Source organism: Trachypithecus francoisi, unplaced genomic scaffold, assembly GCF_009764315.1.
Source record: "Trachypithecus francoisi isolate TF-2019V2 unplaced genomic scaffold, Tfra_2.0 Lachesis_group16, whole genome shotgun sequence".
NCBI lineage: Eukaryota > Metazoa > Chordata > Mammalia > Primates > Cercopithecidae > Trachypithecus > Trachypithecus francoisi.
This window is the reverse complement of record NW_022681461.1, coordinates 37,268,287-37,401,371: the sequence shown is the minus strand read 5'-3', so window position 1 is coordinate 37,401,371 and position 133,085 is coordinate 37,268,287. Positions and strand designations below refer to the sequence as shown.

The 133,085-nt window shown below is 39.0% G+C and overlaps 1 long non-coding RNA gene across 2 annotated transcripts; it reads right to left on the bottom strand.

Annotated features, from left to right (window-relative positions):
• Positions 1–28,834: 28,834 nt before the first annotated feature.
• On the bottom strand, positions 28,835–120,137 carry LOC117099338. 2 transcript variants are annotated; one of them, XR_004443772.1, is made up of 4 exons: positions 120,061–120,137; positions 61,560–61,656; positions 29,060–29,341; positions 28,835–28,951 (listed from the first exon to the last, which is right to left on the bottom strand). It is a non-coding gene; the product is annotated as an uncharacterized LOC117099338 (long non-coding RNA). The 2 variants fall into 2 exon arrangements; XR_004443771.1 differs by lacking the exons at positions 28,835–28,951; positions 29,060–29,341 and adding exons at positions 50,817–51,273; positions 52,462–52,521.
• Between the last annotated feature and the right edge of the window lie 12,948 nt (positions 120,138–133,085).

The window sequence follows — 133,085 nt, the reverse complement described above, 5'->3', positions numbered from 1 at the left end:
CCTTGGCGGCTGCATTGTTAGCTAGAGATAAAAGTTGGCTTGTATTTGGCCTAAGGAACGTGATTTACCCTTGTTAGTACCTGTGTTTGCTTTGTCATTCTGGCCGTAGGTTGGCATGTCCAACAGCATTATGGACTGGGCCTAGACCTACACCGAGGTGACCAATGTCTCCAACTCTTGGATCTGTACCACCCTTCCAGCAGCAGCTACAGACAGCACATGCATCCAGTTTCTGTGAAGAACTGGACATGGCTAGAGACTTGGGGTCCCATGAACAACAGGTGAGAGGCAATACGGCAAGTTTTGGACAGGGAGTGCCACAAAACCCATGGCAAGCCTGCCCCCTGGCTGAGACGTAGCGTCCATGATGGATGGGGCTGGCTAATGGGAGAACATGTGGTTCCCGCATTACAGGTACCATGATGTTTAGACCAGCAATGGGGTAAAATCACTGTGGGATCGTTGCCTGCTGAGGTTTGTGCAAACATAACGTGTCGCTACACCAAAGGTGTGGTGGAACAAGTGGCCATATCAAGGCCAGGCCCCCATGGACTTTATGACCCCTGGGAGCTTATGGTCTGTGGGGTCACAGGATGGCCATATCTGCCAGTCAAATGGACTGGACATTGTACCTGGGGTGACCCCATGTCCCTGTCATCATGCTTCCCACATTGCCTAGTCACCTGCGTAACTGGGAGGTGCTATGTTCCCACTTTTTGTGAGTGTGGTGGGCCCCCAGTGGTTCTATGCCTTAATAATAACTATCACTGAAGCAGGTATTATTACTGTAGAAATGCAAGTTATAGTCCTTGAAGACCACACAGCTCAGGCCCTGAATTACACCAAGTTGCTCTCCTTTTGCTAACTAATAAGGTTAATCAGATCAGGAAGGTGTGCAGCAAAACTGGATGGCCTTAGACATAGTCACAGTTGCCCAAGGTGGCACCTGTGCCCTTGTAGGGACACAGTGTTGTACATTTATCCCTGATAACCACCATAACATAGCAGCCTTACAAGGGGTGTCACAGGAGATTAAGGTGATTGAACATCTTACTGAGGACCCCTGCAGAGACAGTGGGCACCTCTGGGGCTCTGGCCTACATTGGACTTTCATAATCATGGGTAGCACATCAGGAATATTAGTGGTAGGTTGTTGCTCTCTGTATTGTTGCTGTGGCCTGTGGGTCCAAGGTGCTGCCCTGTGTGCACAGATCTGCACTAGAAGAACTCCCTCAGCCTAGGGGTGGACTGTAAGGCCTATGTGCCAAGCCCGTTTATCAAACCTATGTGCCCAAAACTTATATATAAAGCCTGTGTGTGCATATCAAGTCTCTGTACCCAAAGTTTATGTGTATAACCTGTGTATCCAAGGCCTATGTCTCCCTCGGCCTAGGGGGTGGAGTGTAAGGAACATGGCTTGCTTTGGTCAAGGATAGCCTGAGGTAAACATCCAGAATGACTCAGCGAGTTTAGAGTGCAGGTGTATAACTCCACTTGTTATCACAGCCATGTAGACATAACACAGAGAAGCTCACCACCATAGCCATAACATAGGGAAGGCTCATCACTTGGCTTTAAGCCACTATTGCCTGTAAAAGGTATAATTTCCCTGTTGACATTGTAAAGGCATGCTTGCACCCAAAGAAAGAGCCGGAGCTGCCCATCTTTGCAGATGGACAGGAAAAAGCTAGGACACAGACCTCGCTCATGCCCAGTGAGAGAGAAAGAGTTAAACTGCTGACCCTGAATAGAGAGCCGGCCGCACAGCTGTGTGTGGGAGCCACCAGACTAAGCAGCTGAGACAAGGTGGACAGTGTGAGAGAGCTAGTGTGAGTAAACTGCTGCTGAGAGAAATGCTGAATAAAACTACATTTCGCCTGTTTACAGGCCCCCGAGTATTCTTTCAGCTATCTGCCCATTTGCCCACTCCCCTTGAACCTCAGCGTGGGCTGGAACCTGACCCCAAGTAGGATATTTGGCACAATCATGAACCTGGCACCTGTCCTAGCCTGCATAACTGCCCAGATATTCAAAAGAAATATGGGAAGTCAAAGGAAAGGTTGGGATTGGTGGTGGTGTGATGGTGTGCATGTGTGTGTGGTCCCTTTCTATTTTCAAACAGCCTAAATAGGAAAATACTTCCTTCAGTTTCACTCTTCATAATACCAGTTTAGTGATGTGAATTAAACACTATATATTGTGTAGGCTGTGTCTAAAATAACAACCCTTAGCAAAGGGAAAGATGCTATCAGTGAATAGGCAAAGCAAACCAGTAAACATACACATTATTTCTTGTGCCTGGAGGTATTAAATAATATGTAGTTTTCAAATGGCATGCACTTATATGTGAAGCTGAGTGGGCACAATAAAGCCCACAGGTGGCTTCATCATTATAATGGTCAACGACAGAAATGGCCACTAACCCAGACCTACCGAAAGCCCTAGATTCTGATCCTGTCACCATCAAAAAAGTTTTCAATGACCAGAAGAAATCTGGTCTTATTTCCTTCAAGGAAACTGCCATTTTCAGGTACCTCACACACATTGTATTGATTCAGTTCAACAAGCACTTATTAGCCCTTGTTTTATGCCAGTGTTAAAATAAGTAATTGGGAGTCCATTAGGCTGAGACAGCTCCAGCACTTTGGGTTCCTATGTAAGCAAACAGAAACTCAAATAAGTGTGACTGATCATATGCCAGCAAAATGAAACTGAAGCTTAACCAATCAGCAACTGCCAACTAACTTCTAACTAGAGACTTTCCACTTTAACCAATCAGGTGATTTCTTTGTCTTTCTTCCCTGAACACCTAGTAAACATTTGCCTCTTGTTCCCCCTAGGTAGAGCCTACACTAGTAATGGTTTGGCACTGCCTAATTCATCAATTGCTGTCTACTCAAATAAACTCTTTAAAATCTTAATGTGTCAAAGTTTACCTTTTAACACCAGGCACTCTGCCAAGTATGTTAAGAATATTCTAGGGCCCCTGCTCCCAGAAGCTGATAGCCTAGTTTGGGAGACAGACACTCTAAAAGGTGATTGTGATATAAATAAGTATTCTACACAGGGTACATGGGAGCAAGGAAAAGGGATATTTTCATTCTTAAACAGGCACAAAAATCAAATCTGACATCTAACCCACAGCAAAACCCAATCACCAGTGAGAATCTTTTGACCTATCCTTAGGTGGGTTGATAGCCCACCTATCAGGAGGATGAATGAAGCAGACCCATGTCAAGAGGATGGGCTACTAACACTCATACTTTGGGCATTCCATCAAACAGAAACTCGAGGAATTTTCCGAGTTCCATGGCTTGGGGTTGCTTTAAGCAGCATGCTGTGCAGCCATGCTTAGAACTGTGTGACAGAGAACTGCAAAATGCCTGTCAAAAGCCTTGACAAGTGAAAGACAGGCAAATTGGGGGAAAAGCTCACTCTCCATCCTCACCAGCCTGTGAACACCTGCTGGTGATGGAGCAAGCTGAGAGACACATTGGCACATGTTGGCAGCACCAGCAGATTTACCCCACCTCATGATTTAGTGAAAACATGATCCTTTCTCTATGGGTTCCACTCTACAGACCCATTTGTTCCTTTGTCTGTACTTATTAGATTGGTGCAAAAGTAATTGTGGTTTTGCCATTACTTTCAATGGCAACAACTGCAATTACTTTTGCACCAACCTAATAGAAGTAACAGGGAGAGGCAAGTAAAGTCCTCAAATAGGCTTTACTGTGGCTGAATAAGGAGATGCTAGAACTTCTGGTGGCATTCTCTTTTAGATGATGAAAATTATGCTAATCCCATTTGTAGAAAATGTTTTAATCAACAAGGCACTTTCACTCATTTATATACTTGACTTTACAGTAACCCAGGAGAAAAGGTCTATCATCTTCCATAGTTCCTATTTTACAGATGAAGAGATGGAGGTAGTTTCATATGGTTCAGGGACTGTGCAGTCACCTAGGAAGCAACAGATTTAATCTTATGAGCTCAGATATGCAACACCTTTGCAGGATACTCGTCATACTGGTTCTCAAAGAATTAAATGAGATGTGTCTATTGCAATCTTCTGGGTAGGAAGCAGAAGTTTGGACCCCTCCTAAAGCAACACAAATTTAGTTTGTCTCCCTCAGAAGGAAACATATTGACTGTTTTTGGAAGCCTGAGGTTCAGAGGGACTAGAGTGATTCAGGCAATAGTGATGCTGTTTGAATCAGGAAGCTGTCCCTAAACAAGTTAACTTTTCTGAGCCTCAGCTTCCTAATTTATAATATGTGCATTGCCCTACCCACCATATTTTGTGGGAACTGAATGGGTATTTAGTGACTGTGATGTGCTAAGCAGTAAATAAATGCTCACCAGTATCTGTTTTAATAGTTTAATGTGTCATCAGTCCTCTTGCTGGCTGATTGAGAACTCAGGATCTGGATGTGTGCAGGGGCTGGTATACCAATGTCTGCATTGGATGTTGTTGGTCACATCAAACATCACAGGCAGATGCCAGGAAGGCAGAATGTAAACAAATTAAAAACCTGCACATTGCTCAAGGCATGTTTTTGTTTGCAGTTTGGCTCAGTTCATCCCATTTTCTAACTTTAAAATGTTCCACTTAGAAATATAACTTTAAAATAAATAGCAAATGAATAACAAAAAAGAGAAAAAATCTGTCTAGAAAAAAAGTTTTCTTCTGAGGGGCTCCAGAGTTGGCACTATGCAAGTACCAGCTGCCAGTTTGTTTTATTATTGCTGGGTTTAAATATATCCATGGCTGAGGGGGAGGAGGGCAATTGACAGCAGCTCTAGCTTCCTGCTGTGCTTGACACTTATTTCACCAAGTTGATTGTGAGACTGACATACTTTCCTTTGGCACAAGTTCTGAATGAAGCCCCTGCGTTGGACACAATCACCACCATTTATGTGTGTCTGCTTCCTCAGCTGTAAAACAGGTGATCTTACCTGTCTTGCTCATCTCACAGCTTTTTAATGAAGATCAAATAGGATAACTGGATATGGAAGTCTTTTAAACAGTTTATAAAACTTTACCAGTTAGTGTTACCCACTTCTCTCATCCAGTTGAACCTTTTCAAAAGTATGCAGTGCAACTCTTAGAAAATAGAGTTACAGGCTGGGCGTGGTGGCTCATGCCTGTAATCCCAGCACTTTGGGAAGCTGAGGTGGGTGGATCACCTGAGGTCAGGAGTTCAAGACCAGCCTGGCCAACATGGTGAAACCCCATCTCTACTAAAAATACAAAAATTAGCCAGGTATGGAGGCTGGTGCCTGTAATCCCAGCTACTCAGGAGGTTGAGGCAGGAGAATGGCTTGAGCCTAGGAGACAGAGGTTGCAGTGAGCTGAGATCGTGCCACTGCACTCCAGCCTGGGCAACTGAGTGAGATTCCATCTCAAAAAAAAAAAAAAAAAAAGAAAGAAAAGAAAAGAAAAAGAAAATGGAGTTGCACATCGCCTGGTGCTGTTAGACATTCCAAATCCAAGGTCTTCTGTGAAATACTTGAGACTGTTTCTTCTCTGCAACCAGTTTAGCTCTTCAGAAACACTACTGTGATACTGATCCTCAAATAAACATCATGCTGTCTTGGAACTTGTCAGAGACTTTCAGCTTTGAATCCTTTGAATCAGAAGATAAACCATCAAGTCTGCTCCTTCTTCCTCCAGACAGTTTGATTGTTCACAGGACTGTTCTTTGACTCCTCTTCCCTTTCCTCTTACCCTTGAGTTGAAATATGATAGCTCTTTCCATTAGGATTCTATCCAGAGCCCCAGCTGTTTAGGGGCATAGCTGCTCCTTCTCTTAACAAATGGAGTCAAATGGAATATCCCACCTGGGCTCAGCTGGATACAAGGTATTTCAGGTGCAGGTTGGTGACATTTTACTTACTCTGTGAAGCCCTATATGAACTTGACAACAGTTGACATTGATATCATTTCTCTAACTCAACTTTCTCCCAGGGTCAAGGTCTGCTAAGACACTCTATCTGACATTCTCTTTCTTTATATTTGTACTTTAGTTGAAACATCATGCCAAGTTCAGGGCTTTTATTTTTATAGTTCGTAAAATTCTGCTGATTTTCAAATTACTATTAGGTCTGTTTTTATATTCAGGATTTTCTCCTACTGAATTTAGCTTCCACTTATTTCCTTGAATGTTTATATATATATATACACACATATATATGTATATATATAAATGAAAATAATACATGCCAATTTTTGGCAAGTCTATTTTGTTTTAATAAGTCATCTAAATACAGCCTACAGTCAGGGAAAAAAGAAGGAGCAGAAGTTCAGGCTTCATGTCTCAGGTGTGTCAAGGGGGGACTTGGATCGCCTTTGACCAACAATAATGATAATTTTAATAAACCAATGACAATGTTTCTCAAATTTACATTTCTAGACCCAATCTCTTGACATCACTGTTTAGATGCCTAATATGTATCTTGAATTTAACATATCTAAAACTGAACTCTTGCTTTCTTTTATTTCCACTTCAAGAATTTACTTTGTCTTCTTGCCCCGTCTTAAAGAGTGGCATCTCCATCCTCCCAGGTGCTCAATCTTTGATTCTTCTCTTTCTCCCACACTTCACAACTAACCCCTCAGCAAATCCTCTTAGCTCTAACTTCATACTGTTCCTAACATCTGATCCCAGGTCACTACTTATCAGCCTCCTTCAAGCCATCGCCAGCCTTTGCCTGGATTATTATAATCCTTTCCTGACTGGTCTTTCTGCATTTTCTCTTGCATTCCCTACAGTTTCAGCCCACAAAGCAGCCAGAATGATCAGTTCAAATGTAAACTGGATCTCCTCACCCTCTTTCCTAAAAACTTCCAGTGGCCAGTCTTTTTCTATCACATTCAGAATAGATTTCAAGTTTTTTATTCTGGCCTTGGAGGACTTACATAATTGAACCCTGGATACCTCTCTGATCTCATTTTACATGCTTTCCCTCTTGCTCACAGTGTTCCAACCACACTTCCTGCTGTCTCTCAAACAGGAATAGCCTCTTCTCACTCGGTCTCCACACTTACTGTTTCCTCTGCCTGGAACTTCTCCCTTGACTTAGTCATGGCGCTTGTCCCTCACATAAGTCAGGCATCTGCTCAAACTCCCTTAGAGGGTTTGCCATTATATTCAGAAGAGCTCCTACTTCCAATCCTATTACTGTTTCTTTACCATACTGTTTCCCTAGCACCTATCACTACCTGACATTCCACTCACATACATACCCGTCTTCACTCTTCAATTAAATGTAAATGTCACAAGGACAGAAACTTTGTATTTTGCTTACATCTTTATCCCCATTATCTACAACAATGTCATGTATTCATAGGAATTCAATTGAATAAGTATAAATGAATGAAAGCATGCAAGCTCTGGGCCTGTTTCTTTTCCGTAAAATAAAGGTTTCAACAAGATGATCTGTAAGATTACCACTAACTTTAAAAGCCCATAATTCCTTGTTTTATTTTTTGGTTTATGAGCCTACTTTACTGTCCATGGAAAAACAACTGTGGCAGAAAAGTCGCATATGAGGCAATGAGATGTGTCTAATACCAACACTATCACAATTGTTCAGGACACGATCTCAAATTTTATTCTGATTAAATTTCTCATTTCCTAAAATTCCTATTACTAAGAAAATAAATTAGTAGAGTTAATGCCATGGGCACAAGGAACTTGGGTTTGCCAGGTTGAGCAAACTAAGACTCAGGTGAGATCTGGAGGTTCAAGGCTGCCCGTCCCATGTCCAGGGATCTTTATACGTGTAGCCATATAGGCAAGGACCTTCTCAGATTTTTCTGAAGTCCTAATTTGTAGGTGCTACCCAAGCAGTGTATTGTAATCAAATTGAGAAATCTGATTCTGATTACCTGTCCCAGCACATTCCATGGGTATAGACAAGTCATAAATTATCAGAACTTCATCTACTAGAGGATCAATGGAGTTAATGAAATAGCTTCATGCAAAAATTGATCTGTGTGTTTCACGGGGAGAAAGAGTGAAAGAGAGAGAGAGAGGGCCGGGCGCGGTGGCTCAAGCCTGTAATCCCAGCACTTTGGGAGGCAGAGACGGGCGGATCACGAGGTCAGGAGATCGAGACCATCCTGGCTAACACGGTGAAACCCCATCTCTACTAAAAATACAAAAACTAGCCGGGCGCAATGGCGGGCGCCTGTAGTCCCAGCTACTCGGGAGGCTGAGGCAGGAGAATGGCGTGAACCCGGGAGGCGGAGCTTGCAGTGAGCTGAGATCCGGCCACTGCACTCCAGTCCGGGCGACAGAGCGAGACTCCGCCTCAAAAAAAAAAAAAAAAAAAAAAGAGAGAGAGAGAGAGGCCTCTTCATGATGTTCATTTTTTCACAAGACCTTTTTGGCTACCTGTCAGTATGAAGAAGCTTGGAGTCAATTTAGAATAAGCCCAGTGTTAGTCTTTACTAATGGACAAGAGGTGTTTCTAAACATCCTTATTCTTAGTCGGGTATCACATAGAATACCAAGGATGAACAAATTGTTCTTTACTTTGAGGAAAAATTTTGATTCAGTAAATGTCCAGAGGTTAGAGTTTTTGAGTAGCTTCTCATATCTCAGGGTTGCTCTCCATCTCCACCCTCTGAGTCACTAGGAATTCAAAACCCTCTTTGTATAGCCATTGTCTATTTGACCCTTCTACATTTCTTTCCCTGGGGCCCTCATCTTCTCAAGTCTCTAGGACAAGCTAGTGGTTATTTTGGGGTGTGTAGGAGAGGGAAGTACTTAAGATCCTGTAAATGGAGGACTGGAAAGAAAATGGAAGTTTTATGCTGTCAAATCCTTTCTTTGCATAGCTAGAGTGTCTGCTTCTTTCCTCATGTGATCTGAGCAAACAAATTCCTCTTTTTGCTCTCCTGGTTTTAGAGTGTCTCACTCCCAGGAAGGAGGAAAAATGGGAGAGAGAAATCAGTTTATCAAATTACAATTAACAAAAGAAGATGGAGGAGCGTTCAGAGGGGACTTGCTCATAAAATGAGTTTTCGAGAAAACCAAGAGAAGGGTGGTAGGAAACAGTGAGAAAAGACAGTTGCTGGGGATAAAATGTTAGAGCCTGGCATTCTCTTTCTCATACTATAACCTAGAATGCATCTATAAATCTCTGCTCACTGCAAGCTCCACCTCCCGGGCTCACACCATTCTCCTGCCTCAGCCTCCTGAGTAGCTGGAACTACAAGCGCCCGCCACCATGCCCGGCTAATTTTTTGTATTTTTAGTAGAGACAGGGTTTAACTGTGTTAGCCAGGATGGTCTCGATCTCCTGACCTCGTGATCCACCCGCCTCCGCCTCCCAAAGTGCTGGGATTACAGGAGTGAGCCACCAGGCATGGCCTAAATTTAGATTTTATATATTAGCTCAGAGTACTACCTGAGGATGGCTCAGGTGTCTGGCTCTGCTTTGGAAAGTTATAAGTGAGAGATATACACAGCAAATGAAAGAGATCAGCCCTTGAATGCCAGCTCTGTTGCCAAAATTACAGCCAAGTTTAAACCACAGGTTCATGAGATGTATTGCTCTGAACTGAAAAGAAAAATCTACCAGTGCGTGTCTGAACACCTGAGATTAGAAAGCAAGCACAAACCATTGTACTCAGCATCCCAACTATGGTCCTAAAATATAATGTCAGGCAGAGTGGGGAGCCATAAAATGTGAAGTCAAAAGGCTGACTGAGTTGTCAATAGAAGGTTCATTACTAGCTCTGATGTGCTCCTTGGCATTTATCCAGACAATCTGAGGCTATGACATTAACATGTGGTTCTTTATGTGAATCTGAGCCTTGCTGCTTCCCCAGAAAGAAGTGGGAGTGAGGGAAAAAAAACTAACATATTTTAATTTCTTCTTCAGTTTTATTAAAAGCCCAGCAATAGTTTTAGATGTATGTGAAGGACACTTTCAAATACAAAAGCGTAGGATTTTTGTTGTATCATTCATGTATTTGTAATACATTTTTGTCATCATTTTCAGATACTTTTAAAATAAATCTGCATGTGCATCTTCAAAAAGATTTAAATGGCTGTTTAAATGACTGGGAAAAGGTGAATCATTCCCTAATACCACTGAGGGTTATTGAATTTAAAGAAAAAGAAAGATAAAATGATTTCTGATTTCTATAACAGTGCAATCCAGTGGTCTTTTCCAATTGAGAAGAGCAACTTCTAAACATATATCTGTATCTAAGGTTTGGACTGCCTTTTGACAACACACAACATAAATCCTGCCTAGGAAATAATTGCCTGGGGTGGTGCCAAGTTACCAGGTCATTCAAATCGATACTGTGTGCTACTGCACACTTAAAATTATTTACACTGCTCTTATCCTAGCTACAATCTATTCTCTCTCACTAATGCAGTGGAGAGCAATTTACTCCAGAATACCATAGTCCTTCTGATTTCATTTTTGCTACCACATCTGCTGCTGTGAGCCCAAGTCCTAGAAATAAAACCAAATAAAAAAGCACATGGAAGCTTTGGGGAAAGTGGAATTTAAAGTAAACATCAAGGAAATCTTCAAATTTCTGTCTCTGACACTTTGTTCTAATTAACTTTAATGGTTGGTTGCAATTGTTCCTTTTTCCTCCCTCTCTCCCTCCCTCTCTTCCTTCTTTTCTTTATTTTAATTCTATGGTACTTTTAGTTTGAAATGTAACTGTGGTCTGTGGCTCATGTTACTCATACCATTGAAGTCTTGGGTCCTTATGGAAACGTAAGAGAGTTTTGATGAGCTAGAACTGAAAAGATTCACAAACTCTAGAAGACTGCAAACATCAATGTTTTGTTTAAATCTCAATTGTTTTATTATCAACCGTTTATGTTACATATACACTTGTGAAAAGCTATTGAAAGTTCTTAGTTGTATTTTTTATATTTTTATCAAGAAAAGTATGGGGTAGTTAAAAATTGATTAAGAAGACAGACACTATAGATTGTAGGTAACTAGTAAAAATCTTAATACTTCCCCATTATTGTAAGCCAACAAGCTGTAGGTGGCAGAGCAGGAAGACAGAAAGCCCCTATGTCCCTACACTTTTAACCTAATGAAAGCATTCCTTTAAAATCTCCTATGGAAAAAAAAGTACCCTCAGCGTATCAGTGAGTATGTGGAGGTCAACAAGCTTCACAGGAGGTTGAAGGACCTTTGTAAGAAAAATGATCAACTGCAGTGTCATCAGCCTCCTGCTCAATGTCCTCAACTCTACCCTGAATGACTGGTAACCAGTTTCTTTGGACAGGAAGATATGACCAAATGAGAACCACATTTCAATCTCTCACAAGATATGGAGGGTAAAAGGTGGACCTGTTGAAAGCCTCAGATGCAGAGGACAACACAAGGCTAGCAAGAGAAAGTATTCCTCACTGGCAGGGTGGACTGTTGGGACCTGAAGCATGAAAGTGGAACCAAACTGAGCTCTGGGTTCGGAAAGTTGAAAGCAGAAAACTACAGCATCCTGGAGAGCTGCCTCTATCAGTAGTAGAAGAGTAGAAGTCCCCAAACGCACCAGGGACAGTGTCAGAGCAATAGTACTACGAATCTGAGGGAGAAGAGGCCACATAGGAACCACACGAGGACGCATGTGAGGTACCCCCCAAAGACTTCCTGGATGCTTCAGGAGGAATTCGAGGGTGGGGTTGCTGGGTGTCCAGACACAGCTGCTGTTTTGTTAACTTTATTGAATGCCTGGATTGTTTTAACAAGGGGAAACAAGGATGTTTGTTATCAAGCAGTCACTTTGATTTTGGTTTGAGTACTGGTATGTGGAGATGTAGAGAGAAACTCCTTAGTAGGTAGCAGGTCAAAATGACTTGGTTAACAGTATATTGATGAGGTTTTCTTTTTTTCTTTTGTTTTAGGTGGAGTTCATTAATATTGCCTACTCATAACACAATGAATGAATATATACATTACAAAGTTAGATTGGTTACCTGTTAAAATATTTCTGAAATGTTGTTTCTGAAACATTAGCATGCCTGAGACTCACCTAGGATCCTTATTATAGTTTCTGAATTCTAGAGTCTGCAAGTTCTCATTATGAAGGTCTGGGATAAAACTCAGGAATCTGCATTTTTAACAAGCTTCTCAGGTGGCTTTAATATAGGTGACCTATGAACCACATTGTAAGAAACTCTGCTCTAAGAATTCTACATTAAAGTACAGACGTTGTAAATAAAAACTTGTAGCTTCCCCCGCAAGAAGGTTTTGCATTGGAAATCTTGCTCCACTATTAGGAATGATGTTGACACTGAATAGTCCTCTTGGGTCTACAAATAGTCCATGAGTTGCTATTCAGCCACCCAAGAGCAATTATATTACTGTTATTTTTCTTCATGGTTTTTCCTTAAACTGTAGAGAAGGAATTTGTTGTTGCTATTGGGGAAGAGGGGTAATAAGAAATATGAAAGATGAGTCCCACTTGATATTTCCTCCCTCACTGTAAGTGGAAGCATAAGAGGAGGTCAAAAGTCCACCATCCTTGAGACCAAGAAGCAAAATATTGATTTGTGATTTTCTGAAAGCAGAGTTGCTATTCACTATTGCATTTCCAGCACCTACCTGTGATGTTGCTTTATCTATTACCTTACGCGTAACAGGATCTTGCTAAATATCTGTCAAATATTAGTTGACTTTGGGCAGTTTCCAGTCTGAACTTAAAAAATGCTAAGACAGTGACAGATACATCTTAAATTCTTAGCTCCTAACTTCTTTTTTTTTTTTTTTTTTTTTTGAGACGGAGTCTCGCTCTGCAGCCCAGGCTGGAGTGCAGTGGCCGGATCTCAGCTCACTGCAAGCTCCGCCTCCCGGGTTCACGCCATTCTCCTGCCTCAGCCTCCCGAGTAGCTGGGACTACAGGCGCCCGCCACGTCGCCCGGCTAGTTTTTTTTTTGTATTTTTAGTAGAGACGGGGTTTCACCATGTTAGCCAGGATGGTCTCGATCTCCTGACCTCGTGATCCGCCCGTCTCGGCCTCCCAAAGTGCTGGGATTACAGGCTTGAGCTACCGCGCCCGGCCCTAGCTCCTAACTTCTTATGGCAGATTAATTGATTGATTTTGCTCACTATTGTGTATAGTAGACACTAAAAAATGTTTGTTGAATGATTGAATGAATGTATGAATGTATACAGATCCTAAATTTTATAATACTTTTTTACTTGATATTGGGTTCTCAAAATAGTTTTTTTAGCAACAGAACTTTCCATTCACAGGAAAATTCAGGCAGGACCCTTCTGGATAAGAGAGATAAAAGCAAAGTTGAGACACTGGGGATTGAAGACTGTTCTTTGCTTCTCCACCATCCTTCAGCAACAAATAGTTACTGAACCTACTTTAAAGAATTTCTGTCTATAGGACAAAATATTTCTTTGTGCTGAAAACCTAATTCAAGCAACATGTACATGAGTAGTTGATACTTTTTAGTCCATTTTCATTTTCTGCTTGATCCATACCCCTTAATATCTTAGCCTTACTGGAATGAGTGCCATAGTAAAGAAAAATGATCTTCCCATTTTCTAATAGTTATATTTCTAAGTAGCATTATTCCTTTCTATAGATCACATCCTATCTGTGAGAGTCGGCCTAATGACAAAGAGGAACAGAGAAGGGCAGGAGAGTATAGGGGAATAGAATTCATGACAACTGAGCTTTTCTTATTTGCTGGATATCATGGAGGCTCTTCATAAACTATTTTATTAAACTAATTTCATCCTCATTTCTGATATAGATGTATTATTCCCATTTTTATAAGGAGACTTAAGAAAATTAAGTCACTGGGCCAAGACCACATAAATGGTAAGTGGTAGAGCAAGGTACATTTATAATCACATTGGAGTTTCCGAAGGTGTGCTCAGGTGTACCAATTCAGAGTCTCCCAAAGAAACTAAAAGTTGCTTGATCCCATAGGCTTGGCAAACACTGTACTAAACAACATAAAGGGGATATACTGTGTATAGTACTTCTCTGTGTCATAGGTATAATGTTGTTGATTTTTCATTTTCCAAGACAGTAACAGCTAAGGAGAGCAAAAGCTTCTATTAATTTTTTTAAAAGAGTACCTCCTGGAATTAGTGTTTAGTAGATTCACTTTGGGAAACAAACACTACAACAAACCATGTCACTCCCAAAAAAGAAAGGATTTGATCAATCTAGAGCCACTGGAATGACATGATCACAATCTGCCAGAATATGATTCGAGCCAGGTGGCCGGGAACACATCAAACATGCTCGGCCATTCTGAGTGTAAGTAAAGCGTCTTTACTGATTTTCTCTGGTTGCTCGACAGCCTGAGCCCATGGGTGATGTAGGGCTGCAAATCCCATCAAATCCACAGAAACTTTTAGACAGACTGTGTCTGTCTCCTATGCTACAGTGATATGGTTGAACCCTTCTTGGCTTTATACGTTGATTGTAACCTTGGATAACATGCCACTGAAATTTCTAACTTTCTGTCTGATGAAAGGGCCCTACTGAGAAAAATAAAAAGTGAAACACCAATGGAATTTTCCTTCTCTCTGATGCATGTTTATATTTTTTGATAGTTATTTTTTCTAAATACGTAGTTTTGTCCTAACATAATTATTATATTGAAAAAGTAACTTTTTTATAACTCTTTTCTGTTGAAAATTCTAGTAAAAATTTCATACAGCATAAAAGCACATTTAATTAAAAAGAAAACTCTCTATTCCAATTCTTTAGACCTGTCTTCTTTTCCAAAGTCAGTCACTGAGACCAGTTTCTTGGAAATTCTTTCAGATGTATATACAGCTACATATAAATATGAGTCTGCCTATGGATCTTTTTTGCAGGGCGATACCTATGCTGAGAGTTATTATACACAGTGCTGAGTTCCTAATGTTTTAAATATTTTCTAAATGAAGATGTTTTTCATGTAACGCATTCTACCTCAATTAAAACCATTAAATGATGCGTCTTACAACCCAACCATTCTGTAACACTATGACACCATTTTCTTATCTGAGCATTAATCTTCAGGGAAATACAACATTGTGTGATTATACTACTTGTATATTCTGTGCTGTTCAACATAGTAGCCAACAGACATATGTAGCCAGGTTCAATTGTAATGTGCTATAAATGCAAAATACACTGTGGATTTTGAAGACTTAGAATGAGAAAGACTGCAAAATTTTTTTAGGATATATGGAGCTAAATATAATGTAATATTAAAATTAATTTCATCTGTTTCTTTTTAATTATTTAATGTGACTATTAAAAATTTAAAATAACATGTGGGCTTAATTATGTTTCCGTTAAACAGCATAGTAGAAATATGAAGAACTAAGTAAGTGCACACTGGAAGCATTGCTTGTCTATTGGAGTCCTTACAGCTCTGAAACTCCATTTGTATTATTTTCTAGAATAGATATTAAGCTGAGGATGACTCAACATTTATAAGTGGTTAGTTTCAATATGGCTGTTAGAAATACATTCTTCTTGTTTGCATCTGAAGATTACCACCTAGTCCAAGAAGCCATGGAGAGTGGTGGAAAAAGGATCATAATTTGTGTATAAGGCTTGAATTCAAATACTGACCATGGACATACCATTTAACCTCAATTTTCTCACCTATAAACTAAGAATTGTGTTAGCAAGGCACCAGTCCAGTGTGATAAGCATCAAATGAAAAGCAAATAATTTAATGAATTATTAACTACCCTTTAATAGCTTATTGAATAAGGGTATTAAAATAAAACCCCTATGACTATTAGAAGTTTACATTTAGAAGCTTCTTAAGAAACCGCTAGGTCTAACACACGTCTACCCTTCCCTCACACACCTCTGCCTTATTTTACAGATGAGGGAACCTAGCTTATGCTTAACCTGGGGAGGTTAAAACCAACAGTAATTAGTTGGTTAATAGTTAGTTGGCTTAAGATTAGAATCTGGGACTGATTTACTCATTTGTTCAGTGAGCACCTAAGTGAGCTTCAATTCATTCATTCATGTATTCTACACATTCTTACCCTGTGACTATCATGGACAAGGACTACAGAAGATTCTACTGACAAAAACAGCTAACATTCATTGGTCACATACTAGCACTGGACATGTTCTGTAACATTTTGTTTAATTCAATGACCCTTAAGATAGGTGTTCTCAGAATCTATTTACAAAATGAGAAACCTAGGCTCTATAAGGTTAAGTAAACTGTGCAAGGCCACACAGTTAGTAAGTGACAGAGTACGGATTTCAGCTGTTCTCTTTGACTTAGAAGCCCCTGCTCTCAACCCCTGTGCTTCTTTCCCAAAAGGGCTCAAGAGCTGGTAAGGAAGGCAGTCAGGTAGACAATAAAGCAAAGTGTAGTATGTTTCATTCTATAAAGATAAGTAAAGTTTCTCAAGGAGCCCAGAGAAGGTTTGAATTGTCCTCTGCTTCTGCCCCAGTATTTCCCATCCCAGTAAGTGGCATCACCACACATCCAGTCCATTTAAACTCTCTTAGTCACCCTCACATCCTCCAAGTCAATTCCAGCTCCACTGGGTATCCGTCACTGTTCTTTTCACCAGTAATGTCACTGCTGGCATCATGTTCCTACCTCCCTCCAACCCTTGCCCACCCCCACCATCATTCTATGCCTGGAATATTAAAATGTCTACTAATTAGCTGCAGATCTTCTTTTGCCCTCCCTACACAGGTCTTTCTCCACCAAGCAACTAGAGTGATCATTCTAAGTTGTAAATCTGATTATGCCTTTCCCCTGAGTCAAACCTCTAGGTGATTTCATGTGGACTTTAGAATAAAAGCTATGTTCTGTGCATCCCTACCTACCCCCAGATTTTCTCCCTCAACTTCCCTTTTATGCAACTTTCCCTTGTTTGCTTTGCTTTAGCCTCATTGGCTTCCTTTTAGTTTCCAGAGCAAGCCAAGCTTTTTCCCTTCCAGAGACTGTGCACATGCTTTTGACGGTGTGTCCTTGTCTTAGCTTTTTTATAAAGCTGACTCCTTATCTTGTAGGCTCAGCTCAAATGTGAACTCTACAGGAAGAACTTTGCTTGCACCTCTAAGCACATTCACACTGTTTTCTATCCTCACAGCATTTTTGTTAAATTGAAAATACATATTCATTTATTAGTGGTGTGTTTATTAGATTCATGACTCTATAAGCTCTGTGAGAATAGGGATCATGGGACTCTAGCTGCCCTCTGAATATCCAGTACTTAGCTTTGTGTCTGACACATAGATGTTCAGCCAATGTTTGCAGACTAAATGAATAGCTAATTCTTATTGGAAGGATAGTGAAGATGTCCCCAAAATGCCCATAAGTCATCCCCACTTTTCCATGTTTGTTTGAATAGCTACATTTATCTTGCTTTTATGCTCCTGCTAGAAAAATTACAGGTAGCTCCTCATGCAGTTTCCCAGAATTGGAAAAGGAAATGTGCAATGCTGGTAATGCTCACTGTTTGGGTAATTTGCCTTCTATATAGTCTTGCAGCCATGCATTATGGATGGTTCTCTTAAGTAAAAACTGCCGGAGAAATGAATCAGCAAGAGCTGGAAGCATGCTGCCACCAACCAGACACAGCTGTTTTCCTGGATCTATTCAATTCTTACTCCCTGGCCACCTAATTCAACCAATCATTTTCTGGAGAGAATAACACAGTAGTTGGTATATAATAAGACACAATTCTCTCCTAAAAACAAACAGGATCTGAGTGTCTGAGTTGGATTTTTACTTCACTATATTTGTTTATTCCAAATCTAGGGGTTATATACTCTTTTGCCAAATCTCTAGCACAGTGAAGATCTAGAGCTGTTGGTTGTTATTGGTTAACAACATGTAATTTTTATAGTCTATTATCTACTTCCTAGATTCTCTACCAGGATAAGTGAGCCAACATGGGAGAAAATAGAATGAATGCCAACATTTGAGTACCTGTTGGTGATAAGAAATTTGCTAAAAATAGTTACATGTTGCTTATTTCACCTTCAGAAGAATATACTGTCGTGCAAATATGATCATGACCATTTTATCCCCACCTTGCTTTGACAAAGCAGAGAACTTAATTAACTTGCCCAAAGTCACAAAACTAGTCAAAATCAGACCTGGAATTTGAAATCATATTTCTCTTTCTCTGAAACCCAGTTTCTCTGAGAAAAAAAAAAAAGTGAACCACAGATTTATTTTGGATTTTTGATCAACCAACTTCTTCAAATTTTAATCAGGGAGATGCTGGGATTCTGGCCCTAAGTGGTATTTCTGAAACATTTGGGTAGCAGCTGTGAAACATCCATGCCTCTCTTCATCCAGGAATGAAAATAAATCAGGTAAATTTTAATATGGAAGCTAGTTTGAAAAAATCTGACATATTTTACCCTTATTTATTCAAGACTTTCTTTCGTTCTGGATTTTGGAAAAGTGCTGATTTCTCAGGGAGCAGTATTGAACAAATGATTGGCCTAGGAAGAAGAGATTCACAGATGGGACATCCAGCACAGAGCCATAATGGCAGTGGATCAGTGCACACTATCCAGACTTACAAAAAGCTCCACAAACTATTTAAAAAGCTCTCCCATGGATTCGCTGTCTGCTACAAATACTTCTTAGCTCCAGTGATCCCCAAACAGCTGCCCAGCAGCCCAAACTTTCAAGAAATTTCATGGTTCTTATGTCTGATCAGACACCATGTGTCTGATAACATGAAGGAGACGTGGAAGTAACTTTTCCCCAAGAGAAAATGATGCCAGGCATTAACTCCTATAGACAACGGGTATCCAAAACAGAGGCCAGATGCTTAATTCAGACATTAGGTTCCAGTACCCAGCCAGGTGCTGTGTGTGGGATCCTATCGTGATTACTCAGTTTCTCGGGACCCAGATCTCCCCCTCTATGAAATGGGAGAGATGTTCACTTCCTATCATTGTGGTGAAGAACAGATGGGATAGTGAAGGGAAAGTACCTGGTACAAAGGATACAACACATCTATGTCCATTGCCTTCCTCCTTCCTACATGGGCAAAACTCAGCGCCTTGCACTTTTCATACTTCCTGCTTCCTGCTCAAGCTCTTTATTGAGCTTCATGTCCAGTCCTCTAATTATCCCATCCCTTTTCATTACCTATTTGAAGACTCTGGCATTGCAAGGGATTCCAAAGGTGTTTTTAAAAATCAAATACCACACCCAGACTCCAATTAATATTAGGAGCAGAGAGTACGGAGTATAGTCTGTGAATTTTGGCAGCTCATCACCTGCCTGCATTCTTTCTGCCTCTTCAAAAAAAAAAAAAACCAAGAGAGAGACTTTTCAAGGCTGAGAATTTGAGCTCCCTCCAGTCCCTAGTTCTCAGAGTTCTCAGATCACTGTGGGTCTCATCTCCCTCCTTTCTAATTCTCCTCCAGTCCTAGAGTTCTGAGCTCCCTACCACCCTCCCAGGAATATACCACCAGGCTGAAGCTATGTCTGTGTGATATGGGAGACCTTTCCAGTTCAGAACAGCAAGGAGCTTCCCCAGACAGGAGGAACAATTGGCTCAATCCAGTGTCTTCTCCTGGGCTCTCTGGTCCCAGAGATGGGATGCAACTTGCCTCAGTCATCCATTGCTGGATCATCCATTCTGTGTCTGGTACATTGTAGGCCCTGGGGATATGACAGTGAACTAGGCAGGGACCTTATGGAGGGAAACCCTCCAGCACAAGCCACCCACCCTACTTCCCTGCTCTGTTCCGCCATGCACCAGATCTTCACTGCAGCATTGATTTGAGGCCTATCAGCTTAGTTCTTCCCATCTAATCACGGTAAACTATCCTTTGACCCATCCTATTGGCTCCTAACTCATAGAGTAATTCTTGTTCTCTCAATGTTGGTTAGCAATAGCTTCTTGAAGTGTTTTCCAAGCTGGTTTCCTGAGAGATACACTAGCCTGTTCATCTAAATAAAACTTAAACAGTAGTTTGAAAACACCTAAACATACTTCTGTAGAAATGTTTAGGACCTCTGAGAGTAACATATACTTTTAATGTCTAGTATTTTCCTTGTAGTGTTTCTCAAACTTACTTGATTTGGCCACTTTTTCTGTTTGTTATATAGGCATACCTTGCAGGTAGTGCAAGTTCAGTTCCAGACCACTGCCATAAAGCAAATAGCCCAATAAAGTGAGACATATATTTTTTGGTCTTCTTGTGTGTACTAAAGTTATATTTACATAATACTGTAGTCTATTAAGTGTGCATTTTCCAAAAATGCGTATATATTTATTTTAAAAACTCTTATTGCTAGAAAATGTTAATGATCATCTGAACCTTCAGTGAATGGTAATCTCTTTGTTGGTGAAGGATCTTGCTTCCATGTTGACAGCTGCTGGCTGATTAGGTTGGTAATTGCTGAAGGCTGAGGTGGTTGTGGCACTTTCTTAATGCAAGACAGTAACGAAGCTTGCAACATTGATCGACTCCTCCTTTCGTGAAAGATTTTTCTGTAGCACGTGATACTGTTTGATAGCCTTTTACCCACAGTAAAACTTCTTTCAAAATTGGACTCAGTCACTGCTTTATCAACTAAGTTTACAGAATAATCTATATCCTTTGTGATAATTTGAACAATATTCACAGCATCTTCATCAGGAATAAATTTCACCTTGAGAAACCACTTTCTTTCCTCATCCATTCCATCCACAATTCCTTCTCTGTTCAAGTTTTTGTTTGTTTGTTTGCTTTTTTTTTTTAAGACAGAGTCTTGCTCTGTCACCTAGGCTGGAGTGCAGAGGCTTGATCTCAGCTCACTGCAACCTCCACCTCCTGGGTTCAAGCAATTCTCCTGCCTCAGCCTCCCCAGTAGCTGGGATTATAGGCACATACCACCACTTCCGGCTAATTTTTGTATTTTTAGTAGAGATGAGGTTTCACTATCATGGCCAGGCTGGTCTCAAACTCCTGACCTTGTGATCCACCCACCTCTGCCTCCCAAAGTGCTGGGATTACAGGCATGAGTCACCATGCCTGGCCCTCTGTTCAAGTTTTATCCTGAGATTGCAGCAACTCAGTCATATTTTCAGGCCCCACTTCGAATTCTAGTTCTCTTGCTATATCCACCACATCTGCAATGACTTCCTCCACTAAAGCCTTGTACCCTTCAAGTCATTCCTGAGGGTCAGAATCAACTGCTTTCAAACTTCTGTTAATATTGATATTTTGACCTTGCCTCCCATGAATCAAAAACATTCTCTCTGGCATCTAGAATGGTGAATCCTTTCCAGAGGTTTTCAATTTACTTTGCTCAGGTCCACCAGAAGGGTCACTATCTATGACAGCTATAGCCTTATGCAATGCATTTTTATAATTATAAAACTTGAAAGTTGAAACTACTCTTTGATCCATGGGCTACAGAATGGATGTTTTGTTAGTAGACATTAAAAAATAAGCCACATAAATTTCCCTGTCCATCTTCATCAGAGTTCCTGGATGACCAGGTATACTGTTGATGAACAAGAATATTTTGAAAGAAATCCTTCTTCCTGAGCAGTAGGTCTTAACAGTAGGCTTAAAATATTTAGTCAAACATGCTGTAAACAGATGTGCTATCATCCAGACATTGTTATTCCATTTAAAAAGCACAGGCAGTGATTGGATGAGAGTTAGAAAAGAAGGAGATGAGACCCACAGTGATCTAAGAACTCTGAGAACTAGGGTCTGGTAGGAGCTCAGATCCTCAGCTTGGAAAAGTTTCTTACCTTATAGAAGAGGCAAGAAGAATGCAGGAAGGTGATGAGCTGCCAAAATTCAGACTGTACTTTAGCATAATTCTTAAGGGTCCTAGAATTTTCAGAATCATAAATGAACATTAGCTTCAACATGTAAACTGAAAAGTATCTGAGATAGGTCTCAATCGGTTTAGAAGTTTATTTTTCCATGGTTAAGGACATGCCCAGAAAAAAAGGAACACAGAACCACAGGAACTATTTATGGTGCATGACTTTTCTAAAGATGATTTTGAGGGCTTCAATATTTAAAGGGGGAAAGCAGGCTGGAAGGGAAAGAGAGACAGTATAGTTGTGTTACTGAATCCATATCTTGTAAGGATTCAGGTACGAGGCATAGTAAATTATGTAAGTGAACACAGAGTAGCTACCTGTGGCAATATCTGGCCTTTTATCTGTAACTATCTGCTTAGGAACAAAAGGAAAGGCAGTTACTTGTATGGCTTAGCTTTCAGCTTAATTTTTTCTTTTGGCATGGTGAATTGGGGTCTCAAGATTTTACTTTCCTTCCACAATTATAAAGTCACCAGCTACATTAGCCCTTAACAAGAGTCAGCCTGTCCTTTGACATTTTGAAGCCAGGTATTAACTTCTCTTTTCTAGCTATGAAAGTCCTAGATGGCATCTTCTTCTAGAAGGCTGTTTTGTTTGTAATGAAAATGTGTTGTTTATTAGCCACCATCATTAATGATCTTGGCTAGATCTTCTGGAAAACTTACGGCTTCTACATCAGTACTTGCTGCTTCACCTTGCACTTAATGTTATGGAGATGGTTTCATTCTTTAAATCTTAATGAACCCACCTTTGCCGGCTTCAAATTTTATTCTGTAACTAACTTCTCTTAGCTTTCATAGAGTTGATGAGACTTAGGACCTTGTTCTGGATTAGGTTTTGTTGTGGCTGGTTTAATCATCTGTCTAGATCACTTAGATTTTCTCCACATCAGCAGTAAGGCTGTTTTGCTTTCTTATTGTACATGTGTTTACTGGAGTTGCACTTTTAATTTCCTTAAATAACTTTTCCTTTTTATTCAAAATTTGGCTAACTCTGGCATAAAAGCCTATCTCAGCTTTTAACATGCTTTCCTTATTAATCATTTCTAGCTCTTGATTTAAAGTGAGAGAATGTAAGACTCTTACTTTTTCACTCGAACACTTAGAGGCCATTGTAGCTTATTATTATTATTATTATTATTATTATTGAGATGGTCTCACTGTGTCGCCCAGGCTGGAGTGCAGTGGCACAATCTCAGCTCACTGCAACCTCTGCTCCCGGGTTCAAGCGATTTTCATGCCTCAGCCTCCCAAGTAGCTGGGATTATAGGGAAGCGCCACCACACCTGTCTAATTTTTGTATCTTTAGTAGAGACGGGGTTTCATCATGTTGGCCAGGCTGGTCTCGAACTCCTGACCTCGTGATCTGCCCTCCTCGGCCTCCCAAAGTGCTGGGATTACAGGTGTGAGTCACTGTACCCGATGTTTGTAGGTTGTTAATTGGCCTAACTTCCATTATTGTTGTGTTTCAGGGGATAGGAAGGTCTGAAGAAATGGAGAGACACAGGGTAATGGCAGTTCGGTGGAGCAGTTGAAATACACACAACCTTGATTGATTACATTCAGCGTCTTGTATGGGCACAGTTCATGCTTCCTTGAAACAATTACAGTAGTAACCACAAAGATCACTGATCACAGATCAGCAGAACCGTTACAATAATAATGAAAATGTTTGAAATATTGTATGAATGGTGAAAACGTGAGCAAGAGACATGAGGTTAGCAGATTCTGTTGAAAAAAATGGCTCCTATAGATTTGCTAGGCATAGAGTTGCCACAAACCTTCAATGTGTAAAAAATGCAACATCTTTGAAGCAAGTATAGTGGTGCATAATAAAAGGAAGTAAGCCCTTATCTTGCCTATCATCATCTCCAAATTTTTATTTTCTGAAAACCCAGTTTCAGAAAAGATAGTATATAACTAAAGATATATAGTATATAACTAAAGTGCCAGTCTTTGCACTTCTGGGAGATTTGATCTTGAGAAACAGAGACAGACTACTCTCTGGAGGTGCCTGCAGTGGTGGTCTCCATGACCCTTATTTTGCTCTCCGTCTTTCTCTCTCTCACTTTCCTCACTCCTGATTCCTGGAATCACCTCGCTAAATCCTTGCCTCAGGCTCTGATTTTGCATAAATCCTAGCTGAGACAACTTGAAACATAAAATATTCTGATACACAGTATAACCCAAATCTGCCATTATACTAACTATCACCCTAGGATTTTATATATTTACTGTAAATGTGTTCTAATATAGTAAAATGATTTTAATACCAGTTTCCCCATCTACCAATTGGAGGTAATAATAATTTCTACCTCACAGGGGTTTCTGAGGATTTAGGAAGACATTGTATGTTCATGCACTTCGTATAACACCTGCCACATAAAAAGCAATTTAAAATGTTACCAATTACTGACTACTATCATCATTTTTACTAGGAGATTAAGAGTAATGTGACGCATGGGCCTCTATTAACCTTCCTCACTGACTGAAATACTCTTTGGCCTTTCAGGCTGTCCTCAGCATATCCTGCCCCTTCCCACACCCTCACTCCCAATCCCCATACCACATAGAGTCTGTTACAGACAAAATGTATTAAAAACACCAGATGTGTGCTATATCACGTTACTTGGTTTAAACTTTACTTCCCTTCATTCTTTTACCCAACTTTTTGTTTGCATTTATTTTTGCAGAAAAAGAGAAAACAGAAGGGTGAACAATCTTTGTGAGCACTGAACATCAAACAGTTTTGCAGAAAAAAACATTAAATGTTGAGAAAAGATTAAAGAAGAATTAGGTACTGAGTGGGTAAAAGATCAAGAAGAGAGTGTTCATTTCAGCTTAATGGATAGCAGTGAAAGAAGGAACAATAGTAAGACCTAGATAAGAAGATTAAGGACCAGCCAAAATTGGATAAAGGGTAGGAAATTAAATCAGAAATACAGGAAATCAGAGACTATTTGTAGTTAACTCAGAATGTCAAAGAGGCCTGAAATTGAGCCCAAGAAGCTGTTTCTGGGAGAAAGTAAGAAGCAGTCATAATAGTGTAGGATACTACATAGAAAAGGGTTTTCAAAGACTGTCTAGCTCAATCATTCCATTTTACAAGCAAAGAAACTGAGGCCCCAGGTAGAATAGCACACTACTTTCCCAAGGCTACATCACTACTAAGTTGGCAACCTGGATTCTAATCCAGAATGCCTTACTTTTAGCTTAGCGATTGTTTCTACTCTATTATTTCTCATAAAAGACTTTAATGAAGGGGTGTGATTTGATCCAACTGACAAATGAGGCATATGATTAACAAATTAGATCATCTGAGCATTTAAAAGAATAATCATTAATAAATCTGGTTATAAGAAAGATTTACTTGAAATTGTTTGTAATCACAAAAAATGGAAACAATATAATTATCCAATCATGGCAGTATGCTTAAATAATAATGTTGCAACTGAATTTAATTTTAAAGAACTAAAAAATAGTCCTTTAAAAATGATAGTCCTAAAGGATTTTGATGACCTCAAAAACTTTATATGATTCTGAAGGGGAAAAAAAAAAACCTATAGAAACACTATGATTCAATTATATAGAAAATAGAAATGGAAAAATGTTGAGAATTAACATATCATAATATACTAACAGTGGTCATCATTCTCTGTGTTTTGGTAATGGATAAATTTTATCTTCTTATTTATAGTTTTTGTATTGCCACATTTTCTACAATAACACATCCATTACTTTACTAATTAGAATAAAACATTTAACTTTTTTTCTTTGGAAAACTTACTTGGAAATTATAATGGATCTGATATTACAATTTGAGATCATATTCTATTTCTACTTTCAGAATGAGAATTAGATTCTAGTTTTCCTTTATTCTTTCCATATACTACACACATAGTTACTTTGTAAAATGACCCCTTACTCTGTACAGTAAGCTTTGGACATCCTAATTTTGACGTCAAGTGATGTAGAGTTCATCTTAGAGATCTAATTCATGCATTCACCATTCTTTTATTCAATCAGTACTTACTAAGTAAACATTGTTTTCTGATAGGTAATGTCTTTGCCCTCAAGAGATAACTCTACTTCTTGAGTAGAGAAGGCAGGCAATGAACAAATCGATCAATTAATTTTAAAACATATGGTATGATAAAATAGAAATAAAACAAACAGAGGGATGTGATGGAATGCAGTGAACAAAGATGTCTATCCTGCTTGGCCTCTAGCAGATGCTGTGCTGCATCACCCTGACCCCCTTCAGGACTTGAGGTCCCAGCTGCTGGAATGTTGGTTTCCACAGGCTCATAGCTGAATCACTCTGGGAATTGTCCTTGGCTGAAGGGAACTACCTCAATCCCATGACTCCCCATTCCCAGGGGCAGCTTGCATCTGATATCTGATTGATAGGCCATTGGATGCCAAATACAGGACAATTCTAAAAGCCTATCCCACTCCTGAGCTCCCTGTGAGATTGACTGAGGCCCCTGTTGCAGTGCATCAAAGCTCAGCTTCTCTCTCTGCCCAATCCTACTTCCCTTACCCTTCCACAAGTATTACTCCCAAGGGCATCTCCCAGTCAACTTTCTGCAGACACATTAGCATGTCAGAATCTGCTGCCCGAGGAACATGACTGAAAACAGCCTTTTCTCAGAGGAAAAAATATAATCTGAAATCTGAAGGATGAGAAAGAGCCAGCCAAAGGCAAAATTCTTGAAGCAGGAGGGACTTGTGAATTTCAAGGAAAAGAAAGGAAGCCAACATGGCTGTCTTACCCAACTTTACACAGCTGGAGAGCAGTGAAATTAGGATGCAAACCTGGGTTTGGATGACACTGAAGTCTATGTCCTTCTTGACAAATTATGAGCTTCCCCCAGATAATATATACCTTTGTTGTATTAAATACAAGTACAGTCGGTCCTCTCTATCTGTGGTTCTGCATTGTTTGGATTCAAACAAACTCACATCAAAAATATTTGGGAAAAAATAATAAATGATTGTATCTGTACTGAATATGTACAGATTTTTATTACTACCTAAACAATATAGTATAACAACTATATATACAGCATTTACATTGTATTAGGTTAAATTACAGTATTCTAGAGATGATTTAAAGTATCCAGGAGGATGTGAGTATGTTAAGTGCAAATACTACACCATTTAATATCAGGGACTTGAGCATCCATGGATTTTGGCATCCAAAGGGGTCCTAGAACCAATCCCCTATGGATATGAGGGATGACTGCATTCTGTTTTAATTATAAAACATCAGCTCTGCCATATAGTCACCAAATTGTAAGTCCTTTGAATTGGCTCCTCAAATATCTCTATGGTTTTCTTCTAAAAGTATAATTATTTTAAGTATCTTAGTAGTTTAAGTATATCCTATTAAATGTTCTTTCAGATTATCCTTATATGCCAGTAGGAAGTATTTGAAAATCATGAATACATCACTAATTCTACCTGCATACTACTTAAATACATGTATAAGTACATAGCAACTATATTAGGGTTTTGCCTTAGTCATGTTATTAATTTAAAAATTAACCTGAGTTTTATTTTTTCATCCTGGAAAACACATTTCATAAATGTTTTCATGGTGCACCTGAAATCATTAAGCAAATGTGCTATTGGTGCTCATCAAAAGGCCACTTATCTAAATTTAACAAAATAATACAATAAAAGCTGAGATATTTTGAGCTCTAACAGTCTTCTCTCTACCTTCAATGGCCTGGCATAATTTATCTGAATTCATTAATTCATTCATTTACCCATGCAGCAAACATTTTATTTATTCCACAATATTAATTTGTCACTGTTCGTATGTCAGGCACCATGCGGATCATTTGGAATATACTATGCAATTCCCTTTTCTTGGGGAATCAAAATTTAATAAGAGGTGTGGGCAGGAAGATCCATCACATAAGCACAGCCATGAGTGTAGTTATAAGGTGAGTGCTTGGAAGACACAGAACATGATTCTGTGAGCTCTCATAACAAAGGAACCTAATCTGGACCTGGAATGGAAAGAGTGAGGTAGGAGGTAATAGGTGTTGCATGCATTACAGTAAGGCAGAAGCAGAGAAGGCTTTCTTAAGAAAGTGAAATAGGAGCTGAGAGCTTAGATTATGGGGGCCAAAGTAGGAAAACTTCCTTTAGCAGGAGGGAACATAGCATATTTAAGGATCTGAAAGAAGCCAATGTACTTGAGCTCTGAGAAATGAGCAAACAGGAAGATAAAGCTGGAGAAGCAGACAGGGGTAAGAAGTGGGGGATGTATAATCCATGTTGAGAGCTTTAATTTTATTTATTTATGCTTTTGCATAGCAATAGAAAGCCATCCAACTCCTCAAGTTCCAGGATTCATATCAGCTTCTAGGTTTACAAAAGCAAATAAAATAGGCCTTTTCATAGTTCAGTGGAGAATTATGGATGATTAAATAACAATCATAGCACAGAATGGAAAGTACTATGATAGAGACAAGTATTCAATGGGAATGCTATGGAGTGCACCTAACTCATACTGCGAATCAGGGCAGGCTTCCTAGAGGAACCTATACCCAAAATGAGTCTCAAGAATATGTATCTTACATACACGATTGCCCCCCCCCCCCCCATGGCCCTACCCAAACACAGACATCTTGGGCAAAGTGTATGCTGTGGCCTCAGACTCATGGTTTTGCTGCTGTCTACATGACTGGTCCCTGTGGAATCAAACTGGCAAAGATAATAGCATTCTTTTGCAAGGCCTGGTGCCACCAGGAGATCTCTCCTAAAAGGTATGTCTTTACTGAGTTATGCATAAGCCAGGGACTGGTCTCAACATCAGGAACATGACAAATATTAACCCACTAATACACATGGTTGTCATCGCACAGAAGTTTTGCAAAATAATAAGGAAATCTGGCTGAGTTGAGTCCCAGTATGGGAATTGGGGATACCTCTTTACTCAAGTAAGTATTTATTTGGTAAAAGGAAAAAAGCTTTGTCAGTTTGTTTTTTTCAAAGAGCACTAGAGGAGAGATGATGCCAGCGGAGGAGAGGTGCAGTATCTGTTCTTCCTGCGGCACAGAAATTTATTTGATTGATTGCTTATTTGTTTCAGTTAAGATGAAGGGAGGAAGAACTGTGGCCAGAACCTGGAAGAGTTTTTGGAAGATGTGTAAGACCTTGGGCATAAGTAACACTGGTTCAGGCCCTAAGTAAGCAAGTGTGATATTGAGTTGAGGAAAAAAGGACTTTCTTACCACCACGCATACTTCGCATAGGTCTCAGTGCAGCCAAGATGCCCTGAGGACTCAGGAAGTCTTCCAGGGGAGAAGGTCTGGGCCCAGTGAAACAGCAGGAGGGAATGCAGCACACAGCACTGGCAGACAGGCCGCAGTTCTCCCAGATGCCCAGCAAGTAGTTTGGTCAGGTCTAAAGCAAGCATGAGTGAACTTGTCCTTGCACGTGTGTGAGCTGCTTCTTTCTCTTTAGTGCTCTCAGAAATAGCCAGTAGAGTATTCTGGGTGCTGTCAGCTAAGGCCCTGCAATGATCAAGTAGGAGCTACAATTAATCCAAATCTAGGCATTAATATTCATATGTCAGCATTTATATTCAAAAGATAACAGAGTAAAAGATGTTCCATTTATTCCAGATTGGCTTGCACAGAGTTAAGCTCTGAGAGGAGAAAAAATAGAGTAACTAACACATTCTTGGCTAACCTGCTGGAAAACTTTGGACAAGTCATTTTACTTTGTTGGGCTTCAGCATCCTCAAATATTAAATGGGATAAAAGGTAGAAATAAATTAATAATCCTTAATCCAACGGGAAAAAGGCTCAAAGCAAAGTGTGGGTTCAACTTTGGTAAAGCATGTCTAAGAACCATTGGATTGATCAAAGTATGAAGCCCTCTGCTTTCAGTAAACAAGAAAATTTCCTTATGATGTACATTCCATTTATCTGGCTTCGTTTCTGTGGGATTCCCTACACTCCACTGTCTTCCAATCTTGATCCTGATTTCTGTAGCAGCTCTGAGCCTCACCTCTAGCAGCAGTGGGCTTAAAATAAATCTTTAAAGCCTGATTTCACCAGGTCAGACTTCTACTCTAAACTCCTCAATGGCTGCTTTGACATTTGTGATGTTTCCATAACTTTAAAAGTATGGGTTTGCAAGGTGTAATGAGACTATTTCAGACATCAGAGAAGGAACCCAATAAAACTTGGTGACTGATGAGGTCTGGTGACTAGGATAGGGGTAAGTCAAATAAGTGAGTCTATTAATTGCTAAAACGGTGGTGCTGTTTAAAATGAAAGTTGAAACAAAGAGCAACAGAGAGCCGGTTTAGAGTTAAAGAAAATGACTCATCTTCAGACCTACTGAATCTGAGGTGCCAGCAAGACAAAGGCTTGGGGGTTTCCCACAATTGAAGCATAGAAGAAAGTCAAAGGTTTACAGGGAAAGCAAAAGAATAGAATAATATTCATTGAGCTGTTACTATATACCATTCCTGAACTAGACATGCTACAGCAGTGTTCTAAGTTAATTCTCACAATGAAGTAAGAATCCGCATTTCATTTTATAGTTAGGGAAATCAAAATTGGGAGAAATTGAGTCACTGGCCCAATATCACACATCTTAAAAGACCTGGACTTGAACATAGATCACTTTGACATCAAAATATTTACCTTTTTCACTGCATTGGGCCTCCCTTGTTAGAGCAAAAGAACAAAGCTGGAAACTGAATCTTGATTTCTGCATGTGTTATGTTTGGTTTGTGCTTTAAGCATCTAGTTTTACAGTCCCTGCTATGTTAAAAAAATACTATTTATGTTTTATTTTGGCACGAAGCTGAGTATCATCATTCCAGTTTTTGAGACATGAAAGGTTTGAGCTCACTTTGGTAGCTAGGATCCCTATTTTCCATTTGGGAACCAGTGGGATGCTGAAATTAGGGCCTAAACATCCTCTTGAAGCTGACTAGCTTCTGTGGGTTCTTTAAAGCATCTTTATATTTTGCAGCTAGCCTAGTGACCAAGGACAGAAAGCCAAGGAAGGACCCCAGAATCAAGGGCGGGGGAAACTTGTTCCTGTGGTGCTGGCTGCCAGAACGACCACCCCCGCGTGAGAACAGTCCGAACCTGCTCATGTTGGTCTCTCCTTGTCTAAGAGTTTGAAGATAATGAAATTGCTTTGGGGTTTGTGCTTTCCACTGAGACCCCTATGCCTGGAACAGAGCTGCTTAGGCCACTGTAGCTAGCTGGGCAGAGCTCCTGCTGGCCGTTGCTTGCTCTCCCTGGCTTGCGGGCAGCCACATCTCCATTTCGGTCATTGGTTTGAAGTTTTCTGAAAATGGAAATCTTGGATCCAAACAGTGCAGAATCTCCCTCTTTCAGATGCATTTTTCTCACAGATCAGATAGCTGTTTCAATTGAGATGTAAATCGTATCTCCATGGCTTGCTTCTTAGGGAAGGCAGTGGAAACCCACTAATGTAAATAGAACGTAATGGCCAGTTTGTATCAAGTTGTCTTCACAACTTTGGCTGGTGGAACAGTTCTACTGAGGCCCATGAAGATATGCTTTGGAAGAGGTTATATGACGCTTCACAAGGTAAGGCACAGTACAAAAATGGGCCATTTTCTGACGGCTGCCCCTATAAAGGAGTTCTGCGAACTAAACGGTGGAACAAAATATGATACCCTCTTCTTACTCAAGCCAAGTCATTTGTCTCAAATGCCAGAGGTGAACATGAACACCAAGACAGCCACACCCCATCCCCTGGCAGGCTGCAAGTCCTCCCCCTCAAGCTCAGAGTCCCTCCAAGTTCTTTCATTTGCATTTTCTGGGTTTCTGTCTCTTTCAAAACCCTCTCCTGTTTGTCAGATTAACCCTCATACAAAATCGTTCTCATAAACTCGGCTCAGGTATCACCTTCTTTGAAAATCTTTAACCTCTCCAACTCAGGCTCCTTCAATAACATCCTTTTTGGTGTTTTAGCACCTCCTTTATCTTTGTAATACTGATGGTATTATGTTGGTGCAAAAGTAATTGTAGTTTTGCCATTACTTTTAATGGCAAATTACTTTCAAATTAGTTTTAATGACAAAACCGCAATTACTTTTGCACTGACCTAATATTAACTATGTCATTCTATAAGTGTCTTTTTATGTTTCTGTTCTCCCCCTTGGATTAGAAATCAGCTAGTTGCTACCCAAACATATTTTCCCTCTTCCTCTTGGGCACAGTGGGGGACTATACCTCCCAGGCTTTTTCAGTTAGATAAGACCATATGGTGATGAGATGGGACAAGCCGGAGATGGTGGCATCCTCCACATTCTCTCTCTTCCTTTGTCTGCTGACCAGATATGGAGAGAGTGAAGGGCTCCAAGGTTCTAAGGATGGTGAAGCCATAAAACAAGCAAAGTTTTGGTCCTTAAAAGCCTGATTGAAAGAGTGTCCCTTACTGCTGACCCGTATTATACCAGGACTTGAGCAAGAAACTAACTGCTAAAATTTCTAGGATAGTTTTGCGATAGCTAGTCTGCTCTGAGTTATACATTCTTACTTAACTATAGGCTCCTGGAGGGACTGTATCTTATGTGTTCAGTAGCTAGCAGAGTGCCTAACAAATAGCAGATACTCAATATTGAGGAATAAAAGCATCTTGCATTTACTTTGTTGATCAAGTTTCTCACAAGAAAGGTTATCAAGTTAAATCCTTTTCACTTATAATTGCATTGACAGTTTTTTATAAACTAACCAAAAACTTTACTTTTATTCTTGCCACAAAATCTCTTACTATGATTCTGTGCACTGTGAACCTAAGTTTAAGTAGTAAGTTGAGTTGGTATAAGCAATAGAACAAGGTCCTAGAGTGTAATTATCAAGGTCTCCTTCTAGATTGGTATCCATCCATTAATCAATTCTCCTTGGATATTCAACAAGCAATTAAACTAGCAATTATTTAGCCAGCAATTAAACTAGTTAACCCTACTATTATTAGAGTGCGCATTTTTCCGTTTTGTTAGCAAGAAAATCTTTTATGACTTGATCAATTTAGTTTCCTCATTTCTATAGCATTCCCCTAATTCAGAAACTGTTTTCCCTTTTGTGAAAAACTTTTCTGCTGTCCATATCCACTACCCTACTACCTTTCTCATTGTCCATGATTTCTCAAAGATGACAAACAGTGGTCCCACAATCACGTTAGACAATTCCTTTACTCTCTACACAGGTAATTCACCTGCATTTGACAACTTGAACTAAATTCAACAAACTAGGCAATGTCTTATAATTGGTCTCCAATTCTCTAAAAAAAAAAAAAAAAAAAAAAAAAAAAAAAAAAAAACTCTGCTTTTGCTTTACAATTGAAGAGGCCTGGCAGCAATTCACTCCTTGTTAACTCAACATGATTTGCAGCCAGGCAGGGGTCCTGTCTCTCCCTCCCTCCCACAAATCTCTTCCTTTTTTCTTTTCTTCTTTCTTTTAAATTGAGGTGAATTCACATAACATACAATTAACCATTTAATACACTGAATTAAGCATATGATTCAGTGGCATTTAGTACATTCACAATGTTGTGCAGCACCACCACTCTCTAGTCTCAAAATGTTTTCATGGCCAGGCGTGGTGGCTCACACCTGTAATCCCAATACTCTGGGAGACCAAGGCAGGAGGATCTGCTTGTGTCCAGGAGTTTTGAGACCACCGTGAGCAAAATCTCACATAGTGAGATTCTGGCTCTACAAAAGATAAAGAAATAGCTGGGCATGGTGGGGCATGCCTTTATTCCCAGCTACTCTAGAGGCTGAGGTGGGAGGATCACTTGAACCTGGGAGGTCAAGGCTGCAGTGAGCCATGCTCACATCACTGCATTCAGCCTAGGTGGCAGAGCAAGATCCTGCCTCAAAAAAAGGAAAAAAGTTTTCGTTACCCCAGAAGAATCCCCCATACCCATTCAGTAATCCCTTCCTCCTCCTTCCTCCCCCTATCTCCTGGCGACATCTAATCTGCTTTCTGTTTGCATGCATTTGACTATTCTGGATATTTCATATGAAAGGAAATATACAATATGCGATTATCTGTGTCTGGCCTTTTTCATTTAGCATAATGTCTCTAACCCTTTTCCCATTTAGAAAAAAAGAAGTGCAGCTCGCTGTGAGTGCTCATTTAATTTTACATAAACATGCTCTTTGAGGCTGAAGCAAATCTGACTGATTTTCAACACAAAAATAAAATATAAAAACTGTTCTTGGAGTTATTTCTAAACAGAAATAACATCAGAATCGTCTGAATCATCAGAATCGTCTATTTCTGAAAAATTGGATTCATCAAATGAATCTTTGGCTAACTGTTGGAAAATGATGTTAACTTCATGCATAGGAATGCTACATTTTCTAGGATTTGACATTTCAGCCATCAAGTACTACTATATTTTGTAAATGGAAATACCACTACTATAAACAGAATGCTACAAGTAGGATGATCTCTTTAGTTTCCAAAGTTGATATACTAGAGCAATGCAAAAATAATAATAAAAGCAGGATAGTTCATGGCAAAGTTATCTTGGGGTAAATGCTGTGGCTGCCAGTGCCTTCTGCGAGTATTCTCGGGGCAAACAGGAAGATTCATCCAAGTTGTGCCATATGTCAATATATCATTTTTAAAAGGTATTTTATTTTTAAATGGACAAATGACAAATTATATATATTTATGGTTTACAATGGTTTAATATTTCATTATTTGTATGGCTGAATCATATTCCATTTTATGTATATAACACAATTTATTTATCCAGTCATTCTTTTGTGAACACCTGAGTTGTTTTCATCTCTATCCTATTAATGAATATCCCTAATATAGACATTTGTATACAAGTTGGTGTGTGGGCATATGTTTTCATGTCTCTTACATATATACGTGGGGGGAAGTTGCTGGGTCATATGGTAATTGTATGTTTAGCTTTTTGAGGAATTTTCAAACTTTTTCTCAAAGTGGCTGTATGATTTTACATCCTTGCTAGCAATGTAAAACATTTCTATTTCTCCATATCTATACCAACAATTAATTCCTTTTTTGTTTTTTAAAATTATACATATTTTAGTTTTTCATTTTTGTTATTATTTTAAATTATTTACATATTTATTAGCAGTATGATTATTTTTAGCCTTTCTAGCAGGTATAAAGTGGTATCTCATTGTGGTTTAAGGGATTTATTTTCCTTTTTGTTTTTTGAGACAGTCTCACTCTGTCACCCAGGCTGAAACACAGTGGCTTAATCGTGGCTTACTGCAGCCTCGACCTTCAGGACTCAAGTGATCCTCTCACCCCAGCCTCCCGAGAAGCTGGGACTACAGGCACAGGCCACCACACCTGGCTACTTTTTGTAGGGATGGGGTTTCACCATGTTGTCCAGACTGATCTCAAACTTTGTGGTTTTGATTTTCACTTCCTTAATTATCAATTATATTGGACATTTCTTCATATAGTCATTGACTATTTGTATATCTTCCTTAGAGAAATGCCTCTTCAGATCCTTTGCCCATTTTTTAAATTGGATTGTTCATCTACTGTTGTTGAGAGCTTTAGATATTCATTTATATTTGGGCATTAAGCCCTTCTTACATATATGATTTGCTAATATTTTCTCCTGTCCTGTAGGTTTTTTCATGTTTTTGATAATGTCCTTTGATGCACAAAAGTTTTAACTTTTATAAAGCCTAATGTATCTATTTCTCTTCTTTGTTGTATGTTGCTTGTGTTTTTGGTGCCAAATCTAAGAATCTATTGTCATATCCAAGGTCATGACGATTTACTTGTATGTTTTTTTCTAGTAGCTTTATTGTTTTCACTCTTACATTTAAGCCATTTAGCCCATTTGGGTTAGTTTTTGTAATGGAGTGAGAAAGAGTCTAAATTCATTCTTTGGCATGTGCTTATCCAGTTGTCCCAACACCTTTTGTTGAAGAGACTACTCTCTCCCTGTTGAATATTCTTGGCATCATTGTTAAAAATGAATTGACTATAGATATTTAGATTTATTTCTGTATTCTCAATTATATTTCATTGGTCTATATGTCTTTCGTTATGCCAGTACCACACTATTTTGATTACCATAGCTCTATAGTAAGTTTTCATATTGTGAAGTGTGAGTTGTTCAACTTTATTTTTCTTTTAAACTATTCTTTTGGCTATTCAGGGCCCCTTGGAATTTTGCATGCATTTGAAGTTTGGCTTTTCCATATCTGCGAAAAAGCCATTGGAATTTTGTTAGGGGTTGCATTGAACCTGTAGATTTCTTTGGGGAATATGGCCATTTTAACAATACTAAGTCCTCTAGTTCATGCACATGGAATGTCTTTCTATTTAATTAGGTCTTTAATTCTTTCAGCAATGCTTTATAGTTTTTATGAAGACTTTTACCTCCCATTTCTAGGTATTTTATTCTTTTGGATGTTATTGTAAATGGAATTGTTTTCATAATTTCCTTTTTGGACTGTTCATTGCTGGTATACAGAAAACACAACTGATTTTTATGTGTTATTCTTGTATCCTGCAACTTTGCTGAATTCATTACTTCTAGTAGTTATTTTGTGAATTCTTTGAGATTTTCTATTTATAGAATCATGTCATCTAAAAATAGATAGTTTACTTCTTCCTTTCCAGTTTGGATGGTTTTTATTTCTTTTCCTGCCTAATTGCCCTGGCTAGAACTTTCAGTAAAATATTGAGGAGTAGTGGTAAAAATGAACATTCTTGTCTTGTTCCTGATCTTAGAGAAAAATATTTTAGTCTTTTACTATCAAGTATGTTAGCTATGGATTTTTCATAAATGCTATAGAAATTCTCTTTTGTACTTAGTTTGCTAAGATTTTCTTTTTCCACAAAAGAGTGTTGAATTTTGTCAAATGCTTTCTCCACATCTGTTGAGATGCAAGAGGTTTTTTCCCCCTCATTTTGTATTATATTGATTGACTTTATGTAGAACCACCCTTGCATTCCTGGGTTAGATCCCACTTGGTCATGGAGTAAAACATTCTTTTAATGTGCTGCTAGGTTTAATTTGCTAGTGTTTTGTTGGGGATTTTTGCATCTGTATTCATTCCTTAATGAATATTGATCTGTAGTTCTTTTCTTGCGGCAGGTTGTCTGGCTTTGGTGTCTGTTTTCTACCTGATCAGGTTTTTTTTTTTTTTTGCTCTGAAAACACTAGGAAAGGCTCTTTCAGTTGTTTGCAAGTTTTGCAATTCTCATCTCATTCTGGACTTTAGTGTCCCGAAGTACTGTTTCTATACCTGTCTTTATGATATGCACTTCTTCCCTCCTTCTACACATGCATCTTTATATGTTTTAACTCTTTACTCATCTTTGTATACATTAACTTATCAGAGAGCTTCCTGTGCAGTAATACAGATGTCTCCCATTTTTTTCTCTTTAGGAGCAATCATGACTACTGCCAGTGTTTCCTGTCTTAAAGCTCATCAATTCCTCTCTGCATTCTGGGAGGGTGGAAACAAATGTGCTTTGCTCAGCACTGAGCCTAACGCATTGTACAGTCAATGGTAAACACTAAACAAATATTTATCTAATAAGTAAATAGTGACAATATTAATGGAGTTCTTATTATATGCCAGGGACTGTTCTCAGCACTTTTCATGAAGTAGTTCTTTTTTTCCCTCCTGCTAACTTAGGAATCAGGTATTATAATTTTCCCACTTGACAGACATGAAAATTGAGGCACAGAAATGTCAAGTAACTTGCCAAATGTCACAAATCTAAGAAGTGGCAGGGACAGCACTCAAATCTAGGCTGTCTGATTTTAGACTCATCCTCTAAATCACTGTTGTCTACTGGAATAGACAGAATAAATGAAGAGGCTCAGGCCATGTGCTTATTCATTTATTTACTCTGAACATTTTAAGGTTTAGATTTCTAAATATAATTTAAGGCACATAGCTGATTATGCCTGCTGTTCTCTGCCTTCACTGTTACAAAACTACATTCCTGCTTCATTTTCCATCTTTATTAATTATATCCCAAGAATCCAGGCACTCCGATTTGCATCAGCTCCTTCCTCCCACACTGTCCTCTTTAAAACCCCATTCAGGATTAGTTACCAAGTTCTGGGAATCAGTGGTTCCAAGTTGGCATGTTAGACTACCTTGTCAATCAGCTACAAAATAATTTACTATTGCTAATAATAAAATGCCAAACTTATAAATGATTTACTTTTTGGCAAGCGTATCAAATACAGGGGAGTCAAAATCAACTCTATAAGTCATCATTCTCACTCATATGAAGTCTGATTCTTTTTCTTCTAGACGAATGGATAGAAGTGAGGCTAGCAAGCTGGAAAATGTACATATCACTAAATAGGCCCACAGAATTGAATAGTGCAAATAAACTTCATTATATGTGACAGCTGGACAAAAAGAGTAGACAACTGCTGCTGTGGAATACATCTCCCCAATGTCTGTAAGGTTTATAACCTTTTCTTGTCATTTTTTTTTCACTACCATGCCTGGTTTAGATTTAGATTAGTTGGCTTCCTAGGTGATCTCCCTGTTTCTTATCTCTATCTTCTGTTTCCTTGCTGTATACTGATTTTCCTAGACCACTTTGATGTTCCATCACATCCTTGTTCATCCAACAATGTCCTCCAAAGGTATTTGCATCACCCATAAGTTGTCTCCACCTGCTTTTTCTTAAGTGACTCCTTTCTCCTCCTCTGTATGCCAGATAAACAGGATAAACTTGCTTTTCCAAACTTTCCAAGTCATTCCTCTGAAATTACCTTCCCCTGTTTTTTTTTTTTTTAAGTAAGATTGCTCCTCTTCAAGAGCCAGCTTGAAAGCAAACTCCACAGTCCTATGTGTACTGACATGCAAAGACCTCCAACATATACTGTTAAGTGCAGAAAAGTATGTATAATATACTACATTTCTAGTAAAAAGTAAAAAATGGAGAAAAATAAGAATACCTGTATCAGCATTTTCTTTTTTGGCTTAGATTTGCACAAAGGAACTCTGAAAGGACATAAGGGACTTTCTTGTTTGGGTTGGTGGGGCTGGAAATGATGGAGAAAAGAAACGAGAGTAAGGCTTTTCACCAGATACCATAAGTATCAATCTTATTCATGAGAAGAGATTACCTTAGAAATAAAAATTAATAAGCAATCACCAAAACTAAAGCAACCTCTAAAGGGCATTTCTCAATATCCTGCTCTATGTTCCCAAAGCACATCATATGCAACATTTTCACAGCATATTTCATAGTATGCCTTAGGTGTGAGTTATGTGAGTTTCTTTCTTGAATCTTAAAATATGTTTTAAAGAGTTTAAACAGGTATCCTGACTTATTCGGTCTTGTTCTTTCATTATGACTGATAAAAATGCCTTACATGTGGCTGGTGATTAGGATATTTCTGAACTTGAAGAAAACTGCTCCCCAGCCTCAAAGGTCTGACGCTCAAAGGAAACATCCTCACTGGTACTAGAGAAGCAATTGACGATATTTCCCTTCTCAGTATGTTCAGAAGTAAGAGAGATTTTAACAGAAGATAAATGAGTCTTCTGATTCATTGACCCTTTCAGGCTCATTGGCGTCATTCATTTGTACATTCACTCACTCACTTATTCATTCAGTAAGTGTATATTTAGTGCCTAATCTGTGTCAGGCACTGTGCAAAACATTGAGCATCCAGTGATGAGAGAAAAAAGGTACAAGTAAATGTAAGATACATTTGCATTATAAATTTAAATCGTGACCAGTGCCAGGAAGGAAACATGGGTAATGGTAGAGACTGACGTTTTATTTGCAGGCTTCCCAAGTCCCGCCACGAGCATTCCTCCCCTAAGTGTTTACTATTCCAAGATTCCTTCCTTTCTTTTCTTTGGCTTAAGCAGTAGAAATCCTTTTCTCACAGTTCTAGAGGCTGGGAAATCAAGATCAAGGTGCTGGCAGATCTGGTGTCTGGTGAAGGCACTCTTGCTGGTTTTCAGATGGCTGTCTTCTTGTTTCTTCACATGGCAGAGAATAAACAGCATGAGCAAACTCCTGTACCTCATAAGGGCAGTAATCTCACTCATGAAGCTTCCATCCTCATCATCTATTTATCTCCAAGTGCCTCACTTCCTGACACAATCACATTGGATATTAGGATTTTAACATATGAATCCTGGGGGGACACAAACATTCAGTCCATAGCATTTCACCTCTGCCTTACCCACCACCAAACTTACGTCCTTGCATCCAAAATATTCTGATTTCATCCCAGGAACCCCCAAAACCTGAACTTGTTCCAACATCAATTTGAAAGTTTAAAGTTCAAAATCTCCTCTAAGTGAGATATGGATGAGACTTAGGTATGTTTTGTCCTGAGGCATAATTCTTCTCTGGCTGTGAACTTGTGAAACCAAAGTTCTATTCTTCCAAACTACAACAGTGAGACATATATAATAGACATTCCCATTTCAAGAGGGAAAAACAAAAGAAGAGGCAACAAGTTCTAAGCAAATTCAAAACCTAGAAAGACAAGCTGCATGAGCACTTAGAGGTTGAAAATAATCCTCTCTGGCTTCCTGTTCTGCCTTCTGAACTCACTGGGGCAGCAGTCCCATCCCCAGAACCCACTGGGGTGGTGGTCCAGCTTCCTCAACAGCAGAAGTCAAGTGCCCCAGGTTGTGGGTGAACTCACCCCCACAAAAGATTACTTTCTGTTCCTCTCACCAGCCCATTTTAATTCTTTCAAATATATTTTTATTGATAATTCTTTTTGCTGCTAATTTAAATGAACTTCTTAATGGTGAAATCTTATCTCATGGGAAAGCATTGTAAATAAGGAAATCTAGACATCTAGAGGAATCCATGTGAAAAAGATTCAGCTTGAGCAAGTCCTCAGAGTAGCTTCCATTTCTCCTGATTCTCTATAGGATCCCAGGGGGGTCTGACATGATTGTATAGGAGGAACACCAGTTGCAATCTTTTATATGAGTTACTTATTATGTATGTCTCAATTTATGTATTTATTTTTAATTAAGCCCCAAATGGGTGAAGATTTGCTTGCTGAATTAAAAAACAGTTATGACACACACACACACAAACACACACAAACCTAGGAATACATCTAATCAGAAAGGTGAAAGATCTCTACAAGGAGAACTACAAAATACTGCTGAAAGAAGTCATAGATGAGACAAACAAATTGAAAAGCATACCATTCTTAAGGATTGAAAGAATCAATATTAAAATGTTCACACTGCCCAAAGCAATCAATGGATTCAATGCTATTCCTACCAAACTACCAACATCATTTTCTCCCACAGAGTTTATAAAAACTTCTAAAATTCATATGGAACCAAAAAATAGCCCGAATAGCTAAAACAATGCTAAGTTAAAAGAACAAAGCCAGAGACATCCCATTACCTAACTTCCAACTATACTATAAGGCAATAGTAACCAAAACAGCATGGTACTGCTACACATAGACCAATGGAACAGACTAGAAAATCTAGAAAAAAAGTCATACACCTACAATCATCTGATCTTTGACAAAATCAACAATAGAAAGCAATGGGGAAAGGACTTCTTATTTAATAGATGATGCTGGGATAACTGACTAGCTATATGTAGGAGAATGAAACTGGACCTCTACCTTTAACCATACACAAAAATTAACTCAAGATGGATTAAAGATCTAAATGTAATACCTCAAACTATAGAAATCCTAGAAGAAAATCTAGGAAATTCCCTTCAGGCCTTGACAAATAATTTATGTCTAAGACCTCAAAAGCAATTGCAACAAAAATAATTATTTAGTTTTGTTGTTTTTGTTTTTGTGAGACAGTGTCTGGCTCTGTTGCCCAGGCTGGAGCAGAGTGGTGTGATCGCACCTCACTGCAACCTCCACCTCCCAGGCTCAAGCCAACCTCCCAACTTAGCATCCCAAGTAGCTGGGACTATAGGTGCCCACCACCACACCTGGCTAAGTTTTATATTTTTGTAGAGACAAGGTTTTGCCATGTTGCCCAGACTGGTCTGCAACTCCTGAGCTCAAGTGATCCACCTGCCTCAGCTTCCTAAAGTGGTAGGATTACAGGTGTGAGCCACTGCACCTTGCCAAAAAAACAAAAACTGACAAGTAGGAGTTGATTAAACTAAAGAGCTTCTGTACCTCAAAAGAAACTATCAACAAAGTAAACAGGCACCATATGCAATGGGAGAAAATATTCACAAACTATGCATCTGACAAATGTCTAATATCCAGAATCTATAAGGAACTGAATTCAGCAAGTGAAAACCAAATAACCCCATTAAAAAGTGGCCAAAGAACATGATGAGACACCTCTCAAAAGAAGACATATAAAAGGCCAATGAACATGAAAATATGGTCAAAAATCACCAATCATCAGGGAAATTCAAATCAAAACCACAATGTAATACCATCTCATTCCAGCCAGAATAACAATTAATGGTCAAAAAATAGATGCTGGCAATGCTGTAGAGAAAAGGAACACTTATATACTGTTGGTGAGAATGTATATTAGTTTAACCACTTTGGAAAGGAGTTTAAAGGTTTCTCAAAGAACTTAAAACAGGATCACCATTTGACTCAGCAATCTCATTACTGGGTATATACCCAAAGGAAAATAAGTCATTCTACCAAAAAGACACATGCACTCATATATTTATTGCAGTACTACTCACAAGGCAAAGACATAAAATCAACACAGGTGTTCATCAGTGGAGGACTGTGTTCATCAATGGAGGACTGGATACATGTGGTACATCTACACTGTGGAACACCATGCAGCCATAAAAAGAATGAAATCATGTCCTTTGCAGCAACATGGATGCAGCTGGAGGCCATTATCCTAAGCAAATTGACCCAGGAACAGAAAAACAAATACTGTGTGTTCTCACTTATAAGCAGAGACTAAACATTGGGTACACATGGACATAAATATGGAAACAATAAACCTTGGGCACTTGTAAATGAGGGAGAAAGGGAGGAAGGCAAGGGGTGAAAAACTACCTATCGGGTACTATGCTCACGACATGAGCAACAGGAACTTTCATACTCCAAACCTTAGCGTCACACAATATAACCATGTAAAAACCCTACAATGTACCCCCTGAATCTAAAATAAAAGTTGAATGTATTTAAAAGACACATACAGAGAGAGAGAGAGATCAAGCTATGGTATTATAAGTGCTTGTCTGGTAGGAATGGCAGATATCTCTATAAATCTGAGATTTTCAAATCTAGCTGCATAGAATCATCCAGGGAGATTTTAAAAGTATTATGCTTGAAACCCACCTCTTATTTATTCTTAATTAATTGGTCTGGAGTGAAAGAAAGGGGTGGATAATTTTGCAAGGCTGCCCAGCTGATTCTAAGGTGCAGTTGAGGTTCAGAACCACTGTTATACAGCAGTTTGTAAGTGGAAGCTTGTGTCCTTGAGGGATTTATGATCTACCACAAGATAGAGTAAAATAAGAAAATATGAGAAGTTTATATTGACTAAAAACAGTTGAATGAATGGCACAAAGATTCTTAGTAGCAACATTTAACATTTGTTGCATTTGTTATAGGCAAAGACCACCTAAAACATTGGCTTCACTTCTCCCTTTTATAAGTGAGATAACTGAGGTATATTCAAGTTAAACCTCAGACAACTAAGGTTTGTTCAAGTTAAATGAAATGATTTGGTTCTGAGACTACTAAGTAAAAGGGAAAGAATTTGATATCATATTTTAGTTTACCTCTCAAATGCAAGCTTTTAAAAATTTGCAATGATGAGGCAAACATTATGTTAGGCCTTTCACTTACATTATTTTGTTTAATTTTTAGAATAATCCAAGCATCTTGGTATTATTAAGCAAACTAAAGTTTAGAAAATAACTAAACTTCCCAGGGTGTATAGCCAGCCCTTTAGCAAGTAATTGGTTCATATAGCGTTGATATAAGAAAAGGCATAGAGGGCTTATTTCCTCTCTCTCTTTCCAACATGTGAGGATACAAGAAAATGGCCATATACAAGCCAGGAAGAAGGCCCTCAGCAGAACCCAATCATACTGGCATCCCCATCTTGCACTTCCAGCCTCCAGAACTGTGAGAAATAAATGTTTGTTGTCTAAACCACCCATTCTAATTCATTACAGTAGCCCAAGCTGACTAAGACAGTAACAAAACCAGAATCTAATCCTATGTCTGCCTGATTCCAAAATTATGTTCTTTTGTCCATACAGAACATAAAACTGTTAAAAAAAAAAAAAAAGGTATTCTTTTCATATTTTAAGTGCCCAATAAAAATTTATCTAATGATGATGGCCTTGAAACTAGACTGCTAGAAGTGAATGCAGATGACACTAAGGATGGGGTAGGGTAGGCAAGAAATTGGTGTTCATGAAATGGCAAGATTTGGTCAGTGAAATGTAAGTGTTCTGGACTTGAGATACCTCATTCATTCAGGACAATAATAGAGAAGAACAAGTCACAATAATGAATTGAGAATATGGACAAGGGGAAAATAATCAGAACTCTAAAATCCCATCCTTGGGACCCAGAGAAGACTGGTCCCACTCATAAGCACTCTAAATCTAATCAGATTTAAAGAGTTAAAGATGGAATTTTAGTGGATGCCACCAATTTGTCCTACAGATATGGACATTCCCCAGGTAGTTATCTTGCTTCTTAAACTGGCCTCCCCACAATTAAGTAGCATGTGCCAGGGAGTGCATGACTACATTTACAAATGTGTCTGACAAAATAGCATGACTTTAAAAGGCAGTATGCAGATTTTATGTAACTGCTTTCTTTGCAAGGGAATCATTTTGGTAAAGGCTATCAGGAAACATAGAGATAGAGGTGCAATTTTCCTTTCTGTGGGCTATCCTTCTGTGAAAAGTTTACAAAACACTGTTGTCAAAGAGAAGTGGAAGTCTTGTACAAGTAATCAAAATCTCAGATTTGGAAAGGCTGGAAATGTTATCAAATCATGGTCAGCCATGACAAAGTCAGAATAAAGATTGGGCAAAGTCAAGTAGAGATTTTTCCTTTTGACTTGACTTGAAGAGATTACAGAAAAGCCAAAGTTAAGTACAGAAAAAAAAAAAAAAAAAAAAAAAAGCCAAATTCAGTGGAATATACAGTCTCCCTCAGTATTCATGTGGTATTGCTTCCAGGACTCTCATGGATACCAAAGCCTGTAGGTTCTCGTATCTCGTGTAAAATGGAGTCTTTTAAAATATAATCCATGTACATCCTGTTGTACATTTTAAATCATCTGTAGATTACTGATAATACCGAATACAATGCCTATGCATCATTTCATTTGTGTAGACTCAGTGTAGTACTCAAAACAACAGAAATTCAAATTTTACATTTTGAGATTCTGTGGAATTTTTTTTCTGAATGTTTTGGATCCTCGGTTGAATCCATGAATGCGGAAACCTTGGATATGGAAGGCTGACTACTTGTAATTAAGACTTACGGGTTTTAACTTTGGTCCTTGTGTGTAACTTTGAACATCACTTTGTTTTCGTTTCCCCATTCATAAAACAGAGATGGCATATATCAGGCAAACTATTTCAAGGATTCCATGATAATTAAGGAATAAACTATAAGGCACTTAGTGAATACAAAGTGCTGGAAGATGCAAAGCAATAAAATACCCTGGAAATTGTGTTTGCTTTTAACAAACTTGAAACCTGTGGAAACTACTATTTGATTTATCTCTTTGTGAAAGGGAGTCAATGTGATTACAGGAAACCAAAGTGCACAAATTTTTGGTGTATAATAGCGGAAACTTGTCATGTACAGATTTTTCTCACTGGACCTGTGTTTCTTTGAATTATTCTCTTGTCAGTGTTGTACACAAAGAAAGGGTGCTACTTTGTGACTCCACATTATGCTTCTATCAAACACATTCCTCAAGACTGAAGATGACAGCTCCTGTCCTCTCGGGAGACACAACACACTTCTCCATGTCCCTGTGCCCTTGTTCTGTGTTTTTTGAATTTGGGTGACAGGTCCAATGTCAAAAATGCAATGGGGACACACAGAATAAGCTAGCACAGAGGTGCTCAAACATTGATGCAAACAGTTTTTGAATTAAAAGAAGTATAGACATATTGTGGAATGGAAGGTAACTTCACAGACACTTTAAAGCTAAAACATGAACATTTGAAAGAAAAGAACAGCCTTGTTCATGGCAGTCTACTTAGGCTGTACTTTACCCCAAAACGTTCACTGTAGGAAGCAGCTCAGAGAAGACCCTTTACAGAGCAGGGGAACAGTAGTAGCCAGGATAGCCATGCCCCTCTCATCTGTTGCCTCCCTGTTGGACTTCTGTACCCCTTCTGCCTCAGTTGTCTCCTGTGGAAAATGCAGGAAATGAAAGTATATTCCCCTGAAGCCTGACAGGGATGATTTTAAAAACAACTGAGATAAAATACATGAAAACGTTTTTAAAGCAGGAAATATCAGACAAATGGTAGTTGTAATTTTTTATTATAGTTGAGTGTAGAGAGTCTTTGTGCCTTACTTAGCACTTAAGCATTTAAATTATAATGTATCAATTTACATATATTGGAACTTCTTAGATTGTTTCAGTTGACCATATTTTGTGTTTAAAATAGACCCCAATCTCCTTGACTCTTGTTTCTTTGGTATCTCAAAAGAATACTCTGACTATAAAAGATGAGCATCATTGATGCCAACCACCATCCTGATCAATCAGCAGCCATTAACATCAAAGTGAGACTCCACCAGCAAAAAGATTACGACATGGTAAAGTCTCAGATGACTGTTAACATTTTTTAGCAAAAAAGCATTTTTAAATTATGTACATAGATTTTTTTAAAACATAATGCTATTGCACACTTAATAGACTTTAGTGGAAACATAACTTACATGCACTGGGAAACCAAAATAAAATGTATGATTTGCTTTATTGTGATATTTGCTTTATTGCAGTAGTCTGGAACAGAACCTACAATATCTCCAAAGTATGTCTGTAATTAATTCCTCTCTTTTCCACTTGTGACCACTTTGTAAACTCCTTCTAGCATACACAATCCTTATTAAATTTAAAAAGTCTTGAATTTTCTAGTTTTTGATGCTTTCAAATATAATTTCTATCATAAAGTAGATTCAAAAAAATATGGAGTATGCTCCCTCTCCCTTCTTTTTTAGACTGCCATCTTTCTATTTTCCTTAGGTTAGAATCTGGTATTCTTAAAGTCTGCTATTATTTTATTTGGTGGGCAGGATTTGCATGGATCCTCCCTATGTATTCCCTACCCCACACTTAACGAAGACTTGCATGGTGTGACACAGCGTGACACAGCATATATTAGGCTAATTTTCATCTTTGTGCTGCAATTAACATTTAATCACCAGAGATCATGACCAAGAAGCACCACTAACTTTTAGCTGTATTTTTCCTATAATCCAATATATTTTGAAGTTTTTTTGAATTTAGAAGTATCTATTTGTTATATTTCCACATGTACATCTAAATAATTTTTAATGGATTGCAAGAAAAATTATGGCAGGAACAAGTTTAGTGTGTGATAGATTAAATGTGCAACGTTTAGATTTTGAGGAGACACTTCAAATGCCAACTGATCCAAGTATTCCACACTCTGGTAATTAATTAAAAATTGAAATCCCAAATGTGGAATATAGTTACACTAGGCAAAGAAATGAATGAGGTTGCTCATTATAAGGATTATCCTTGAATTTTATACTGAAATGGCTTTGGTTCTTGTTGATAACCTCATTTTATTGTTGAATGCAGTGTAGGTATTCAACAGACACTCATTTAAAGGAGCTTGATTACCATATCGATCACTATAGCTATTTAGGCTTAGTCCTGAAAGCTATGCATTTCTTTCTTTATTTAATCAGTATTCATCCTGAGTGCTATTATACTGCCTTGTAAACAATATTGTTTTGCAACCTTAAAGTCAGTAATTCTGTAGAAATTAAATTGGGTTTACAGTAAATCCTTGATTACCATATAATCTGTGGAGTCCAAATAATGATGTACTTAGCTGTAGAAATGCATGTAAAACACAGAGTGATGATCACATGGCTATTTGGAGCCTAGCAAAGAAAGGGACACCAAATGTTTTGATGGTTGAAAAGCTGTGAAATCATTTTGTTTTTAATGTCTTATTTTAATTATACTCTTCAAACATCTTGATATTGCTCTAGCTGCCTTTAAAATGGCCTAAAATCTACTGCTAAATTTTGCCTTACATCATTGGTTGGGAGTTTATTTTAATAAAATAAGACTTGTTAAAAATAGAAGATCCATCTGATTTAAAGTGACAATAGAAAGAAATAAGCAGACTTGCCTTTAGCAAATAATCTGTCTCTGTTTTAAGGGAATCTTTCATGATGTTTGGCTTAAGTATTAAGTAGTGTTGCTGGACAAAAGAACTGGTCAAATATGCATTTTATCCAAGGACTCTGGCCTTCTAATTTGTCAAGGTCTCAGCCACTGCTTGACCTGCTCTTAATTAATTTCAGGGAAACCAATGATGTTGCTCTTCTAATACAGCCCAAACTCTAAGCTATGATAATTGTTAAACCTTAGAGTCAGAATGGCCCACAGAGATATCTACAGAAATAATGTGATTGACAAAAACCACATCATTGCTTCATGGCCAAGTCAAGCCTAAAACTCACGTCTTCCACCTCCTAATCCAGAGTCTTTCTCACTACACTAAAACCTGCAAAGGAAACAAAGATTAGTTAGATGTGGAGCCCACCCAAGAGGAGCTCAAAACCCAGTAGAAAATGTGAGACAATAAGAAGATTCAGGACATCACTATAATTCAGGAGCACAGAGACTAACATGGAGGTGAAATTTTAGAGTAGTGAGGAATATGGGACTGCGATTTTCAGCCAGACTTCACCATTTCTTACCTGTGAACCTTCAGCAAGATACATTGTAGTTCTAAATTTCATTTCTGTCAAATTAACAAGTAGGATTGTTGTGAGGATGAAATGTGATAATCTATGCAAATTACACTCAGCACAGTGACTGATACATGGAAGAATTCAGTAAACATTAATTAATATTAATAGAGGAAAAGATTAGGGGGGTTTAGAGAATGGAAAGGAATTGCTAAGTTAGTGCAACTGGGAAAGATTCTGAAAAGATGGCATTCGTGAAGCATGAAGAAGGAGAACTATGGACTTCAGAGGGAAAAGATGTGGAGAGAATAGCAGGATTGGAGTATGGAAAGATGCAAACACAATGAGGAAGAAAGAATGAGCTCATAGGCAAAGAATGCCGAATGGCCTTGTGCATTTTAAATACATTTGTTGTGCTCAAATTTTGTTGTGCTCGAATTTTGTTGTTCTAAATGTTATTTAAATTAAGATGATGGGATGACAGTAATTACAAATATTTACTGTGGGCTCATGATGGCAAGCCTTCTAGAAAAGTGGGAGGCAATAATGGTGAGAAGTTTCTTATGCCTTTGACCTCAGACTGAGAGTTACACCATCAACTCTTCTGATGTTAGAAGTCAGAGCTATCCAATGAGTGGTATAGAGTTCCAGGCTGTGGGTGGTGTATGTTGGGGACTATTGAAAACTTCAAACAGTGAAAGTATAGCATAATTGGACCTGGGATTTTGGAAAATTGTTCTGATTCTGAAGGGAAAGATGCTGTATTAGTCAGGGTTCTCCAGAGAAACACAGCCAATAGGATATACACAGATGGCCCTCTATGTCCATGGGTCCTGCATCTGTGGATCAACCAGCTATGAATCAAAATTTTTTTTAAAGGAAAAGGATGGTTGTGGCTGCATTGAACTACTTTTTTCTTGCCATTATTCCATAAACAATACATTATAGCAACTATTTATATAGCATTTACATTGTATTAGGTATTATAAATAATGTAGAGATAATTTAAAGTATACAGGAGGATGTACATAGGTTAAATTCAAATACTACACCATTTTCTATAAGGTACTAGAGTACCCATGGATTTTGGTGTCCATTGGAGGTCCTGAAACCAACCCCCATGTACACTGAGGGACAACTGTATATATAGATAGATGAGAGAGGATTTACTAGAGAAATAGATTCATACAATTATAGAGGCTGAGAAATCTATTTGCCATCTACAAGCTGGAGAATCAAGGAAGCTGGTAGCATGGCTGAGTCCAAGTCTGAAGGCCTGAGAACCGAGGGAGCTGATGACGGAACTCTTAGTCTGAGGCCAAAAGCATAAAAAACTGGGAGGCTGCTGGTGCAAGTCCTAGAGTCTGAAGACTGGAGAACCTGGAGTACTGACATGGAAGGGCAAGAGAAGATGGATGTCTCAGGTCCAGAAGAGAGAGCAAATTCACCTTTCCTCTGTCTTCTTGCTTTATCCAGGCCCTCAGCCTAATGGTGATGCCTGCCCATATTGGGTGAAGAAAGGTCTTTCTTACTCATTTCGCTGATTCAAACATCAGTTTCTTCTGGAAACATCCTCATAGACACACCCAGAAATTATGCCTTTTGTCTGGATATTCCTTAATCCAGTCAAGTGGACACCTAAAGTTAACCATCACACAGGCACTGCAAAAAGGAAGAATCCTTTGATAATGTTAAAAGAAAAACTTCAGACAAATTAAATTTAACAGAGATTAATTGAGCAAAGAACGATTCGTGAATCAGGCTGCCCCAGGATCCAGAAGAGGTTCAAGATGACTCCAGAGCTGCCGCATGGTCAGATCATATTTAGGGACAGAAGGAGGAAAGTGAGGCACAGAAACAACTGATTGGCTAGAGCTTGGTGTTTGCCTTATTCAAACATGGTTTAAACAGCTGACTGGCTGTGATTAGCCAGAAGTCTGTGATTGGTACAAGAGTAGGTTATAGTCTGTTTACACATCTATTTATTAATAGGTTACAGTTCACTATTCTAAGTGAGGCTGAATCTCTCATGGAAGGAGGCAGCTTTAGGCTAAACTTAACAATAACCAGACCAGAGAAAAGCCCACTACAAGAATTCAAATGATGGAGACAAAGGCCTGAGTTAGGGCGGTAGCTGCGCTAAAACAAACAAAAACAAAAACAAAACAAAGAAAAACAAACAAACAAACAAAAAGACAGTTGTAAAGGTGAGAGACAAGAAACATGGTCTTTTAACCTTCCAGGCTGCCGTAAGAAATGATCACCGAGTGGCTAGTGAGTAGTGGGCAAAAGTTCTGTCTTAAAACAGCAGAAATGTATTCTTTTATAGTTCTGAGGGTAGCAGTTCCTAATCTAGGTGTCAGCAGAGCCAGGTTCCCTCAGAGCATTCTGGAGAAAGGTCTACTGTCTCCCAGCTGGTTGTTGTCAGCAGTCCTTGGCATTCCTTAGTTGGAGCTTGCATCACTCCATTTTCTGACTCCATCTCCACACGACCTTCTTCCCTTCGAATCAGTGTCTCTGTATCCAAATTTCCTTTTCCTCTCTCCTATAAAGACACCATTGAATTTATGCCCCACCCTAATCCACTATGACCACACCCTAATTAATTATATCAGCAAACCTCTATTTCCAAATAAGGTCACATTCACAGGTACCAAAGTTAGGACTGAACAATTCAACCCACTTTATGTGGTATCTACAAACTTGAAAAATGGTAAGATGTTGGGACTTAAAAGATCCCTTTCCCTCCACTGCTTCCAAGATTTTTTCTAGTCAAAGGAATAATAGAGGAAGAGGATTCTTAGGTCCTTGAGTTGGATCAGCTGTGCTCATTGAACACACCCAACATGAACAGCCTTCTACAAGCTGTTCTCTGAGGTCAAACTCTGTAGACCTTCCCACTCTGACAGCTGCCCTGGATCTCAGCTGAAGGAGAGAGACTTTCTTCAGGCAGAGATTTAACACCCGGGGAAAGAGGAGGCTCTGGAGTCAAACTGAATGCCAGTCTGGCCCCTTTATATACCTGCCTGAATCTCAGTGTCCTTATCTGTAAATGGGTATAATGGGTTGATGCAACAGTTAAACACTGTTATTCCAGTACTTACTGAATACTTTAATATTTGGTAAATATGACCTAGTTGTATTTATTATTACTGTTTTCTGGAATCGTGGCCATCATTATTACTGTTTTCTTGAATAATGGCCATCTTTTGACAAATGGATTGTTGCTTTAATGAGACTGCCTTCTAGCTTCTATGTCGACTTGACTTTCCTCTCCTGCCTTGATATCTGTGGGGATCCCTGGCATATTGTCATTGACATGGCAATTTTGATTGTCTGAAGGTGACAGTCCAAAGGTAGAAATATATATAGGTCCTTTAACCCTCTGGCCATGTGATGGCTCAACACGGTATCCATATTTCCTCTTCCCTTTGCTCCAGGAGAGTTTTACAAGTAAAATATACACAAACCACTAGGCATATTTTAAAAAATTCATAAATAAAATGCCATCATGACAAACTCCAGGGGACATTTGAAACATATTTGTTATACTAAAATTTTGTTGTACTGTTATTTGAAACCTAAGCCATGGCCGAAAAATAGTTTCCTGAGTGCATTTTAATAAAAGCAGTTGCTGTAATGAAGGGTTTTTCTATAAGCATCACAACAGACTATCTCATTGCTTGCTCTTTCCACCTGGTATATTCCCTCAATGTGATTCATAAGCACTTACTTGTAAGAGTCATCAGGAGACAGTGCGAAAAACTTTGGTTCACTCTGTGGTTTGGTTCTCCTGAAGGGTAGGAAATACATTTCATTCATCTTTGTACCCCTAGATGTCTGCTCAGTACTTTGAGGGTAATCAAAAAATATTTAATAAATGAATAATGAAATGACCAAATGCTAAACTAATTAGCATCAACTTAGAAAAACCCTCATGAGACTGCAGCCCATATCTGTTTATTTATAAACATTCACCAAAAATATTTTACATGCATTTAGTATCAGTGCAAAATTGGGGTCTCATAAGAGCAAAACGAGCTCAGTGAATCATCTGAGTACCTGCGGGCCAATCAAGATATTATTGCTTCTAATTGGTATTCCTACAAGTGGTTAATTTTTTCCCTATGCCTGACTTGCAAGCACTCAGGTGCAAAATTTGTTCTTGTCTTTGAGACCATCCTAATAATCACTCTCCATCTGAATCTTGGAACCAGAATCCCCCACTGATGGGTACAAATGAGGGAGAAATATGTCAACACACATGGGCACTGGCTCGTGGCAATGAAGATTTATTTGATCTAGTCAGCCAAGGGATCACCAGGAGCAAGTAATAAAGAGAATGAAATTCCAGGGTGGGTTATGCCAGTACCTCCTTTGTTCAACAGTGTGCCTCAGCCTTATCCATAACAGAGCTTGGAGTCCAGAGGACAGTGCACTTGTTAACTCAAGTCTAGAATGAAGATGGTGACCCTGAAAATATTGATGCTTTAGTGCTAAATTTTTGTTTGTAAATGACTTTAAACTTTTGTTTGTTGCTCAGTCGATGTCATTGGGATTTATTTGGCTGCCAGCTTTGAGTTGCTATTTGAAACGAGCAGCGCCATATGCAGCACATGCATATTCAGTAGTGCAGTTCTTTTTCTAAAGGGAGGGGGGAGTGCCAGGACTCATGGTTCACAATATGAATTTGCATCCCACTTTGCATAAATTTGCATGTAGACTTCATAAGCCTCTAATTTCAAGTATATAAAATGAAGTGAATCAATGCAATCTACTGCAATTGTTTTCCAAGGCATTAATCACATGAAATACAACCCAGCTTTCCTTAACCAATTAATTTAATCACACCCAAGGTTAGGAGAGACAGGAGAGTAGTGAATAATGGCTGCTAAGCGCCTGGCCTCCGGTTAGGAAGCTATATACAGCCTTAGTACTTCCCCAGTATATCTCCCTTCCAACTCTATGTCTCTCATGAAAGATTATATTATAGTTTACTTAGTATTTTCTTTTATTCCAGTGCCCTTCTCTGCAGGAAGATTCTATAACCTTATCCCGTTAAACCCTAGAGTTGCTGTATGACTTTCTCTGACCAGTGAAATGTGACCAAAAGTGCTGCATGTTCCTTCAAAGCAGAAGCTTTAAAATCCTACACATGGGTCAATATCTCTCATTTTCCTCTGCCATAATACAAGCAGTATTTCTTATTGAGACTGCTCCATTAACCTGAATTCAGGGTGAAGATCAAATGAAGGGGAGCTCCAGATGACCTCCAAAATGGGCATGCAGCAAGAGAAAGAAATATGCCTTTGTTATTCTAAGCTGCTGGCATTTGTTGCTGCAGCACATCCTAGCTTATCTTGACTGATGATGCATTTCTTGAATTAATAAAATGAACTATAATTTGGTTTCAGCAGTTTGTGTGAGTTCTGTCTATGTAAGCATATGTGCACACACTGGGGTAGAGACAAAAATATTCAAAGATATGGCCCATGTGGCTAATAAACATATGAAGTGGTTGAGGAAATAATCTATATGTTTGTGATAAATTAAATGTCACCATAGAATAGTAATAAAGCATTTGTTATCCCCCTCCTATTTGAGCGAGATGGGATAGACTATTTAGATTTATTAAGACCATCAGATCCATAAAAATTTGGTCTGTACTTGAGAGAGATGCCAGCTTCCTCTTTACAGAGCCTTGGAGTTCTTCACATTCCACTAGGGGAAAAGTCTCAATTAAATGCTAATTTTTAAATACCTTTCTTTAGTACCTTCCAATCCACTATTAATTTAAGAATGAATTAACTTGAAACCACAGGAAGGCACACAGTGAATAATCAAACAATGAAACCTTAAGTCCTGAACCTGAAAAACCAGAGCTTTCTGTATTTCCATAGTGCAAAATTATGTAGAACAATCCTACAGATAATATTAGAATATAGATTATAGAAACATAGGGTATGACTTTCTTTCAGCCAACCAAGTCTAGAAGCTTTGCTTCTGCTTCTCCACTATGCTGTCCTGCAAAGTCCAAGATGGAGCAGCCTGACTCTGCCCCTAAGAATGCAGAAAGTCAAGAGAAGTAGACATATAATATTGAAGATTATTTTATTTCCATAAAGTAAAAATTAGAAGAATATACATGACAACTCTCAACAGAGATGAATGAATCATAAATCACAACATTTGTTTTTTTATTCTTTCTCCAGGCACACATAGCCGAGAAATGGTTGCTCATTTTGCAAACTATTCTGCACTAAGTAGATTATTATTTATGCTCTCTAGATTACCCAGTACTCATCCTTGACTTGAGTCTACCTCCTCCTCAGTACAATCTCTACATAATTAGTAGTTTGAAAGTTGTTTAAGAACTTTAACAGACCTGTTAGAATAAAGGATTTTTCTTAGAGAAAGAAAAAACATTTACAAAAATTTTACACTGTGTGAAATGAACTCCAAGAAGAGAGGATAAACATTCAGAGAGCCAAAACATAGAGAAAATAAAATAAAGAGATGAACTGTCTATCAAAGGATTGGAGGTTTATTTTACTTCATTTTGTTTCTCAGATGTTCATTTGCATCTCTGATGCTCTTTGGGCAGGAGATCTTCCAGCAGAGTGAGACCCTACAGGTGGTTCTTAGATTACAGATGCCACAAGAATGATGTTTCTTAACTAAATCAATTTCTTGCCCATGGCCAGAAACAGTAAAATTAGGAGAATGGTTATAGAAATCACATTCTGAGATCTTTCTCATCTCAGAAATTTCAGAATCAGTTAAAAGTTGCATTGAACTTTTAAAATTGGTATGATTCCTAGAGTAATAAACACCTGTTAACGCAGCTTTTTTGTGTGTTTTTTGTTTTGTTTTGGTTTGTTTTTTTTTTAGTGAAAACTGATCCTGGGTTTTGAGGCATGTAAATCAAAGAAAGAGTGAAGTAGAGGCATTATGTAAAATAGAATCTTTCCAAGTGAGTATTTCTTTAAAAAATTGATAGGTTTGTAATTAGACTGTGTTCTCCTGCAATCAAATGGACCCCATCTTCACAAGGATAGTGCCTGAGAGTGTTCTAATAATTCTGTGGTTCTAAAGCTTTCCTTCAAGAATAGAGAGAATTTCCTGTATCAGTCCTATAAACCTGTCTGAGCCTTGGCCATGCCATGGTATGAGCACGGCACCATAGGGCTATCTGATCTTGTACAAGAGAGGAGAATGGGTTTATGGGTTGTGGTCCAATTTGGTGGTTAACCCAGTATTTCTCTTTTAGTAGGATTTAACATAGGATATCCAATCTCATTCTCTTCCAGGAGTTTCTTCAATTGTGTGTGTGTGTGTGTGTGTGTGTGTGTGTTTATATATATATATATATATTTTTTTTTTTTTTTTTTTTTTTTTGAGACGGAGTCTCGCTCTGCCGCCCAGGCTGGAGTGCAGTGGCATGATCTCAGCTCACTACAACCTCCACCTCCCAGGTTCACGCCATTCTCCTGCCTCAGCCTCCTGAGTAGCTGGGACTATAGGCACTTACCACCACAACCGGCTAATTTTTTTTTATTTTTTTTATTTTTAGTAGAGATGGCGCTTCACTATGTTAGCCAGGATGGTCTCGATCTCTTGACCTCATGATCTGCCTGCCTCGGCCTCCCAAAGTGCTGGGATTACAGGCATGAACCACCATACTCGGCCCCATTGTATATTTTTATTTGAGATTCTGGAATTCTGACTAGAGCAGAACTTTACTCAGCTTCAGAGAAGAAAGAGGCAGAAATGTTGCCAGTTGGGATTGAGAAAGGCCTCTGACTTCTTTAAGTCTGTAGATAAGATGTTCTCTGCTCCTCGGATCAGCCTAGTCCTCCTGGTTTCTCCTGTGCTTAGGAATTTCCCACTGCTCTTTATGTCTTTCAAGATTTTCCTGTAGCTTTGCAGTCAAGTTGGTGGTAATTTTCCACTGGTTTGCAATGAAGCTTCAGATATGACCTATGATCTCAATGTCACCATAATTTAGCCACCCCTAATATGCCCATTCTTTGGAATACCGGCTTTTATTGCTATCATAATTCTCACATTATTTATAAATAATATAGTGCCATAAATACTGACCTTCAGAGCTAGCACAAGATCTTTCTAATCAAGCTTTTGCCTGGTTGAGGTAAGAGTCCAAGTCTTTATAACACTTTATTGCTGATGGCTATGTTAAACTCTCTAAAGATGTCTGGGACATTTAGGGGCATGGGTATTGCAAAGCCATAAAAATGACATTGTAGGACCTAAAACAAGCACAGTGGAACTCCACTGTGACCCTGATGTTATATGGCAAGGAAAACTCCTGTCACAGAAATTTTGCCCTACGGCAAGAGAGTTGTTTACAACAGGGCTGTGAATAGGCACAGATTATTTCCAGGGGTGTCATTGTTTTAACCCTTCAGGGGAACAAAATCCATGTCACTTTTAACAAAGTTCTATTTTGCCTTATGTTTTTCCTGTGGAACAGGTGAAGTTATTTTTTTCATTTACAACAAAACACGAGCAAAAAAGAAACTAAGGAAAATAAACAAGATTGGTCAAGGAAAAATTTATAAAATCATAACTAGCTCTAAAACTGGGACCAAACTGAAAAATGAAACAATCTTGGTTGCTGGGAAACTCTTCAGAAGATTCTGGGCAGTTTTTCGAGAGAAAGAATTACTTGTGCTTCAGTCAGGGTGTCAGCAAGAAGCTGAAGAAATTTTAATGGAGGGATATTTGTATGAACAGTCAGCAAGTTAAGGTGTGACCAACAAGGGAAGTTGAAGCACCCAGAGATTAGCAATCATGGAAAGCCATTACTTTTTCTATACATGAAGGGATGAAGGAAAGAAAATAGTGTTACTGAAGCCCAGTGAGAGATGGATCTGTGGGGTGGGACTAATATGTATATTAACTGAAGAATAGGAACATCGCCAGAACCATAGCATGGAACAGGAAGGGAGCAGAAAAGAAATGCCTCAACTTCTCTGTCCTCCCACTGGTGCCTTTCACTGGCTAAACCCAGTGAGATGAGTTCAAGGGAGCCTGGATAAAGTGGTTCATAGGTCAGGCTTGTGAAATTCAGAGTAGGGCAAAAAAATGAATCAAGTAGCTAGGGGCGGTGGGGTGTGGGATAAAAGAGGAAGAGCCAGTGTGAGGAGACAGCCTACCTGACTTGTCTGCTGTGTGTTCTTTCTCCTCTCTTCAGCAGGATTGCATTTTGGTTTTAGGCAACATTGAGGTCTATGCAGGCAAAGGGCAGTGGAAAATATAACCCCACGCTTGTCAGTGGAACTGAGTATTTGCCACACTTCCAAGTGTGCTTAGTCTTAACTAACTTTGCTAAACATGAAATCATGAAGCTTTTCTTTTCCCTACTAAAACCCCCTGTTATGCCTGCTCCTCATCCCACTATTTCTCTTTTTCTCTCCCCCTATACTTGCTTAACCAAATTTATACTCTGCCTTTTTGTATACACCAAAATCTGGTGGCATTATAAAAGTATCACCCTTACCAGATATATTTGTAATGGGCACCAATGTTTCAAGTGAATAGCAAGGAATAGCAAGGGGAACAATCTGACTTCACCGGCAGATGAGAGACCATCATATTTTTGGGTGTACCATAATGTGAATGACCAAGGTCTGCCCTGGTAATACCACAAAGGCCTTCTCCACAAAATGTCTCTCTACCAAACATGACATGTCCACAGAGTCACAGAATGAAGGCAAGAGTTTGAGTCCATGAGCAAGGCCACCTTCTACAACTTAAAGGACGGGAGAAAATATTGAAATGGCAGAGTGATGGGGAAGGCAGATGTATAATTTCCAACTAGGAGGAAAATGGCATGAATAGAAGAAGTAGAAGAAGAAGGATCCATGGTTCTAAAATCCCCACCTGCTCCCAAGTGTCAGGAAGCTCTCAGAAAATTATCTGGTGATGGCCAGTGAGGAAGAGACTCTTTATCTTGGAGGTGGCATGGGACAGAAACCAGCTCTTGATGGGATTTTCAGTAATCAAGGCATCTGTGAATATCTGGCTTTTCTTTTTGGCACTGTGAGGTCTTGTACAAGTTACTTTACTTTCTGAGTTTCATCATCCAAAACATGGGCATAAAACCTAGTATTTCTGGTGTGTGAGAAGCAATATGATAGCATACATAAACAGTAGATGTATAATAATATCCAGATATATTAATTTTCTTCTCTTCTTTTTAAGCTTAAACCAATCCTATTTTCTCTACTGTATAATTGTGATATACTCAAATAGGATCCAACCATTTTACCCCTAAATTAGAGGAAAAATTAATTTATAGTTGTATTCCTCATGTTTATGTTTGCTATTTTCAAAGTTATATTTGTTTCTAACCAAACACAATAATTAAAAGGGAAAAAATTATGCTCTATGGGAAACAAAAAAATGATGTTCATGGTATTGTCACTGAATAAATCTTCTGCTAAGGGGCTTAATTTCTTAGTGGAGAGGAAAAAGAAAGATCCAGAAAGAAGGGAGGAAGCAAAGAAAAGCCGAGATTTTTACAAATCTGAGCATGTCATTTCATAAGTCAAAGTGAGGACAAGAATAAGTGCTATTATGGCAATTTTCAGTCTGTTTGCTATTTTGATTGCTGTGAATATGCTGGGGAATGGCATCTACTTTCTGAAATGGCATGTATTTATGTACTGATAAATAAAGCAGCAGGCAAATTTGGGAAGCCTCAAAATCAACAGGGTATTTCTCTCCAGAGTAAGGTCTGTGAAGCATTTGCAGCAGGAAATTTGGGGCCTTGTGCTAGCATCTTCATACCAAGGGCAGAGTGTGACCATCACCAGGTTACATCAACTGTGAATTTGTTTCCTATGACTGCTGTAACATATTATCCAAAATAAATATTTGGAATAAATCACCATTTAGCAGCTTAAAACGACACACATTTATTATCTTATGGCCCTGGAGGTTAGAAGTCCAAAACTGGCCAGCTAGGACAGCATTTCTTCCTTGTCTTTTTTCAACTTCTAGAGGCTGCCCGAATGTCTTGGCTCATGGTTCCACATCACTCTGACCCCCTACTTGTCATCACATGGCCTTCTCTTACTCTGATTACTCTGACCCTCCTGCCCCACTCTTATAAGGACCCTTGGGAGTACATGAGGCCCCCTCCCCATAATCTAGGATAATCTCGCTACCTCAAAAGCCTTAAATTAATCATGACTCCTAAATCCCCTTTACCATGTAAGGTAATATATCCAGAGGCTGCTGGGATTAGAACATACATTGTTAGGGGGCCATTATTCAGCCCACCTCAAGCTGTTTCCCCAAAGGCTCCTCACCATCAATGCTTCTGGTATAATGTGGTAACATGGAGCATGACACTGGGGTCAAGCTTCCTTGGCACAAATCCTGCCTCCAGAACTTAAAAAAAATTAAAAGAAAAAAATCAAACCCCATTAAAAAGTGGGCAAAGGATATGAACAGACACTTCTCAAAAGAAGACATACATGCAGCCAACAATCATATAAGCAAAAGCTCAATATCACTGATAATTAGAGAAATACAAATCAAAACCACAATGAGATACCATCTCACACCAGTCAGACTGGCTATTATTAAAAAGTCAAAAAAAAACAGATGCTGTCAAGGTTGTAGAGTAAAAGGAATACTTTCACATTGTTGGTGGGAGTGTAAATTAGTTCAACCATTGTGGAAGATAGTGTGGCAATTCCTCAAAGACCTAAAGACAGAACTACCATTTAACCTAGCAATGCCATTACTGGGTATATACCCAAAGAAATATAAATTATTCCATTATAAAGACACATGCACACATATGTTCATTGGTACACTATTCACAATAACAAATACATGAAATCAACCTAAATGCCCAACTACGATAGACTGGATAAAGAAAATATGGTAGTACATATACACCATGGAATACTATGCAGCCATAAAAAGTAAGATTATGTCCTTTGCAGGGACATGGATGGAGATGGAGGCTTTTATCCTTAGCAAACTAACACAGGAACAGAAAATGAAATACTGCATGTTCTCACTTATAAGTGGGAGCTAAATAATGAGAACACACAGACACATAGAGGGGAATAACACACACTGAAGTCTATCGGAGGATAAAGGGTGGGAGGAGGGAGAGAAGTAGGAAAAAAAACTAATGGATACTAGGCTTAATACCTGGGTGATGAAATAATCTGTACAACCAACCGCCATGACACACGTTTACCTATGTAGCAAGCTTGCACATCCTGCACGCGTACTCCTGAACTTAAAATAACAGTTAAAAAAAAATCCTGCCTCCAGCCATCACCAACTAGATGCCCTTCAGTAAATTCTTCATTATTTCTGAGGTTAATGGTTTTAACGTCTCAGACTGATGTTGAGTATTAAATTTTTAAAAAGCTTGAACAGGGTCTGGGTTTTTGTGCTCAATCAAGGTTAGCTATTATTAGTAGTATTAAACAAAGAAATAAACATGTGTAACTCACAAAATCAAGATCAGGGAAGCTATTTACTTATTTTTTTATTGCATAGTTCTTTGGGGATGCACTGAAAATTTATCAGGCCTCAGAAATCCACATTAGTTTTGTCAGCTACAAAATAATTATGTTTTCGCTGGAGCTTCTATAGAAGAAATTATTTTTCCGTCCATTCAATGGCTCTTTATTGAGGCAATGGAGTTTCTGAGCCTTCATACAACCTTCTGTTTTCATATAAAAGTTATTCATTTATTTTTTTTAACAACTTTATTGATTCTAGGGAGTTTTCTGAGAAAGACAGGCAAACCAACAAAATAGCTCTTATATTTACCTTAACGCTCAAAACAGCATTCAGCCATCCATTTATTTATCCACTCAGAAGACCTTTATAAAGCACCTCTTCTGTTCCAGGTCCTGTCTACAAAGATCTAAAAAGGAGGGAGAAGGGCAAAAAGAAACAGATTATTATGAATCCATGGGCTTATTATAAGTCAATATGAAGATAAAATGCCATTATAGATAAACTCAATAAGGCAAAGTTGGAAGAAATGCATTCCTTAGCCTAAGAGCTCTGTCTTGCAAAGGAGACAGATATACACACGTATGCAACTGTCCACAACAGGAGGCAATAGCTTCCACTTCAAATGGTCTCTGCTGTCCTGTCTACTTGCCACAAACTTGGCATGGGCCTCTAATACTCTGTGGTGAAACCTAAAGTATTTTGCCTTTCTTCTGTGACCCTTTCAGATGTCTAAGGTTAAGCGGAGGCAGGTTTCCAAGTTACCCAGATGGAACACTTCCTAGGAAAGCCCCCCAAGTTTCCACTGCAAAGGTGGAGACAGCATTTATCCTTCAATTGAGGAACTTTGGTGCTGAAATAATGCCGAGGGCACAGGTGTGAGAGCATGTAAAACAGAGTCTGGCAGCTGGAGATCATTAGTAAGCCCACGGCAGCTCTGTCAAGAGACAAGGTTAACACCCTGCTGATCAGATTAATCCTATCCCAGTCATGCAGTTTTGAATCCCTTGAAATGTGACTTGGCTCTTCTTTTCATCCTTTGATGTCATGGTTGACAAAACTGTAGCCATGGCCTCAGAGGTAGGTATGTTCCCTTCTTCTTGGTAGGCACTTTTGCTCTAGAGGTCCACATCAGCAGATGGGCCTGAAACACCATTTGAACCTCTGAGTAGAATCAGATTCATGGAAGATTAGGGCTCAAAGCGACCTGCCACTATTAACAGGGCTAGGTTTACGGGTCTGCTGGTCTTCAGCTCAGACACTTTCTCCTGTCCATATGATGCATCAGCAGTTAATTGGAAGCCCTAGAGTGATTCCAATGTGATGATTTTCAGTGATCTGCCATTTTGGACTATTCATATCAATATTTGCATTGAATGAAATAATGGAGGGATGACAAATAGGCTTTCTTTGGAAGGCATGAAAATACTCCCTAGCGATAATAAAATTGGTTCCTTTTTCTCTGATAGGTAGATTTGTGGCTATCTTCTGGACAGAGAGAATCTTTTCAAATCTGAAGGTGCATGGCCCAGAGCAGTGGTTCTCAAATTCTGGACCCCAAACCAGCAACGTCAGCAGCACCTAGGAATTTGTCAGAAATGCCAATTCTGGGGCCCATCCAGACTTTTACAACAGAAACTGGTGGTGGGGCCCAGTCATCTGTGTTTTAATGAACCTCCCGTGAGATTTTAATGCACACTCGAGGTTTAGAGTCACTGGCCTAGAAAAAGCAGTGCTTCAAAGATAGTACTGGACCTCATCTTGGAAATGGTCGATGATCATGTATATAGTTGCAATGTAACAATGCAAATGAATTTTTATTACTCTAAAATTTGAGCAATTTTTTCTCAAAAAGCAATTTACTCACAGAAAAAAATCAGAAGTGCGTGTGTGAAATGTAGTGTTTAGCAAAAACCTGACTAGATTCCCTTCATATGACAGGCTTGCAGCGCCACAAGCAGTGCTGGCAAGGACAGTGTGTGGCTTAGAACTTTAAAGGAAAAAAATGTAGTTTATTAATTTTGAAACTAATTAAGGTACAAAAATATAGTATCCCAAACTGTCTAAGACATAGGAAGAAAACAGCCCATAAACACCAGATTGGGGACAAAAGCTGTAAGAATACCAGATATCACATTTTCATACCACCCCGTCTCACTATGAAATCCCCCAGCAGGGTACTACAGAAAAATTGCCTGTCAACAGACTGAAATAAATAGTATGTGATCTCTGGTATAATTTCCTTGGAATTCAATTTATACTAAGTGCATAAAGAGCCAAGGATGGGGGTGGGAATTAGAACAGAGAATGGTCATATACATTAGAAAAATTAAATCCTGCAGCTTCCAAAAGGGAATCACCAGTGGTCTCATCCCTCATGGCAAAAGTACCTCTGGCTACAATTCCTACTGTGCAATTCAATCAAGTCATCAGGGGTAGAGATAGAGTGGCTGCCCCACGCATTGCAGACTCAGGCTTAAACTCAGGCCAATCACTAGGCTTTCTCTGCCTCAACCAATATTGCTTGGTTACCATTTGTTGCCAATGTGATCTGTCTAAGGAGGTGTTAAAAATCTCACCGCAAATTAGGATATGTTTGTTTCTCTCTTAATTTCTAGCAATGTGTTTGTGGCAGACACTGTGGGTTGTCTGTACTGCAGCCATTTCCCCTTTATTTCTTGTTAAGAAAATCTGATTTTGTTTGTGTTGTAAGGATAAATTGAAAGAATTTTAAGTGGATCAAAAGACTTATGAGGCACCTTCTATCGAAAACTATGTGTTGTTTGGAGCTTACTCTTCCTACATACCTACTTTGTGTTATTTGTGCCTTTCATCATTTTTGAGCTATTTTACAGTCCTGCCGAGATAGACATTAATTTTAGAAAACGGGTGAAAGACAAATATTTCTTGTTTATAAATATACAAATAAATTCTATTCAATTGAGGTTCAATTGACTTTCTTTCCCCACAGTTAAAAGAAGCTAATTTTCTACTGATTAAATAAATTCATTTCAGCAATCATCTTTTTTTCTTTCTTTTTTTTTTTTTCTACTCTGTTGCCCAGGCTAGAGTGCAGTGCTGTGATCTTGGCTCACTGCTACCTCTGCCTCCTGAGTTCAAGCAATTATTCTGCCTCAGCCTCCCAGATAGCTGGGATTGCAGGTGTGTGCCCACCACACCCGGGTAAGTTTTGTATTTTTAGTAGAGATGGGGTTTCAGTATGTTGGCCAGGCTGGTGTCGAACTTCTGACCTCAAGGTATCTGCCTGCCTTAGCCTCCCAAAGTGCTGGGATTACAGGCATGAGCCATGGTGCCTGGCCTCAGCAATCATCTTCTATATTTGTTTGTTCTTTGAATTAAAAAAAAAAAAATATATATATATATATATATAAATTTTTTTATTACACTTTAAGTTCTAGGGTACATGGGTACAATGTGCAGGTTTGATACATAGGTATACATGTGCCATGCTGGTTTGCTGCTCCCATCAACTCATCATTTACATTAGGTATTTCTCCTAATGCTATCCCTCCCCCAACCCCCAACCCCCCGACAGGCCCCAGTTTGTGATATTCCCCACCCTGTGTCCAAGTGATCTCATTGTTCAATTCTCACCTATGGGTGAGAATATGCAGTGTTTAGTTTTCTTTCCTTGTGATAGTTTGCTGAGAATGATGGTTTCCAGCTTCATCCATGTCCCTGCAAAGGACATGAACTCATCCTTGTTTGTGGCTGCATAGTATTCTATGGTGTATATGTGCCACATTTTCTTTATCCAGTCTATCATTGATGGGCACTTAGGTTGGTTCCAAGTCTTTGCTATTGTGAATAGTGGCATAATAAACATATGTGTGCATGTGTCTTCATGGTAGCACGATTTATAATCCTTTGGGTATATACCCAGTAATGGGATTGCTGGGTCAAATGGTAATTCTGGATCTAGATCTTTGAGCAATTGCCACACTGTCTTCCACAATGGTCGAGCTAATTTACACTCCCATCAACAGTTTAAAAGCATTCCTATTTCTCCACATCCTCTCCAGCATCTGTTGTTTCCTGACCTTTTAATGATCTCCATTCTAAATGATGTGAGATGGTATCTCATTGTGGTTTTGATTTGCATTTTTCTGATGACCAGTGATGATGAGCATTTTTTCAGGTGTCTGTTGGCTGCATAAATGTCTTCTTTTGAGAAGTGTCTGTTCATATCCTTTGTCCACTTTTTGATGGGGTTGCTTTTTTCTTGTAAATTTGTTTGAGTTTTTGGTGATTTTGGATAATAGCTTTTTGCCAGATGGGTAGATTGCAAAACTTTTCTCCCATTCTGTAGGTTGCCTATTCACTCTGATGGTAGTTTCTTTTGCTGTGCAGAAGCTCTTTAATTTAATTAGATCCCATATGTCTATTTTGGTTTTTGTTGCCACTGCTTTTGGTGTTTTAGTCATGAAGTCCTTGACCATGCTTATCTCCTGAATGGTATTGCCTAGGTTTTCTTCGAGGGTTTTTTATGGCTTTAGGTCTAACATTTAAGTCTTTAATCCATCTTGAATTAATTTTTGTAGGAGGTGTAAGGAAGGGATCCAGTTTCAGCTTTCTACATATGGCTACCCAGTTTTCCCAGCACCATTTGTTAAATAGGGAATCCTTTCCCCATTGCTTGCTTTTGTCAGATTTGTCAAAGATCAGATGATTGTAAATGTGTGGTGTTATTTCTGAGCCCTCTGTTCTGTTCCATTGGTCTATATCTCTGTTTTGGTACCAGTACCATGCTATTTTGATTACTGTAATCTTGTAGTATAGTTTGAAATCAGGTAGCGTGATGCCTCCAGATTTGTTCTTTTTGCTTAGGATTGTATTGGCTATATGGGCTCTTTTTTGGTTCCATATGAAATTTAAACTAGTTTTTCCTAGTGCTGTGAAGAAAGTCATGGTAGCACAATGGGAATAGCATTGAATTTATAAATTATGCCAGTGTACCCCCTTCTGGCAATCTTGAGATTGGTGCTATATGAATAAGCCCAAACTAGACCACTGGAGACGAGGTATATTCATCCCCATCACCTTAACAACCAATACCAACAAACAGCCAGCACAAATCACAAGACATATGGCCATTGTAGATCAATTAGTCCCCAGTTAACCCTTAGCTGCACACAGTCACATCCATGAGTTCAAGTGAAGCCAGCAGAAAAACTGTCTCACTGAACTCAACTCCAAATTGTCAGCTCTTAGAACCATGAGCTATTAAATTATCTTTAATCCCCTACACTATGGTCAACAAAGACTAATTGATAAACTGGAATGTATAATATCCGTGTCCCAATTTTACAGGCAAGCAAAACTATGAGAAAAAATGCCCAGGGTTATACAACTAACAAGGGTTGGATTTATGATTAAAACCCAAATCTGACTTCAAAGCCCATGTCTTTGACAGCAATCTCAAACAATATATTCTGAGCAAACCACTAATTGCAAAGAACCAGAAATATACCCCTAAAACCTTCCTACTTTTCTGAATGACATACTGTGAATTTCTCAACCTTGATCTCTTTAACCCTGTGGTAAGTATAACTATCACTAGCTTGTACTATTAGTAAAACAGTAAAGAACAAAAAATGTTTTGTGGGTTTATGATTCACTGTGAAATGTAGCATTTCCTGTTGTTGTTGTTTACTTTTTGTCCTGAATTTACATTTTTAGGCTCATCGGTTTGGCCCAGTTTCTAATAAAGTAGGATCCTGTGAAAATTTTCATATTCTCTATGACTTTGTGGCTTCATGATGTCTTTCCGTATACCTGTGTGTTTGCCTATGATGGGTGTTTCTTCCATATCCCTAGTATCTACCTCCTCATATAAAGACAGTCATTCTGATTCAGTGCCAGTCCTGCACTCTCCCATCAGTTACTGCCTCTCCTTTGTGTTTTATGGCATTTGGCACATACCTCTATTATAGTGCCTACAATATTTGCTCTCACAACTGTCTTTTCCACTAAACATATTCTGTATTGAATCCTCAACACCTAGGATAGTATCTGGCATGTAGTAGGGGCTAAATAAACTTTGTTAAATAAATTAATCAATCAATCAAAAAGAAAACTGTTCTCAACCCACTTCTTTAGTTGTATCTCAAATAAGTCCTCATCTCCCATCCTCTATTTCAATTAAATTGAATTACTTCTCCATATAGACCTCCCTACATGTTGAAGAGACAGGCTGGATACTCATTCATCAAGCCCATTTTCTCTTCTTCCTGGGTACACACATTTCTCTTCCCACTAGACTACATTTTCCAGCATCTCTTGCACTTGGGTGTGGACATGTGCTTAAGTTTTGGTTAACAGAATATAAGCAGAAGTGATTTGTACACCTTCCAGGCCTGGTCCACAGACATTTCCCAAACTGTTTTTTTCCGTACTCTTTCTCCTCTTACCAGCTTAATGTAGGTGAGCACAGTGGCCTTGGAAGTATTAAAGATGAGGAAGCCAAAAGATGGTCCTTCAATCACCACTTGTCAGATAGTCAGAATTAAACAAAAATGTTCATTTTGGACTTATGGGAACAAGAATTAAACTCCTATTCTGTTAAATCACTGAGATTTGGGGATTTATCTGTTATACCAGAAAACTTTATCTCAACTCATATACTGATGCTGTATCTTTGGTTTTCTGTAGCTCCACTATACCGTATGTTCTTGTCTCTAATATGTGCTTGTCCAGTTGCACCCACCCTTTGAGATACAACTTTAGCCATTATGCCTTCCATGGTCCTTCCAATGGACACCGGTCTTCCTCTGAAATACTCTAATGTTTTATCTTCATATCTCTTAGACATGTGCCGTGTTCTACTTGTATCACTGATATTTAAGTTATATTTCTAAACATAAAATGCTAACATTCAAATAACCCTGTGATATGAATCTTGTCTTACTCATCTCTATTTTCCCCACAGCACTCAACATGCAGCCTTATGCCGAGCAGACAGGTAAGACATTTTTTCAAATCTGTATTTGTGCTCTGGACACATCATAATGTTTTAGACATAAATACATTTACCCATCTTTTGAGGCAAGTATATTAATTTGTTTTTGTTTTATTTTCTTTTTATTCTGCCCTCTTTTTCTTGGTTTTTCTTCTTCTTAGGCATTTTTCCTTGCCATTTCTCTAAACTATTTCCAGTGCCATTAGATCTCTCTTGAGGACCCGTGATCAGAATGACATGGAGCCCAATATTCCAGATGTGGCTCTTCCATTAATATATTGGGCAGCATTAACCACTGGGGTTTTGGTGAGTCTTTATGGGAGATAACAGTGATTACATCTTTCTTCCCTAAACCCAAAAATGTGTCTGTCATTTAAAAAAAAAACAAATCATCTATTTTCAGTTGATGAAGTATAAATTAAGAGTTTTTTAGAATAGAACCCATTCTGAGGGTTGGCTTCATCTACTTCTTTCGGACCACAGAGTCCTAATGGGAGTCATTTGAGGTTGGAAAAGCTAAACGTAATAGGTCCTGGATTTCCTGAATTACACTGAAGACTATAACATTTAGAAACAGAACTCTGAGCATTAAATCCTCTGAGAAGGAGGAAGATTTAAATTCCTCTAGAGCACTTAATGTTTTCTTTTTGCCTTTTTAATCCCTTAAATGGAAATGAATTTAGAATAGTCTGTGCCCAGTGGAAACTGGGTTTTGGTTTTTAACATCTATACATCTAAGCCTTGCAAAGGTGAGTTCTAGATATTAAAAAATTTTAGATCATGATAAAAAAATGAGAAGGAATGAACTCTTTATTCCTATACAACACAAAAATCTTAGAGACACTTCTAATTTTCCTGTAAAACCTACAGTGATTTTTTTTTTTCTCATTTATGTGCTCTTCTCTCTTCCAAGCCCCTAGTAACACCCTACCAGGGACTGGGACAGGGATGTCATGGGGTGGGAAACATAAACACCTGAGGACTGTCAATAGAACCATAAGAAACACTGCAATGCTGCAGTCAGACATGGTAAAAGGTAGGTGGCAATAAGGTTAAATGCTGATAAAGAAATCAGCAAGTGTCAAGCAGAAAATGCATGGTGAAACTATCTGATAAATGGAAAACAAATGCTGAATAGTAATTAGAAAATAGTTCCATGATTATGGTAGAAAAGTCTGAAAGCCTTCAGCTTAACCACATGCAGCTGAGAAAGGAAAAGCAAGGCTGTGAGTATTGCTGGAGGAATATATTATCTATCAAAGTGAGGGCAATCTCTGAAGATTTTTTCAGGGAAAACCAAGTTCAGAAATTTTATCCTCTTTTTCTCTTTCCTGCTTTGTTTCTCTAACCACCGTGCTTTATTTAATAGCAATCAGTCCAAAGCACTTCTGTGATGAAGAATGCACTGTAGTAAAAGCACTCTCATCAGGCCCGATTATGCTTCCACCTCTGCTACTTAATTACCAGGTCTATGACCTTAGCCAATATTCTCATCTCTCTGTACCTCAGCTTTCCAAGGGGTTAGGTTGGCTGATCTCTAGAGTCCTTTCTGGTTCTCAAGTTCTCTGATTGTTTGATTCTTGACCTCAAAGTCTTTTTTCCACCCTAATTTACATTCTTTAGTATCTGTCTATCACAGGAACAGCCCAGATAGATTTCTAATATCTGCCAGCCCCCAGAATTTATCACCTGATAGAGGAAGCTTGCTTAGGAGTCAGGAATTAATGAAGACCTATGATTTTAAGTGGCCAAAATTGAGATGAGCTGTTATAAGATTTTTAGATAGTCAGCCCCATGGTGAGTTGAAGCCTCAGAGCACCTTAGGGTTGGCTAGGCACTGAAAATTCAAGAAAGTCAATACTTCTTTGTGAGACTGAACTGATGAATTATTTATTATTTGCAGTAGGCATATATTGGAACCAACTCAATTTGGTGTTTATATTTGTAAGAAAAGCACATTTGGGGTAAGGGTGGCACCAGATGACATTGGCTGCCAATCTTTCTAGAGCAGGTTTTTACCAGATAGAATTTTCCTGGTTCATTTACTATGGTCCACAGTAAAACCTGCATTGTAGGCTCAAAAATGTTATTTGGCAAAAAATCTTTAATATATCTAAGTTCACATATGAATATTAACTAGTTCCCAGTGATTACTGTGTAGACCTGGATGTCAATTTTATTAAGTTATAGGAATTTATATATTCTGGCCATGCAGGTAGCATGACTGGTACATTATTTTCCAGCAAATTACTAGTTGGGACTCATTTGGAGCAAAGAATCATAATAGAGGAGTAAATGCAAGAAGAGTTCATCAACTAAAAGAAACTTTAGAAACTCTTTTCTGGCATAGGAATAAGCCCAGTCAATGGGAATATGACAAATCCTCCTTGGTACTTATAGACTTAATAGTTCTGGTCTTGATTATTTATGACTGACCCCAAGGACTTATAAATGACTGGAGGCATGGTGAACACAGACACAGAAGCAAGGCACTGTTTTTCCAAACATAATATGTGCACCACTTGTGGTATGCAGAATGCTTGTAAAACATAAAAATCCATGTGTACGTAAGTGACCCAATTTAAGATTTAAATCACCCCTGCATTTAAATTATAAATACAATCTTTCAGCTTATATAAAACAAAAGGATTGAAAGCAAAATATGTATGAAGGATAAAGGAGGGAAGAAGTTGAGGGTTACATTTGAAAGGGTTAATGTGGAAAGGGGTCGGCCCTAGGAGCAGAAAAGGAGATTTTTGGAACAAAGCTTACAAATTACCTGAGGGTTTTGTTAAAATGCACTTTCTGATTCAGCACATGTAGGGTGGGCTGAGGGTTTGTATTTCTAACAAGCTTCCAGATAATATTGAACTGATCCAAATGCCATGCCTTGGCTAGCAAGGAAAATTCTAGAATCTTTCACTCCACCAAAGTGGAAATGGCCTCCAGGTGAACTGGAGATAGAAACTTCTATGATATTTAATTTTATAGTTACATTCTATTGATCTAAGTGACATAGGCATACGTATAGTAACAATATTATTTCCATCTAACTCCATTTTATTTTTAAAAAGTGAGTTGTTTTCAAGATAAATATTAAGTAAGTATGACAGGTGTACTTTAAATTTCACAAACTATAACATAAGTTTGCAACTGACTTATGGAAAAGTGCTGACATGAAGAATGAACGTACACTCAGTATCCCATTATTCAAACCATGTGGTTTCTCACTTTAATACTTTAATACAAGACCTTATTTAAACTTTACAACAGCTAATGAAGCTGACACTTTTAATCTGTTTTACAGACGAGGAAATTGGTTTATACCCATTATCTCATTATTCAGATCACGTGGTCTTGTTCTCATTTTAATACAGGATTTCATTTAAACTTTACAACAGCTTTATGAAGTTGATAGTTTTAATCTCTATTAGAGATGAAAAATTGGCAGAATTCTACGATATTTGGGGATTATTGAAGGTCTCAGGATATTGTCTCTTATACTTGACATTTACTCTCTGAGGTACCCCTGCCCTTCTTCCTAGGCACTGCTGTCTTTGAGCACTCCCTTCCCTGCACACTTATGGTTAAACAAGCCCCTTTGCTTTGACTCATTCATTATTCAGAGGTATTAACACCATCAATAAGAATACTTTCTCCATCATGGAAATCACCCCACAGCTTCAAAGTGATGTCTGACATCTTTGTCCTTATTCATTGTGTTGACTTTATTATTGAACTCTCAAGGCATATTCTTAGTTTCAATTTCTTGTGGGGCAACTCACCGTGACTTCCATGTACAGGATATTTTGATTCCAAGTAAATCAGTTGCTTCTCTAAAGCAAAGTAGTGATGGCAGAACTCCAAGCAAACTTTTGCACTTGCAGTTCTCTCAGTGGATAATAATAACCTATCACAATGATATCCATTATAATGAACATTTTGTGCTTTCCCTTTGTAATAAGACCTTGTTACTAGCTAAGGCTCTGTATGCAATAAGAGGAGATTGACTCCTAAGAATTGAAGTCATCAATAAGTTTGAGCTTATGGTCTTAGAAACCTTCGGGTGACTTAGTTTAATTGGGAAAGACATGCAGCTAACATAAATCCAAACAGACTTACTGAGAGGAAAGTCATTAAAATAACCCAAGTACTTAGATACATAACCAAAAGAATCTGGGGACAAATAATTCTGCACTAAAGGGTAATAAACATTTGAGAGAACTTATAAAAACAGAGATGGCAGAAACAACTTGTCCAAAAGACAGGACTGGCAAGTCAGCTTATTAGAGGGAAAAAAAATAAAGAAATCACTGCAAAATAGAAAGATTGAACTAAAGATAAAGATAAAAGTGGTCATTTTCTTTATCTCATGAGTCTTTATTAATCTTTTTTGTTCAGTGTATAGAATCTGCACTATAGCTGACTTTCAGATTACATTACTGAGAGTAATAAGGCAGCATATAGCTCTCTGAGTGAGTCTATTTACTCACTGGGCTTATCAGTAAAAGTGAATGATACGGTAGCAACAATAAGGTAGCAGTAATGGAAAGGATACTTAACCAGATGACCAGAGAACTAGATTCTAACGCCAATTTTGCCATTAGTTAATTGTACTGAAATGGGCAAGTCATATGCTAGCTGAGGATCTTGGTTTCCTCACTGATAAAACCATGATATTAAACCAAATAATCCTAAGAATTATTTCAGCTTGATATGGTTTGGCTGTCACACCACCCAATCTCATCTTGAATTGTAGCTCCCATAATTCCCACGTGTTGTGGCAGGGAGCTGGTGGGAGATAATTGAATCATGGGGATGGTTTCCCCCATACTGTCCTCATGGTAGTGAATAAGTCTCACAAGATCTTATGGTTTTATAAGGGGAAATGCCTTTCACTTGTTTCTCATTCTTTCTTGTCTGCTGCCATGTAACACATGCCTTTCACCTTCCATCATGATTGTGAGGCCTCCCCAGTCATATGGAACTGTGAGTCCATTAAACCTCTTTTCTTTTATAAACTACCCAGTCTCTCGAGTATGTCTTCATCAGCAGCAAGGAAACGGACAAATACACAGTTCTACCCTTACCTGCTTCAGGACTGGAGCTAGACCAGACGCTCTCTTGCGGTCTCTTCCAACAAAGGAGCTCTGATTTTTAATTACACAGAGACATAAACATTGCAAAAGTATATCCATCCTTATAAATATGTTTTGTGCTTACTATGCTTTGGATAATAGCTATTGGTAATCAAGGAATCAGTTGTTTTAGCCCTGACTATATCGGTGGTTCCTTCAGTTTCTAATGTGAGGTTGACTTTTCTTCAGGTTACTATTATGAACACATTCATTCATTCTCATTCTCATTCTCTCTCTCTCTCTCTCTCTCCTCTCTCTCTCTCTCTCTCTCTCTCTCTCTCTCTCACTGAGTCTAAAATTTCCTTGGGGTAGGTCATACCTATTTACCACGGTTAACTTTGGAAGAAAGGTATTAAAGAGACAGACCAGCTGCCCTCGAACAGAATCACCCCCTTGGGGTACAACAACTCAATTTTATCACTCCAAGACTTTTGAGATCAACTGATGTTAATCAGAGTGACTAATTCACACAAAAAATTAACAGCTTCAAAACAAAATAAAACGTCTCAGGAGGGCAGAGCAAGATGGCTTAATAGAAGCATATGCCATATTTCCCCCAGCAGTAACACCAAATTTTAACTATTACAAAATTTTAACTACTACAAACAACAAAGCCCTTTCACAAGAACCAAAAATCAGGTAAGCAATCACAGTACCTGGCCTCAACTTTGTATGACTGAAAGAAGCACTGAAGAGGCTAGGAGAGACAGTCTTGAATCATTGACACTACCTCTCCTCCTCTACCCCCCAAGCAGCAGCAGTGTAGGATGGAGAGTCTACGCACTTCCAGGTGGGACAATGCAGCCACTGGGAGACATTACATTGAACTCAGGACTACTCTATCACAGAGGAGAGCAAAGCCATGCTGGTCTCAGTCAGTATCTTTGCACAGAAGAAGCATTTAAATCAGATCTAGTCAGAGGGGAATTGCCCATCCCAGCAGGTAGAACTCGAGTTTCCCTGCTGGCCAAAGTGATCTGAGGTTCTAGGTAAACTTGACAGGTGGTCTAGGACACAAGGACTGCAATTCTTAGGCAAGTCCTACTTAGTACTGGTCTGGGCTTAGAGCCGGTGGACTTGGGTTGGGGCAGGTGACCTAATGAGACACCAGATGCAGTGGCAAAGGGAGTATGTACACCATCCCTCCCCAATCCCAGTCAGTGCAGCCCAGAGCAATGAAAATGACCCGTTCCTTCTGCTTGAGAAGAGGAGAGCAAAGAGTAAAGAGGACCTTGCCTTGCATCTTGGAGACCAGCTCAGACATGGTAAAATAGGGCACCAGGCAGAGTTGTGAAGCCCCCATTCTAGGCCATAGCTTAAGGACATTTCTAGACATACCCTCAGCCAACAGAGAACCTGCTGCCTTGAAGGGAAGGACTCAGTCCTGGCAGGATATATCACCTGCTGACTAAAGAACTCTTGGGTCCTAAATAACCAATAGCAACATCCAGGTAGTACACTGTGGGCCTTGAGCTCTGAGACATGCTGGCTTCAGGTGTGACTCAGCACACTCCCAGCTATGGTGGCTATGGTGAAAGATACCTTCTGTTTGAGAAAAGCAGAGGGAAAGTAAAGGGGACTTTTTCTTGCACCTGAGGTACCAGCTCAGTCACAGAAGGTAAAGCACCAAGCAAATTCTTGGGTTTCTCAAGTTCAGGTCTGGGCCCTTGGAGAGTATTTCTGAAACTGTCCCGGATTGGAGGGGAGCCCACTCCCCTGAAGAGTGAGTCCCAGTCCTGACAGCATCCACCACAAGTTGACTGAAGAGCCTTTGGAATTTAAGTGAACATTGGTGGTGGCCTGGCAGAACCCTTCATGGGCTGGTGGTGCTGGTGGCAACAGGGAGAGGCTCCTCTCTGCCTGTGGAAAGGAGATGGAAGAGCAGGAAAAACTTTTGCCTTGTGGTTTGAGTGTCAGCTTAGATTCAGTAAAATAAAACATCAGGTAAATTTATATGGCTTTTTACTCCAATCCCTGACTCACGGACAGCATTTCTGGACCCACCTGGGGCCTGGGGGAACACACTGCCCTTAAAGGAGGGACAAAACCTGACTGGCTTTGTCACTTGCTGATTATAGAGACCTAGGGCCTTGAGGGAACATAGGTGATAGCCAGGTATTAGTTACCGCGGGCCTTTGGCAAGACCCAGTGCTGTACTGGCTTCGGGTATGAACCAGCATAGTCCCAATGGTAGCAGCCACAGGGGTGCTCATGTCCTCTTACCCCGAATTCCAGGCAGCTCAACACAGAGAATGACTCCATTTTGCAGGGAGAAAACTAACGGAAAAGAACAAGAGTTTCTGCCTGGTAATCCAGAGAGTTCTTCCAGATCTTGTCCAAGACTACCAAGGTGGCACCTCTGTAAGTCTCCAAGAGTCACAGCGTTATTGGTCTTGGGACAGAAGTCCCTTCTAATACCTAGAAAGCATTCCTGAGAAGGATGAGCACAAATAAGCCCAGACTACAAAGACTACAATAAATGCCTAACTCTTCAAGGCCAAACACTGACAAACACTGACAAGCATTAAGACCATCCAAGAAAACATAACCTCAGCATATTAACTAAATGAGGCACCAGGGACCAATCCTAAAGAAAAAATATGCGCTTTCAGACAGAGAATTCAAAATAGTTATTTAGAGGAAACTCAAAGAAAGACAAAATAACACAGATAAGGAATTCAGAATTCTATTAAATAAATTAAACAAAGAGATTGAAATAATTAAAAATAATCAAGGTCGGACACGGTGGCTTATGCCTGTAATCCCAGTACTTTGGGAGGCCGAGGTGGGTGGATCACAAGGTCAGGAGATCGAGACCATCCTGGCTAACATGGTGAAACACCGTCTCTACTAACAATACCAAAAAAAGTTAGCTGGGCATGGTGGTGGTTGCCTGGAGTCCCAGCTACTCAGGAGGCTGAGGCAGGAGAATGGCATGAACCCAGGAGGCGTAGCATGCAGTGAGCCAAGAAGGTGCTACTGCACTCCAGCCTGGGTGACATAGCGAGACTCCATCTCAAAAAAAAAAAAAAAAAAAAAATCAAACAAAAATTCTAGAGTTGAAAAATTCAATAGGCAATGAAGAATGCATCGGATTCTCTTAATAGCAGAACTTAACAAGCAGAAGAAAGAATCTGTGAGCTTGAAGAAGGCCTATTTGAAAATACACAGTCAGAGGAGACAAAGGAATAAAGAATAAAAAACCATGAAGCATGCCTACAAGATCTAGAAACTAGCCTCTAAAGGCAAATCTAAGAGTTATTGACCTTAAAGAGGAGGTAGATAAAGATATAGGGATAGAATATGTATCCAAAGCAATAATATAAGAGAACTTCCTAAACCTAGAGAGAGATATCAATATCCAGTTCCAAGAAAATTATAGAACACCAAGCAGATTTAACCCAAAGAAGACTACCTGAAGTCTTTTAATATCAAACTTCCCAAGGTCAAGGATAAAGAAAGGATCCTAAAAGGAGCAAGGGAAAAGAAATAAATAACATAAAATGCTGCTTCAATACATCTTGTGGCAGACTTTTCAGTAGAAACCTTACAGGCCAGGAGAGAGTGGCATGACATATTTAAAGTGCTGAAGGAAAAAATGTTTACCTTAGAATAGCGTATCCAGTGAATATATCCTTCAAGCATGAAGGAGAAAGAAAGAGCTTCTCAGACAAACAAAAGCTGAGGGATTTCATCAACACTAAACCTGTTCTACAGTAAGTGCTAAGGGAGTTCTTCAATTTGAAAGAAAAGGACATTAATGAGCAATAAAAAATTAGCTGAAGTAACAAAACTCACTGGTAATAGCACATATAATATTATAACATTGTAATTGTGGTATGTAAACTACTTTTTCTTTTTTGAGACAGAGTCTTGAGTCTTGCTCTGTCACCCAGGCTAGAGTGCAGTGGCATGATCTCACCCCACTGCAACCTCCATCTCCCAGGTTCAAGCAATTCTCCTGCCTCAGCCTCCTGTGTAGCTGGGATTACAGGCACCTGCCACCACGCCCAGCTAATTTTTTTTTTTTTTTTTTTTTTTTTTTTTTTTAGTAGAGACAGGGTTTCATCATCTTACCCAGGCTGGTCTCGAACTCCTGACCTTGTGATCCACCTGCCTCAGCCTCCCAAAGTGGTTGGATTACAGGCGTGAGCCACAGCACCTGGCCACTACTCTTATTTTAAGTAGAAAGATTACGCAATGAACCAATGAAAAATAACAACATCTTTGCACAACATAGTACAATAAGTCATAAAGAGAAACAACAAAAAGTTAAAGGGGGGATGAAGTTAAAGTGTAGAGTTTTTATTAATTTTATTTTTGCTTCTTTGTTTATGCAAACAAGTGCTAAGCTGTCATCAGCTTAAAATAATGGGTTTTAGAATAGTATTTGCAAGCCTCATGGTAACCTCAAATTGAAAAACATTCAGTGGATACACACACACAAAACCAAGAAAAAAAAAAATTAAATTATACCACCAGAAAAAACCTTCTTCACTAAATGGAAGACAGAAAGGGAGGAAAGAAGGAAGAGAAGACCACAAAATAACCAGAAAACAAGTAACAAAATGGCAGGAGTAGATCCTGACTTATCAATAATAACAATGAGTATAAATAGACTAAACTCTCTGATGAAAGACATTGAAAAGGACACCAAAAAATGGAAAGATATTCCATGTTTATGGATTGGAAGAACCAATATTGTTAAAATGCCCACACTACCTAAAGCAATCTACAGGCTCAATGCAATACCTATGAAAATACCAATGACATTCTTCACAGAAACAGAAAAGATAGAGTGGCTGAATTGATTTAAAAAAAAAGAAAAAGTGCCCAGTGATCTGTTGCCTATAAGAAACACACTTCACCTATAAAGACACACATAGAGGAAAACAAAGGGATAGAAAAAGTATGCCATGCTAATGGAAACCACAAAAGAGCAGGGGTAGCTATACTTACATCATCAAACAAAATAGATTTCAAGACAAAAACTGTAAAAACGGACAAAAAGCCTAATTATATAATGATAAATGGGTCAATTTAGCAAGAGGATATAAAAATTGTAAATATATATGCACCCAACAGTGGAGCATCCAGATATACAAAACAAATATTATTAGAGCTAAGGAGAGAGACAATACAATAATACCTGAAGACTACACCATCCCACTCTCAGCACTGGACAAATCTTCCAGGCAGAAAATCAACAAAGAAACATTGGACTTAATCTGCCCTATAGAAGAAATGAACCCGATAGATATGCACAGAACATTTTATCCAATGACTACAGTGCACACACTTTTCTCCTCAGCACATGGATCATCTCAAGGATAGGCCATATGTTAGGTCACAAAACGAGTCTTAAAACATTCACAAAAATTGAAATAAATCAAACATCTTTTCTGACCACAATGGAATAAAACTAGAAATTCATAACAAGAGGAATTTTGGAAACTATACAAACACATGAAAATTAAAAAATAGGCTCCTGAATAATTAGTGGGTCAATGAAGAAATTAAGAAGAAAATTTAAAAATTTCTTGAAACAAAAGATAATGGAAACACAACATACCAAAATCTATGGGATATAGCGAAAGCAGTACTAAAAGGGAAATATATAGCTATACATGCCCACGTCAAAGAAGAAAAACTACAAATAAATAATCTAATGATGCATCTTAAGGAACTATAAAAGCAACAGCAAACCAAATCCAAAATTAGTAGAGGAAAAGAATAAATATCAGAGAAGAAATAAATGAAATTGAAATGAATAATAGAAAAGAACAATGAAATAAAAATTTGGTTTCTTGAAAAGATAAAAAAATGGGCAAATCTTCATGCAGACTAAGACAGTAAGAAAGAATATCTAAATAAATAATATCAGAGATGAAAATGAGACACCGCAACTAATATTGCAGAAATTCAAAGAATCATTAGTTGCTACTATGAGCTACTGTATGCCAATAAATCAGAAAATCTAGAGAAAATGAAATCTAGAGAAACTATTAGAAGTGATAAACAAATTCAGTGAAGTTGCAGTACACAAAACAACATACAAAAATAAGTAGCATTTCTATATGCCAACAGAGAAGAATCTGAAAATGAAATTTTAAAAGTAATCCCATTTACAATAGCCACAACTGAAAGTAAATACCTAGGAATTAACCAAAGAAGTGAAAGATCTCTACAATGAAAACTATAGAGCACTGATGAAAGACATTGAAAAGGACACCAAAAAATAGAAATATATTCCACATTCATGGATTGAAAGAATCAATATTGTTAAAATGCCCACACTACCCAAAGCAATCTACAGGTTCAATGCAATACCTATCAAAATACCAATGACATTCTTCATAGAAACAGAAAACACAACCCTCAAATTTATATGAAACCATAAAAGACCTGGAACAACCAAAACTATCATTGGCAAAATGAACAAAACTGGAGGAATCACATTACATTTCTTCAATTTATACTACAGAGCTATAATAACCAAAACAGCACAGTACTGGCATAAAAAACAGACACACAGAACAATGGAACAGAATAGAGAATCCAGAAACAAATCCATACACCTACAGGGAACTCACTTCAACAAAAGTGTGAAGAATATACCTTCAGGAAAAGACAGTCTCTTCGATAAATGGTGCTGGGAAAACTGGATATCCATATGCAGAAAAATGAAACTTGACCCCTATCTCTCACCATATACAAAAATCAAACCAAAATGGATTAAAGACTTAAACCTGAGACCTCAACCTATGAAACTACTACAAGAAAATATTGGAGAAATTCTCTAAGACAATGATTTAGGCAAAAGTTTCTTAAGTAATACTGTACAAGCACAGGCACTGAAAGCAAAAATGCAAAAATGAGATTGCATCATGTTTAAAAACTTCTGCACAGCAAAGGAGTCAATCAACAGAGTGAAGAGACAACCCACAGAATGAGAGAAAATATTTACAAACTACCCATCTGCCAAAGGATTAATAGGCACAATATATAAGAAGCTCAAACAACTCTATATGAAAAAAAAAATCTAATAATCTTATTTTAAAATGGGCAAAAGATTGGATGGGAGAGTATGTAAGGGAAAAAAAATGGGCAAAAGATTTCAACAGATATTTCTCAAAAGAAGACATACAAATGGCAAACAGGCATATGAAAATGTGCTCAACATCATTGATCATCAGAGAAATGCAAATCAAAACTACAATGAGATATCATCTCACTCAAGTTAAAGTGGCTTTTATTCAAAAGACAGGCAGTAACAAATACTGGAGAGAGGCCGTGCACAGTGGCCCATGCCTGTAATCCCAGCACTGTGGGAGGCCAAGGTGGGTGGATCAAGACCAGCTAGCCCGACTGACATGGTGAAACTCCATCTTTACTAAAAATACAAAATTAGCTGGGCATGGTGGCACATGCCTGTAATCTCAGCTACTTGGGAGGCTGAGGCAGAAGAATTGCTTGAACCTGAGACATAGAGGTTGCAGTGAGTCGAGATTGAGCCACTGCACTCCAGCCTGGGCAACAAGAGTGAAACTTCGTCTCAAAAAAAAAAAAAGCGGGGGGGGGAGCAAGATGGCCGAATAGGAACAGCTCCAGTCTCCAGCTCCCAGCGCGAGCGACACAAAAGACAGGTGATTTCTGCATTTTCAACTGAGGTACTGGGTTCATCTCACTAGGAAGTGCCAGACAATTGGTGCTGGTCAGCTGCTGCAGCCCAACCAGCGAGAGCTGAAGCAGGGCGAGGCATTGCCTCACCTGGGAAGTGCAAGGGGGAAGGGAATCCCTTTTCCTAGCCAGAGGAACTGAGACACACAACACCTGGAAAATCGGGAAACTTCCACCCCAATACTGCGCTTTACCAAGGGTCTTAGCAAATGGGCACACCAGGAGATTATATCCCTCACCTGGCCAGGAGGGTCCCATGCCCACAGAGCCTCCCTCATTGCTAGCACAGCAGTTTGCGATCTAACGGCAAGGCAGCAGTGAGGCTGGGGGAGGGTCGTCTGCCATTGCTGAGGCTTAAGTAGGTAAACAAAGCCTCTGGGAAGCTGGAACTGGGTGGAGCTCACAGCAGCTCAAGGAGGCCTGCCTGTCTCTGTAGACTCCACCTCTGGGGACAGGGCACAGCTAAACAACAAAAAGCAGCAGAAACCTCTGCAGACACAAACGACTCTGTCTGACAGCTTTGAAGAGAGCAGTGGATCTCCCAACGTGGAAGTTGAGATCTGAGAACGGACAGACTGCCTACTCAAGTGGGTCCCTGACCCCTGAGTAGCCTAACTGGGAGACATCCCCCACTAGGGGCAAACTGACACCCCACACCTCACAAGGTGGAGTACACCCCTGAGAGGAAGCTTCCAAAGCAAGAATCAGACAGGTACACTTGCTGTTCAGCAATATTCTATCTTCTGCAGCCTCTGCTGCTGATACCCAGGCAAACAGGGTCTGGAGTGGACCTCAAGCAATCTCCAACAGACCTACAGCTGAGGGTCCTGACTGTTAGAAGGAAAACTAACAAGCAGGAAAGACACCCACACCAAAACCCCATCAGTACGTCACCATCATCAAAGACCAGAGACAGATAAAACCACAAAGATGGGGAAAAAGCAGGGCATAAATGCTGGAAATTCAAAAAATAAGAGCACATTTCCCACTCCAAAGGAACGCAGCTCATTGCCAGCAACTGATCAAAGCTGGACGGAGAATGATTTTGACGAGATGAGAGAAGAAGGCTTCAGTCCATCAAACTTCTCAAAGCTAAAGGAGGAATTACGTACCCAGCGCAAAGAAACTAAAAATCTTGAAAAAAGAGTGGAAGAATTGATAACTAAAATAATTAATGCAGAGAAGGCCATAAACGAACTGACAGAGATGAAAACCATGACACGAGAAATACGTGACAAATGCACAAGCTTCAGTAACCGACTCAATCAACTGGAAGAAAGAGTATCAGCGATTGAGGATCAAATGAATGAAATGAAGCGAGAAGAGAAATCTAAAGAAAAAGAAGAAAAAGAAATGAACAAAGCCTGCAAGAAGTATGGGATTATGTAAAAAGACCAAATCTACGTCTGATTGGGGTGCCTGAAAGTGAGGGGGAAAATGGAACCAAGTTGGAAAACACTCTTCAGGATATCATCCAGGAGAACTTCCCCAACCTAGTAGGGCAGGCCAACATTCAAATTCAGGAAATACAGAGAACACCACAAAGATACTCCTCGAGAAGAGCAACTCCAAGACACATAATTGCCAGATTCACCAAGGTTGAAATGAAGGAAAAAATCTTAAGGGCAGCCAGAGAGAAAGGTCGGGTTACCCACAAAGGGAAGCCCATCAGACTAACAGCAGATCTCTCGGCAGAAACTCTACAAGCCAGAAGAGAGTGGGGGCCAATATTCAACATTCTTAAAGAAAAGCATTTTCAACCCAGAATTTCATATCCAGCCAAATTAAGTTTCATAAATGAAAGAGAAATAAAATCCTTTACAGATAAGCAAATGCTTAGAGATTTTGTCACCACCAGGCCTGCCTTACAAGAGACCCTGAAGGAAGCCCTAAACATGGAAAGGAACAACCGGTACCAGCCATTGCAAAAACATGCCAAAATGTAAAGACCATCGAGGCTAGGAAGAAACTACATCAACTAATGAGCAAAATAACCAGTTAATATCATAATGGCAGGATCAAGTTCACACATAACAATATTAACCTTAAATGTAAATGGACTAAATGCTCCAGTTAAAAGACACAGACTGGCAAACTGGATAAAGAGTCAAGACCCATCACCCATCAGTTTGCTGTATTCAGGAGACCCATCTCACATGCTGAGACATACATAGGCTCAAAATAAAGGGATGGAGGAAGATCTACCAAGCAAATGGAGAACAAAACAAAAGCAGGGGTTGCAATACTAGTCTCTGATAAAACAGACTTTAAACCATCAAAGATCAAAAGAGACAAAGAAGGCCATTACATAATGGTAAAGGGATCAATTCAACAGGAAGAGCTAACTATCCTAAATATATATGCACCCGATACAGGAGCACCCAGATTCATAAAGCAAGTCCTTAGAGACTTACAAAGAGACTTAGACTCCCATACAATAATAATGGGAGACTTCAACACTCCACTGTCAACATTAGACAGATCAACGAGACAGAAAGTTAACAAGGATATCCAGGAATTGAACTCATTTCTGCAGCAAGCAGACCTAATAGACATCTATAGAACTCTCCACCCCAAATCAACAGAATATACATTGTTCTCAGCACCACATTGCACTTATTCCAAAATTGACCACATAATTGGAAGTAAAGCACTCCTCAGCAAATGTACAAGAACAGAAATTATAACAAACTCTCTCAGACCACAGTGCAATCAAACTAGAACTCAGGACTAAGAAACTCAATGAAAACCGCTCAACTACATGGAAACTGAACAACCTGCTCCTGAATGACTACTGGATACATAAAGAAATGAAGGCAGAAATAAAGATGTTCTTTGAAACCAATGAGAACAAAGATACAACATACCAGAATCTCTGGGACACATTTAAAGCAGTGTGTAGAGGGAAATTTATAGCACTAAATGCCCACAAGAGAAAGCTGGAAAGATCTAAAATTGACACTTTAATATCACAGTTAAAAAAACTAGAGAAGCAAGAGCAAACACATTCAAAAGCTAGCAGAAGGCAAGAAATAACTAAGATCAGAGCAGAACTGAAGGAGATAGAGACACAAAAAAACCCTCCAAAAAATCAATGAATCCAGGAGTTGGTTTTTTGAAAAGATCAACAAAATTGATAGACCACTAGCAAGACTAATAAAGAAGAAAAGAGAGAAGAATCAAATAGACGCAATAAAAAATGATAAAGGGGATATCACCACCGACCCCACAGAAATACAAACTACCATCAGAGAATACTATAAACACCTCTATGCAAATAAACTAGAAAATCTAGAAGAAATGGATAATTTCCTGGACACTTACACTCTCCCAAGACTAAACCAAGAAGAAGCTGAATCCCTGAATAGACCAATAGCAGGCTCTGAAATTGAGGCAATAATTAATAGCCTACCAACCAAAAAAAGTCCAGGACCAGATGGATTCACAGCTGAATTCTACCAGAGGTACAAGGAGGAGCTGGTACCATGCCTTCTGAAACTATTTCAATCAATAGAAAAAGAGGGAATCCTCCCTAACTCTTTTTATGAGGCCAACATCATCCTGATACCAAAGCCTGGCAGAGACACAACCAAAAAAGAGAATTTTAGACCAATATCCCTGATGAACATCGATGCAAAAATCCTCAATAAAATACTGGCAAACAGGATCCAGCAACACATCAAAAAGCTTATCCACCATGATCAAGTGGGCTTCATCCCTGGGATGCAAGGCTGGTTCAACATTCACAAATCAATAAACGTAATCCAGCATATAAACAGAACCAAAGACAAAAACCACATGATTATCTCAATAGATGCAGAAAAGGCCTTTGACAAAATTCAACAGCCCTTCATGCTAAAAACACTCAATAAATTCAGTATTGATGGAACGTATCTCAAAATAATAAGAGCTATTTATGACAAACCCACAACCAATATCATACTGAATAAGCAAAAACTGGAAAAATTCCCTTTGAAAACTGGCACAAGACAGGGATGCCCTCCCTCACCACTCCTGTTCAACATAGTGTTGGAAGTTCTGGCTAGGGCAATCAGGCAAGAGAAAGAAATCAAGGGTATCCAGTTAGGAAAAGAAGAAGCCAAATTGTCCCTGTTTGCAGATGGCATGATTGTATATTTAGAAAACCCTATCTTCTCAGCCCAAAATCTCCTTAAGCTGATAAGCAACTTCAGCAAAGTCTCAGGATACAAAATTAATGTGCAAAAATCACAAGCATTCTTATACACCAGTAACAAACAGAGAGCCAAATCATAAATGAAATTTCATTCACAATTGCTTCAAAGAGAATAAAATACCTAGGAATCCAACTTACAAGGGATGTAAAGGACCTCTTCAAGGAGAACTACAAACCACTGCTCAGTGAAATAAAAGAGGACACAAACAAATGGAAGAACATACCATGCTCATGGATAAGAAGGATCAATATCATGAAAATGGCCATACTGCCCAAGGTAATTTATAGATTCAATGCCATCCCCATCAAGCTACCAATGAGTTTCTTCACAGAATTGGAAAAAACTGCTTTAAAGTTCATATGGAACCAAAAAAGAGCCCGCATTGCCAAGACAATCCTAAGTCAAAAGAACAAAGCTGGAGGCATCACGCTACCTGACTTCAAACTATACTACAAGGCTACAGTAACCAAACAGCATGGTACTGGTACCAAAACAGAGATATAGACCAATGGAACAGAACAGAGTCCTCAGAAATAATACCACACATCTACAGCCATCTGATCTTTGACAAACCTGAGAAAAGCAAGAAACGCGGAAAGGATTCCCTATTTAATAAATGGTGCTGGGAAAATTGGCTAGCCATAAGTAGAAAGCTGAAACTGGATCCTTTCTTTACTCCTTATACGAAAATTAATTCAAGATGGATTAGAGACTTACATGTTAGAACTAATACCGTAAAAACCCTAGAAAAAAACCTAGGTAATACCATTCAGGGCATAGGCATGGGCAAGGACTTCATGTCTAAAACAGCAAAAGCAATGGCAACAAAAGCCAAAATTGACAAATGGATTCTAATTAAACTAAAGAGCTTCTGCACAGCAAAAGAAACTACCATCAGAGTGAACAGGCAACCTACAGAATGGGAGAAAATTTTTGCAATCTACTCATCTGACAAAGGGCTAATATCCAGAACCTACAAAGAACTCAATCAAATTTACAAGAAAAAAACAAAAAACCCCATCAAAAAGTGGGCAGAGGATATGAACAGACATTTCTCAAAAGAAGACATGCATACAGCCAACAGACACATGAAAAAATGCTCATCACTGGCCATGAGAGAAATGCAAATCAAAACCACAATGAGATACCATCTCACACCAGTTAGAATGGCAATCATTAAAAAGTCAGGAAACAACAGGTGCTGGAAAGGATGTGGAGAAATAGGAACACTTTTACACTGTTGGTGGGACTGTAAACTAGTTCAATCATTATGGAAAACAGTATGGCGATTCCTCAAGGATCTAGATCTAGAAGTACCTTATGACTCAGCCATCCCATTACTGGGTATATACCCAAAGGATTATAAATCATGCTGCTATAAAGACACATGCACACGTATGTTTATTGTAGCACTATTCACAATGGCAAAGACTTGGAATCAACCCAAATGTCCATCTGTGACAGACTGGATTAAGAAAATGCTGCACATATACACCATGGAATATTATGCAGCCATAAAAAAGGATGAGTTTGTGTCCTTTGTAGGGACATGGATGCAGCTGGAAACCATCATTCTCAGCAAACTATCACAAGAACAGAAAACCAAACACCGCATGTTCTCACTCATAGGTGGGAACTGAACAATGAGATCACTTGGAGTCAGGAAGGGGAACATCACACACCGGGGCCTATCATGGGGAGGGTGGAGGAGGGAGGGATGGCACTGGGAGTTATACCTGATGTAAATGATGAGTTGATGGGTGCTGACGAGTTGACGGGTGCAGCACACCAACATGGCACAAGTATACATATATAACAAACCTGCACGTTATGCACATGTACCCTAGAACTTAAAGTATAATAAAAAAAAAAAAGAAAGAAAGACACGTGCTGCACATTTAAAAGAAAAACAAAAAACAAAAAAGCAAACAAAAAAAAACTGGCAAGAACATGGAGTAAAGAGAATCCTTGTACACTGTTGATTAGAATGTAAATTAATACAACCACTGTGGAGAACAGTTTGACGCTTCCTCAAAAAATGAAACGTAGAGCTACCATACAAACCAGAAATCCCACTGCTGAGTATATACCCAAAAGAAAGGAAATTTGTATATTGAAGAGATATCCACACTCCCATGTTTATTTCAGCACTATTCACAATAGCCAAGATTTGGAAGCAACCTAAGTGTTTGACAACAGATGAATGGATGAAGAAAATGTGGTACATCTACACAATGGAGTACTTTCAGCCATAACAAAGAATGAGATCATGCCATCTGCAGCAACATGGATGGAACCAGAGGCCATTATGTTAAGTGAAACAAGACAAGCACAGAAAGACAACTTTGCATTTTCTCACTTATTTCTGGAAGCTAAAAATCAGAGCAGTTGAGCTGATGGAGAGAGCATGCAAAAGGATGGCTACCAGATGCTGGGAAGGCAGGCGGGAGTGGGTGAGAAAGGGGGATAGTTAATGGGTACAAAAAAAAAATAGAATAAATAAGATCTAGTATTTGTTTACACAACATGGTGACTACAGTCAATTATAATTTCAGTGTACATTTTTAAATAACTAAAAGAGTATAACTGGATGGTGTGTAATACAAAGGATGAATGCTTGAGAAGATGGATATACCCCATTTACCATGATGTGACTATTCCAATTCATGCCTATATTAAAGTATCTCATGTACCCCATAAATATATACATCTATTATGTACACACAAAAATTAAAAATAAGAAAACCCTCAAAAAGTCTGAAATATCAAGGTTAACTGCTCAGTGTATTCTCAGTGATATCCAACCTCTATGACGTTGTTGCATGCTTGGCTGAGAGCCAGAGTCGAGGGAGTGGGATGATTTTAAAGTCTTTTCAAGACCTGAAGGTTGGACACACTCATTTCCATTCTAGATAGGTAAAGAATAAGTGAGCACTCATGCTAGTTGGCTAGATTCCTTTTCTCTGGACAGAACTGGATACACAGAGATTTATTCTTCCTGTCCTCTTCCCTTTTTCCAGCTTTCATGAATTCTACCACCCTGTAGCCACCAAAGCATTGCCTCTTCAAGCAGGCAGAGAGTAATGTTAGTACTTAGGTAAATTCCTTCTGGAATTCCAACTTAGTCCAGAACAAGGTGTTGGCCATCTTAATCTGTAGAGTCTCCTCAGCAAAATAGATAGAAATCCTGTGAGGATGAGGCACTTTTGTGAGTAAAAATGCACTCTCATGCATGCTATCCCACTCTTCAAGGCTGACTTTTCCTGAGCCTTCCCTTAAATTCTGAGAGTACCTCTGAGAAGCTGCCTTTGTACCTACCACAGCCTTGAATAAGCATGGACTAAAATAATCTGTTTATTTTTTATCTCAACCTGTATTGTTTTGAGGAAGCACACTTTACAAAATCCTTCTAGTAATATGTGGTGATTAAAGTCCCCAAGATGTCTGAAAGAATTTGAGTGGAAATTTAAAGCATCAAGCTCACTGTGGGTACCCCCCTAGCAGATGCCATGTGGAAGTATTAAACTTGAACTTGGGGGGGGGGTCCTAGCTGACAGAAGATGCTGACTGGGTGTATGTGGCTATAGATCTTGCCCTGAGGAAGAAGGAGCATCCCCCAGGATCTATTTGTGAACTGCTCTGTTGATGTTCTTTCACTGCTGCGTAGAACCGTCAAAGATTCTCAGCACTACCTAGAATCAAATGGTATTTCCAATGGTATTTTAAGCACCTTCAGAATCTTTAGTTGGGCAATAAACATTATCTATGATTCCAGGGGGTGGTCCTTTGTCAGTACTGCTGAGCTAATTCACTCTTGCAGCCCAAACAGGCATAGATGAGCCAGTGGGCTCTGAAATTCCACATTTCAGGATGCCTACTTACAGAAAAAGGGCAGATTGCATTGTCATCTTATAGTCACCACAACAGCTAGAGGGAAAAAAAATAGAACAGCCTTGTTTCACTTCCAGAAGGGGTTTTTGTAGCAACTTCTTTGGAATCTGTCTATGAATCTACTGCCTTCTTCAGTCAGAGAGGACATTCTTTCTCCTCTCCAGATTAATTTCTCATCGTTTTTCCTCCAGTCTTGCCCACCTGATTATGGCCACATTGTTAATATCACCTATAGATACCAGTGTGCTCCCACCTCAGGATTGTTGCCCTTGTGGTTCTCTCTGGAAAGGTGCTCAGGTACCCTGTGAGTTACTCTCTCACCTTATCCAGGCATTTGCTCAAATGTGACATCATGAAGAAGCCTTCACTAACCATCCCACCTGAAATTCCATACACACTGCCTCATCCTTCTCTATTTCCCATGTTTTCCTTTTCTGCATAGCATGTGTCACCAGTTTTTTCACTGTCTGACTCCTCTAACTAGAATATAACTTTCATAAGAGCAGGAATTTTATTTATTTCCAGCTGTAACTTAAGCACCTAGAACTATACCTGGTATATTAGACCATTTTCACACTGCTATAAAGAACTAACTGAAACTGGGTTATTTATGAAGAAAACTGGGTTAATTGACTCACAGTTCCACAAGGCTAGAAAGGCCTCAGGAAACATATAATCGTGGTGGAAGATGAAAGGGAAGCAAGGTATGTCTTACACGGTGGCAGGAGAGAAAACGAGTGAAGGGGGAAGTGCCACACTTTTAAACCATCAGATCTTGTGAGAACTCTATGACAAGAACAGCAAGGCAGAAGGTCTCCCCCATGATCTGATCATTCCCACCAGGCCCTCCCCTGACACATGGGGATGACAATTTGAAATGATATTTAGGTGGGGACACAAAACCAAACCATATGATTCCACTTCTGACCCCTCCCAAATCTCATATTCTTCTCACATTGCAAAACACAATCATCCCTTCCCAGCAGTTCCACAAAGTTTTAATTCATTTCAACAGTAACTCAAAAGTCCACGTCCAAAGTCTCATCTGAGACAAGGCAAGTCTCTTCTACCTATCAGCCTGTAAAATTAAAAACAAGTTAGTCACTTCTAAGATACAGTGAGGGTAGAGGCATTGGATAAATGCACTGATTCCAAATGGGAGAAATTGGCAAAAGCAAAGAGGCTATAGGCCCCATGCAAGTTGAAAACCCAGCAGGGCAGCCATTAAATCTTAAAGTTCCAAAATCTCCTTTGACTCCATGTCTTATAGGCAGGCCACACTGATGCAAGGGGTGGGCTCCCAAGGCCTTGGGCTGGTCCAACCCTGTGATTTGGCAGGAAACAGCACCTGCAGCTGCTTTCACAGGCTGGCATTGAGTACCTATTGCTTTTCCAGGTACCCAGTGCAAGCTGTCAGTGGATCTACCATTCTGGGATGTGGAGGATGGTGGTCCTCCTTTCATAGCTCCACTAAGCAATGCCCCAGTAGGAACTCTGTGTGGGGACTCCAAGCCCACATTTTCCTTCTGCACTGCCCTAGCAGAGGTTTTCCATGAGGGCTCTGCCACTGCAGTAGACTTCTGCCTGGACATTCAGGCATTTCCATACATCCTCTGAAATCTAGGCAGAGGGTCCCAAAACTCAACTCTTGCCTTCTGCATACCCACAGGCCCAACACCATGTGGAAGCCTTGGAGCCTTCACCCTCTGTGAAGCCACAGCCCAGGCTGTACCTTGGCCCCTTTAGCCATGGCTAGAGCTAGAAGGCTGAGACTCAGGGTGCCATGTCCCCAGGCTGCACAAAGCAGCAAGGCCCTGAGCCTGGCCAAGAAAACCACTTTTTTCTCCTAGGCCTCTGGGCTTGTGATGGGAGCAGCTGCCTTGGAGATCTCTAACATACCCTAGAGACATTTTCCCCATTGTCTTGGCTATTAACATTCAGTTCCTCCTCACTTGTGTAAATTTCTGCTGCTGGCTTGAATTTCTCCCCAGAAAATGGGTTGTTCTTTTCTACTGCATGATCAGGCTGCAAATTTTCCAAACTTTTATGCTCTGCTTCCCTTTTAAACGTAAGTTCCAATTTCAGACCATCTCTTTCTTCATGCATGTAAGTGTACACTTTTAGAAAAACCCAGGTCACATCTTGAATGTTTTGCTGTTTAGAAATTTCTTCTGCCAGATACCCTAAATCATCTCTTATCTTCAAAGTTTCACAGATCTCTAAGGCAAGGGCAAAATGCCACCAGTCTCTTTGCTGAAGCATAGCAAGAGTGACCTTTGCTCCAGTTCCCAATAAGTTCCTCATCTCCATCTGAGACCACCTCAGCCTGGACTTCATTGTCCGTATCGCTATCAGCATTTTCATCAAAAGCATTCAACAAGTCTCTAGGAGGTTCCAAACTCTCCCACATCTTTCTGTCTTCTGTCTTCTTCTGGGCCTTCCAAACTGTTCCAACCACTGCCTGTTACCCAATTCCAAAGTCACTTCCACATTTTCAGGTATCTTTATAGCAATGCCCACTTCCCTCAGTACCAATTTTCTATATTAGTCTGTTTTCACACTGCTGTAAAGAACTACCCAAGATTGAGTAATTTGTGAAGAAAAGAGGTTTAATTGACTCACAGTCCTGCCTGGCTAGGGAAGCCTCGGGAAACTTACAGGCATGGCAGAAGGGGAAGGGGAAACAAGGCATGTCCTATATGGCAGCAGGAGAGAGAGACAGTGAAGGGGGAAGTGCCACACTTCTAAACCACCAGATCTCATGAGAACTCTATCATGAGAACACCAAGGGGGACGGATGCCCCCAAGATCCAATCACTTCCCACCAGGCTTCTCCCCTCACATGTGGGGATTACAATTTAAGATAAGATTTGGGTGGGGACACAGAGCCAAACCATATCACCTTGTTAACAGTAAAAATTCAACAAATATTTCTTGAAAGAAACAATAAGCAAACCAATTTGAGTTTCCTGCTTATTGCACTGATCAAGATTAGTAGTTCATGATCTCGAATATCCATCAGAATCACCTGGAGCCACTTAAAAATAGATCAGATTCCAGGGCTCTACTCCAGATTTACTAAAACAAAATATCTGAAGGAAGAATGTTCAGGAATCTCTATTTTTAATAAGCTTCTTGGGGTTTCTGGTATGCAGTCAGACATGAGAATCAGTGGTCTAGGCCACAGTTTCAGGAATACAGGAGGAAACACTACGTGGTGGCTAAGGTGTGAATGTTTAGATCAACCTGAATTTGACTCTCAATTTTGCCATCTACTTGCTGTTATATGTTACTAAACCTTTCCAAGCCTCAGCTTCTTCATACGAATTGAGTATCCCTTATTAGAAATGTTTGGGAACACAAGTGTTTCAGATTTCGGATTCTTTGGATTTTGGAGTGTTTGCATATGTGTAATTAAATATCTTGGAGATGGGACCCAAGTCTAAACATAAAATTCATTTATGTTTCATAAATACCTCATGCATATAAACAGAATATAATTTTATATATTATTCTTAATAATTTTGTACATGAAACAGCTTTGTGTTTTGACTGCAACCCATCACACAAGGTTAGGTGGAATTTTCCATTTGCGGCACTGTCGGTGCTCAAAAAGTTTTAGATTTTGGTGCATTTTGGATTTCAGAGTTTTCTATTAGAAATGCTCGCCCATACTTAAAGTAAGTAAATAACACCATCATACGATGCCAGAAATCTCAGGTTCTTGGGACATGTAACCATCAGAAAAACAGCTTGTCCTTTCCTTAGGGACAATGAAGGACTGTAGGTATAGTGGTAGGACTAGAGAACATTAGCACCAGCACTGAGGTATAGCTCTGAAGCATCAGCTCAAAGGTGGGTGGTGGACCTTTCCTGGATCCTTTAGGCAGGCAGCCTATGGATGGACGGAGCTATGTCTGAATCAGGGGCTGACAACCACAATCTAACTATATAGATGACCCTTCATCATTTTCTCAGGCTGTGGAATAAAATCATCTGACATACTTGCCTATGGCTGTGTTATTCGAGCTGGAACATAATGCAGGAAATGAACATTGCTGCAAGCTTAATTCACAATCCCTGACACCATTATCTTTCTCTCTAGTCGGAGCCTCAGGAAGCATTTCACTTTTTATTCTTATTTGATAGAAAGTCTCCATGAAACCTGCTCAGCAGATTACTGGAGGTGTGAGCACCCCTATTTAGCCAGTAATGGTAATAGTATTAACCGTAACTAATGCATTTGGTATTAGTGAATATAATACCAGTGTAATTCCATAGCAATCCTTACATTCTTTTCTATTAAAATTCTGTTGAATTGCCATGTATCAAGTCTTAGTACAGTCTTGCAGGCATATATAAGACATTATTTATTTACATGAATATACTTAGTAAAAAAGGATCTATCCTGCTTCCTGTTTTTTCTCATTGTTAATCTTGTGTGTTACATATCACAATTCACATTTTTGCAGTGAAATCTGAGCTGTTTCCAGTTCGCTGACTTTTTTAAGGAATTGGGGTGGAAATGCCTTCGGAGGAAGGATGAGTGAGTATGCCCTGTCACTCACAATGTAGATCCCAGTGGTGCATCAGTTACATTGTGGTAATTTGCTAGCAACTGCATTAACTGTGTCCTGTATGGTTTGTCTTTTCTTCCCTACAGCAGAGCTCAGCTGCACTGGGAACACCTAGAGATATAGTCTTAATTTTTTTTAAGTGTTTCTAGGTGAGAAATTACTAGAGATCAGAAGAATACACTTCCAGTGACACGATTCAAGATCAGCAATTAATTAACTATGCATAGAAATGTCACTTAAAGAAAAGTCTGTCAATATCCTAAAATTTCTTTTATAGATTTGTTATTAACTTCTAATTATAGACTAATTACCTTCTTCATTATCATAGAGGATCTTGTGTGTTGATGCAGAATCTATAAACAGTGTCAATGAGACAGTGTGGAAGTAATATCCTCCCTTATTTCCTAATGTATTACCCTCACCATGTGAGTAAAGGAAAAAAAGAAGTCGGTCCCCATATTACCGCAGGAGCAAAGCTGTCAGCTTGAGAATCCTGCTGTTAAAATGCAGTGATAGAATTTTCAGCAACCAGGAAAATGACTCCACTGAACTTTCTGAGTTATCTTCAAAGAGAAGTTTAAGTTGATTGATGAGAACAAGAAACAATGGGCTTTGTTTCCAGATAGCAGCTTTGAGATGAATCACTGAAGTAGCTAGCCTGAAACAGAAAGTGTGTGTGTGTGTAAGAGACAGAGACAGAGAAATAGGGACAGAGAGATAATGCCTATGTGTGTTTGAGAATTTGTCTGCAAGTTCAGGAGGGAGAGAAGACTTGTTTTCTCAGAAAATGAAATGGAAGATTCAATAAAACAGAAGACAATGTTATCACTACGGACAAAAGGATTCAATCATATTTGATGGCTGCTTTCTGTTTACTTGCATGCTGCCTTGATAGATCTAATCACGTTATTCTCCAGATGCGCTTCTTTTTCTATAGTAAATAATACCATCACCCCCTTCTGCTCGTTGGTCACAAGTTTTATTAACCCATAAACCTGAAAGACACTTACTTCATTTAAGTCTTTCAACTAGAAAGACAAAGTACACAGACAGTTTCTGTTTAACCCAAGAAAAATAAAACCTTTAATTCCCATGAGTTTCACAGCACTGTATGGTAAACTTCCACGATACCCAATCATTGGTGTAGTGAGGTTGAGAGCCAGCACCATTCACCAGAATGTGATTTTCCAAGAGGGTGGAATTTTCCAAAGTTGGTTATCTGTACTGTCATATGCCCGACATCAGTACAGTCTCTTATTCACATTACATGCTCAATAAGTATTCTTGGAATAAATGTGTATGTTTTGTTTTTGTGATATGATGGCTTTTCTGAGTTCCATTTTGCAAGGGAACACACAAAAACAAAAATATTTATCTCCCGACTATCTTCTCCCCCCAGCACACACACAGACTCATAGCTGCTAAAATAGATTTATACTGTGGCTTTCTTTCTTGGTCTAGGACTCACGATTATTTTTTTCTATCCTTTTGACAGGAAACTATATGAAGAAGTCTTTTAAAATGTGATTATCATAACGACTTACGAAAATAAGCCATGGAAGGGAATATCAAGAGAATCCAATCTGAGACAGAAATCTATAGTTTCTTCTTCTGAATGGTCACTTTGTATTCTGTTTAAAATACTGCAAGATGACATTTCCTTGAATATTCAGGGACCAAAAGCTTCTGAATGATGGGAGTGAAGGGATGATGGCCAGTCCTTGGGTTATACAAGGATTTTTATAGCCTTAAGAACAATATTCTCATACTCTGCCAATTTTTTCATCCCTTCTCTATTTTCACAGTAATTATGCAGCCACTGGCTAGGTAATTTTTTAGACAGTCAAGCGAAATGTTGCTGAGAGCTCTGACACGAGCCTGAAGTTCGCTTAATCCCAAACTAAAACAGATCTGCCCTCTTTCTCCACGTTATTTGCTTACTCATTTTATTTCTGTAAGAACTGAACAGCAGAAGGCTCGCCATTATAAGATAAAGGGTGAAAGTATTTGGGGGCATAAAATAATGTTTCAATAAGATTGTTGATGATCATAATTGATCATTCTCCGTGCCTCTTGTGTAAAATGTAGAATACACACAGTCTATTGTTGGCCTAAATGAATGAGTCTAACTTGCCTCTTTAATGCCAGTAAATAACATAATCCCTACTGAAGTTTAAAAGAAAGGTACTGGATAAGGCAAGGGTTTTTCCAGGAAAACCATATACGAAGATGATAAAGTTGTCACATTTCAGATTGAAGTTCTATAAATCTGAGCTTCTCTGCCTTCCTGAGTTGACCATGTCAGCCTACATAGACGCACTCACAAGAAACATTTTACTGGGAGAATGCTAATGTCTTCTGGAACAACACTTGCAAGCCCCTGCCCTGTACATCTTCCCCTTGTTGACAATTCCCTAGGAAGTCAAATTATAATAAGTACCTTGCATGGTAAGCATAGCGTCAGCTAAAGGGATGTTAGTCATCTAATTCAAATGTTTAATGGCACCAGGTTCTGAGAGTCTTGTGGGTACTTTACACAGAGGGAATCAGATAGGTCAGGCACTGAAGAGAATCTACATGTGCACGGACGGTATTTGCTGGTGTGACTCTTCTTCACACAGCATATGATGCTATAAAAATTGCCCCGATCATTACATTCTTTCTTTAGATAATCAGCTTAATATCTTTTCCCCAGCTGTCTCTAGAGGAAGTTTGTCCCCTGTACTTCAGGGACAGGGGTAGTATAAAATTCTTGCTTATTCTCTATCACAATTTCCAGACTATTTCATCAATTCTGTATACACACATGCACACACATATGTTCACACACACATGCACATATGTATATATGTACACATGCATACATATATGTACACACACGTGCATACGTATATATGTACACGCACGCACATACATATGTACACACGTGCATATGTATATATGTACACACACATGCGCATACATATATATGTACACACACACACAGGCACATATCCTCCAATTCCTTTGTGATATATATATATATATATATATATATATATATACACCATTCAGATACCACTTACAACCTCTTCTCTTGCCGTTATCTATCAACTTTCTCATCGGTCCTCCTAGTTGACTGAAGAATCTGCTCCTGGCTTGTAGGAGTCTCAACCCCAACTTCTTCATGTGTCCTGATAACTTCAATGTTTTCATAAACAAATCATTCACTGTCCTGGCCACTTTGAACTCTTCATCCATAACAATCTTTCCTGTCACTGTTATTTAACCACTCATGTCCTTTCTATGCCTGTTTTCTCCCCAAACTACCCCATCTCTAAAACCTCAAACTTTCTTCTCTCCAACCACCACCCTTTATTCAGGTACTGCTCAGTGCAACAATCCCTCAGCCCATCAAGATCTGCAGGACACTGACAACCCCACTGGATCACTACCATGTGTCCCCCTTGCTCAGCTCACATTCCTCGGTTCTTCTCTTCAATTGCTGCCTGGTAAAAAGTTTTAACAACCTTTCCCTTGTCTCTGCATTTTATGCTCCTGACAAGGCTGAAACTTGGGACAACCTATGTCATTCTCCTTCTCTGTTCCTACATCCCACTAAACCTCCTGACCACTACTGAAGAAAAATCACACTCCTGAAATAAAACCACTCTCACTCTAAATTCATTCTCATACTTGAAATTTGCAGTCAATTCTCCTTGAAAATGCTACGGTTCTTTGATAGTCTCACTACCGTTTCCCTGAAACAAATTTCCTTTTTTCTCCTCTTTCCTCAAACCTCACTAACCCTATTATACCCTCCTACCCGATTGATAATTTTTTAACATATAATTCATTGAAGAATAGCAACCATCAAGTAGGAACATCATCTCCTTACCAATGACACCTGTCTTCCTCTCATGCCTGCTTACTATCCCTAATTGTGAAGGTCAAGTTCACATTCTTTCTGATCTTTTCAAGAACTTTGCCCTTTCAGTCACCTACTCTCTCTTCTGCAACATCAATGTCTTTCCATCTGCTTACTTATTTTCTTCAGCATACAAACATGTCTTAGGATCTCCCATCTTACATACATGCACATGCACACACGCACACACACAGAAATATCTCCATTGACCATACAGTCCCTGCCAACTTCTGCCCCATTTATCTCCCCCAATCTTTATCAAATTTCTTGGAAAAGTTGCCTACATGCAAATGCCGGCTGCACTCCCTCATGTTATATTCACTCCTTTACCCATTACAATCTACTGTGTGACCTAGACGTACCTCTGTCTTATCAAGGTAGTCAGTGATTTCCACATTGGGCAGTCCAAGCGACACTTCTCTGTCCTTGTCACACTCAATCCTTCAGTATCATCTAACACAGTTGCCATCTCCCTCCTGCTCCAGCACCCTGCTCTCTGGTCTGCCGCCTACCTCACATATCTGGTGTCTTCCACCCTTGTGGATGACTCTTTCTGTTTTCATGGCTACTGATCCCCCTCTACCTGACAATTCCCTGGGGAACTCCATCTTGGGTTGTCTTCCTTCTCTACACACATCCTGCAGGTGTATCACAAATAATTTGGCTTTAAGTACCATAAGTGTGCTAATGATTTCCACATTTATATCTCTGGCTTAGGTTTGTCTCTTGAATTCCAGGCTTATATACACATCCAGCTTCCAATTTGACAGCTCTCCTTGGACAACTCCCAGATGTCTGAAACTTCAATATGCAAAAGTAATTCCCAAATCTCTTTGTAAAAATTATCTCCTCTACAACTTTATCTTCTCCATCTCGGTTAAAATGTCATTCCATCCACCCTGGCACTCAAACCAGGAGCCCCCATATCAAATCTATTTGAAAACTCATTCTACTATATTTGGAAATATATTTCACTTCCATCACCTCAGGCCAGGCCTCCATCAGCTCTCGTCTGCAATACCGTGACAACCTGCAAACTAGTCTTCCTGTTTGCAGTCATGCCCCTCTCAAATCCATTCTCAAAAAAATCACAGGCACGATTTGTTCAAACATGCATCAGCTTTTGTCACTGCCTGTTTAAAATATCTAATTGCTTTTTACTGCATGCAAAATTAATCAAATTCTCTACCACTGCCTACAAGACCCTCCATGACCTAAACACTGCTATGGCTCCAAACCACCTTAAAATATGCTATTACTCGCTGTGTTCTAACCATACCACCTTCTTTCAATTTCTGGAAATGCTAAGCTTGTATCTGCCTCAGGGCCTTTGCACATGCTACACTCTTCGCCAGGAATACTTTTTCCATAATACCTTCAGGAATATTTTCCATAATATCTTTATTTTTACAAGGCTCCTCCTACTCATTCTCTAAGTCTCAGTTTACCTGTATGAGACCTTTCCTTAACTTTCCTAAAGCAGCCCTCTCCCCTCTTCCCTCTTCCCACACACTCTATTAGCTATCTCAGCCCTTGGTTCATTTCCTTAGGCACATTTAGGACAATTTTCAGTTCTTTTAACGCACATTTAAAGTGTATCATTGTGCTGGTCTGTCTTTCATTAGAGTGTAAGCAAATGAGGGAAGGAGCTTTCTCTGAGCTGTTCACTCACCATTATATTCTTCATGAGAGTGTTTGGCACACGCGAAGTTCCCAAAATATATTTCTTGAGTTAATAAGTAAATAAGTGAATGAATATCTTTAAAGACTGGAGCTTTCCTCTCATATTCATTACAGTAACTTTTTTTCTTTGAGGAAGCATTTTATAAAAAACACAACAGAAAAACCTATATGAGGAATTTGGAGTTAGAAGCTAGGCCTCCATTAGATGAGCCTTCAGAGTCTCCAGATTGCTCTGTGTTTATGTCTGAGTGAGAGATGGAAAAGGTATGAAGAGGTATGTTTGGAAAAGGGTGGAGAAAAACACAACTCTGTCAAGGGAAGCATATATATTTTCTAACGTAGAAAGACATTAACCACAGATACAGAGGACCTGCCTTGCATCAAAAATCTCCTTACATCTGTCAATGTTTTTTTTTTCTTCTTCTTCTTTCCTATCTCTTTGCTGTCTCTTTCCACGTAATTCCCAAAGTAGCAACCATTGAAGGGATAATCAGACAGAGCACACAGACCTGCTAGAGCCTCTGGCCATGAAAGGAAAAACAGCCAGAGGAGAAACAAACAGCAGGAGAAACAGAATAGGGATTCAAAAGAAAACCAGCACCAGGCTTCCGACCACCACGTTTCTTTCTTAGTGAATTCTGAATTTGCAGAAGGCAGCAAGGTGTCAAGGAAAAAGCATGTGCTGGTATACTAGTTTCCTAGGGCTGCGGTAACAAATTGCCACAGACTTACTGGCTTAAAGTAATGGCATTTATCATCTTACAATTCTAAGGTCAGAAGTCCAAAATGAGTCTCACTGGGCCAAAATCAACGTGTCAGCAGAGCTTCGTTCCCTCTGGATGCTCTAGGAACAAATTTGCTCGTTGCTTTTCCCAGCTTCCAGAGACCGCCCAATTCCTTTCCTCCTGGCTACGTCACTTTCACCTTGACTTCTGTTTTCACCTCTCCTCTGACTCTGACCCTCTTCCCTCTCTCTTATCAAGGCCGTGTCATTACCTCAAGTCCACTCAGATAATACAGGATAGTGTCCCTATCTGAAAAGCCTTAACTTAATCACACAGGAAAAGTCCCTTTTGTCATGTAATATATTCACAAGTTCTAGAGATTAGGATATAGGCATCTTTTGGGAACCATTATTCATTCCACAAGAACTGGGTTCCACTTTTAATCTGGTCGTTTAGATACTGCTCTGTGCCAGGCACTATGTCAAGCATTTTACATATTACTTTATTTAATCCTCATAAAATCCCTGAAATAGAGGTACTCTCGTCTGCATTTTATATATGCCGAAATTGAAGTTTAGTGACTTGAGGTTACTTGGTCCTGTGGTTCCATGTTTGTCACTCTGGTAGGGCAGAAATGTAAACCCATGTGTGCTTAGCACCGAAGCCCAGACACCAGACTGCTGTGTTGGGCGAGCTTCTGTATTAACAGGTGCAGGCATTCAAAAAGCCCAATAATTGGCAAACCATTATTGTCTATATAGTAAGTACTACTTAACTACAAACAATCATACTACTCTTCTGAGTATTAGATTCCTTATATGACTATACATTCGTGCCTCCCTTTGGAAAATATTTACAAATGTTTATATTCCGCTAGGCACTGTCCTAGGAATTAAACACTGTACTAAAAGTTACTGTGCAGTTTAAAGGAAATGCTGACTTGATTTAGGGTCCATCATATAGAAGATGCCACTCAATACTAGTTCACATCTCTCTTTTTCACCTTAGATTGTAAACTCGCAAGGCTTAGTCCTGATTGCTCTGATTTGCTTGTGTGTGTTTCTCTCACTGCCATTCAGCACATAACGGTGATTTCATATATTGGCTAAGTTGGATTGATTTCTGTGTAGATTGTATCTGACCTTGTCAAGGCAATGACTTTTAATAGTTCTATTCTTCCAATGGGTTTTTGTAAGTTAAGTTATAATCTAAAGAAGAAGTTGAAGGATCACGATTTTCCAAGTAACAGTTGGATTCCTAAACTGGAGTGGTATCTCTCCACAGTTCCTTAATCCTGCTTCTCAATGCATGGGAATGAGGGGGGTTGGGAGCAGTGAGACAGTGGAGGATGGAGAGGTGAACAAATCCTAGTGCTGGCAAAGGAACACTAAGATAGGGCAAAAGACTCTAAAATGTGGCCAAAGAGTAGCTCTGACAGTCATACACCAGTAGACTCTTATATGCAATGGAGAAGAAGTTCCCATTGTAAGAGAACCTGCATGTCACTGCAAATGTTCTCTGTGATTTGGGGTAAGAGGTTTCTCATTAACTTCTTATCATTTATTATTTGACTCTTTTTTACTTCCTACAATTTTGTATCACCATTTCTCATCTGTTTCCTCATTTATCTTGCTGTATCACACTATCTTTTATAAGCAAACCTCACTATAAAAAATAAAACGTAATAAAGATAAATTTGGGTCCTTTTAAATTTTCTGCAAGGGAAGTGTCTGTGAGCCAGGTGTGGTGACCCATGCCTGTAGTCCCACCTACTTGGGAGGCTGAGTCAGGAGGATCACTTGAGTCCAGGAGTTCAAGACCAACCAGGGCAACAGAGCAAGACCCCATTTCTAAAAAAAGAATTTAAAGTTAAAACACCATTTTTAAACAAGCAAAAAAGAAACAAGTGTCTGAGAAACAATTTTTTGAGCCTAGATCTCTGAAATAAATCACTAGAGTGTGGGTGAACTTAAAATCCCTTGCCAAATCTAAGTCAGGCTAATGAGGCAGCAAAGTCAGCCTCTGTTGGAGCACCAGGGTGCCACTAATGGACAACTCAGTAACTTGACTCATTTTGTCAGGCTGTCAGGAACTCATTGAGGACCTGCAAATTTAATCTAAAAAAATCTCCATAACTTAAAGAACTGCTGTAAAAACGTTGGGGTTGGGGGCTGTGTGAGGCAAGAAAAGAAAGTACAAAGTCTTCTTTGAGCCTTCTCATTGCTGGTAATATTAGAAGAAATCAAAGAAGAAGAGTATATTGAAGAGTGGGAGCTGATATTCCTTAATGTTGAAGAGTATCTTCTCCAGGGATTAAATTCTGTGTCAAGTGCTTTGGATTTTAATTTATAGTCATTAATGTTAAAATGACTAAGTCTAAATAAATGTTACATGAGTAAATAAATAAATGCCTTAATGCAATGGAAGATGAACGAGAAAGGCTCTAAATGAAATTTCTAACAACCTGTCATTCCTTTTTCTACTGTTTTGCAAATGAATTTCACATAACTCTGGGTTTAGAAAAGTAATACAGCACATGAAGAGATCACTGGAGCAGACATCAGAAGAACTGATCCGTTGTCTTTTTGCTGCCAATAACCAGTTATGTGTTGTGAAGATAAGTTTTAAGAGTCGACTTGACTGAATTCAAGGATGCCTAGATGGCTGGTGACACATTGTTTCTGGGTGTGTCTTTGAGGGTGTCTCAGAGGAGATCGACTGGGAGTCAGTACACTGAAGGAGGAAGACTGGCCCTTAATGCCTGCAGTTGTCATTCAATGGGCTGGGGGCCCAGCTGGGAAAAACAGGTAGAAGGGGGACTCTCTCCCTCTCTCTCTTCTGGAGTGGGGTTCTTTTCCTTCTCCTGCCCTTAGACATCAGACCCCAGGTTCTTTGGCTTTGGGACTCTGGAACTTGGGGCAGTGGCCTCCCAGAGGATCTTGGGCCTTCAGCCTTGGACTGGGGGCTGCATCCTGGGCTTCGGGTTTTAAGGCTTATAGACTAGCCATACCACTGGCTTCTCTGAAAGTCAGAGAAAGCTCCAGCTTGCATACGGCCTATCATAAGACTTCTGCATCTCTGTGATCCTGTGAGTCAATTCTCCCTAGTAAATCTCCCTCCATATATCCTACTGGTCTGCCTCTCTGTAAAACCCTGACTAATACATGTGTTCTTGGAAAGGATACTTAATTACTATGGCTTGTTTTCCTTTTCTGTCAAATAAATGGGTTAAACTAGATAAATTTTTAGCCTCCTTCAGACTTTAAAACATGCAAGGCCAATTTGCTTTAGAAAAGAGTTTATAAATATGTTTTCAGAACCTTCATCTTGCAGGATGTTAATGGAAGTTACATGAAAAAAAGATAGTTCTGTGGTTCAGACAAATGTGGAAAATATAGAGTTGAGTGAAATTAATCATATTTCTTTACTCCAAGATATTCCTGAGCCATTAGCATGTACGTATGTCTCCTGTGGTCATTCACTCCATTGATAGCTATTTATTAAGTACACACCATGCCTTAGATACTAAAGCTACTCAGCTGGACAAACACAGGCATGGTCCTTGTCCTCACAGAGTTTATAACAATCTAGAGGGAAAAGCAGACACATACAATTATATAAATAAGCACAATTTTAATTGTAATACTGTTTTGGAGGGGTACACAAGTCCCTCTACGGTGCTATGAAGTATACACAATAAGAGATTTTGATCTAGTAAAGAAGATCAGGATGACATAATGGCATTGAGAACTGAAGAATCTGTTCATGTTAAGGAGGAAAGGAGAGGAGAGTTCTAGGCAAAAGAGCAACATGGTCAAAGGACCTGTGGTCACCAACAACACGTGAAGAACTGCAAAAATCTCTAAAAGTGAGACACATTATGTGATGTTGCTCATTATTTGTCCTAGAAACTTTTTTTTCTTTCAGAATTGCCTTGCGGAAATTATGTTCTCTGGATTGGACCTTGAATAACACTTCTTTAGGGCAATTCAATATGGGTTGTTGCTGTCTTAAACTCTGCCTAAACAGACTTGTTTTTAAAATGCTAGTGGATCCTATTGCATTTGCTCATGGTATGGGCCTAAAGTAGACCATTTCCCCAGATGTTTGTAGGATCTCTTAGCTTTACCATATGGAAAGGAGGAAAAGATGATGGATATACGTATAGATATGGGAACATTTCTTAGGAGACTGTGGAAAATGACAGCGAAGATTTTTACATGTTACATATTTGTATAAAAGGTACTTGGTCTGAGACATACTTCAGCAATTTCTCAAACTATAGATGGGAGTGTATATGCGGCGGAAGAAGAAATAGTAAAGAGAAAAGGCTTACGTCAAAGTTGACAGCACGTTTTCTCTGTTTTCAGAGGCAGAGGACAAATCACTTTCAGAGCAAACTTAAGGACAAAGCTTTTTATCAACTTGAAAAAAAAAGAGTGATTTTTTGATAAAGCCAAGATTCTCTTCTAAAATGGAAACATTTTTCAATAACAAGGAGCTAATAGGTCATGTAATATAAAAGGCTGTCATCATTGCTGTTAACATCGAAACAACATTTTCCTTATAAGGATAGTCTGAGACTGGAAATGCTTTTAGCTTCCAAACAAAACAACAGCTACAGGGGTTTAAAATAGGGGTTCATGTCTCTCTGGCCACAAGAAGACTGAAGGTTGGAGTTGCTGACTTTGGTCTAGTGATCTGACATGTTTCTTTAATTTTCTTTTCCTTTCCTTCATGGTCAGAAGATGATTGTCACAGATCCAATTATCCAATTATCATATCTACATTTGAGGTAGAAAGACAAATGTTTTCCCAAAGACCTCCCCACCTCCCATGAAAGTTTCCCTTTCCACCTTATTTCCCATAATTGAGTCATACAGCCACCCCTAACTGCAAGGGAGGCTGACAAAGAGGAAACAAGATAGTCAACATTGATTTGAACCAATCCTAATTTATCAACAGAAGCCAGCCACATCTTTGCTCAACCAAATAGGGTTCCATGAACAAAGAAGAGAGGAGATGAATATCGGGTAAGCAAATAGCAATGTTTGCTCCAACTTGGGAATTATAAATAGTTGCTGTTGATGCTGCTAGTGTTATTGTTTACTTCATTTTTTTCCTTAGTCTGGTCTCAGAAAAGTTGAGGCTCAGACTGTAGATAAGGAAGATACCATTAAATCACTATTTTTGGTTGGATATAAGCTGGTCCCTGCAACACATCTCTAGGGCACATGTTTCCAAACATTCTTTTCCAGGTTTCAATAGAGAACCTATAAGTGCTTCATAGGAAGCTTAATAAAATATACATTCTGGGCCCCCATCTTCATAAATTCTAATTCACTAGGTCTGTGTTTAATAGACAAATCAGTTTTTATGGCACAATTCCCAGGTGGTGCTTCTGCAAAGACAATTTGGAAAGTCTTGCCTATGGAGAGGATTTAGTCTGGGAATTATGAGAACATAATGGGCATGTGAACCCTTTCTTACCCCACCACCCCACCCATTACCACACTGAAATCTTTTTCTACTGTCCTTAAGCCTTCAAGATGATCTTGTCAGAGCGTGGTCTTTGCTTGCTGAGGGAATAAAGGTATAGCCTTGGGCTGACATTTAGAGAACGGCATTATAGGGATGAAGTGCCAGAGCTTGGAGGAGATGGGTCTATGACAGTGAGAGGAACTTACAGGAAATCAGGGCAGCAATCTGGTCCAGACAGCTGGCTAAGGCGAAAAGCACAGCCAGGATGTAGTGTGAAATACGTACACATTCCTCAAGTATTGCTACAAAAGCCTGAGGAGTGGAATCAGGGAAAAGACTGGACTTCCTGAATTATGGAAGAATGGAGGCTCAGACTATGACTAGCAGGGCATTAAAGGAAAATGAGACCTCTGAGGACTGGAGAAGTCTGGACTCCTAAATTATCATAATGTTTTCCAACTAAGTAGAAAAGAAAGAAAATGAAACAAGCGTTCAATGACAGTCCGTTTGCGAAATGTATCTTCAGAGTTGCTATGGTAGGCAGGTGTCTCTGCACCCACTGGTGCTGGTGAGAAACCTTAAACAGGTATTTAAAGCTGTTAAGCAGTAGCAACTGCTTTTCAGACAAGATATTTTATTCCAAATTCTAAGTTCTTCTCATGACAACATTTGCCTCCCTACCTCTATATCATCTGTCAAATTAGAAGGCAGTACTGGGCAAGTGTTGGAATCAAAGAATTAGCTCTTCATCACCTGTTGCTGTCATTTATTTAGATTTGTTAGATTCGTGTCTGCTAATGGGAAAAGTACTTTCCCGGCTTCTTTCCCATTGCAGCCAAGTCTGTAACAGATACACTTTATAAGCGTCCACAGAGGCTCTTCTGTTCATGGAAAAAAATGAGGGAGGTAGAAGATAATGCACAAAGAAGTGGCTTTGGGACTTCACAACCCAAGAGGACCTGCACAGATTATTAAATAGTTTCAAGTGACTTAACCATGACATGGAGCCTCCAGAGAACAACAGGATCATTGTCACCACTGTCCCAATGGAGGAAACTGAAAAACTTGAATACTCTCCAGCTCCCAGAGAAAATGAGAGAGAAAAGGAAGCAAATGGTGTTTATTTGTCTAGGCCACTGGGCCAGTGTAGCTATTATGAATTCTCCAAGACATCATTCTGTGGATATGTTTGCACACACGTATTTGCTTTGTAGAATAGCCAAGAATCCCAGAACAACTGGCTGAGATGTTTCTAGGGAGGAACATTAGAAGTAAGCTATTAAAGGTAAAGTACTACTAGCTCCCCCTTTTATGCTGTCCCACCTACTCACCAACTCATTATTTGTATTGTTTAAATAAAAGTTACATCAAGTTTACTATATACCAATAGGAGGCAGGCATAACAGGCTAAGTTATGCTGCTGTAACAGATAACCCTAGATGTCAGCAGAATATTACAACCCAGGTATTTTTCTTGCTTCTGCTATGCATCCATTGCAGGTTGGCAGTGGCTTCTTCTTCATGTCGTCCTCACTCAGAGACCAAACGTGATGGAGTTTCATTATCTGAAATTTTGTAGGTCAATGAGGCATAAGGGAAGGGAGGTAGGGCATCATGTGTGTTAGTTTTCTTTTCACTTAAATTTTATTGGCTAAACAAAATCAAATGGTCTCAACTAATTTCAAGGGAGTCGAAAGTACAATCTTCTCTTGGACCCAGAAGGATAGGGAAATGGTATATGAGTGAAAAATAGTAATGTCTGCTCTAACAACTGATGTGCTGCTATACAAAAGACCATCCATTAATTTGAGCTAATGTAGCATAAACTGAAAATGGCCTCAGAGTTTGTATTTACAAGTTAAGCTTTTTCATGGTGCCAGTTCAAGTCCTGAGCCTGAAAGCAAACTTTGCAAGGGATTACTCTGTGAGTCACTGACCCCAGAAACATTGTTGGCAGCATCCAATACATTGGCTTTCTCTACCATCACTCCTCTTGCGGCTAACTTGAGCTGTGACATACAGTCATATCAAAATATAAAAGCAGGGGGTTTTATCATAATTAATGTGTATAAAGACTTCCTCTAATTTTCTTTTTTTTTTTTTTTTTTTGAAATAGTGTGTGTCTCACTCTGTTGCCCAGACTGGAGTGCAGTGACACAATCTCTGCTCACTGCAGCCTTCACCTCCCAGGCTCCAGCCATCCTCCCACCTCAGCCTCCCTAGTTGCTGGGACTACAGGTGCACACCACCACAAAAGGCTAATTTTTGTATTTTTTTTATAAAGACAGGGTTTTGTCATGTTGCCCAGGCTTGTCTCGAGCTCCTGAGCTCAAGTGATCCTCCTCCCTCGACCTCCCAAAGTGCTGGTATTATAGGTGTGAGCCACTGCACCTGGCCTACTTCCTCTAATTTTTCTTTATACCAAACTCATATCTAAACTCCCTATCTTGATCAGTTCTCTGCAAATGGAGCTTAATGATGCAATGAGGTTCAAGACAGAATGAAAATGCTCCCTTAATATTACTTGGAGATATATTTTTAAACTTGAAGTTTTATTACCTGTCTCTAATTCAAAAAGTTCCAAACCAAAGTAGCTGTGTCAAAACAGTTTCATTAAAAGGACTGACAATTTTTTCACAAAGATTATAACCCCTCCCCTCACCTTCAGTCAGAAGGAGGGGTTTGGATGGGATTTGAGTTTTAGTAAATTAGGAGAGGGGGTTGAGCTGTGGAGTAATGGGTTCATCTCCACATGACATTCTTACATCTCATTCTTATAGGTTGAGAAACATAAAGAACTATCTATGAAATTTACTAAGCAACAGGGTTGGTGCCAAGTGGTTCTTAACCCAGAGCATCCATGGCTTGGTGCCAACAAGTTCACAAATTTCTGGCATGGAACGCAAGATTCTTTGCATTTATGCATATATCTATCTAGCTTTCACCAAATTCTTAAAGGAATCGTGATCCATAAAATATAAAGAATCTCAGTATAAAGATAGATAAGAAATATCTACATTCTCCTTCAAATCACAAAAGGACAAGTCCATGCTGCTTTCCAGAACAGATGTGTTTCTAAAATTTAGATATAAGCCACAAAATATTTAAACTGTGATGGTGCTTATATAAACCAAATAATACTTCAGTAAGATTACTATGATCTATTTTCTACATTTTACATAAGCTCAAATTTTATAGATAGTATCAAATTACACATTAAAATTCATAGGAAACACACACAAACCCCCCCCCCCACACACACACACATACACACATTTTTTGTGTTCCCAAACTTACAGGTCACAGAAGTCATACAATGTGCTCCTTGCATCACACTTTCCTACTTCTTCTACATCTACGCCATTCCCTTAAATCACTCTATTCTTATAGTCCAAGATACTGTGACAATTTTTTTTTTACCACTTCTCTTAATGATAGGGCCTTCTTAGTTCAAAACTATGACATGTATAATATGATGCATACAATTTCTACATGATAGAAGAGAGCAATGTTATCTATGATAACCTAATTAAATAACAAATATCTATACTGTCTCTCACTTCACAGGGCTTTTATCTTACCCTAGATGTAATTTTTCACTTTCCTTTAGAAATGTAGATATAAAGATCATGGAATAACAGAAAGAATACAAGACATAAAGTAGAGACTGGAGTTTAATTCCTGGATCCACTCTTTATCTGTTCCATAATGTGACTGAAGTCACGCATCTTCTCTGAACCTCATCTGTAAAATGAGGAAATTGTACTTAAACACTAGTGTAAGACTACAAAAAGAGTCGTTGTTAAAGAAATTATGTATTTGAAAAAAGCTAGCACATGGGCTGATACATAGAAAATGCTCAAGTACTTAACAAATGTTACTTGAATCTGATTACAGAGAGTGAACTCAACCAAAAGTTGAAATATTTCTCAATAGGCTGCTTTCTTTATATTTCTAATTGGGTCTAGAACAAAACATTTGAAGAGCTTATTTTCAGAATTTTCCAAAAACATTTTTGAGTAGCTGGGATTTAGAACTAAAACAAGATTAAAATCCTACCTGTTTACACCTCACTTGCTGTGCATATTACTGGCCATATATGAAATAAATGTTTCCCATACTGCACTAGAAAAATTTGACATATCGCATATCTAAATTGACATACTGAAAATATGCAAAAGATGCCTAAAATCTTTTTTTCTCTAATGGTGGAGAAATTGAGGAAGCCTTGAAAATTCCATTATGATTACCATATGATATTGGCATTTCACATGACTCAACCTAACACGAGTATACTATGCATAGGTTTTGAAATATGCATTTATGATTACACATACTATCAAATTAATTGCGACATTGAAACCACACTAGTGTCATCACTTTCCACAAAAGCAGATGAATGGAGGCTGCCTTTGACATGGCCCTTGCTGTCCACTTTTCATTGCTTTCCCCTCTGGTGCCATGCTCCCCCATCTTCCGGCATGCGGCCGCCTCTTTCTCAGATGTGGGGTTCTGAATCAGCAGTCTTCCTTTGCTCCACATCTCTACTCATTCCTACTGGAACATTGCAGACAAGTCTGGTGATCCTTTCTACCATCATCTTTTTATGACTTCTTGATTTTCTCAACTCCAATGTCTCTAAACTTCGGACTCCATTATCAAACAGAATTGCTCTATGCCAGGGTCTGAAAGTAGAAAATATCCCTCTCTGATCCCAACTTTCCATTGCTTTATTCTATTCTGTCCTCCCAATTGATCTGTCCTTTGCTCCATTTTTATACAATAGTTTCTCCAAGTCAGTACATCAGACACTAAAATTAGACCATGTCTTTTAGCTATTCATGAGACCCTATGAAAATTGAACCATTAATAGGCCATATCAACACGGTCTCACCAACTTTCAAGAATCTTCCACTCTCTTGATCTTCTATTATTCTCATGATCAAAACTGGGACACTTCCATCATCTGCTTTTTCACATCCTACTTTCAGGCAGCTGAGACTATTTGCTGAATCCATGTTGATACGGCCTAATAGACTCCTTTTAAAGTATTTTATTTTACTTTTTTTTTTTTAGATGGATTCTCTCTCTGTTGCCCAGACTGGAGTGCAGTGGTGCAATCTCAACTCACTGCAGCCTTCAATTCCTGGGTTCAAGCAATTCTCCTGCCTCAGCCTCCTGAGTAGCTGGGATTACAGGCATGCGCCACCATGCCTGGCTAATTTTTTGTATTTTTAGTAGAGGCTGGGTATCACCATGTTTGCCAGTCTGGTCTCGAGCTCCTGACCTCAAGTGATCCACCTGCCTCTGCCTCCCAAACTGCTAAGATTGCAGGTGTGATGCACCGCGCCTGGCCTTAAAAAAAAAAATTAAATAAAAATAAAACTTAAAAAATTTCTCTTGTATTAAAAAAATTTTTTGAAGAACAGCATTAAGTTCCACCACCTAATGATTAGCAATTATATTAACTATCAGTTTTGTTAGCATTTTTCTCATTATTTTTTCCTATAATATGTATTTTCCTTTCATAGGTTCGTTCATTTGCTCTTTTTCCTTTCTTCTTTTCTTATTCTTTCTATCATTGTGGTGAAATAACATACAAAATTAAATTTACCATTTTAGCCACTTTTAATTGTTTTCACAGTGCAATGACATTAAGTACATTCACATTATTTACCATCATCACCAGCATCCAGCTCCAGAACGTTTTACTCTCCCCAAACTCAAACTTCACACCCATTAGACAGTAACTTCCCAATCTCCCTCCCTGCAGGCCCTGGAAACCACCATTTTGCTTTCTGTCTTTATGAATCTGACTGTGCTAGGTAGCTTGTGTAAGTGGAATCATGCAATATTCATCCTTTTTTGTCTGACTTATTCCACGCTGCATGTCTTCAAGGTCCATTCATGTTGCAGCATGTATCAGAATTTCCTTCCTTTTTAAGATTGCATAATAGTCCATTGCATGCATATACCATGGTTTGCTTACCCATTTATCCCATGTTTTATGTTAATAAACACCACCTTGAATACTTAAAAAAGGATGCATAGGAATCATGTATTTTTCCGAATATGACTGATGCTTTAATTTTGATTCTTGTTTTTGAAGAATACTGAATACCAGTTTCAAAATCTGTGTCCTCAGAATGTGTATACATTATTTCATCTTCTAATTTACTCACCGCCCTTTCTACCTAAGCCACGTCTCTGTTTTCTCAGAAGCATGTTGCCGTTTTGTTTGTGAAGTTTTAAAAAGAAAAATATAAAGATATAAAATCTCACTCCTTAATAGTCCTTCTAAATGAGTCAATTTTATTTTAAAACATAAGAGTCCCTTCAGCCTAGAAAAATGTTCTTCTATTTCTTCCCCTCTATCTTCTGTCACATTTTCTGGGCCATTTATTAGAAAGACATTGGATCTCATCAATGTCTTTCACAGTTCCCTCAGGAATTCTATCTCTTTGCCAAAGTTAGCTTTATATTGCCAGTAACTTTTATTTCTTCATGATCCAATTCATTATGTATGAATTTTTTTGAATTTTCATTCTCAATTTTTTTTTTTTTACTTATTGAATGGAGCATCCTCATCTTTCCAAGTATATTAGAGTTTTTTAGAGTGCTTTTCCCCCTTTTCTCTTCATTTTCTCTATTTTTTTTGTTTTATTATATATTATATAGCTACATTGTATCTTTTTTGTTCTATCCGTGTTTTTTGACCTATGATGTTGTCCATGTTAGATGTTTTCTTAAAAAGCCTGGCAATTCAGTTGGGTGTGGTGGCTCATGCCTATAATCCCAGCACTTTGGGAGGCCGAGGCAGGCAGATCACAAGGTCAGGAGTTTGAGAACAGCCTGACCAACATGGTGAAACCCTGTCTCTACTAAAAATACAAAAAAATTTGCCGAGTGTGGTGGCACGTGCCTGTAATCCCAGCTACTCGGGAGGCTGAGGCAGGAGAATTGCTTGAATCCAGGAGGCGGAGGTTGCAGTAGGCTGAGATCACACCACTGCACTCCAGCCCAGGAACAGAGCAAGACCCTGTCTCAAAAAAAAAGCCTGGCAATTCTTTATTCCTGTTCATGTTTAAAACTGAAGCACTGACAATCTTAGCAAGTGTCTGGTCGATTTCTCTGAAGGATGCTATGGTAACGAGCAGACTTCAGGAGACTTTTGCAGTTTCCAATATCTTGACATCTTTTTCCTTGGACCATTGATTTCTCCAGCGAGAAATTCTCTAATATTCTGCGTGGGCATATGAATCAAAGGGCAACAAGGGTAATGAAGGAAGGAGAGAGATGGGCAATCAGCCCGGATGCCAGCATTCCAGAAACTGAAGGGGAAAAGCAGGGAGGCTGGTGGTGTGTCGTTCTTCACATGCTCCTTTGTTTTTCTGCCTAGTGGCTCACCCTTGTCCGCAGCTGTGGTTAGGGTTCCCCAGGTCAGAGGTTAACTAACTTTTGTCTAGTTAGGGAAGTAAAGAGCCCCACTCCCACAAACAGAAGCAGATAGGGGTTCTAACCGCTCCTTATACAACTTTTAACCAACCCTGTTTCCAGCCCGACTCCAGCCTTCAGAAATTCCTGACAACCCTACTTTCTAGGGACTTCCAGGCTTCCGGGGGCACAAACTGGCTTTCTTCTCATTCACTTTACATTTTTCAGGCCTCAGCTTCTGTGTTCTCTACTCCATTCAGGCAGTACCCACGGACTCATCTGCCTACCATCCTCAAAACTTTGCTGACATCCCTCTTCTGCCATCATCCCCTCTGCTGCTCCCTTTGTCACTGCAGTTTTTATTTTGTATTCAATTATAGTCATTTTGAAAGACTTTCAGGAGGAAGCAATGATAAATGCTTGTGTTCATTCCTCCTAGTTTAACTGGAACCATTGATACAACTTTTTCCTTTTTTTCCAGAATTTCCTTTTGGTCAGCAAATATTTAATGTTAATGCCAAGAAAACAAATGATCTCTTTTCATGTATTTCTTCTTGCCTATCTCATATCTTTAATTTTATTCATTTCATTAGATTTATCTTCCTATAGAGGCATAGGATTGTGGAACTGAAAGGAACATTAAAATAGCAAAATTTATTCCCTCCTTAAATAGATGCCATCCCTACCAACCTAACTCCATAAAGTTACCTCTATTTAAAATAAATATCAAAAGATATATGTCTCTATACAAGTCACTCTGAACTCTTTCTTTTTCCACAGATCCACATCCAGAATCTGTCCAGTCTTATTCTTTTAAATTCATAAATGTCCTTTGACTGCTGATGTCACCACCTCTGTCTGTCATTCCTTCCCTCTCTTTCATCTGGAAAACTACTCTTCATATTTTAAAACCCAGTTTAGAAAGTCACCTCTTCTATAATATCTTCCCTGTTCACTCCTTTCTTTGCCTTCCTGGCATTTTCCCAGTTTTTATACATATTATCACATATTACTGCAAATATTTGTTTGATGTCATCTCTCTTTTCCATTCATCCCCTGGTTTCCTCCCAGGCAAGAGTAACATCACCCCTCCCTGTGGCCAAGCCACACATTAGACTTGAGAATGCACTCAGTGAAAATGTCCCCTTCCTGTGGCCAAGCCATGCATCAGACTTGAGGATGTACTCAATGAAAATGTGCTGTGTGAATGAAAAAGAACATCCATGACATGACAGGTTTTTAAAATGTGATATTTGTTAGCAAGAGAATAAAATAATAACAGCGAGAGATCATCCCAAAGAATGACTCTCAAGTAACCCACACAGCTCTTCATATAGTTCTAGATGAATATATACCTGTATTTATACCTGTATCTGTATCTATATAGATTTTATTCAAATAATATATTCTACACATGTTGATTGCAGCATTAGTGCAAATCCTGATAACTTGAACTTTTAATTACATGAACTTGTTACTAAGTCTTATTTCAGAAGACAGGTTTATGTATAAAAAGAAAAAGGAAGCTAGGATTCAGGAAAAAGTTATAGATGATGGTATAGTTTTTGGTGTAATTAGATGTTAGCTATTATTACCCGTCCCTTTAAAATCTATATAGCATTAGCTTGAACTCCCATATCATGTTTCGTGGTAACTATGTTCTCCCTAGGATTTCTCTACATTTTCTGGGGTTGGGGAGTAAGGGTACATTTCCATAGTCACCCATAGCTTTGATTTTATGCTTCAACTAAATTATTTTACTCTGTGGAGCAAAATTTTATTGACAGCATACGGATCACTCAGGTGGGTATATTACTCTGTAGTAGTCAGAGTTCTCAGAGAAACAGAACCAACAGGATGTACATATATAATTTCGTGTGTGTGTGTGTGTGTGTGTGTGTGTGTGCGCCAATTGGGTGAGCCAGTTCCTTAAAATAAATCTCTCTCTCTAAGGAATTTATTTTAAGAAATTGGCTCACACAACTGTGGAGGCTGGCGAGTCCAAAATCCATAAGGTAGGCCAGCAGGCTGACCGATTTCCCTCTTTCTTGGGGGAGGTGAGTCTTTTTTCTCTTAAGGCCTTCAACTGATTGGATGAGGACAGTCCACATTATAAAGGACAATCTGCTTTACTCAAAGTCTACTGTTGTTAACCTCATCTAAAAAATACCTTTACTGCAATATCCAAACTAGTATTTGGCCAAATACCTGGGTACTATGGCCTAGCCAAGTTGACACATAAAACTAACCATCACACACTTCAACATATGGCTGTGTATATTCCTTTTACTAAATCAAGCTCGGTGTATAAAATGTTGGAATCCATATTCTTAACAAGCACCCCAAAAAGGCCTTATTCCAAATAAAGGAGGAACACCACTCATAGTTGCCTGAGTAAAACTGCTCCAGCCCCACTCCAGACATATTAAATCAGAATTTCTGGATAGGATCTGAGCTTGCTTCCTCAAGCTTACAAAGCACTCTAGCTGATACTAATGTATCAGGATTGAGAATTATCGATTCACTGTTAAACTCCCAATTCAGATCTACCTTTACAATCTCAATTCTTTCAAGGTACACAGATTACTCCTTTAGCAGTAAAAGTTTGGACAAGATACACTTTCCTTAGATGAAAGTTATGCTTTTAAATTGCATTTCCCCTCCTTATGATGTGTTTCTTCTTATCATGTACAATTTTTAAATAGCCCTTCTAGGACTTGCTTCTCTAGCTGCACATAATTCTATAAAACTTCTCCCACCATTTTACCAATTCCCCGCTCCTTTCACTGACGAGTGGCAGAGGTTGCACTCCTGATGATTCATGAGGTTTTCCCCACATCACTAAAAGCCCAGCATCAAGTGAGGTCTGATCTGGGCCCATCTGATCTCCTTAGCAGCTGAGATTGGAGAGCAGGGGCATTAATCACACACCTAATCCACAACTGCATGGGTTTGTTCTCATGGAAGATAAAGCTCTCCTTAGGGAGCTAGAGATTGACAGTTACTAAGGCCAGATGCTAACAAAGGAATTCTGTGGATCTTTTATTTGTTTTTTAGAACTCCACTGGATCAAGCACTTTAGTAACCTCACAATCTTCATACACTTAAGTTGAAACAAAGGAACTGCCACCATTTTCAAATATGAACTGCACTTTTTAGGATAAGTTGTTTGTTGATGATGCTGTTTTTGATTTTTGGTGCAATTATTTTTTTTCCTTGAAATACACAAGAGTGTTTGAAACTGAAGATTGAAGTAATTTTCCAGGATGATAAACAGTTTTCTAAATGGTAAGAGCCATTAGAGCTATCACAAAAAAGTCAGCCTACAAACTGCTATTGTTTCTCAACCTTTCTCCTCCTCAAGCCCATCACACAAATCAGGAGGCAGGATGCAAAGCCAGGAAAGGGTTCCACTTGCCAGCATTGCTTTACACTGCTCAATGGGCTTTTCAGAAAGGAACTTGGATATTTCAGCTAAAGACACTGAGGTCCAGAGAGGTAAATTGTCAACCTTCCCAATTTCACTTAGTCAATTATAGACTCAGGATCTGATTCAAGAATCCTCATTCCCTGTGTGTTATTACTTTCATTTCATTGCCTAAGGATTAATTGCTCCAAAATTTTTCTCTCTCCATGCTGAGCCTCTCTACTGAGCTGCAGACATAAATTTCCAATTGTCTGATCAACGTCTCTGCTGGGCTATGCTCTGGACACTTCATTCCCAACATGTCCAAAAACAAATTTAGGATCTTTTCCTTCAGTTGTCACTTTCTCTCCCTCCTGAGTTTGCTATCCTATCTAATCACAGTATGAACTAATTCTTAAAATCTACAGCCCTGTGAATACTCCCTGAATCCTCTTTCCACTTCCTAATTTATCAATTTGACCTCTTGAAACATATCTGGAATCCCTTCTATTACTATACTTCTCCTTCTTCCCATTCCCCATTTCTCACCTTGAATACAGCCATTACATCTTAACAGGTCTCTTTGGTTGCAGCCAATTTCTTCTCTAAGCCTCCTTCTACTTCAATGGCCAAGAATTAATTTGGGAATCTGGCTCAAACTGGAAAGATTCTGCCCTTTGGGCTAGACCCACATTTTGATTCTTTTAATCATAATGGCATGATAATGTCAGGATATCAAGAAATAGAAACCAGTAAACAGATTTACCCATACCCTTTTATCTCCAACTAAATGCAATGCCTAAATTATAATTAGATATATTACAAATTACTTGTTTGCCTTTTGCCTGAATGTGAAAATCTTTGTGTCTGTGTTGTCCTAGACACTTGCAGGCTTGGACACAGCGTATATCAAATATCAACTAACAGTTTTATGTTCAGAACTAGTCACTGGAGTTAAGTCTCATTGGTCCTTTAGCAAGGTGCAAAATCCCAGAAGAGAAGAGAATTTTCAGATGTTATTATTCTCCTTTGGACAAAAATACAAATATCTCACATAAAAAAAAAAAAAAACAGTTTGGCAGATCCCAAGAAAAAAATAGTCAAAATGGAATAATATCCTCTACTATCATAAGAAGGAAGATTGTTATAATATGGGGTGACTTATGACTCAAACCCCTCTGTCAGGGTTTCACCAGAATTCTCCATAATGTATTATTTCTATAAGCAAAGTCTTAATCCATAGCCTGAAACCTTCACAATCATGGCTGCAGCAATAATTTGGTCTTATTTTTTACTATTGTCCTACCAATATTTATTCACCCATTTCACACTAGTCTACTAATTTATGGCATAAATGCACATTTATTATATGCTTCATTTCTTTGTTCAGGCTGTTCTCTTTGCTTAAGTGCCCTTCCAATCACAATGTATAGAAATTCTGCTTTTTCTTTCTTCCTTTTTTTTTTTTTTTTTTTTTGAGACAGGGTGTCACTGCATTGCCCCAGCTGGAGTGCAGTGGGACAATCACAGCTCACTGCAGCCTCAACCACCCGGACTCAAGTAATACACCTGCCTCAGCCTTCCAAGTAGCTGGAACTACAAGCACATGCCACCACACTCGGTTAGTTTTTGTATTTTTTGTAGAGGTGGAGTTTCACCATGTTGCCTAGGCTAGTATTGAACTCCTGGACTCAAGCAATCCACTGGCCTTGACCTCTCAGAGTGCTGAGATTACAGGCATGAGTCACTATGCCCAATCCTGCTCTTTAAAGTCCACCTCCTCTGTCATCTTTTATTCTCCATAATATCCATTTCCCACCAAAATAAATTTTTAAAAATCAATGTTTCCTCTGTTTTACAGTCAGTGTCCCTTTGTTTCTGTCAGTAGCTTAACACTTAGCTCTTTGCACTGAACTTGTGTGCAGTAGACTAGAGGTTCCTAGAAGACAAAACTGCAGCTTCTTTGTCTTCGGGTACATGGTACCTGGTACACAGAAGCCAGTCAGTAAATGTTTGTGAAACTGAACTGCAAAATCATCTTCTGTTTTTCAGGTTCCATATCTGGGTAATATTAGTGACCCCAGATTTGGAAGGCTGCTGTAATCTACAAATATTGAACATTGTCTCTGGAAGGCCTACAGTATGTAAGGACTAAATGAGATAAAGAAAGGAGAAAGGCTTTGTGAACAGTAGGCAAACAAACTAATAAAATCAAGGTATAATTATTATCAGAATTACCCTAAACCTATAATAGATGATTTTTAAAGATAAAGTAAGCAGTAGAATGCACAAAGACCCAACATTCTCTGCTGCTGCACAGATACAGCCTGGAGAACGACAGCCATCCTGTTGAACATTTAAAGGACGAATCTTCTTCCTTCAATGAATGCCTGAAAAGGGGGTGAGAAAGAAAGGTAGGGAAGAAAGGGTAAATGCAGTTTTCAAAAAATAAAGCTTGTTGAGAAGAAATGGATGTGAGAAAAGAGCTAGAAAAGAAAAAAATGAGAAAGAAGGAAACAACCAAGAAAGATGGATGAAGAAAGAAAGGAGTAAGAAGAAAAAGGAAGGAAACTAATATATCCATGGGGTGTTTGCATGGCATTAGATGGACAACATGCTTCTTTACATAGGTGCAGAAATGAGAAAGGTTGATGGAGACAGAAAAGCCAAGGCAGGTATTACTGGGTCGAGAATACTTTGGGTTCATTTAGGCAGTTCATTTCCTAAGGTGCAGCTCCTAGACAGGCATTTCCAGTGACGCCAACTCTCCCTTATGAGATATCATAAAACCTACTTAAAGAGAGGAAACCTAAAGTGCAATAGGAAAGATTTATTAGTAATGTTGTAAATAAAATATGTTTCCTTTTGCTTGAATGATCTCAGCAGATCTGTCTCTTGCTCTGTCGTCAGGATGGAGTTTCTGAAGGGCATCTCTGGAGAGCACTTTTAGAACGGGATCAGCTGTACAATGGTCCCTAGGCACCATTAACTTAGACACAGCCCCAATTTGGATTGGGAAAAAGCTAAATCTTTTAAAAATATGGTCTTTTTGATAAGACCCAAGAGGGGTAAATATATACATATATACATATATATTTTAAACCAAATAGCATACTTTCTCTGTCCAAGAAGTCAGCATTTTTCATGTGTCCTCCATGAGACAGGGGCTCCCCCTTTACAAGCTGTGAACTTTTGTCCTGTTCGTTCACACAGCGGGATCATTTCTGTCCATGCACACCTGGACCAGGCCTGCCTGAGAATTGCTCAGCTAATGACCCTGTACTGGCCAGATTTGCTTTGTGTGGAATCAACTTTCACAGACGAACTTTTTTTCTCTCTAAGATGACTTCCCTCCATTTCAGATTCTTGTCCTTAACATATTTTGCACAGAAATAAGGGATTTTAGAGTTGAGAATATGGGAGAGAAAAGGGAGATCAATGGACCAAAGTTCTCCAGATGTAAATAAGCATAGTAAATTCATGCGCTTACTAAAACTGCTTTCTCACTCTTGACTGTGTACTGGCCCTGAGAAACACATGTGTTTCAGAAAGGAAAGTAACAATACCTGATATTTATTAAGCATCTATTTCATGCCAAGCACTGAGATAAATGCTTTCCCTGTGTCTTCAATTTTATCCTCATAACACACTGTATGTTCTTATCATCCCCTTTTTACAGATCCCCTAATTCACCCTTAATGAGGTTAGGGAACTCACCCAAGGTTACAGAGTTAATCCCAAGTGGCAGGTCCAGTATTACTGTGGTCTCAATGTTTGTGTTCCCCCCAAATTACTATGTTGAAACTTAATCACCAAAGTGATAGTATTAGGAGGTGGGGCCTTTGGGAGGTAATTAGGTCATAGTAGCATGAATGGGACTAGTGTTCTAATAAAAGAGGCCCCAGAGAACTTCCTTTCCCCTTCTACCATATGAGGGCATAGCAAGAAGACCCCATCTATGAACCAGAAATGGGACCCTCACCAGACATTAAATCTGCCAGCACCTTCATCTTGAACTTCCAGCCTCCAGAACTATGAGAAATAAATGCCTGTTACTGGAAAGCTACCCAGTTTATGGTATTTCGTTGTGGCAACCCTAACAGGCAAAGTACTAAATTGAGATATTCTTAATGACTACACTAAGCTGCCCAAAGAGCAACTATCAGAAACAAAAATTATTTTTAAATGTATTAGATTCTCCTTTCCTATTCTTGAGAAACAACACTTCTCCAACATCCCGGGATATGCCATGGCAAGCCCTACCTGTATACTTCTGTGTTTTTAAGGCATTCTCACAGGTTCATTTTATTCTCCCAACAAATATATGGAATAGTTAGAGAAGGTTTTGAACTTATTGGTAGATAAAATAACTGAATTTTATTTGGGGACTATCTCAGCCAAATGCCATAAGCTTTGCTAGCACTACAGAGTGCACTGACACATAGTAGGTATTCAATAAACATTTGAGGAATTAATGAAGAGAACCAAGGAACGTGATACCAGCCAGGACTTCCTTGGATATCTTCCTGAATTCAATGAAGAACCATTGAAGGATTAAATGTGGAGAAGGATGTGAAGGAGGCAACGCAAGGCAAGGAGACTTAGAAGAAGTCTGCTGCAGTTATCCAGGCGGGAATGGGGCTTCCTCAAGTCAGATTTGATTGTGGAAATGGAGATAATTAAACCGGCTTGTGAGACAGTAAATGACAGGACTTGGTTAACTACGAATGGTCAGAGGGAGGAAACACTCATAAATATTAATGTCTGGGATTTTAGAAAAAGTGTGAGTGAATGGCCTCTTCTCCATATGCTTTATGTATTTTTACCTATTCCCCCATTATGATAATCATCTTACAGAACTTAAATTGCTCTTTTACAAGCCCATCTCCTTTATTAGATCCTCATCTCCTTGAAGGTGAGAAGCATGTGTAACTCATTGCTATATCCCCTAATGCTTAATGTTTGCTATAAAATGAGTAAGAATGAAGAAATAATTCAGATGTGATTTGCCCTCAGGCCAGGTGGACATCAATTCCTTTCTTTGCTTTTTGACCCTCAGGCCACCTTTCCTGTACCAACTTAGACTTTTGCACGAATGAGATCTCTTCAGGTTAGATTCTGCTTGAAGGGAATTTCTGTTATTGCCACAAAAATGAGCACAGGTCTAGCGGCCCAAGGCCAAAATAAAATCAGCCTATGGAAAAATAGTAACCTTAACTTGAATTACAATACATGAACTGGTGCTGTACTGCCCCAGGTCCCTGAGGCTTGGTGCCTTCAGATGCATCATTACTAAGCCATAAATGAATAAGGCAAGGTCTGAGAGAGAAGAGATGTAGATAGGTAAGAGTGATAAGGGTCTAATAATTTTTTTTTATCTGAACTTTCTGCAAAGCAAAATGAGCCCACCTCCTTTCATTGTCCTGAGCTGAATGTGTGTGTGTGTGTGTGTGTGTGTGTGTGTGTGCATGTGCATACGCATGCATGAGCACATATCGCCCTAAAGATACTAGCAAATTTGGTTGCCATATTTTCCCATTACCTAATTTTCTATTTACACACATACCCAAACATGGTCATATCTCTTTAAATGGAAAACAATGTGAATTTTCTTTGAAGATTTAAAGCTTGAAATTGTCATACTCAGGGTATATATTTTGCACAACCATTATTTTTCACAAGGTAGCAAACCACAGCTCAACAGAACCGAAAAATTGCTTTTGTTATATGGGGACTTCAATTTCTAATAACAGTGCAATGGGAAATAATCATTTTCCCCTGCCCATTGAATGTATATACTGAGCAAGGCAAGGTACCAACCAGTGCCTGCAGCTACTTATTCAGGACCAGGCCCAGCCAGACAGCAGAGGGAAGGCTGTAGAGGAGATACAAATAGCCTAATAACTATTTTTGTTCTTACTACCCTCTCTTACTCCTCACCTTTTACTTTTACTCCTTTTCACTGAAAACTAACATTTATTCACTTGTCTTCTGTATCAATGCTATTGAGACAAATAGCCCACCTTGCTTTATTGGGATTGCCTATGTTTTTGGCAAAAGTGCCTCACTCATAAAGGGGAAGCAATCTCTAGACTAGAAAGCCTGCAAGCTTATACCAACTGCCTACTCCTAAGCATGCTGATTTGGGTGCGTGATGAGACATTTTTAGTTTAAAAAAAGGGAGAGAGAAATCACTAAGTGTAACATATTCAGCATCAGCTAAAACATCATTGAGTAGGCCCACAGTCACTCAATATTATTTAATATTACCAGCTAATGTTCAGATAGAGACTTTGGGTCACATAGGTATAGAACCAAATTCAACTCTCACATTCACTAGGTCTGTGACCTCAGGAAGGTAATATAACCTCCTAGAGCATCAATGTTATTATTTGTGAAACAGGGTAATAATAGCTATCTTGTGTTTGTGGTGTATCTGACACAATATTTGGCTTATATTAGGTGTACGATCATTGGCAGTTAACATTAATGTTATTGTTATTATATTAAATCAGGATCCTCCATTCATATAAAAGGATCTATATCCTCAGATATTGGCCCATTTATCTCCCATCAGCAAGGATACATTGTTCATTAAGACATCTTATTTTAGCTTGGGCCACCTAGGGCACTCTAAGCTCTCTTTTTGCATACATGGAATTGACAAGAAGACTCAGTGTCCCTGTCCATAGACTCCAGGGATTCTAGCCTTCTTAGGAAACTCTAAGGTGATTTCCTTTGTGCAAAGCTCAGCTACCTCTAAGTGGCAAAAGCTCACTCAGCAACAGGATCACAGAGTGAAGTTTCTTCTCATTCTCTGTTGAAACCTGCTATGTATTAACTTACTTGTGTCATCTAAAATCTGCTTCTTCATCTTGTATCTCCATGTGGTGCATAGGGCTTGGTACATGGTAGGTACCCAGTAAATGATGAATTGATTGAATATCTTTTCCTTTTTTTTTTTTTTTCAGCTTCTAGAAACATCCACATCATGATTAAATATCTTTTTCAAGTTCTAAAGAACCACTATCCTAAATTAAGACTTTGGGGAATCATTCAGAAAGGAAAGGTGTGAGAACTGGGTAGGTACTCCAACAGTGTCTACTACATTATTCTATCCAGAGTCTTTGCAAAACTCACCTTGTTCCTTATTGTTCTAAATTTAGGGTAATGTTGGCCATTCTGATCACTTGGCAATAACCAGGCTTTTTTTTTTTTTTTGAGACGGCGTCTCACTCTGTCGCCCAGACTGGAGTGCAGTGGCGCAATCTCGGCTCACTGCAGCCTCCACCTCCCGGGTTCAAGCTATTCTCCTGCCTCAGCCTCCCGAGTAGCTGCGACTACAGGCACGCATACCACGACCGGCTAATTTCTGTATTTTTACTAGAGATGGGGTTTCACCATGTTGGCCAGGATGATCTTGATCTCTTGACTTGGTGATCCGCCCCCCTCAGCCTCCCAAAGTGCTGGGATTACAGGCCTGAGCCACCGCGCCGGGATCCAGCCAGGTTTTTAAGCTTCATGTGCTGGAGGTTATTTCCATCCTGAGGCTATACTGGCAATTTGTTTAAGCTGCCACCTGGTGGCGCTTGATTTATGGCCTCAAGATCTGGAAACCCTAGGTCCCCACAGGCAAGAAAGCAATACAAAAAATAGAGCACGTTTGGAACACACTTTTGAATTAACCTGGGCTATTTCTCCAAAAATTAAAATAGTAGAAATTTCAAAATTGAATTTCTATTATATTGTATTAAGTTGGAAATTATATATTAAGCACTTATTTGAGGTATACTCATGATAAATGGTACCAAAGGGACTTAAAGTTGTAAAATCGTCTGAACCAAAATTTTAAAGTTTTTTAGTCAGTTCCTTTCTTGTGAATTTGAAAAATACAGTATATTTGCCTTGCATATTTCTCTAAGTAATTGTGAGGATTAGATGAAATAATGATGTGAAAGTCTTTGTAATCTGTGAAGTGAAACACAAATGTTAGTCATTAGTGTTATTTCTCCAGTCAGAGAGGCCTTCTAGAGATACATTTCATTAGCCAGAACGTCAACATTTCTGCGTTGATCACTATGTTCTAAAAGAGTACACATGAAAAGATATGCAACTTCCATAATATTGGGCAAGAAATGTTAAAAAATGAACACTCGCATATTCTGAGCCTCCACGGCCAGGAAAGAGGAGGTTGTCTAATGACATTTATCTGTAAGAAGTCAGAAGTATCAGAGATTCATATTTCTTCCCAAAGTAGAAAAGCAGTTTTCAATTGGGACTTTAATTAGAAAGTGATCCTTTTCTCCCAAGGGAGTTTGAATTACCCCCATCCTTTGCCCTAGTATGTTGGAGAAGGATGTGTGCACACCCAGGGTGAACACCCAGACTAAGAAGGCAACAACATGGAGCATTATGTAGTTATTCCTCGTCCAAAAAGAGAGGCAGAGCTTCTGTCCTCCACTGCACTGAGTCCCTAGGTCCCAGACTTGACCTACCACCCAGCCAGAAACAACAACAACAAAAAAAAACAGAACAAAATATTGAAAACAATGGCTTTCACTCATCATACAACCTACAACCTAGGACCGTGACCCTTGAGACAAAGAAACAAAGGCATCCCTGTGAATAACTTGGCTTTCTGCCTGGAAGCACGTGGATCAGGGAAGGATACTCCAAGCACAGTACAACCATCATGCTGAGTTGAGGAGGGAGATCAGAGGTGGTGATGAATGAGAGGGCTCAAATTTGAGGATCAGAGTACTGGAGAGGAGGGAGGTACACAGAAGAAGAACTTCAGAATCTGTGAAAGAGTCCCCTGGCAACTGTGCCAAATACTAAGCTGTATATGTGTACACAAGTCAGTCAAAGAACTAATTCTACCAGGAGCTGCAGCTGAATAATTCCAGAAGTTCACATAAGGTGTAAGGTAGGGGTGTGTGTGTGTGTGTGTGTGTCTGTGCGTCTATGTGTGTCTCTGTGTGTGTGTGTGTGTGTGTGCATGAGAGAGAGAGAGAGAAAGAGAGATACACAAACAGAGAAGACGGAGGCAGACAAGGATCAAGCATCCTGAAGTTCATTAATGTGTGACAATAATGGAATCAAGAAAAGTATCAATGGAATCTAATTTCAAAGATTAGACCAAAATATAGACTATTCTCTTGATAAGATGTCTGCATTAAGCAAGAATCCATGGTAATTAATACATAGTACTACAAAGTGTGGGGTCAGTGATTCTCAACAAATCTTTGGGTGGCTTTGTAAAGTCCTAAGTATAAAATCACTGGGTTATTGTTATAAATATAGATTTTATGTAACTATTCTGGCAGGAATCAGAATTATGTTCCTGGAATAAGGAAAACCAAATGAGCACAGAGCTGATTTTTATCTTGTGAGCATCCCTTCTTTTTCATCAGTTACTAATATAAGCATGCTCCCATTGTGTGCCCTGGTGCTTCTCCAAAACCAACCTGAATCTTCAACCAACATGGCTCTTCCTCATGACCTGAAGGATTAGGACATGACCTTCAGGATTTCAGACACCTGTCTTTATTATTTACTGTCCATGCCATGGTTGTGGTATATACTCTTAGTATAACTCCTAGTAAGCAGTAACCTCACCAGATCATTCCTGACAATATTGGGTTTTTTTGTTTTGTTTTGTTTTTTTTCTGGAATCCTATACATCAAAGATATACAATAGATTATAAAAATTTTCTAAGTCAATATCATACTGTAGAGAGATAACAATTCTGAAAAGCCCAAGATCACAAACCAGCTTATGCCAGAGATGGCCTTTCTGCTTAAAGCAAAGAGAGCCAGACCCCTATTTAGAGTTTCCTATTTGGTCAAAATGTTCCTTGTGGAAGGGATTAATAACAGGGAAATAGAAAACCTGGTCAGTATGGTTAGCCTGCTCCTCACAAGCTCACAACATATCCCAGAGGAGTGGGTACTCAGTCTCCTTTGTTAGTTATCAGAATCACACATGCCCTAAAATTCCTTCCTTCATTAAACATTTGCTGAGTATTACAGCAAGTGGATCAGTCATGATTGCGAGGTGTTGAAAAATAAGAAAGTGCGTGTATTTCATTTGCTTTCTTTAGTAACTTCAACATTACCTATATGCCATGTAGCCTTAAAATAGCCATCGGCAGGAAGTCAGAAAAGCTATCAATGAAGATAAAGAATGCCACTAAACTGCAATTGTCATGAAAACAAGAACGTAGTCTGATTTTACACAACTGTACCCTCAACAGAGTATAATTTCTGGCATATGGTAGGTGCTCAATAAATTTAAATTCTTATCTACCTCCTCACTTTCTCCATCCTAATTCAGACAAGCAGGTCTTTGTCATTCATCTGTCCATTCATTATTGACTATCTCCCATAACCCTGGCACTTGATATGTGTCAGTTAAGGTTGAATCAGGGAAACCAAACCACTAAAAGATTCTCATTCTCTCTCTCTCTCCTGTGTCTGTGTGTGTGTGTGTGCATGCATGTGGTGTGTTTTTTTATAAAAAGATTTCTTACAGACATTGGACTTATGTGGCTGTGGTTGCTGGTTAAGTGGTCCCAGTAAATTTGTTGTCTTCAGGACTGATGCTAAAAATTGAAGTCCACAGGCTAGACAGTGGGGAAAATAAGATGGATGTTAAATAAGAGAGAGCACGGATAAGTCAGAAGGCACAAGCACACAGTGGAGCTCACAAGAATGAACTGGAACCTTCCAGTTGCTGTTGCCCCGATCTTGATCTCATCATTAGCAATGGGCAAAACTGGGACGGAATGACAAAGTTCCCTTTCCACTCCAGTATTACAGAAAAAAAAAAAAAAATCTACGGCCAGGCGCGATGGCTCAACCTGTAATCCTAGCACTTTGGGAGACCTAAGTAGGTAGATCACCTGAGGTCAGGAGTTTAAGACCAGCCTGGCCAATGTGGCGAAACCCTGTCTCTACTAAAAATATAAAAATTAGCCAGATAATGTTGGCACACACCTGTATCCCAGCTACTCAGGAGGCTGAGGCAGGAGAATTGCTTAAACTCGGGGGGTGGGAGTTGCAGTGAACCAAGATTGTACCATTGCAATCCAGTTTGGGCAACAAGAGCAAAACTCCATCTCAAAAAATAAAAAAAATAAAAATAGATGCTAATAGGAAGCAGAGTGAATGGACCAACACACTGTTTCAGGACATAGCAAAACACAAGAGTAGACGTTAGGAAAGAGTTAATCACTGCTAGAGCACGGTTGTAGCTAAAAACCTAGTGAGAAAGACACTGGAGGCACTTCTAGTAAGACAAAGAAGCCCTTAAACAGGTCTGTAAGAAGGCCTGCCTTTGAAAAATGAGCATCAAATCTTCTAGAGGAATCAAGATAGGCAGAGCCACCACACAATTGCAAGAAACACAATTCATACAGAATGTAACATAAACATGCCACCAGAATTGCACAACACAATGGTTCTGAAGTCAGCAGGCCATTTGCTAGACCGTTTAGCTACACATAGGCTACAGAGAATAGTACAACTTCAAACAAGTTGGGACAATTGAATAAGTAGATAAATACTCAAGAGGGACTACTCCGATTTGCATGGATATTTACATGTTAATCAGTCCTGCCCAGCCAAAAGTACACACACAAAAACACACATATCCCCCACATAAGCTTACGCCATGCAGAAAAAGTTGAGAACTAGAATGTGAATTTGTTTACGCTCTGTGGTTATTGGTGCTGCTAATACTGTCATACATGTGTTTGGCAGGCTGTGTAGAAGTGAAATTCTTGACGGCAATTAAAGTCTTTCAGTAAGTCTCATCTTATTTTGAAAGGTGAGTTTCTTAATGGAATGTTACCACACTACATAGCTGCAGTTATTAGGAACTGTCCATCTCACACGTTGAGTAAGAACAGGAAGGAAATGTGTGCTGTAAGAGGAAGAATGGTTCCATTTATGGAAATGATGAATAGCTTCCAAAAGGCAGGGTCATTTATAACAATAGGTGTCAGAAGGTTTGGTGCACGAACAATAGACTGAGCCTGATAATATCCGGAGGGAGAGGCCGCCGTTGTGACAGGTGGGCAGGCAGTCCCAGGGACACTGCATTATTAAACATTTCTCATATCAGGCAAGCAGCCCATTTATAGTGCTGAGCTCTGGAAGGATCCCGCCTCCACTTCACTGTAGCTAAGCTGGAAGTGCAAAGCAGGAGGGGCAAGAGTGGACTTTTTTTTCCCATCAACACATACCTTGTATGTAGGGAATGAATAACCCATTCCACTCAAAAAAATGGATAATCTATTCCAGTCACCTCTGATGCACTCCCATATAAAAGAACCTATTCCACTTGAAAAACCTAAAAATGCTTTTTAAGAATTTGACTCATCATTCTCATTTGGAAACTTCCTGAGCTAAGTCTTCCTCTTGACCCTGTTAGGCCCAGGAAAGCTAAGAAATTGGTCTGAGCACTCGGAGTGTAACATTATTCAGGTGGGCCAAGAAAGGAAACCAAGTCTCTGTCTCTAATAACGAGTCTACGAACTTATCTCCTCATCCTTGCAACTTGTGTATCCTCAGTCCAGTACTGTAATGCTCCTGGGAATGTCCTTTATTTTACATAAGGAACAAAATACCAGCTGTTCAAAAGGGACTGGAATAATCTGTTCTCTCTCACAACAGATGAACAACTCCTCCAATCTGAGAATCATTTAAATTTTGTCCTATTATAACTTATAATGATTAAAGGGAAGAATGCTCATTAAATCCACTGGATATAAAATGTCTCCAATATTATTGTTCTTTCCAAAGTTGGCCTGCATTTGAAAATGTAAATGACATGGAGACAATGCAGCATAAGCACTCTACAGAACCTAAGGTCAAGTGTACAGGAGAGTGGAGATGTGTTAAACATTTGCTTATAAAGCTTTCAGGCATCAGGCATGGGCCTATTATAATACCTCCAAGCTCCTAACTCATTCCACCATAGAATCATTGACCATTAGAACTGATAACCACAGGGGAGGTCATTCAGTGCAATCTCTTTTCATGTATGTAGTAACTAATAATTTAGGTCAAGGAACTTTTCCAATGACGCTCAGAGACACAGGAATCCCAGGCTAGGGCCATCTCAATTTACTTTGTTGTGTCCTTCTAAGTTAAAAACTATGAGAAGCTGGAGGTCTTTAAGATAAGAATAATCCATTGTTTTCCTTAGGAGGGTTCAGAAATTAAGAAATGGCCTTGAGGCAGGTCACTGGACTCACTTTTCTACCCTAAGCTCATTCTTCCCACCACATCCCTGCCTAGATCCTATAATATAATTTGCAGATGTTTAAAATTCTTTTCAAATGAGCTCTGCTTCAAGGGCCTAAAGAGTATGCTGGTGATTCAAAGCTACATTATCTCTTTTCTTCATTAAGAGAGATGCTTACATAACCACTGGCTCTTCGTTTAAGAGACCAGGTGGCAATGGCTTAATCATCACAGCCATATCAAAATATAAATTTGTGAATCTAGCTGTATGACAACTATCTTTCACACCAGACTCCAGGCTTCTTCTTTGTCTCCTGGGCCTATTCTGCTTCCCATTCCTAACTGCCCAACTGCAGTTGCTAAATATTTTAGTAGTAGCCTAACCCACAGTAAGGTTTTTGGAAGATTCAAATACCCCTGCAGCAAAAGCGTGGACATTTTTATTTTTCAGCTGTGTCATTGAGATTTAATTGACTGACAATAAACTGAACATATTTATAATATTTGGTAAGTTTGTACATATCTAGGAACCTGTGAAAGCATCAGCACAGTTAAGATAGTTTTCTTAGTCTGCTTGTACTGCTATCACAAAATACCATGGACGGGGTGGTTTAAACAACACACTTATTTCTGACAGTTCCAGAGTCTGGGCAGTCCCAGTTCAAGGTGCCAGCAGATTTTGTTCTTGGTGAGGGATCTCCTGCTGGCTTGCAGATAGCTGCTATCTCATTGTGTTCACATGACCTCTTTGTGTGTGAGAAGAGAGAGAAATCTGTATTCTTTTTCTTACATGGGCACTAATTCCATCATGAGGATGCTATCTTGATGACCTGATTTAAATCTAATCACTTCCCGAAGGTCCCACCTCCAAACACCATCACCCTGAGAGTTAGGGCTTCAACATATCAGTTTTGAGGCGACACAAATATTCAGGCCATAAAAACAGTGAATATATCCCATTCTTTCAAAAGCTTCCTATATTTTCTAGAGTTTTTGTTTGTTTGTTTTTTGAGGTAGAGTCTCACTCTGTGACTGAGGTTGGAGTGCAGTGGTACAATCTCGGCTCACTGCAACCTCTGCCTCCTGGATTCAAGTGATTCTCCTGCCTCAGCCACCCAAGTAGCTGGGACTACAAGTGCATGCCACCACACCTGGCTAATTTCTTTGTATTTTTAGTAGAGATGGGGTTTTGCCATGTTGGCCAGGCTGGTCTTCAGCTCCTAACCTCAGGTGATCCACCTGCCTTGGTCTTCCAAAGTGCTGGGATTATAGGTGTGAGCCACTGCACCCAGCCTAGAGCTTTATAGAAATGAAAACATACAATATGTATTTTTGGTCTAATTTCTTTCACTTGGTACAGTTACTCAGATTCCCTCATGTTGTTGCATTTATCACCAGTATCAATAGTTCATTCCTTTGTTTTATCTGAGTAGTATCCCATTGTATATAGACACCACAAATTGCATATATGTTAATTGGTGATGAATATTTGGGTTGTTTCCAGTTTGGGGCTACTAGAAATAAAGCTGATGTAAGCATTCATATGTCAATTACTGTATGGACACACATGCTTGTTTCTGTTGGGTAACTATCTAGGAATGGGATAGCAGGATCATACAGTAGTTGTATATTTAACTTTTCAAAAGACTGTCAATCTGTTTTCCAAGGTGGTTGTACTATTTTATAATACTACCAGCAATGTTTCTCCACATCTTTGCCGACACTTTTTAATGGATTGTGTTTTGGTGTTACAAATAAGAAATCTTTGCCTGACCCACAGTCACAAAGATTTCCTAGTATGTTTGATTCTAGAAGTTTACATTTATGTTTATGTTTACATTTAGGAAAATGTCCATTTGGGTTAATTCTGCATATGGTGTGAATAAATGGATCAAGATTCTTCTCCCCTCCCGCATTTTTTGTTTTTGCATGTGGCTATCCAGTTATTCCAGCACAATTTGTTGAAATGTTTACTCTATCTTGATAGAATTGCTTTTGTACCTTTGTCAAAGATAAGATGTCCATATATATAACGTTCTATTTCTGGACTCACCATTCTGTGCCATTGACTTGTCTATTCTTATACTAGTACAATTATTATTTTTATTATTGTAGCTTTGTAATAAGTCTTTGTAATAAATCATAGTATTAGTCCTCCAACTTTGTTTTCCATTTCTAAAGTTGCTTTGGCTATGCTAGGTCTTCACTTTTCCCTTTGAATTTTAGAATCAAGTTGTCAATTTCTCAAAAAAAAAAATGTGACGAGATTTTTATTGTGATTGGATTGACTCTTTGGATGAATTTGAAGAAACTGACCTATTAACAATCTTGAATTGTCTTATATAAACACAATATATATCACCATTTATTTAGATCTTTTAAAATTTCTTTTAGTTTTTCACTGTACAAATCTTGCACATCTGTTGTCATAATTATCTCTATGTATTGAATAGAATGCTACTGCAAATGGGATTATAATTTTAATTTCTAATTGTTGATTGCTAATACAGTATATTTTTATGTGTTGACCTTGTATTCTGCAATTTTGCCAAACTTACTTATGGATTATAATTGTTTTCTATAGATCATTGTGTTTTCTATATATCTCATTATATTATTTGAAAATATAGTTTTCTTCTTTGCAAATATGGATGCCTCTTATTTATTTTTCTTGCTTTATTATAGTGGCTAGAAAATCCAGTGCAATGTTGAATAGACATGGTAAGAAGTGACAATTTTATTTCATTCCTGATATTATAAGGAAAGTGTTCAGTCTCAAAATTGTTAGCTGTAGGGTTTTTATAGATCACTGAATTAGTTTGCTGGTGTTCCTATAACAAAATGCCACAGATTGCATGGCTTAAACCACAGAAATTTATTTTCTCACAGTTCTAGAAGCTAGAAATACAAGATAAAGGTTTAAACAGGGTTGGCTTCTTCTGAGGTCTCTCTTTTTGGTTTGCAGATAGCCTCCTTTTCCCTATGCCTTTGTTCTTTGCAGGTATATGCCCAAATTTTCTCTTCTTATAAGGACACCAGTCATGTTAGATTAGAACTGACACTAATGTCCTTCTTTTAACTTAATTCCCTCACCAAAGAGCCTATCTCCAAATACAGTCACATTCTGAACAATTCGGAGTTAGGACTTCAAAATATGAATTTTGAGAGGATACAACTCAACCCTTAACAATGTCCATTATCACGTTGAGGAAATTCCTGTTTCTAGTTTGCTGAGAATTTGTATTGGGAATGGATGCTGGATTTTGTTAAATCTTGTTTTTGCATCTATTGAGATAATCATACTTTCTCTTTTTTAGTTTTTTTAAATATAAAACACATTGAATAATTTTTAAGTGTTAAATATACCTTATATCGTGGAATAAATTCCTGCTGATCATAGTATATTACTCTTTTTATGTATTTCTGGATTTCATTCACTAACATTTTTTAGAATTTTTGTGTCTGTGTTCATGAGACTGGACTCTTTCTTT